Source organism: Phytophthora cinnamomi, assembly GCF_018691715.1.
Source record: "Phytophthora cinnamomi strain GKB4 chromosome Unknown Contig62, whole genome shotgun sequence".
In the NCBI taxonomy this organism is placed as follows: domain Eukaryota; phylum Oomycota; class Peronosporomycetes; order Peronosporales; family Peronosporaceae; genus Phytophthora; species Phytophthora cinnamomi.
In genome coordinates, this window is record NW_027150995.1 from 178,550 (window position 1) to 300,445 (window position 121,896).

The window sequence follows — 121,896 nt, forward strand, 5'->3', positions numbered from 1 at the left end:
ACTTGATTGGCACGATGGGAATGTCGACCGGAAGTTCGCGGTCTCCGTACTCGTAGGAATTCAGTAGGAGGTTCTCGACGTAGCCGCTGGCTACGGTGTACTCCTCGTGTGCCTTCATGTTGCCTCCTCTGCATGTCGTCACAGATCCGGTGTGTAGATTCAGCACCTTGTAGCCTTTCGTCTGACCGCTGTAACCAAGTAGGAGGCATAGCTGTGTCCGCGAGGAGAGCTTCTCCTTTCGCTGACGGGAGTCTTCAGGAATGTGCACATGTGCGAGGCAACCCCACGTGCGTAGCTCACTGAGGTCCGGCTGCTGGCCGCGCAGTGCCTCGTACGGGGTCTTGACGTCCTCGATCGCCTGCGTCGGCGTCACATTCAGCGTGTCGATGGCATGCAGGAATGCCTCACCCCACAGGGATATTGGCAGGTGAGTAGCATGCAGCATTGAGCGCACCTGGCGCAGCAAAGTCTGGTTTGCTCGCTCCACTATCGCGTTCTCTTGAGGGCTGTACGGGTTTGTCGAACGCGGTTCGATTCCGTGGTCGCTGCAGAACTCCTCGATCTCGCTGTTCACGAACTCTCCTCCTCCATCCGAGAAGACTGTCTTGATCTTGCACTTCGGGAACTGGATCTCTAGTTTGCGAATGAGAGCCTTTACCATCTCAGCTGCTTGATCCTTGGTCTTAAGCAGATATCCCCATTTGTACCTTGTAGCCTCATCTATTACGAGAAGAAACTGATTTGACTTTGCAACTGTGTCGACTCCGACACTGCAGAGATCGACGCACAGCTTCTCCAGCCGCTTCGCTGAGCGGGTTGGACCTCTCGAATAGCTCATACGCTTGGTCTTCGACTCAACACAAGGAATGCATTCGTAGTGGGCAAACTGTTGCTGCTGGAATTGTATCCCAAAGTTATAGGCCTGGCCTGCCATAGTCTTGATCATGTCCATGCCTACGTGTCCGAGGCGATTGTGCAGCAGCGCCATAGGGTTCTCGACGCTGTGAGATGAGACGCTCATGTGGTGTTGCAGAACACACAAATATCGTCAGATGTGGATCTCCAGCACAAACCACAACAATCGCCGAGTTAGGTCGGCGCTTGTTGGCCTGCGCAGGGGTTGTCCCCTCGCGGTTCGGCCCAACCGGGACAGCGGGTGTCTCGCCTCTCGCGGACACCTGCCAACCAAGGTCCACTCTTCCGGAGATCCGCCGAGCTAGCGGACTCCGTTCACAAACTCCTGTGCCCTCCACCAAAGGATGGACGGCGGCGCGCTAGCGCTTTTACAGGCCGCCGGGGCAGAAGCAACCCGACTTGAAGAGTAACGGCACCCGGGCTGTCCGGCGTACCGGCTCGCTGAGCTAGCGAGACTTTTCCTTCGCACTTGGCGAGCACCCAACGCCCAATCCCGGGCCGACCTAATCTCTTGGCGCTGCCAGTCGAGTACCCTACAAGCTATGCCTCTCGGGTACCGACGGCAGGCATAATCCGACCCCGTGCAGGGACTTACCGGAAAGTGTGCACGTGTTGTGGGCCTAGAAAATTCTGCTCTGTTTGTTCTTAAGTCTCCTGGGCGCCCTGAAAGGGCGCCTCCACTATTCCTAAGGTTGTAACGGGGTTACACGTACAAGTGGCTGCAAGCCACTTGTGAATTTAACAGATAGGTTATCTGTTAAACGTTTTGGATACTTCCTCACATTGGTGTAAGACACACCGATGGATACATTGAAGTGGACCACCACAGTGAGTGGTCCACACATACCCAAAGATCCTATTGGTAGAAAGCAGCATCTTTCTACCAATCAGAGACATGCATATTAGCGGGGCTCTGACAGCCAGCCGCTGCCAACCCTTTCATAGATGATAAACAGTTTTTAGCAGATTTTAGAGGAAGATCAATTTACAAACAATACAGTTCTCATTTTACCTAATCTAAGTCACTTGGAATCCTTTTGTTACTTAACTTATATTTGTGTATTCAAATATAATTAACCTAAGTAATTACTAAGTACTTACGCTTCCTCATACACGTTGCGCAACGTGTAAGCTAAAGTAGTGAGTCAAGTTAGACCCACTACACCTGGTAGCACTTTGTAGTCCGTCCAACGACCGACTGCTTGACGTTCGTACGCGGTGTACGAACGCGGAGCCGAGAACCACATGAGCACGGAGGTGCCCATGGAGAGCTCCAACACGCCTGCAACGCATGTTGCACGCGCGTACTGCCCCCACCTGTCTGATCCAGAGTGGGAGGCCCTCCAACGACTGTCAACAGTCATTGGAGAAGCGGCGATAGCTACAATGCTGCGTACGCTATCGCCGACGGAGCAACATGGTGTTGCTCTGGGGTTCATCATGAAGGAGCAGCGTGACGCTGCTTCCTCAGTGACGGCGTCGTCAGGGACGACACCGCGTGCTCAACCATTAAAGTTGAGCGTAAGCAATTACGTGGGAAGAGAGGGCGAGCCTCTCCTCCGATGGCTTGTCGAACTCGACACAGCCATAGCGGCTCGACGCATCGTCGACCCGCTGTCGAAGGTCGCGTTCGCCATGTCCTGCCTTGGCGGACGCGCAAGGAGTTGGGCGTATGGACGCCGACTCTCCGATCCTACGTGCTTCAGCACGTACGAAGTATTCAAGGAGGAGCTCAAACAAGCGTTTGAGCCCCCGCAAACGAATTCCGGTCGAGGGCGGAGTTCCTCGACCTTCAGCAGGGTAAGCATGATGTCCATGCTTACGCGCAGCGCGCACGATATTTGGTATCAAATATCGTGACTAACCGATTGACGAGGCGACCAAGGTCGTCACGTTCATGAAAGGACTTAGAGATGGGCCTGTGAAGACCTATCTCTTCCGAGAGTACCCGAGTACTCTCGAAGCTGCGATCACTCTTGCCATGCAAGAGGAGTTTAACCTGCGGCAGGCTAAACTGCATGTGAACGTGCCGAGGCCGCAACCACGCCCGGTAGCGAGGACGGGAGGTCCGGAACCAATGGACCTCTCGAGCGCAACAACTGCTGGTTACCAGCAGCAGGGAGGTAACGTGCGATGCTTCCGTTGCGGAAGGATCGGTCACTTTGCACGGGAGTGCACAGCTCCCATGCCCCTGGAGGTGGCCGTCGTGGCGATGCTAGGCATCGCCGCGGACCAACAAAAACGCGAACATCCAGTAGGCGCGGCGCGCCCTACTGGTAATGCAGTCGCGCGTGCCGACATCGGGCACGCGACACTGAGACTGCAGCCCCAGTGAGACCAGCTCTCACTGTAGAAACAAGATGACAGGCCGAACCTAGTCATCTTGAGGTTTACTCGAAGAGAGCGAGTGACTCTCTTCGAGCTTTGGTAGACTCAGGCGCGTCGAACAACTTTGTTCGACTACGAAGCCTGTCGAGACTTGACTTCGAGGAGGTAGATACACCTCGAAGTCTTCTGAGTACGACTGGCAACAGGTGCCATCGTGAAGACCGAGAAGCGCGTCGTGAACGTGCGCTTCTCGTACAAACAACGAGTGTTTGTCGAACACTTTATCGTCCTGGACCTGGACGATAAATTCGACGTGGTAATGGGCATGTCGTGGCTTGCACGGCATGATCCGGTGATAGACTGGAAGAAGCGCACGCTCGTGCGCTTCGGACGCGATAGCGGAACAGAGAGCGATGGCCCTGTTACCGCAGCGCGCGCACCAGCAGGTGCGCGCGGCTCACCAGTCGAGACAGCGCTTCATGCTGCTGTCCCGGAGTGTCCAGGAAGTGCGCGAGGGCGCGCACAAGTGAGACCCACGTCGGCAATGCTGCCGACGTCGGAAGAAAAAGATGTGTTGGTTCCGGGAACCAACACCCACGTTCAAGCGTGTAAGGGACAGTCCCTGACCCGAAGCGGTCAGGTCGACAACGACGCGTCGGCTCCGGGAGCCGACGCACCCTCGGTCATGAGGGCTCCGCCAATGACTGGCGTCGAGGTGACGAAGGCGTGTCAACTCCGGGAGTTGACGCTGCAAACAGTGCGGACGGTTGCAAACGTACCGCACTGACGCAATTTGCATGCTGTCGTGCAGCCGGGCTGCACGACGAAGCGCTCATGCGATCAAGCCGGGCTTGATATCGCGCGCCCGCAGACAGGGTCTGCCGGCGAAGGACACATTACCGTGCAGCCGGGCTGCACGAAGGAAAATGCGGTCAAGCCGGGCTTGATACCGCGCGCCCGCGGACAGGGTCCGCCGGCGAACGACTGTCCACGGCCGAGCCTGGACAAGAAGAACAACTGTGCGGAGCCGGGCTCCGCACAACAAGAAAAACGGCGCAAGCGAAAACGCTGCGCAAGTCTCGGTCCGGGACCGAGACGCAACAAAACAGTCTGCTGGGCAGACTGCGGCGGTAACGCCGAAAGTCAAGACGCTAAGCGTCTTGACGCGCACCGATACTGGATTCCAGTATCGTGACATGGAACTCGCTAGTCCTCCGACGACGGCGTCGGAGTTGACTTCGCTTCCAGCCATGAGCTGGAAGCGCTTCACACGCGACTTGCACGATGGACGCATCGAGCAAGTCTGCGTTCTCTCGGACAGCGAAAGAACGGCGAGCGAGAGCGAAGAGCTGAGGCAGCTCTTCATGGGAAGTACCACTGAGAGTGAAGACACTCTCAGTGCGAAGACGAAGCGAGAGCGCTTCGAGGAACAAGGTTGGGACTCGCTGAAGTCGAGTCCCTATTACGAATTGTTGAGGGAGTACAAAGACGTACTCCCGGAAGACATTCCTGCGGAGCTTCCGCAGGATAAGGGCATTCAGCACGAGATTGATCTCGTGCCGGGCACGAAGTACTGTGTCACGCGGCAGTGGCCACTGCCGCGAGAGCAAGTGAAAGCGATCGACGACTTCTTTGAAAGTCGTCGTAAAGCAGGACAAGTGCAGGAATCAAAGTCCCCGCACAGTGCTCCGACGTTCTGTGTCAAGAAGCCACAGGGCGGATGGCGCATCGTTCATGCTTACAACAAGCTGAACGATGCGACGGTACCGGCGCAGACGCCGATACCGCGAAAAGATGTTATCATCGATTCGATGGCCGGGAGCACCGTTTACAGTGCTCTCGACTTGCGAGATGGATTTTATCAAATCCTAATGCGTGAGAGCGATATCCCTCTCACGGCAGTGAGCACGCCAAGCGGCATGCTCTGGGAATGGCTAGTAATGCCACAGGGGCTTAAGAATGCCCTGCGACTTTCAACAGGTGCGTGACGCACTTGTTGCGCTCGGTGCGCGACTTCGCACCGAGCTACTTCGATGATGTATTCATCCACAGCCGGGCTGTGGACGGGAAGACCGACGTAGAGATGCACAGGGTGCATCTCCGGCAGCTTCACGAGCTTATGCGAAAGCATAAGCTCTACGCGAACCTGAAGAAGTGTATCTTCGGGGCGAGCGAGATACCCGTCCTCGGGTGTCTCGTAGGGAAGAATGGTGTCCGCCCTGACCCAGAAAAGGTCAGAGTGATTAACGAATGGCCAACGCCTTCAAGTGTCAAGGAACTGAGGCAGTTCCTTGTGGCCACGTACTTGTGCAAGTACGTGGAGGACTATGCGGGCAAGATCCGCCCGCTGTCACAGCTTCTTAAGAAGGAAGCTGTGTGGAATTAGACAACCGATTGCAAAAGGCATTCGTTGCAGTCAAGCGGGGCTTGACTGAGGCGCCGATCTTGGCAGTGGCTGACCAAGATCGCCCATTTCACGTAGTGTGTGACGCATCCGATTTCGCGATCGGATGCGCGTTAGCAGCACGATCACGAGGGCCGTGATCGTGTCGTCTACCAATCGCGTCAGCTGAAGCCAGCTGAGCGCAACTATCCGGTGCATGACAAGGAACTCCTTGCCATGAAGTATGCACTCGCAAAGTTCCGAGTGTACTTGCTTGGGAGTAGACCATTTGTGGTCTACACCGACCATGCTTCACTGCGCACCGCAGTGAAGTCGCCACACATTTCACAAAGAATGGCGAGATGGCTCTCATTCTTTGCGGAGTATAACTTCCGGGTCGAATACAAACCCGGAAGATTGAACGTGGTGGCCGACGCGCTATCACGTCGGCCGGACTATGCAGAAGCTGTTGACGTCAATGCCATTGACGCCATGCGATCGAGCAAACCCACATCATCTCTGTTGGATGATGTGAAGGCCGCGTACGCGCACGACGCGGACGCGAAGCTCTTGCTGGCCTATGGCACAGCGCCTTCTGGCAAGTCCCGTCAGAAGCTGCCCAAGCACCTTCGAGCGCGTGCACACCGCTTTCGTGTGCACGAAGGACGGCTACTTTACAACGCAGTCGACGACAACGCGGATCGCGTTGTCGTGCCAAATGACCATGACCTGCGACTCAGGATCATGTACGAGTATCATGATGCCCCGACTGCGGGACATCTCGGACGTGAGAAGACTTACGTCCTTCTCACGCGCGACTTCTACTGGCACCACCAGTATAAGTGGGTGCGCAAGTACATCCGTGCTTGCGAGGTATGCCAACGCGTGAAGCCTGCGCCATTCGCACAGGCTCCACTGCAATCACTACCGACTCCGTCGGAGTGTTGGAAGTCCATGTCTTTGGACTTCATCTTTGGTCTTCCCCCCGGATAGCGGAGGGAACACCGGTGTTGTGGTCTTTGTAGACCGTTTCAGCAAGATGGTACATCTTGCTGCGGTGCCAGCAGAGGTAACCGCGAAGCAGACGGCCCGTCTGTTCGTCGACATGGTGTTCAAACACCATGGCATGCCGTCCGACATCGTGTCGGACAGAGACCCGCGCTTCACAGCGCACCTGTGGCAAGAAGTGTTTACACTTCTTGGGAGCCAGCTTTCCATGTCGACTGCGGATCATCCGCAGACGGACGGTCAAACCGAGCGCGTGAATCGCGTGCTCGTCGATGTGTTGAAGAGCTACGCTCACTCGTTCCAATACTGGAGCGAGTGCCTATCGATGGCAGAGTTTGCCATCAATAACTCAGTGCATGCCTCAACAGGGCATACACCGTTCTACGTGAATGCCATGCGGCACCCACGCCTACCGAGTTTACTCGGAGTGATGGCTCCCACTTTAAGTGGGGGAGGATCTACGACTGCAATACAGCAGCCGCCGAAAACCGCTGACACTTGCACAGTGTCAGCTGCAACAATGGACAAACCACATGAGTCTGCTCACGGCGCAGACTCCCCCAACAACATGGCCAACGACCACGGGTCTGCGCAGGGCGCAGACACCGCAAAGAACCACGCAGAGGCCGGGCCTCTAGCGGAGAGCGAGCTGAATGACTTCAGCTCGGATGCAATCAGTTTCATCACCAAAAGACAAGCCGTGATTCGGTTTGTCCAAGACACAATAGCAGCTTCTGTTGATCAACAGAAGCTGAACGCAGACAATGCGGGCAGAGGCAACACAAATGAATTTAAAGTTGGTTCATTAGTTTTGTTAGCTACACAAAACCTGCCTAGACATGCAGTTTCGGATTTCGGAGCAAGCAAGCTTGCTCCGCGCTTCATCGGGCCGTTCACTGTGTTGGCACGGCACGGCAACGCATACACGCTAGACATACCGTCTAGCATGCGCCTCCATCCGACCTTTTACGTCGGACGGCTGAAGCCATACCGGCAGCACGAGCCATCTAGCTCGGCTGACCCGAAGCCTCGGCAGGAGCCGAGGCAGAAGCGGAGGACTTGGCCTCGGCGACGAGCAACCTCTCCTCCAGCGCGCGGACGCGCTGGAGCAACCCTTCATCTGGGTCCCCAGCTCGACCTGGATATTCGAGGCGGTCTGCGAGACCGCCGCGACTTGGGCCCTCTGGTTCGCCAGCTCCTGTTTTAGGGCGGCGAACTCAGCGCCTACAGACGCTCCACGACGGTCACCCGGTCGTGGAGAGGCGCATACTGATCAGCCCGGGCTGATCATACCCGGGCGTGTTCCCACCCCGCCACCGCCGATCCGTGACGCCCACGGCTCAACCCGCTGGATTGTTGAGCGGATTGTTGACCATAGTATCCCGAAAACGAACCCTCAAGGGGCTCGTTTTCGTATTCGTTGGAGAGGATTTCCTCCCCATCGAGATACATGGGAGCCGCGGAACGTCTTGCTGGAGGACGTTCCGGAAATGGTGAGGGCGTACGAGGAGCAGTACGCACTGGCACAGCGGAAGTAGAGCGAGCGCTGCGATCATCGCCAGCGCCCGAACCCTCACGTGGTAAGAACTTAGCACGGAGCTCTTTGAGACTTTCGGGCACACGGAACGACGTGTACCCGTTCAGGTCGCGGTCGCTCAAGCGGACCGCACCTGAAGCACTTCGTGCACTGAAAGCCCTCGGGCACAGCGCACGGCACATTTGCCTCCTCAGCAGCAACATGAAGTTGCTCCAGCTTTCCACGCTTCGAGTACGTCTCGAAGCGATCACGCGCTTGCTTAATCCGATCACGGTAAGCACTCGGCCTCTTGTTGAAGTTTTCAACAAAGGCGTTCCAGCTTTGACAAAGTGCCTGCCATTCGGGCACTTTGCTGCGAGAAGAGGTCTTCTTGCTTTGAAACCATCGGAGCTCATGAAAGAGTCCTATGTAGTAATCGCGCCTTTGATGCGTTTCCGCATCAAAGTGCAGCTCGGCAGCCACAGCGTCATCTTTGATGGCGCTGCATACGTACAGCGGCACCTCATTCGGAGGTACCGAGTTCCCATACCGGTCCGAGATCTCGGACGCGGACGGCATCCACGGATCGCGCGCTGCGCCTGCAGCGCGCGGAGAGCCTTGAGCTTTGACATCACGCGCTGCAGCAGCAGCGCGCGGAGTACTGAGAGCCCCAGCGGAAGCAAGTGGGGTATCGCTCTCAGTACGCGAACGCTTCGAACTCGAAGCGTCCGATTCGTCCCCTTCACGCGGGCGAACGTTCTTGGCGTGAGGGTCGAGCGATTCGCTCGACACTGAGTCTTTACGCTTTGAGGGCGAGTCCTCCTCGCCCTCCATGTCTTCATCGTCGTCGTCGAAGTCGACGACGTCGCCATACTTCGCCTTCTGGCGTTCGAAGTAGTCGTCGATGGAGAGATGACTCCCCATCGACTTTGCGGACTTCTTCTGAGGCGCGCTCATCGTTGAATGAGCGCGGATTTCTTCTCCAAACGCGGAGAATTGACGAATGATCAATTCCAAAAGATTGACATGCGGGGACCCCGCGCGTCTAACCTTAAGGGGGGATGGTGTAACGGGGTTACACGTACAAGTGGCTACAAGCCACTTGTGAATTTAACAGATAGGTTATCTGTTAAAAGTTTTAGATACTTCCTCGCCTTGGTGTAAGACACACCGATGGATACATTGAAGTGGACCACCACAGTGAGTGGTCCACACATACCCAAAGATCCTATTGGTAGAAAGCAGCATCTTTCTACCAATCAGAGACATGCATATTAGCGGGGCTCTGACAGCCAGCCGCTGCCAACCCTTTCATAGATGATAAACAGTTTTTAGCAGATTTTAGATGAAGATCAATTTACAAACAATACAGTTCTCATTTTACCTAATCTAAGTCACTTGGAATCCTTTTGTTACTTAACTTATATTTGTGTATTCAAATATAATTAACCTAAGTAATTACTAAGTACTTACGCTTCCTCATACACGTTGCGCAACGTGTAAGCTAAAGTAGTGAGTCAAGTTAGACCCACTACAAAGGTCCTATACAAATATCAAGTGAAATGGAGTGGTTTCGGATCTCGGCCGACCCTTCACCTTCTCAGCGACGCTTCGAACTCGGCGGAGCCGGATAAGTTGTCTGGATAACCCGGCGAGATCGACGGGGAGGTTTCGCCGACTCGGCTGAGTGCCGCTGGGCTCGCCGGGCTCACGCTTAGTCCTCTTGTGCGCCTTCTGGCCGTGCACCGCGTCGTCTGGGCGGCCGGCGGCTCTGTTTAGCCGAGCTCAAGGTCTGGAAACTGCCTTGAACTCGGCTGAGCGTCTCCTAGCGTCCCCGCATTCGGCCCGCTGTACTTGCGTCTTCTCCTTGCGTAGCGCCACCCGTCCTTGGTCTCCGGTGCTCTTGATTCCCACTCAGTCGGCCGCGGTGCACTCGTGAAGCCTGCGAGCTCGGCGAGCTCGGCGGACTGGCACAGTGTACCATCCAGCGGAGTAGTACCGTCGGCGCCGTTTTCCTGGCCGTCCTGGTACCCTTTTCTGCCTTAACTTCGAGTGCTCCACGAAATCTGGTGTTCCCTACACCACACTCAGCACAGGCTTGCTCTGACGCGGAGTCCACATGCGGTATATTCCGCGATCGTACTGGAACTTCAGCTTCAGCGAGTCCTTGACGAGCCACGTGATCATCTGGTCGCGCGAGACACGTAGCTTGAAGCCGCAAGTGAATTGCATGTACGTCTGGGAGATCAAGTTGTAGGGCGCAGATTTGGAGTAGCTGACGTTCTCGAGGAGGCGCTCCTCTTCCTTGCCAGTGTGCTCGTTCATCACCATCATGTGGGCAGTGCCCACGGTCGCACGTTCCGTTGTTCCGTTGCCGAACTGCAGTTCGGAGACCGTGTCCTCGTGCAGTTCCGTGAACAAGGTCAGGTCGCTGGAGACACTGGTCTGTGCTCCGCTATCCAGGATCCACTCAATCATATCACCTGATGCGCGCTGCGCATTCGTCCTGCCTGGCACCGCTAGCACAGCACCACGTTGGCTGCTGTCCGTCGACACCGTCTTCTTCACTGTCACCACTGACATCATGCTGCGTGCTGGCTCGCGGTCCCCGCTGCCCGAGTTGCTCCCACGTTCGGGGCACTCGGGGTCGTTTCGCCAATGGCCCTGACGACCACACGCATTGCACTTGGACTTGCTCTTGCGCTTGGCGAGATCCTCGCTGCCACGCGAGGAGCTCTTGCTCTTCTGGCGCTTGTTCCGCCCACGGGGCGAGAGACTACTATTGGGGCTGCGTGGTCTGTTGCTCTGGTTGCTGCGGTCGCTGTTTCCTCTGGCGTAGCTGGAATTGCGACGTCCTCCCCCACGACCGCTGCTTCCAGAGCTGTTATGCACGAGTGCGACACCTTGCTGGACGACACGTCCATCACGTCCTTGCTGACGTTCTGCTTCCTGGCGTGCATGCTCAGCGAGTCGAAGTCGTTCGATCGCTTGCTCCCAGGAAATGCTCTCGCCACGGGCGAGACGCACCTCGTGCTCGTTGACGACAGCCGGGTAGACGCCCACGGTGTTTGACAGCAAGACGGAGACTGCTTCCGCCTCAGGCAACTGCTGGTTCGCACGACGTAGCTGGTGCTTGAAGTCGTCGATGTCCTTGATGTACTTGTCGAGCCGCTCGTTGCGCTGCAACCGGCGGTTCAACAGGTCTCGCTTCAGAAACACCACGTTGACGCCGGGGTGGTTGTCAAAGTGGTCAGCAAGCGTGCGCCACAGCAGGAGCGGGTCTGCTCTCTCGATCACGTTCGAGAAGCGGCTTTGCAGGTCCTCGCTGAAGGCCATGACAATCTCTCTCTGGGCGACGAGAAGTCGTTGTTGAAAGCACCGTCGTTGCGCATCGTTGCGCTGATCCTCGATGTGCTCATCTCCGAGCAGTGGAGGTAGCAGGTTGGAGGCGTCGAGAATCGTGCACATCTCGGCCCTCCATGTCTTGTAGTTGTCGTTGTTGAGCCGCGTGTTCGGCGCGACGTGATTGCTTGCGTTCATGCACCGCGTGCAGCGGTGCTGGCCTCCCATGTTCGTCTCCCCCTCGGCGGAGTCCACCGCGAAGTCGATCGGCGCGGCCTCAGCAGCTACTGTCGCTGACAGCACAGACACAGGGGCACTTGGGGGCTGCGCGGCGGTGGTCCGGGAGGTTGCTTGCAGCACGGCGGCGGCTCCCTGCGCTGCTGGGGCGGCGGCGGTGCGTGCACTTGGCAGCTCGCCCAGACGCGCGCTGGCGTTGGCGGAGCTGTTGTATGCGGGGAAGTCCTCGGCGGTAGGGTCCCCTCGGCGCGGTCCGTACGGCGTCAGGACGCGCTGTACTCGGGGCTCTGGCTGGGCACCGGCGAATTCTCGAATGAGCTGTCGCTGGGGAGGCGGCGTCGCCTCTGCGACGGGAACATTCCTCGCCCTTTGCTGATCTGTCAGAAGAGCCAACATTGACCCAAACTGACCCAGTAGACCTTCCAGCTGGCTCTCCAGACGGGTCAAGTGCGACGATCCGGCAGCAGGCGCTGCTGCAACTTCATTGCTGGGCTCTGGTGACGGCGGGCTCTGCGGACTTGACGGGTCCCTTCTTGGGCTCATAACCTGAGAGGTGTTGTAACCCCTCGTGCTACGGGTTTGCACCATAGAGGTAGATAGATGCGTCAACACCGTTAGATGCGGGACTCAGTCCTGCAGGGAGAAAAGGCTGGTGGCGGGTTGCGCGCTGCGCAAACTCTTGAGAAGTGAAGTTGCCCCCACCGCCACCAGCCAAAAACCCAGAGCGTGTATTATCGTTAGTATACAGCAACCAATAACTAGAGCTTAGTATGTGGGGCACTGGCAGCCACTCGTCCGCTGGACAAGTGCTGCTGCAAGTATGCAGTGCATGGTGCACCCGCGCTGCAGGTGCGGAGCTGGGGCGCTGCCCTGGCTCTGCCATTGCACTTCACAAGCGGTACCTTAGCGCCAAGCTCGCAGCCTGTGCGTCGACGGTTTTAGCCGTACGCGCTGCGGTAGGCCAGCGCGCCTCCACCGCCTTGCATCGCTACCAAAACAAGCGAGGGAAGTCCGCTGCTGGTGCTGTGCTGCAGCAGACCAGCACGAGTGAAACCCACCAGTATTCGTAGAACAAGCGAAAAGTAGAACGAAAAAGTAGAACGCTTTTGATGCACATCAAAAAGATCGCGCGAGAGTGGCGGGGGAGCTACGATGCCTGCCGACAAGATCAAGACGGTCGTTGCTCTGGTGTCGTTGAACGCTACTCTTTGCTGCATCGCTGGACTACTGCCAATAGTAGGGGGAAACCAACAGTGGCCGGGCGCTCGAGATGCCAGTAAAGAGGACGTTACTGACCCAGTGAAGGCAATTCGGATCGTTCATCCACCCGAGGGGGCGATCGAGAAATCGCCAGTTATGTTCAAGACATACATCGACCTCCGACCTGAAACGGATCAGCTCTTTGAAACTCTGTACAAAGATGCGAGTCTCTGCATCGAGGTCAACGACGAGATCGTTCACTGCTCCCCCCTCGACGAATCGACGTTTTGGTACCACCACCTTGGGAATTGCACCGCCCGAGCTTACTTGATACATTCTGGAGCGTTCGATCCGAGGAATCGAGGGTCGTATCCGCAATCGCCCTCAGTTGTGTTCACCCAAGTGAACGACCACGAGTTCGACGAGCACATCGCTCGCGAGATTGAGAGGGTTGCCAAGAAGCACCGAGCAGGATATCTCCAGTCACTGGTGGAGTGGGCGGACTCACAACGAAGACAACCAGACGAAGATATTCTTGGGCGTCTTGGGTCGATTTCTGCAAGTGGTAATGAATATTCGAGCGACCCGATGCTTGTGGTAGGCGTGAGAACGGCGGTCGTGTCTAACTTTCCTTTTCGGCAAGCGATTCGAGAGACGTGGGCAAGCAATTCAGTTCTGCCGCAGGGTGTGAAAGTGATTTTTCTGGGATGCCGGCCATACGCAAATATGGTTGGCGAAGTACCCGCACTGCGCCGGGTCTGGGAGTCTGTCGAGCTGGAAAAGCAGGTTTACGGGGACCTATTGACTGACGAGTTGGATTGTGATGATGCGTACAGCCGTCTTGCAGATAAAACGAAGGAGTTCTTCCACATTGCAGCAACTCAATTCCCAGCTTCTCAGTATGTAATGGTGGCAGACGACGATCTTTATCTCCGTTTGGACAATATAGCGGCGTGGCTAACGCGTTTAGGTCCACTTCGTCGCTTTTACGTGGGCCACGTGCGCGCAATACAGAGTGTTACCAAGATCCCACCGAATCGAAATCCTGCTTCTCGTCACTATCTTCCCCACGAACAGTACCCGATGCTTGAATTGCCGCCGTTCGCTCTAGGAGCAAACTTCTTCTTGTCCATGGATTGTGTTGAGTTTGTGTCCAAGAATCGCCATCGCCTTCGCGATTTGGGTGGGATGGACGACATCTCCACTGCCCTGTGGATACTAACGATGCAGGTTCATCCACAGCACTTAATTGGGCTAGACCACTTGAACTGGGGACCATGCAAGGATGATCTCGTCGCTTTGAGCGACTTGTCTGAGTCGGCGATTCGCGTGATTCATGCTAATGTGTTATCGAAGCGGCGTTTTTGCCACGGTTTTGAGTGGAACGTATGGATGAGGAAAAACATTGGTGCGCCGACAGAAGGTCAACTTCAGTTACTGACTTTTCCTCGGGAGGCATTGCATGTTCAATTTTCTCCGCGAGACTTCGAAGAGAAAGTGGGTCATTTGGAAGTCACTGTTACCATCTCCACTACAACGCGTGCTGGGATAAAAGTATCATATTTTCCTCTCAAAGAGAGCATAAAGAAATTCGTTGAACGTATCTGCGTGAAAGCTCGACTCGCATTTCCGGGAGTTGCGGACGCATCGTGCTCAAAAATGCTTCAGTCAGAATTTCTAGCGTGGTTTGATGAACTCGAGGCCTCACAACTGGAATCCACGAAACTTCTAGCTGAGTGGAGACGCGAGATGCAATGATCGCGCGTCCTGCCTGATCCATAGTAAAGAAACAAATGCAGGCTAACTTTTCTCCATAACTTAATGTATTTGACCGACAATTCACTGCAGTGTTGTCGCCACACTAAGCGGACAAACTTACGCCTTACGTTCTAGCCGGCAAGCCACCCTTCTCGCAACTTGAGTCTGGGAGGCAGTAGTTGTCGAGATGAAAGGGCGCTAACATCTTGATCGTGTTGGGATGGCGAGCTTTTCAGTACAAATCAAGTCACGATCGCAATGTGCGATGGGGACGATTTAGCGAAAATAGCCGTCTTCGGGTAGTTTGAGCAGGCTACTCACGATGTAGGGTTAACCTGACGAGAGCCCATAGCAATGCGCACACTTCGTCAAACCAGTTACCGACATCATGATAGTGCATCCAACAATGCTCCAATCCGAGATTCAGCAGCGCCATCGTGCGACTGACGCCGACTGCCCCAACGTCCAAGAGCCCCACCTCCACCTCCTCCACCATGACCAGGACTGCCGTCTTCCTTGCGGCCTTCTACGTCGATACGCAACCAACGCGTTGATGTACCACTCGCAAAGTCGAATTCCTGAATATGCCGAGTACGAACTCGAAGCAACGGAGCAGGTGTCATCCCACCGCCGCTAGCGTCATTCGAGTCGCCAAAGCGCTCGACATCATCCAGTAAGTGGAATGAGAATGCACTAAACACAGTGATAAGGAAGTGACTCGGACGCTCGGGGGACACATCGATCTCAATGGGCCTTCCTCGTGCTTCTGCAGGTCGGATGATAAGGTTCGGGTTGCCAAGTAATCGATGCACCACGAAATACGAGTCGCCCCCACTGATCGTTCGTGCGCAGGCTTGCAATAAGGCACTTACAGCGCGAACACGTTCCTCAGGAACTGCCGCAAAGCGCTGAATGTGAGCATCGAGTACCTCGAAAATGTGCTCGAGACCACGGTTTTGCTGCGGCGTCGAAGAATCACCGGCATTCTGCTCCGCAGCTTGTTGCTGCTGCTGTTGCTCTCCACCACCGTACAGCGCATCATTAATGAGAAACAACTCCGGCAGGATGTCACGTAGTGTCTGCTCGAGTGAGATCGGCTGGGGTCTAGGCAAAAAGATTTGAGCGAAAGTCTCTGCGTGTCGAGAGAAGATCGCCAAGTAGTCTCCCCGTGTACGTGCTCGAGCTGCTTTCTTGCGGATCGCGATCTGCTCAGGGGGATGGATCTCCCATAGAAGCGGATCGGTCTCGCGCAAATATTGTACACTTCCCAGTTGTTGATACGATGCTGTCCAGCGCGCTGTCGTAGTCCGTAGCTCTTCGGTGTCTGCATCTTCCACATCTTGTCGCTCCTTCTCGGCTGATAATGACAGTGACGAAGACGCGAGGGCTGCCTTGGTTGCCGTAGGAGACCGGAATCGGTAGAACGGTGTTTTGCGTTTTTTGTCGGGGGTTGAAAAGGGTCCGAAAGACGAAGAGGAATGAGCTGGTAACGTCGACGAAGACCCAGCTGTGGCAGATGCTAGCTTGCAGTAAAAGGATGCACGATTGAGAGCTGCAACCCAAGCGCTCACAGCGGCCTCGGTTTCTTCAACAACGCGCAGTTCGATTGATTTTCGCCTAAAAACAACAACACAGTCAGCTGTAGAGTTAGTCGACGCTCAAGAACAGGACAATGTTGAGTCACGTACGGGAACACTTGATGCGTGAGCCTTGCTGAAAATTTGAGTACTTGCAGTCGACGGTGTGAGCTCGCACTAGAAATGCTGAAGGCCATCGCGTGGTCACCGCGGCCACGTTGAACAAGTGCATGATCCAGGAGTACAGCACCACGCGGAAGACCATCGGCCTCACTAGCAAAATAATACAAGCGGTTTCCCTTGAGCTCAAAGTAGCGTGGTTGCCATGCACTACCGAGGCCGTGCTGTTTGCGTTTCTTCTTCTTAAGCCAGCCCGTCTTCTCCGGGGCGAGGTGGGCTACTGGATCCGTTATGCTATCGTCATCGGTGATAGTAAATTCTCCTTGTAGTGACGCGTGCTCCGATGATCCAGAAGGTTGTGATGACAACGAAAGCATGGACCACGACAACGGTAGAGCTGAAACCTGTTCGCTGCTGTCTTCTTCCTCATCTTCGTCATTTTGACCGCGATCAGTTGATTTGTCTTCTTCCCTGTGCCTTTCTGCATTCGCACCGGTCGCATTTGCATCGTCATTTTTCTTCTTGCCAGTCCGTTGAGCTTGTGAATGCCGTAAAACCTCAATATCCTCGGCCACAAGCGTGCTAAAGGGGCTTAATTGAAGTTGTTCCTGGCTCAGGTCTTCATCGTCACTTCTAGTAAGTTGAATTGGGGATGATGGTGGCTGCAGTGACTGAGGGTCACTGCCTTCCTCACTCTCTGTATTAGCGTTAAGTGCAGCCGGGGTAGATGGCTGCTCTGTCGGTGAGTGAAGGGATGGTGTACTTGTTTGCTTGGAAATTTCAGCCACAGCTTGGTTGATTCTGTGTGCCAGCGTAATATGTTCCGCGTGGAGCTCGCCTGAGCGCGTGAGCGGCAGTGACACTGTCACAGCCCAAAGTTGTCGCCCAATCCATTGCAACGACACATCCGGGTTGATGGCGTTGGTACTGGCAGCCAGTGGAGACTGGCCACTGGTGCTCGAGGTGTCCGAAGCCCATTCTGAGACCACTCGCGCTACCGTCGAGACAATAGCAGCTCCCGCCTCCATAGTCCAGCACGTAATGCAAGCCTTGAAGAAGTCATCCTCACGGTACCAGCGTTCAACTCGAGCCTGAGGTAGTTCCCAACTGCCTGCGTTCGGATGTTCGCGCTGGTCTGATGACGCTTGTATTGATGATAATACCTGGGTAGTTGTTGATTGATCGGATGATGGGAGCGTGAATACGCCGTTATTTGCCGTAGCAGCTGGGTCTTGCATATTTACCAAGCACGAGGGCGTCACTGTTGCGGTAGCTGAGTTCGAGAGTGGTAAAACTGACGGGGAGAACCGCTCCTTAATTTTGAGAAATTGATCCTTGAGGCTGGTCAAGTTTTCGTGTCGGACGGACGAAGAAGGCATGGAGGGTAGTACAAAATCTCTCGAAAGCGTACGCAGATGCCTGGAACGAGATCCACGTCGACTGCGTTGCGTATCTGACCCCTGTTGGCCAAGTTCGGCCGAGCTCGTCTGGGTGTCGTACAGTTCTGGGTTTGTCTCCAATGGGAATTGCCTGCCACTGCGACCTGAAAAGCGAGACGTCTTGCTTGGTTTATCGCGAAAGCTCCGAGATGTAGGCGAGGGCTCTCCTTGCGATGTATTTTCATCATCTTGGACGTCTGTAAGGGACAGAGCAGGTTGAATCGCCGAAGTGTTGACGTCGTTGGCCACACTCGGTCCAGCCTCGCTGGCAGCCTGCGACGGCAGATTCAGCGCTGACTGGCGGCGGTGCAATGAGGACATTTTGGCTAATGGGCCCCTCGACGTTGTCATGTGTGGGGCGACGGCTCTGCAATCGGTCGCGATGGCCGAAGTCGAGTCGTCGTCTTTCACGGGCTTTCGAACCGCACCGCGTCAATGCACCCGGTAGCCTGCGAGACGACCAAAACAGCGCGGCGCAGTGGCCCGCACGCTCCGGGGCTGAGTCGTCTCTGTTGTTGGCTTCGACGCATGGGCTACCTTTAGATAGCCGCGCGATACATCCACCAGCTTTGATCAACTTGTCCAGCAGAATATTCCTGGCGCAGCTAAAATAGTCGGCGCGATTTTCCGCGTTCGTTTCGAGTGGCGAGGCCTCGGCAGCTCGCGTCACCCTGTAGGCTAAGTGTCGTCAGTCTCAGTGCCCAGCTCTTGTCATCGAGCCTGACCCCACGCAGCCTTCGCCATTTGAACAGTATCGAAGTAGTGCACCCTTGATTCATTCCGTCATAACAACATCCCCCTGCTCCTCGCTAGGTATGCATACACTCTTGACTAGAGTCTTCAGGTACTTTCGGTCTTCATCCAAGTGCTTCGACTGCTTGCACGTGTCCTGGTTGTCATTCTGGTTGCCAAGTGTCGAGTCGTCGTCTTCCGGCTCAGCACAGTCAGCACTGGACCTAGCGCCTTTCGTAGGCTGCTGCATCACAGCCTCGATGAGCCGTACAACACGCTCGTGCTGTTCCCTCTGCTTCTCCTGCTCCAACTCCTGCACCAGCTTCTCCCTCAACAGCTCCTCCTCCTGCTCGCGAATCTTGGCGGCCCGCACCTCCGCCACCATGACGGGCCTCAAGAGATCCACCCAAGCACGCTTACTCTTCTTCCCCTTGGCGTCTCTGGCTGTCTCTCCTCCAGGTCCTAGCATCTCCCTCGCCTCCGCCTCCGTCACCAGCTGCCTCAGCGTCAGGGATCGCAGCGGCCGCCCCTCCGCCGTTCCGTAGAGTCCGAGCAGCTCCCTGTCCAGCGCCTTGACGGCCGCTCTCTGCTTGTCACCCAGCTTGGGTGGCTGCAGCCCCCGTTGCTTGGCGACAACCAGCAGCTCGTCGCTGCCGAGCGTCTCCACGTACGTGGCGACCGACAGGAACCGGCGGCCGAAGGCGTAGCCGTCGTCCACGCGGCCCTGGAGCTGCTTGGTGGCCAGCTGCGCGCGCCACAGCGTCAATGGGTCCAGCATGTCGATGGCCTCCTGGGTTGTCTGGTTCTCCTTGTCCTCCTGTCCCCATTTTACCGGTAGAGCGACAGCGCCGGCGTCGGAGGTCGCCCAGAGCAGCAGCAGCTCCACGACGCGGCGCTGCGTCTGGAGCTCATGAAGATCGTCGCTCATTGGCTCGAAGCCACGTTGGCGCAGAGAGCGCTGGAGCTCCTGTACGTACTGGAGCGTCAGTGTATCGACCGTATTGGCGGAGTCTCCCAGGCCGCGCGCCTGGCATTCGAGCGCCACGGAGGCGTCGTCTGAGGCTCCCGAGGCTCCGCACAACTTGACGACGGGCGCCAGCTCCGCGTCGTACTCGATCACCTGCGCGCCCTCGAACGTCACGTGGCGCGACCCAGCGGCGTCGGCGTCGGCGTCGGAGGCGCTGCTGGTCATCGCTGGAGTTTTCGACTGTGAGCGGCAAATTCAAATGTTGCGCAGTTAAGTTCGATCATTCCGAGTGCGAACTTTAGGCGCGAGAATTTCATCCGCAATTAATTTTTGCAAAATGGGCGGAAGCACGGCAAGGGCGTCGCCGTCCTCCTCGTCGCTGCTGCTGCTGCTGACGACCCACGGGCTGCGCCAGCTCTCGCAGGACTCGGCGGCGAATGTGAAGCTGCAAGTGCTCGGCGTGTATCGCTGTACGTTTTGCAGTCGCTTTAGAGTGATACTTAGTACAGTGCTGCCTCGTTTGGTTGACACTTGCCTCTTGCTGCTGACAGACCTGGCGGACCCGGCGCTCAAGCAGCGACTCGGACAGCCGTTCGAGGCCGCGCGCGATGTGTTCGACGTGCTGCTGAGCGACGGCCGCTACAAGATGAAGGCGGTGCTGGCGCCCGAGTGCAACCAGCTCGTCTGGACGCGGGAGCTCACGGCGCGCTGCATCATCCGCGTGAGTGGCCCGCAGTACTCGGCACTCGTGCTGGTCGAACACTTTACTGACGAGTATAATATTATTATACTTTTGTATTATTTTCTGGTTACCGCCGCTGCAGGTGAACAAGTCCAAAGTGTTCAGTGAGGACGCGGAGGACGCCAAGCAGCAGCTGCGCGTGGTGGTGCTTCAGGACGTCCAAGTGACGTCGCACAGTGATGAGGGAATACTGCCCGACAAGGTGTTGGCGAGACGCTACGGCGCTCAGAGGAATGACGACCAGCTCCAGTTCCTGTCGACGCAGCATCCGCGAGAAGTGGAGCTGATGCCGTTGGTGGGGGAACGTGTGTACTACCTACCATTGCGGTCGGACCACTACACGCTGGATTGGGCGTGCAGCTTTACAGGTGGAGTAGCAGACGAGGACTCGCCGCTTGATGAACTCGAGAGCGATTGGTCTGGTCGGTATGGCAGTCCTGGGGGCTCGGACGATGGCCAGGAAACTGCACAAAGCTCAGTGGTGGCATGGAATATCATTCCGGATTATTGCTCAGATCTCTTTACACCAGAGTGCAAAAAGATTCACGCCATTCTGGAGGTGCTGGATCAGATTAAGAAGCGTAAGGATTCGGGATCTTCTCATGAAGAATATCCTCCCATGTTTGGGGCAGTTCGAGTGAAGTCGAAGGTGATGAACATGGGAGATCCTGATATCTCCAATCCTTTCCCCTTCGCATTCAACGCAGTTGTCGGTAAGTAGCGCCATCCTATTCCTAGCACTTGAGCGTGCCGTTAACTCTTCAACCTGTGTTTGTTCTGATTTTGCTGCCTGTGTGAATCAGTCGATGCTACTGGCGTATTTGAGGTGGCATTTTTCGGCTCCATGTGCGCGAAGTACTATCTGTCGTTGTGCGAAGGTGATCTCGTCCAGTTCCGAGGGTATTCAAGTGTCAACCCGCACGACCTTCAGTATACTATGACAGCCAGCCCGTTGTTTTACTATGAGCACGACTCGTACGGCAGTGCCCTTCTTGTACCGAGTGCGTATTCTCAATCGCTTGAATGCGCCACGAAATACTTGTGCTCACGATCATGTTGCTGTTTCGGGTGGCAGAAAAGTATTGGGCGCTCCTGCAGATGTCGAAGATGGCACCGCAACTGGTTGAGGTCAGTGGTGACATTGACCAGCAACGTAGTGGTGCGTGGAATCCTCGGCCATCCTGGCTCGAATGCAGCTTTGTGAACACATTGAACACTCTTTACTGGGGCAAAAAGGCGATCAACGATCTCGAGCTTATGTATTTCGACTTCATCGGTGTGCTGTCGAATGTCGGAAGAATTTGTCGAAAGCGAAGATTGGATGAAGGAGAAGATCCAGAAATTACGGAGTATCGGTGGGTGAAGATGATCGATAATAGCTCGTCGCACGAGCTCGTTATGAAGCTTACCGAGTGCTCCCAGCCAGCTGTATTTCGATCCCTTGAGGCTGGCTCCACCTTGATGATCACCAAGCTTCAATGGGTAATACTGCCGGGTGTTGGCCCAGCTGATAAGCGGATCCAGTACGCAACAACGAGCGTATTTTCGGTCCTACGCATGAATGAAGCTGTACTTCCGTTCCACTCCATCGAAGAGTGCAGCTTGAATGTCTACTTCGCGAACAACGTCAAGAAGAACGCCGTTTTTGATTCACGCAAAGTATTTGGGGAGAGCAAGCTGACTGCGCACATCGAGAAAAAGTATCGTCCTCGGAATTGCCTTCCTACAGATTTTGAAGAGTTCAAGGAAGCATTCAGCCTGAAAGTGTGCTCGTTCAGGTACGATAATTGCCTGTCAATGCTGGATCATTTTATGACTGATTGGGTGTATGAATGTAGTGACTTGAGGTCGCTGTCGCTGTATATGGAAGCAAATGAGCAACGGCACGTTGGCTTTATCGGTCAAGTGCGGGCTGTAAGCAACGAAGACACACCAGCAAAGGACAGACCTTCAGTATTGCTGGAGCTTGGCGAAAACAACGACAAAATTCAACTTTTGACTGTGGCAGTAAGTATCAACCCGCTGTACCAGAAACCTCTTGTCAAAGGGAGTGTCAAGTCGGTCACGCCACCCGAAGCTCTCCCTTTGGTTCGCCTCCTACCAGCTACGATTGTTGACGGAATGCTTGAACTCGTCGAGTCGGCGCGATCAACACGAAGCCAGAGTCCGGAGCTATCGCTGAGATTCATCGAAAAATACCTGATGAAGTCGAACCGCGACTTCTTCTTCTCGCTGCAGCTCTATCGTGACGCAGTCGGTCGCGTGACCTGGGAGGTCGACGCCATCATCGAGATGCCATGAGCACGCACCACGTTCTAGTTAATTGCGAACCTTTTAGTAAGACAACAGCAATAGACACAAGTTGAGAGAATCGATCACATTTCTAGCTAGGCGACGTGTCAAACGGAGCACTCAACCAAGGGGACAACGAACGGTGCACATGTACATGTACATTACGCCGTCGATCAGCTTCCACCGCTAGTCAAATAGTAAGCGAATATTCGCTCGCATTGTGTCGCCTCGTCCGACCAGGAGAGCCTTCGCAAAGTAATATGCAGCGCTTGTCGCCGTCATCGCGAGTCCTCCAGGCGCAAAAAAGCAAAAGATCTCCCTCCCCGCCCATATATTCTCCATGCTTCCCTCACCTCGGGCGGGGGCCTGTGCTCACATAGGAGTTCCTTCACCTAGCCTGCTCGTCGTTTGGTCGACCCTTCAAGCGGTCAATCAAAGTCATGACTTTCCGGTACTTTTCCCTCTCGCGGCCGGACGAGCTCTTCTTCTTGCCAGTGTAGTACTCGCTGGAGCTGTGGATCTTGTAGCCGAACACGCGCGGTACGTATGTCTGCGTCGGGGGCGGCACCACAAGATGGGAATGCGTCATAAGGAACACATGCGGGAACGTCGCGCCGAAGTACGCGCCGTCGATTTCTACCAAACAGGAGAAGCATAACAGCAACAAACACCAAAAGTCAGCCGTCAAATATTCTCAACCAGGTCAAGCCACCAACTGTCGGACGTACGTCCCGCTCGCTGCGACTTGGGGAAGAAGATGTCGCGGCACTTGGGGCAGAAGACGTTGACCGTCGTGTGCCGTGGCACGTCCGACTGGCCCACGGGGAGCACCGGCTGGCCCTGGCAGTAGACGCGATGGCAGCGGCCGAAGTCGACGTTCTGGTACTTGTCGAGCATGGCGGCCATGCCCTTGGTGGTCAGGATGTAGCGCGCGTGGATGAGCCCGTAGAGCATCTCTGCGGCGGACTCGATCATCTCCTGCTGGATCTGCGTGAGGTTGCTGTCGTTGGGCGTCTCGATGTCCAGGATGATGTCCAGCGCGTAGTCGTAGTACGGCACGATGCTGCTGAGCCCCGTGAGGTTGAAGTCGTCCTCGATGTAATCCTCGTCCACCTCGCACAGGAACGAGTTCTCGCGCAGCGAGCAGAACCACGCGATCCAGCTGGTCTCCTCCTCGTCGCTGCCCTCCACATCGTTGTCCTCGTCGTCGTCGTCATCGTCGTCGTCCAGGGCGCTCGAGTCTTCCTCCTCTTCTTCCTCTTCCTCTTCCTCGTCCTCCGAGACGCTGGCGGCCGCACGCGCCGCCTCAGACACGCGCAGGCTCTCCATGTGGCCGAAGAGCCGCTCCATTTCCGCCTCCTCCGCCGTCTGGCCGCCGTTCTGCGCGGGCTGGCTCATGGCTGAGGCTTTACTTGGCTTGCGGCTGCGATTGCGCGGCCTCTGGGCGGGCTCGCGGGCTCAAAGGCACGGCGTTGCGCTCGGCAGCGTCTGCGGATTCCGCTCCTAGCGACGGGGTGGCGCGTCGGGCGCTGCGCGGCGAGAGAACGAGGGCCGCTCTAGTCGCACGGGCTCGAGCCTTTAACGGTGACAGCCGTCGCTTTCCCGAGATAGAGCCAAGCCGCTGGCTTTGCCTGTGCCGGCCAAACCCCGTCAAAGACGATATGATGTATGTGGTACATCAAATGTAGCCATTTCGGGGTGAAGCGAGCTGGTGATGGCGGCGGCGGACCGCGGCTGGTACGAGGCCTACGCGTCTGGGGAGGAAGTAGGGCGCGAGCTACAGGACGGAGAGGACGAGGACGAGGACGAGTATGAAGAGGAGGAGGTGGAGATTGAGGAGATGGCGGACGATGAGCCCATGCACATCACGGGGCGGGTCTTTCTAGGCTCCATCGACGCGGCCAGGAACGTTGGAGCGCTGAAGCGACAGCGCATTGGCGCAGCGCTTGCGTTGCTCGGCAAAGGAGAAGAAGCTGAGGCGGTGTCGAGTCATCCCAGCTCTGTGCGTGACCAGTACGAGGAGCTGCAGATCACGAGGAAGAGCTTCGAGATCGAGGACTCGGAGGACGCAGATCTGCTGTGCAGGCTGCCGGAGATAGTGGCCGCACTCCGAAAACTACTGTAAGAGGCCGGGATGGACGTTGATGATTTTGCTGGAGGGTTTGAAGATATACGGACTGACGTTAGCGGTGATACGGTGTGGGATGGCATCAGTGAGAGGGCAGAGCAGGATGGCACGAACGTGTTGGTGCATTGGTACGGAAGGGCGGATGGGCACTGGTGTGATTTATCCAGCTAAAACTGAGGGCTTTGGGCTGTTGGTGTTGTGTTCTCTAGTATCGCCGGAAGATCGCGTTCCGCCTCTGTAGTGGCCGCATGGATGCTTATCAACAAGCCAAAACTATTGACCGTGCAAGATGCTGTTGACCGGATCAGGTACAAATTGCGTTGAACCTTTTCGCTACTCCAGCATTTACGATTGTTAGCACTCCGAGTTCGCTAACTGTATGCGTGTAGGATCATCCGCCCGTGGATCGAGATCAACTCCCACTTCATGCGGGACTTACATACCTTCCACACAGTGCTGACCTCATCTGATAAGACGCCACTGGGTGCTGACAATGCTGCACTGCTCAAAAGTCGGTCATTCCCGCGGCTGGACTTCGGTGCAAACCTCGTCGACGGGATTCTCCGGGGCACGAAGGCCATCACGATGCGCCTCCTGTCCGACATTGAGGGCGATCGAAAGTCCGACTTAAGGGACATATTCCCACACTCGATCGTCGCAGCGACGACCTCAAGCACGGAAGGCTCCTTTTCAAGACCGCAGTTCGCGTACCTGCGGATTGATCAAGTTGAAACACTCGCGTTAAACGCCATCGACCACGCCACGCTGCGCAAAACGGGCTTCAACTCAGCCGACGAGGTGCTGACAGTTCTCAAGCAGTTCTACCCCGACGTGTCGGCCACCACGCCGTTGCTCATGCTGCACTTCCACTGCCTCACAGCATCTTCATGTTAATGTAGCCATCTCAGACCACTTGTAGCCATTTGATCTCGCGTTGTGTGCTCCTACATAAAAGCCATATTCGTGTTTGACAACGATCGACAACGAGTTGAGGCATTTGCGAGCGAGACATGGCGTCCGCAGGCTTCTACACGCTGGAGAACGGCGCTCCGGAGCTGCTTCAGGAGCTGGTCAAGACCGCGGAGAGCGGCCCCTCCCCCGCTACGCCCAAGTATCTGGGTGACTCGCGCCGCGAGAACGGCGTCGAGGCGCAGGCGGACCCCGTGGAGCACAAGGGCGTCCGCCTGCACGGCTGGGTCATCGGCTCCAACAAGACCCACATCACGCCCATCGACACCGTGGACGAGTGCGTCGCTCGCAGTTGCAGTGCAATTGGATGAGGCTAATGGGGAGTACTGACGTGTATCCATCTTGTCCTGCTTGGCATGGCACCTGGACAGGATCGGCGAGGCGGCCAAGCTGACGCCGCCCGAGATGGTCTTCGGCAAGAACCAGCTGCTGCTGTTCCACGAGCCGTCAGGCGTGTGCTATAACTTCCTGGCGGTGGAGGCGCTCAAGGGCGCACACTTCCCCCCGCCGGCCAGCGACCAGGCACAGGACATCGTTGCCAATCAGCAGCTCAAGGTCTCCATCGCCAAGCACAACACCAACAAGTGCGTGGCCGCTGGAGAAGATGTCCGCGTGGATGAACTACAGAGAGCTGATGGTGGTTCGTTCTTGTTGCTGCTTGCTAGGGAGGACGTCAAGGAGCTGGACATCACGTACGACTGGACCTACTCGACGGACTACAAGGGGTCACTGCAGCGGCTCACGAAGACCGAAGGCTCCCCTGCGACTTTCGTGAAGAGTGACGAGGAAGCGAAGGTGGAGGCCACGCGGGAGCGCATCAACTTTGAGAAGCTCAAGGAACGCGAGCCGATTCTTTGGTTCGAAGACGTCGGGCTGTACGAGGATGAACTGCACGACCACGGAACCTCCGCCATGTCGGTGAAAGTGGTAAGTTTGTCGGGACCTGAGGTGCCTCGTGGAGATGTTGTCGTTATGCTCATTTGTTGTGGTTGATATTTGTAGCGCGTGATGCCATCGGGATTCTATGTCTTGTCACGCTACTGGATGCGCCTGGACCACGTGGTCGTGCGTCTGCATGAAACGCGCATCCACCACCTCTTTGGCACCGACCACTTCCTGCGCGAGTACACGCGCAAGGAGGAGCAGTTTGACGCGCTGTTTGCCAAGGGTCACCCGAAGAACATGGCCAACTACACCAACATCGACACGTTCCATCATCTACTGCCTGTGCGCGAAGCTGTGGTCGAGAAGGTTTTGCTCCAGTGATCCATCCGTCCGCCGGGAAAGTTAGACTTGTACGCCGACCAGCAAAAACGTAACCCGTCATTAAATACTGTGAAGTAACTACCTACCTACGCTGAAGCCCTATCGATAGCCGTCGGGCACCTCCGACCCCACCACGACCAGACTGTCTGCGCTGGAGGAAACACCAAGAGCTGCGAACACCGCACGAGCTCTGAAGGAATACCACGAGATTCGCCTCGCCTCCACCGAGTACGCGGGCATCTTCCACTCCAGATCCTGTCCAGCTGCCGTCCCCACTCCGTTGCCAACACGCGTGTCCTCGCCGGCTTCTCGTCCGCCGGCGGTTGTTTCTTGCCCTCGCTCATCTCGCCTGGGGTCTAGCTGCGCCTCGTCGTTCAGGAAGAAGGCCACCTGCCGCGTGTTCATGTCCAGGTACACGCCCACCGTGTCGCCCACAGCAAAGGCCTGCGCCCTGCAGACCTCCTCTCCGCTGTGGAGGATCACGCCCGTGGCGGCGTACCCGACCGCCTCCTCTGCTTCCCCAGCCTCGAACGCATCGGTCGGCGCCACGCCCACCACGACGTCCCGCGGGTCCGCCATGCGCTCCACTAGCACCTCCCAGTAGTGGCGACCGCTGGTGAAGTACAGGTGCCGCAGAACGCGCGTCCGTTTGCAGCGAGAAGCCTGCCAACTACCTGCACACCGGCCGGAATCAGAATGTCAGAGAGGGGGAATTGCAGAGCTTCTAGGCAGTGTCAGCAGCTGAAATTTCAGCGACTGGTAAAGAAGACATGCTGCTTTCTGCAGAGTATATCAACGCAAGAGAAGCATTGCCCGAACGTACACGCAGCCATGCTGTCGACAGCTCCCGCGCCGCATGTGCACCGATTCCAACAGCTCTGCAATGTCACGAAGAGCTACCACAAACCTTAAGTACGAGAATAAGGCGGTGTGCGCCACTCTACGATCTATTTTTACCTCCGAGGTCCATTTTCCACCAATCCCGGCAGTTACCAAGACGCAGCGCAATAAGCCCATGAGCCTGCCGGGGCTGCCGCCGCGTCACCCGCCGCAGCCCAAGGCGGCGCCCTACGTGCACCTGCTGGAGCTGTCGAGTCGCTGCGCGGGCGAGAGCCGCGCGTCCCGAAGCGCGATGGACCTGAGCGCGGTGCTGGGCGACCGGACGGCGCTGCAGCAGGTCGTAGCCGACCTCTTTCGGCCCTTCGAGGCGCTGCGCGTGGACCAGGTGGTGGCGCTGCTGACGGAGGAGACCATCACTCCTGCAGCCAGTGGCGGCGCGGACAAGGCGACCAAGAAGACGCAGAACGGAGCTGCAGCAACAGTGGTGGCAGCAGAGTCTGCTGAGTCGGGGCCGCACCGCTTCACGGCTGCCGTCGCGGGGGCCATCGCCGGCGCCAAGCAGCTCGGTACGAGCGATGATAGAGATGGTTCTGATAGAGGAGAAGAAGGTGCTGACGCTGACGGTGGTTGTGCGCTGGTTTGCAGCCTACGGGGAGGTCTCGGTGCTGCGGAAGAAGGCGGGGAAGGCGCCGAAGAAGCACGGCAGGGACGCCACAGCCCCCGGCAAGGCCACGATCCGCACGTCCAAGTGCAAGCGCGTGGTGACCGTCGACTGTGCCGAGAGGCCGTTCAGTGTGGAAATGAAGCGCAAGGCGATTCGGAGCGCGGCGCGCGTGTTGCTAGGTGCGGGACAGTGCAGTACAGAGGGCGATGACGAGGATGTGGGGTTGACAGATGTGGTGTTGGGCTGTTGTTGTAGTTGCTGATTGGGTCAGCGAGGTGGACAGCATTTTCGCTGCTCGAGACGCGCTGACGAGACTCGGGTGCGACGTGGTTGGCGCGAGTTTCGTCCTGGCGACGGATGCAAACGTGCTGCACAGCTTGAAGGCTGCCCAGGTGGCGTTTAGCTGCTCGTGGACCCCCTCGCATGGCGCGAGCCTCAACACGTCGCTACCTGAAAGTGGTGTCAGTAATGGATCGGCCAGCTGCACGTGCCATCAAACTGAGGCGAACAACGGCCAGAGTTCGAGGAAGCGCCAGCGTGCGGACATCGATTCAGACCCTTCGGTGCAAGTTGTGCTGAGCCACCGTACTGCTGAGTATCAGGTAATGGTGAATTCGTCTCGATTTTGATGGTGTGGCTGTGAAGTTAATTTGTTGTGGTCCCCGCTTTGCCAGGCTAACAACCCGAGCGAAGATCGCAGCCTCAACATTGTGAAGGCGACCGATGATGGAGTCCAAATTAATGCGGTATTTGACGGCCACGGTGGTGCCAGAGCCGTAGAGTAAGTTGGCTAGTACCTTCGATACATACTATAGCAGACAGGCAAGTAAGCTGACATTGACATTGTGCTGTGTATAGACACCTCCGCGCATCGCTGTGCCAGCGTATACTCGCAGAAGTGACTTCAACGAACTCCAGTGACGAGGTGTCTGCAATCGTGAAGAGTGCGTTCTCTCACTGCGATGAAGAAATGAAGAAATCACTCCTCGCTCTTCCTCCGAATGTCCGTATGTCAAAGGGCTATTGCAACGCTGGGTCGTGCGCGGTGATCGCGCTATTCATTAACTCGGTTCTCTACATTGCAAATGTGGGGGACTGCGCTGCCGTTCTAGGCAAAATCAGCAAGGAGACCCAAGGGCTTCAGGCTGTTGAAGTGTCAGTAGATCATTCCTGCAACAACCCGCACGAAGCCAAGCTCGTCGTCGAACGTTCTCATGATCGAAACGCTATCAGGATGAGCAAAGACGATCAAGCCACTGGGGCTGGCATTGTAGGTGTTAAACGCGTTGCTGGTAGCTTGGCGATGACTCGCGCGTTCGGAGACTTTTACCTCAAGTGCCCCGAGTTGAGCTCAGCTCCTTTCAAGAGCAAAGTGCCTTACATCACCTCAGAACCCAGCATCACGACTGTGTACATGGATGGTAGCGAGAAGTATGTCATCTTGGCAAGCGACGGATTGTGGGACGTAATGACTCCACAAGAAGCTGTGCATATCGTCGACAAGTTCGGTACGTTTATGCCAGTACTCATAGCATAAGACTGTGTCCAGGCTCATGACTTTTTTGATGTTGTTGTTGTTGTTGTTGTGATTAGATTCAGAGCAGACACTCTTCTTTTCAACGGCGAGTGCAGCTCTTATCCACGCTGCGTTAGAAAAGATTGCCCACAGAGACGGACTGATGATGCACGAGCTTATGGCTATGCCGCAAGGACCGGTGCGGAGACGGTTCCACGACGACATTACGTGCACAGTTGTGTACATCGACCACCAGATTGGATCTCAACCAGCAGTTGCTAGTCCCAGCAAAACAGAGAACACACCCGAGGCGTGATTTTCAAGGCTAGAATAAGCAGCTCAAGCTTTATTCCGACATCATCATGTTCACATATTCGATGTAGTTGATGTTGCCGTGTTGATCAGGCTCGAGCTGTTTACATAGATCAGATAACTATGAGCATACAGTCTCATGCACAAAAAGTGTCTTTCTTGTTTTGCCTACCTGGCTGATGAGCTCCTGAGCTTGATCCGGCGAGATGCGATCTGCGCCATAAGTTGTCAACGCAACGAGCAACTTGTCGGCTTTGATGTACCCCGGAGCAGAGGAATTGCCTTCGAACGCTTTGAACGCGCTTTTGACTTGTTCGGCCGTGTAGGTGGCATTGACTTTCCTCGACATGACTGCCACGAACTCATCGAAGTCGATTTCGCCGTTGCTGTCTTGGTCGATTTCGTTGATCATGAGGTCGATCTCTTCTGGGGATGTGTCTATACCGAGGGTGTCCATCAACTCTCCCAGCTCCACTTTCGTGATAGATCCACCACGGTCCTAGAGCAGTCAACGCGGGGTGAGTTATTGGTTTGTTCAGTGGGGAGAGGATACGTACTCGATCAACGAGATTGAAAATCTCTCGGAATTCGGCCAGTTCTTCCGAGCTCAAGGCGTGGCTCATGGTTATGCGATTCGGAAAAATTGAGAATGGTATGGATTCAACGCAGGACGGCAACGGTAAATGTACAATCTCATATCAACGCATGAAACTCCCTGTACGCGAAACAGCTACTTCGAAGTAGAACTTTCTCCATTTATGGACTGTCATATGCTTAAAGCGGGGGCAGCGCGCTCGGTACTAGCCGGTGGAACCCTGATGACACTCTGTTGGCTCGTGGGGCTTGTGTTGCCGCTTTCTTGCTTCGAAGTTGAAGTAGTTGAAAGAGAGGGGTGCTCTTGGACTTGACCGCGCCATGCTCATGCGGAATAGTACGCTGTTGTCTGGATCGTTGAGAAGCCTTCCACACTCTTTGGATACGCTGCACTGCGATTTGTTCGCGATTATTAGCGATTTCGTTGATGTGCATGAAGGTTGAGGCGCGTCGTTCAAATATTTCTTGCGTCAATGAAAGCTGGTCATGCGAAATTGGAGCGTGAGGTGCAGCCATCAACATCATCGCGACGCAAGCAAAGCTCAGGGGTGAAGACGAGTTCTTGGGTGGTTCCGCCTTGGTTAGGCAGCTCACCGAACTCGCTTTTGTGTTAGGTTCCTTGCTCTGCTGCTGCGGCGTCTGTACGTCACTACACTCCCCCGCAGCAGTGAAAGTAGTGGATTGGATCTTTGCTGGTTTCTTCAGATCGTCATCCTCGGCTGAAATCGCGTAAGAGTCTGTCAGGGTGCTACGTGAACCCCCACTAGCGAGTAGCAGAACATCATGAAGGAGCACGTTGATCAGTTGCTTCTGCTTCCCGAGGTAACCAGCCACGTGATTCACCCACTGAAGCGTTAAATCGATGGCTAAATACATGATCGACAGAGCTAAGACAAGAGCTACGCCGACTTTCCAAGTCTTTTGAGACCCAAGATCTTTTGCAAGATCTTCTTCATCCTCCAATGTGGCAGCTTCGCACGATCCATTACCTGCTCCCAAAGCAATCTCAGAGGCCTCCCGGTCTAAACATTGGAAGTTGGCAATTTCCGCGGCTTCGAAAACCTCATCTTTTGTTCCTGAGTTTGCATCGTCAACGTCGCTAGTGTCACTGTTCGCGGTGCTTTCAGCCACGTCGTCTAGATCACCATCGCTGAGATGGGTACCTTCGACCACCTCGTAAAGTTCATGAATAATTTCGTTATCGTTGCTAGCTCCAGTTGTAATTGACGTTGAAGTCGCTATTTCGTTGGTGTCACTAGGGACAGCAGATTCTTCAACCTCTGTGATCTCTCCAATCAAATCGTTGCTCCCATCAAAAGCAGGCTCTGCCTGAATGACCGAGGTCACTTCACCCTCCTCGAGAGAAGCAATTTGGAGCTCAGAGATCATCTGCTCAATTGTAGCAAGCCGTTCAACGAGGCTTGGCGACTCTGTGTCATGTAAATCAACCTCCCTGCTGGCTGCCTTGAGCTGGTCGCATGGCGTGAGTGCGAGCATCCAATCGAACGACAGTCGCAATGCCGTTCCCAGCGACTCCGCACATGTACCAACGCTTGTTCCATCTGCCCCACCGACCTTCGATCGAGCAAAAGCGCAAAAGTCCAAAGCCACATCCTCCGGGTCATTCTGCAACCACGAAGCCGCCGCGGACTCCCCATCGCTCCGAAGCACGTTTTTGGCCACCACGAATCCCGGCAAGGCCTTCTCGGCGGTCGATTGCTTGCAGAAGCGTTGGAAGTTCATGACTTCATCCAGTGCTTCTCGGATGGCTCCAGCGCACCTCGTCGCATCCACGCCGTGCTCTCGACAGAAGCTCTGGACCTGCGCCGGTACGTGTCGCGTCACGTCCACCTTCATAAGCACCGGCTGCACATCCAGCAACATCGGCACCACCAGCCAGACCGGCGTCGAGTCCGACGTAACAGCGACCGAAGTCTCGAACAGCGTGGGCTCAATGTCCCGCTCAATAACGGAGACCGAGGCGGCCGAAGGTGTCGAAAGCAGTTGGCACAGCGCCAAAAGCGCCACTTCCCTCCACGCACCAACGCGGACCATCGGATCAATCGTCGAACAAACTCAACTCAACTGCGGGGGCTGTGGTCTCTTGAGAACTGAGCTCCTGCCGCCGCACGATCCCGTTCTCACTTGTCTTCTTGGCGACCCGTTGACATGCGATGCGCCTCGCGTCGTTTCGCGGCGATCTTTTTCGAACCTGTCGCGACCAATCAGGAACCTTCATTCCGAATAAGCCAATCAGGCGGTAGTATTAACGCTACTTCAGTGGCTTTCTTCAAAAGATCGCTCCATTCCGCAGACTCAATTGCGGAGATCGCCATGCATTTTCGGCGGCAGAATCGAGCATTACTCATCCATGTTCGTGGCACATAGCGACATGCCGAGCTGTTCCACTGGGCAACGTAGTTTTACCATCACGCCACGCGTGGATTCAGCATCCAGGTGGTACTGTATCGCAGTCGTTGCGCGTATTGTCCAACGGGGCGACGCTCGACTCCCCAATTGAAGTTGCTTACGCCTACTTCATACCGCCACTTAACGAAATCCTTGATTTGCTGCAACGACTCATATTCAACTGCGTCAACCATGAGCTCCCCGCCGCCCGCCAAGAAGCTGCGCGTGAACGGCGCCGCGCCCAGCCCCAGCCGCGACGTCTGCATCGTCGGCGTGGCGCGCACGCCCTGCGGCTCCCTGCAGGGCAAGCTCTCAGCGCTCAAGGCCTCCGACCTCGCGGGCGTCGCCATCAAAGGTGACAGTGTAGCTCTGACAGTTTTGCATACAATACCTTGCAAGAACTTATTGTTTTCGCCGTTATTACTTTACGCAGAGGCGGTCAGCCGCGCCGGGGTGCAGCCGGTCGACGTGGAGGAGCTCATCGTGGGCCACGTCATCTCCGCCGGCGCGGGCCAGGCCCCCGCCAAGCAGGCGGCCGTCAGCGCGGGGCTCCCGCAGTCGGTGGTCTGCTCCTCCGTCAACAAAGTCTGCGCCTCTGGCATGAAAGGTCCATGCAAAAACATTTTTTTTAGTATTGTGTGGAAGTTTATGCTGATGTTTTTGTTTTAATTTATTTATTTTTGCAGCGGTGATGCTGGGGGCTCAGGCTATCATGCTGGGCTTGAGGGATGTGGTCGTGGTCGGCGGCATGGAGAGCATGAGTCAGGCGCCACACTTGTCCAAGAAAGCCCGTGGTGGGGCGAGATATGGGGATCTGGTCTTCTCAGACGCACTGCAGACTGTACGGTGAAGCGCTGGTGGAATTAAGTTTTTTTTTTTTCTTTACTAACGAGCGGTGCTTCGGTGACAGGACGGACTGTTTGACGCCTTTGAGAATATCCCTATGGGGGACATTGCAGAGGAGTGTGCTCGCAAGCACGACGTTTCGAGAGAAGCGCAGGATGCCTACGCGGCTGAAAGCTACCGTCGAGCTCTTGAGGCCACGAAGAACGGAAAATTCAAGCGGGAAGTGGTCAAGGTGCAGATTCCACCGGCGAGGCGCGGTGCAGAGCCGCAAACGGTGACGGAGGACGAAGAAGTCGTTGCGAGGACGGTGAACGTGGCGTCCCTGAGCAAGCTTCGACCGTGCTTTAAGCCGAGCGAGGGCTTTGGACCAACGGTGACTGCTGGCAACGCGTCTCCCATCAGCGATGGAGCTGCTGCACTAGTGCTCATGAGCCGCGACAAGGTGGACGCATTGGGGCTTGGTGCCAAGGTTCAAGCTGTCGTGCGCAGCTTCGCTGACGCTGAGCAGGAGCCGAGGTTGTTTACAACGTCACCAGCTCTGGCCATCCCCAAAGCGCTGGCGAATGCAGGAATTGCCCAAGACACTGTCGACTACTTTGAGATCAACGAAGCATTTTCGGTCGTTGCCTGCGCTAACACGAAGCTGTTGGGGCTGGATACGGCGAAGGTGAATGCTTACGGTGGTGCTGTGGCTATCGGACACCCGCTTGGCTGTTCCGGGGCGCGAATCATCGTTACGCTTTGCTCCGTGCTGCACCAAGAAGGGGGTCGCATTGGTTGTGCGGCTGTTTGCAACGGTGGAGGCGGGGCCTCAGCGATTGTCATCGAGAAAGCTTGAGTATCAAATGACGAAGTTAGCTATTCACGAATACAGAATACTGAATGAGCGCAACGCTGTCGTTGAATGCATCTGAAGCAGAGCGCCCGCTAGCTTTTTGCCGATCTACTTCGAAGCAAAGTAATCTTAGTCATCGGTGGCAAGCTTGTGGTACACGCGACCCGTGTAGAGAATTGTAAGAAGCGAGATGGCAATCAGGGGGGCGAACGTCCAGTTCAACACGTACTGAATGCCAGGCAGACCCACGACCGTGATCGCAACATCACCAATGGCTCGACCTAATGTACCGGCCTCCGTAGCCAGCAGACCGGAGTTGAAGGTACCCTTCGCAAATGACTTGGGGATCGTCTTCGACAACAGCGACATATTGACGCCTTCCAGCACGTTTGTGCTGATGAAAATGATGACACCTCCAGTGATGAACTGTGCGACCGAATAGTGCCCGTAATTCACAATGATTCCAACTCCAACAACCATGGCAGCCTCGGAGAGGATGATCATCTCCCGGTCTTCATAACGGAAGCTCATCCAGCCCACCACCATGTTGGTCGGGAACATCAGAAGGCCTAGAGCCGCAAGGTACAAACCGTTGTTGGTGGAGCCCCAGCTGAAGTGGTACATGGCGATTGTCGAACTAGCCGTTATCAGACACTCGAGCACCAACTTGAGAACGATGTAGATGAAGAGCGACGCCACCACGGGCACGTTGTGCCAAAGCGATGACAAAAGCGGTGGGCTGCCACCCATCGACGAAGAGCGCGAAATCAACGGTGTGGTTTCGCCCATCTGAGCCGCAACAGCCGCGATACTCGAGTTACCCATTCCGTTTTCCAGCATGGATCGCCGGCGCTCCAGGAAGCGTTCCCTCTCCATGCGGTCGGGTTCCTCGAACCAAATCAACAGCGCAATGAGGTAAATGGTCCACAGCGCAAACATAACCCAGCCTGGCGAGGTCTCAGTCGTGATATCGATGCCAGCAAAGTTGTAGTCAGGGAGGTAGTGCAGTGCAGCAGCAAGTCCAGGTCCTGCCGCCATGCCGAGCGCGCTAGCAGTCACGAACAACGCCGAGGCCTGCGTTCGCTCCTCCCGCGAGTAGTTGTCAGCGATGTAGCGGCGATTGATCGCTCGCGCGCCACCAAAACCGTTGAGCATACGACCCGTAAGAGCCATAGCAACGCTATCGTACGACAACGCCATACCGTAGAGCAAGTTACCGAGGATAAGGCACACCGTGGCAAAACTCAGCGAGCCCTTGTAAGATCGGTTGGCCCACCAACTGTACAGCACGGCGCTGGCAAGTGAGGCCACGGGGGTCATACCCACGATGACACCGCTCATCGACGCCTCGGCGCCGAGCTCTGCCGCGTACTTGCCACTTGTCGGAGCCACGATGTAGTAGTTGGTCATGTACAGGAACGTGTTGAGCATGTTGAGCAGCCGCGACGGCTCGGACGCCTGCTTCAGGCGCTTGAGCATGTCGTACGTCTCGTCATCCTCGTCCTCGGACGACTCCGAGTCGAAGATGAGCGAGCGCGCCGCCACCGTCTTGACGTACTGCGTAGACTTGTGCAGTCTGCGGCGCGCCTGGCCAATGCGGTTGAGCACGGGCTCGTCCTCGGAGATGGTGCGCGTGATCATCTTGGCGGTCACGCCCGCTGCGAGCTGCACCTCGAGCTTGCGCAGCTTGGTGAGCGCCGCACGGATGCTGGCGATGATGGCGGAGATGCCCTCGTCGTGGTAGAGCTGCTGCAGGTGCGAGGCCTGCGAGTCCGTGCGCGAGGACAGGTACGAGCCCATGATCTTGTGCTCCTTGAGCGTCTTGTCGTGTTTCTTGAGAATCTTGCGGATGCCCGTGGCGTTGAGCTCCACGAAGTGCAGCAGCTTGACCAGGTCGTCACCCACGTGGCGGTACATGTCGGCGATGGCGTGCATGGCGTCCAGGTCGCCCGGCGCGAGCTCCTGCTGCTGCGCGCGCAGGCCCCGCAGCGTCGTGGCGAACTCGCCCTGCTTGGTGAGGAAGAAGAGCACCACGCGCTCCACCTCCGAGTCCAGCGCGTGCTTGAAGTTCTCCTGCTCGTCGCGCGTGTCCTGGCGCTGGGCCTCCACCACCTTGCGCAGCTTCTTCTTCAGCTGCTTGTACTCCAGGTAGTGCCTGCATTGGCAATGCGTGCAGCACATCACAATTGTTAGCTCTTCTCTCCTCTCTCTGCCAGCCGTTGGGCTCTTGCGTGCCACGCGCGACTGTGCCGCAGACTGCACTCACCCCTTCCACTCGGGCCGCTGCGCCGCCGCCAGCTTCTTGGCGAACTGCACCATGCTTCGGGTCGCAAGAGAGCTGCTAGAGGCGCCTGGAGGGGGCTGGAGGTCCGTCGCGTTGCGCCTGCGGGTCCGGAATCCGAATGGGGAATGGCGTGGTGACCGTGACGGTGTCAGCAGCCGCGTGATTGGCCGGCCACGCGGCTCTTCCGACCTGGATTTTGGCCAATGGGAGGGGTGTTAAAAGAGTGGTATTCTGGGGTTTAGGACCTGGACAGGTGGTGGACCCAAGTGCAATCTCGTGTGTCACTGAAAGATTGAGACTCAACCACATGGGGAGTATGGAGGTGGTGGCATGGTATGTAGTTTAACATCTACCAGCACTTCGTTGTCGACAAGTATTAATAGGAGCTGGCGTCGCCGCTCCGCGTGTTGCCCTCGCCCGGGCTTGTCACACGATCGTCACCGCAACGCGAATCTTGGCGGGAATCAGCGTGTTCGGGCCCATAGCATAGCCGTGAGTAAGCCAAAAATGAGGCGGACGCAACTTCACTTCGAGAATGCTGGCCAGGCATCGCTCGCGGGTGCGACAGCGGGGCGTCGGCGTTGAGTAGAAGCACGGACGCATTTGCTCGTGTAAAACGAATGGGCGGCGATGGCCTAGCAGCCAGGTGATTGTTTACGATACAGTATTCAACTGGTTCAGCGCAACGCCATGCGCAGTCGGTCAGTCACTGCGGCCTGAGGTGATCATTTTCAAAGAGGCAAGCTAAGCTATCCATCCACCCGGGAGGAACGCGAATAAATATAAAAAGTTGACTTGTTTCGTGTACTCTTACTCCTCTGTGTGACCTGACTACTGCATGGCCGCCTTCTGGGAACTGCCTTTGCGGATGGCTTTGGCGGTCGGCGGGAAGCCCTGTACATTCACGGCCTCGGCGTCTCGACAGAAGGCGGGCAGCCACTTGGCTGACAAACAGCGCAGTAACACACGTAGCGGCATGGAGCCGGCACCGAAGCCGATGCAGATGCCCCATTGGGCCGCCGACAGCGGCGCGCAGCTGAAGAAGTCGCCTGTGCACTCGACGATGATCAACTGCATGACGATCTGGAGGAGGGTCACGTAAATGTACACGCGATTGCTCAACAACCCCTCCAAGATGTTAGCCTCGTCGTGGATCTTGCGGCAGTTGAGCTCGTTGAAGAGCTGCATCCACACGAACGTGTTGAAGACGACGGTCATGTGCTGCGTGGGCTCGTTCTTGACGTCGTCGGCCAGGTCCTTGTAACGACCGGAGGGGACGTGGAGGAGCTTCTCGCCCACGAAGGTGAGCATGAGCAAAATCACGAGCTGGTATATTGACTGACCGACGATGTGCTTAGTCATGATCTTCGAGAGCAGCGGCTTCGTCTTCGGGTACGGCCGGCGTTCGAGAAGCGCGGGGGTCGGCGGCTCCGTGGCCAGCGCCAGCGAGGCGAATGAGTCCATGATGAGGTTTACCCAGAGCAATTGAACTGCTGTCAGCGGGGACTGCTCGAGAATCACAGCGCCAAGGAAGGCGAGGCTGATGGCCACGACGTTCACGGTGAGCTGGAACATGAGGAACTTGGCGATCGAGTCGTACACGTTGCGCCCCCACTTGATGGCGCTCACAATGGACGTGAAGTTGTCATCCATGAGGATAATGTCCGACGCGTCTTTGGCGACTGCGGTTCCGCTGATGCCCATAGCAAAACCCACATTGGCCTTCTTTAGAGCGGGAGCGTCGTTGGTGCCGTCTCCCGTGACGGCAATGACCTGTGGGCCGTACGGCATCAGATTGGATTGCATGAGGCCCGTAACGAGCGTGTACTTGTCCTTGGGAGACGAACGCGCCATCACGCGCAGTAATGGCCAAATTTTGTCGAACTCGGACTGGATGATGTTACCATTGCCGTCTAGCACACGCGTTCGGAACTCCTGTCCTTCAATCACCAACGAGCCGTCACCTGACGAGATGATGCCGCACTTTCCAGCAATTGAGCGGGCCGTAGTGATGTTGTCGCCAGTGACCATGCGCACGATGATGCCAGCGCGATGGCAGAGCCTGATCGAGTCTGGCACTTCCTTACGGACGGGGTCTTCAATTCCGACAATGGCGATGCAAGTCAAGTCCTTCTCGATGTCGTCATCTGCCCATTGACAAATCTCCTCCGCAGAGGTCTCGACGTCGCGGTAGGAAAGACAAAGTGTACGGAACCCTTGAGACGCGTACTTCTCGATGATAGAAGTACCGATGATCTCTTTCTGGTTCCCATCCAGCGAGGCCACGGAGCCATCCAGGCGCTTCATCTTGCTGCACAGCCCCAGCACCACTTCGGTGGCACCCTTCGTGTAAATTCGACAGGTAGTGGCCGAACGCTTCACCACGACAGACATGCGCTTCTTCTTACTGCTGAACGTCAGCATGTGACCGATCTCCGTGTTGGTACGCACGCTCGGGTAGTCGACGCCACAGTCGCGCACGAACTGCAACAGTGCACACTCGGTCTTGTTTCCTGTGTGCTCAGGCTGTCCACCAGCTACCTTGGACGGGAGAATTTCAGCGGTCGAGTTGATGCACACCCCGTTGCAGAAGACGTCACGCGTCGACTCGGACATTTCATCGGTGGCCTGCGAGGCCGACGAAAACTCTTGGCCTCCAACCCAGATCTGCATGACTGTCATGCGGTTAGTCGTTAGGGTGCCTGTCTTGTCGGAGCAAATAGTCGTGGCGCTACCCATGGTCTCGCATGCATCCAAGTGCCGCACGAGATTGTTGTCCGCCAGCATCTTCTTCACAGAATAGGCCAGGGAAATTGTCACGGCGAGCGGCAGACCCTCTGGGATGGCCACCACAAGCACCGTGATGGCCACAATGAAGAACTGGAGATAATTGTTGACATACTTGGCCTTCCACCCCGTATTCTCGCTCCCGGTGAAGGTATCGATTGAAAACCTGATCGACATGATGATAAATACCAGAAGTGCGACAGTCGTGCCGAGTTTGCCGATGAGAATTGTCAATCGATTCAGCTTGGCCTCCAGCGGTGACTGCGTCTCGCCGTTGTCGTATTCTTCCTTCTGCTCTACTGTGCCATTTGCAGCTTTCGATGGGTCGGGAAGAGGAGTTGTTGCAGCAGGGGACGGAGTTGTTTTTTTTTCGGCCACTTTCCCTTCCTCATTCTCCTTTGCCTTCTCCTTTCCCAGGATAAGCTTCTTAATGATACCTGCTTGCGAGTTCTCACCCACGCATACTACCAGCATTTTGCCCAGCCCTTCCATGACCTTCGTTCCTGAAAGGAGAAACGGGTTCTCTGCATTCTTCAGAAAAAGGTCCGACTCGCCAGTCATGGCTGACTCGTCCAGCTTGAGCTCCTTTTGGTCGAACACGATGCCATCCGCAGGGACGATGTCGCCCAGGTCGACACGGACGATGTCGCCAACAACAAGGTGGAACTTGCTCACTTCAGCTGGTACGCCATTGCGAATAACTTTAATCTTCTCGTCCTCCTTGACGGCGTTCAGCGCACGGAACTGCGCCTCCTTCTGGTAGTCGTTAATCGCCGTCACCATGGTCACGACAAGTACAGCAAAAATAATACAGGCACCTTCGACCCAGCCTGTGTCGGGGTGGTCGCCCACGGTCACTGCGAGAACGATTGAGAGGATGCCAGAGACTGTCAGTACGATAATCGTCATGTCCTCAAAGGCTTCCAACATGAGCTCGAGCAACGACTTGGCTTTGGGAGGTGGGATGTAGTTGGACCCGAAGGTGTCTTCCCGCCGCTTCAAGTCTGCGTGGTCTTTGCTGTTGAGTCCCTGCGTGATGTCGACCCCTATCGATGCTGCGACTCCTGTGATGCCCCCTAACATGGCTAGCTGCTCGGCCTGGTGCTCATGCTGCGTCTCGATGAGTCGGATCAAGTCCCCGGTAACGAGTTTGAACTGACCGCCGCCCTTAGGCTGCTCCGAGTGAATCATGGCCCCCACCCGACTATCTGCTGGGCTTAACGATAGCAGGCAGGGTGTGGCCCGATCTCGTCCCGTCCGCCTCGCGCTTTCGGTGGTTCAGGGAATTGGTTCCTGCCAGCCCCAGCAGCGTGGCTGTGTCGTGTCCGGAGTCTTCCTATTCGTGAAGCAAACGCTTTCGTTTCTCCCGACGGCCGGGCCTTTTCGGAAATGCTCGCACGTCTCGACTAGGGCCGGTGGTTACGGGTCAGGACGAGTCTGGGCGCGAGCCCTGGGCATGCGATTTGGAGGCCTCGCGACAAGTCACGCGTGGCAGAGCAAACACCTTTTAGGCGAAATGACCAAATTAGTCGCCAAGATATTGGAAACCAATGCTGGAAACTAGGGCTATAAATATGAACGGGGCACGGCCTGTGCTGACATCGCATGAATGCCCTCGCTAGCCCCCCATCATTCCGCTATTTTGGCGGGAAGGCCTCCTCCGCGTCTGAGCGTCCGGTGTATGTTAAGCTCAAGTCCCAGCAGAGCTCGACTAAAGCGAATGGGATCGTGGCGGCCAAATTTATCATCGTGTGGAGGTCTGATCTCCGCACGTTTCCTGTGGCCTTGAAGTCGGCGGTGGGATGCTGTCCCGTGGCGATAAGGACCCCAGGAAGCTGCTGCATCTTGGGGTCCAAATCGGGTGGTCAGCTTCAACCTGATTGCGATCGTTGGTCTCCCTGCCGACGTGTCGAACACTTGCTAGTTCGCCATTTCCTGCTACATGTAGTTACGACTTCTTCTAAAGCTTTCCACTTAGCTGCCCTAAATTTCATCTGGTATCCCTCCTCCCCGTTTTGCCAAGGTCAAGGTCGTATCAACGTCGGGAGCGCGATGGCAATGGATGCGCTTGCAGTTTTTAGGATAGGACTGACTATCAAAGTTGGTCACGATGAGTCTAGCTCGAGTACCAAGCTGTCGTACAATTAGATAAAAAAAAACTACCGCAGCTCGGAACGCTTGGCTAGCGACGCGAAGATAGACTCGGGTTGGGCCAACAGCTCTGCAGGAGATCCGAACTCGGCCACTTGACCGACGTCCATGACCGCGATCTTGTTGCAGTGCATGATCGTGTGGATGCGGTGCGCGATGATCAGCACGGTCTTGTCTGCGAACGTCTCGCGGATGGTAGCCTGGATGAGGCTGTCGGTGGCCGTGTCTACGTTGGCGGTGGCCTCATCCAGCACGACGATTTTGCTGTTCTTGAGCAGCGCACGGCCGATGCAGACTAGCTGGCGCTGACCTACCGACAGATTGTCGCCGCACTCCGACACCTCGAAATCAAGACCCGCTCCCCATTTTTCTAGACTGTCGGCCATGTGAACTTGCTGCAACACTGTCCAGATCTCAGCGTCAGAGTATTCTCCAAACGGGTCCAGGTTCTCTCGTATCGGGCCACTGAACAACACGGGGTCCTGCGGGATGATGGCCAGGCTGCGGCGAAGGTCTTGCAGTCTCAAGCTTGATATATTGAGTCCGTCAATGGCCACATTGCCGCTGTCGAACTCACAGATGCGGAACAGGGCAATCATAAGCGAGCTCTTGCCAGCGCCGGTACGTCCACAGATGCCGACCTTTTCGCCACCGCGGATATCCATGCTCACGCCACGCAGCACTAGTGGCAACTCGGGTCGGTACTTGAGACACAACTTGTCGAACTTGATGGCTCCCTGCGAAGGCCACACTGTAGAATTGATTGGAGTGCAGTCTGATGCGTCGACCTCCTGTGGAATCTGGCGGAAGTATAGCAGTCGCTCCACGCTCGTCATGGCGCTATCGACGCGGTCAACCGATCGCATGACCCACTGAACCACGGACGTTAGCATGAGCGAGTACGTGAGAGAAATGCCTGCTGTCATGGCGTTCAGTTGACCCTTGGTCGACACCAAGTACGCGGTGACGACAACAATGATGACGACGGAAAGCATATCTAGTCGCGCCGCGAGCCATCGACCTGCTGCCCAGAACGTGATGTACATGTTAGCGTTTTCATCCACCACCTTCTTGTTCATGCGCTCGAAAGTATTCTGCATCTTGAAGGCGCGGATGGTCTGCAGCCCTGAGAGCGTCTCACTGAAGAGATTGTACACAGGTGTGCGCGTGACGCCCTCAAGGCGCTTGACTTCACAGCTCGTCTTCTTAAAGAACTGGCCTGTGATGAAAAATATGGCGATGATCGGGATATACGCTACAGCGATCCAGTAGCTCGCGAAGGCGGACACGACTAATGAGCCCAAGGCCATCGAAGCGTGTTGAACTAGAAGTTGGTAATCCTTCGGTAGTGACGAGTCCAGTTGGTCGAGATCGTTGGAAAAGCGGTTTAGTACGCGGCCGACGGGGGTGACATCAAAGTATCGATTCACTGGCGCCGCCAGCACTCGACGGAACAGCTCGTTATGCAGATTTTTGGACGTCTTCACGCAACTCTCCGTCAAGAACAAAGCTCGACCGAGCGTCAACAACGTCGCCAGCACAATCAGGCCAACATACCATAGCGCGAAAGCCTCGCCCGAGTACGTCGGATCAATTCCACGGCGCGACATGTTTTTCGCCCAGTGGCTAGGCCACCAATCCACAACCACACGCACCGCCTGACTGACAGTGTAGAACACCACGATGAGGAAGATAACCACGAGTCCGTTTAGTCCCGATTCATCGAAGTAAGTCTTGTAGACGCTCATGGTCACTGTTCCCTTCACCCGGTCCTCGGCTTGGATAAGCTGGCCGCCAGTATCTCCTCCATCCTCGATCTTAGCCCCGTTCGAAGACTTGTCCACCACGGCGGGCACAGCCTGCACTGGGGGTTTATCAGTGTCCGGCAAAAAGTCTTCTAGTATCATGTCATTCTTCTCATCCTTCCGACTGCTGTGTCCAGCAATCGTGCTGGATCTGGCAGCCTCACCAGGGGCAACACCAAGCTCAGGGAACATCGCTGTTATGTCATCATAGGTTCCATCACCGGCAATGGCGCCATCGCGCAACACCAGCACCTTGTCTGCCTGTGTCAGCAGATCGTAATGGCTGTTAAGCACCAGAATGCGCGTCTTCGATCTGGCCAAGCCCATGACGCACTCGTCAAAAATGCCGTGTGCAACATGGGGGTCCACGGCGCTTAAAGGATCGTCCAGCAAAAGAATTTCGTAATGAGGTCGATACATGGCGCGCGCGATCGCAACTCGTGCCTTCTGTCCGCCACTCAGATTGATGCCGCGCTCCCCAATTTCCGTCTGATCTCCATGTGGCAGCGCATGCAAGTCCATCGCAAGTTGTGAGGCCTTCAACACGCTATGATAACGCTTAGCGTGGAACGGTTCGCCGAACAGGATGTTGTCTCGCACATTTAAATTGCGGATCCAGGTATCCTGGCTGACGTAGGCTACATCGCCGTGAACGTCAAAGCTGCCCCGTTTCAGCGTCATCTCGCCTAGCAGCGCGTTTATCAAGCTCGATTTCCCAGCTCCGACGGTGCCGATGATCATTACAAGCGAGCCCGGGTCGATCTCCAGGTTCACTCCTTCCAGTCGGAAGCTCTTTTGCTCGCGCTCATGGTCACTGTTCGTATTGACTCCGAATCCAGCACTTACACTTGGAGTGCTGAGACTAAAGCTAGTGCTCGCACTGCGATCCAGCTCGAACATACGATCGGAGATTTCTCTCAACGTGTGCGTGGAAGCTTCGTCGCCTGTGAGAGCAGGTGTGACAACCACAATGTCGGCGGTGCTGCTGAGCACTGGCCACTCAAAGTCGGCCTCCCGCACGGAAATATTACCGACAGGTGCCGTTGATGAAGACGCAGCTGTCCCATGGTCATGATTCGTGCCGTCCTCGAGCAGCACTTGACCGTACTCGTCGCTTTGAAGGTATAAGTCAATGCGGGCGAAGGCGATCCGAGCGTGCGAAAGTGCAGCAATGGCAACAGGCAACTGGATCAGCGCGGTTCGACAGATATTCACCATCGCGATAAGCGTGAAAGCCTCGACAACCGAGATGGTTCCGTTGATTGCCACATAAATTCCGAGCGTGACACCCGATAGAAACGCCGGCGTGAGGAACAACATGACGGTGTTCACGACTTGATACAAATGGAACTTGCGCAGCAGTGCGATCTCCTTGGCTCGTATTTTTTCAACCCGGTGTGCCAGGGATTCCTCCCAGGCGTAAAACTTCATCACGCGGATGCCTTGAAGAGACTCGGAAGTGACTTTCACGCGCTCGTCGATCACTGTCAGTAGATCGTGCTGGATGCGTGCGATGCTGTTGCCAAGAAGAACGGATACTAAGCTGACGATGATCAACGTTACCGCTCCACCCGCCGCTGATGGAACGTCGAAGAGAAATCCGACTAGCACAACCGAGATGATGAAGCTCACGGGTCCAACAACAATCCACGGACTCTCCATCATCACTGTGAACACGCGTTCCGTGTCAACACTCATCAGTGTCAGTACCTCACCCGTAGAATACTCTTGGCGTGCAACGCATGACAGTCGCAGGGACTTCTGGTACACCAAGTCCATGACCAGAGACCGCATGTTGGCCCCCGTCCTCGACGAAACGAAAAATGCATAGTTTAGCGAGGCAACTGCAAGAATCGACGCGACTGCCATTATGGCCAGCAACCAGTAGCCGCTGTCAACATGGAAGAGGTTCTCTTCTCCTGACAGGAACTGTAGCACAGCCTGCACCACGTACGACTGCATGGACAGCGCGAAGATGTACACGAGGCAGTTGACAAGCGTCACGATGATTTCACGCTTGAAAGTGCGGACGAAGGCGACGGCCACGGGCGACAGTCCGAACGGCATCTTGTCGTGCGGGCCGTATTCTCTGCGAAAGCGCTCTCCGAGCGATGCACACGAGTCCACATCGCAGATGGGCCAGATGTCCTTCTTCTCGAGAACGCGCTTGGCGCCCAGCACGACCATGGGCTGCAGCCAGGTGACCATCATAACAGCGAGGATGGAGGCGGTGGCGAGCGGGTTGGGCTGCTGGCTCAAGAGCTCGGTGTCGGCCTTGGCGGTTGGGTCGTTGGCGAATTTGCCGGCGTTGTCGTCTTGGACACCAAGCGGAGTGGAGGGGGCGGACACATAGTGCTGCTGATCGCGAGCGACCCCCATGGCGATCAGCCGAATGGATCAGCGTTGCTGAGAACGTTGCGCTCGAGGAGGCGAATTGCAAAGTGAGACCTGGCAGTCGACTAGAGCGCGTGCGGGGCGGGGCGACTCGGAATGGAAGCCATGCGTGCGCGAGGCACTTCATGTCGTTGCCGGGCTGCGTTATCCCGCACCACAGCGTCGTCCGATACATCCTATCAGGGTGATGAGAAGTACCAGCGAGCCACTCCGCTTCGGATGTACCACGACAGGCGAGTAGGATTTGATAGTACACTCATCCGAGCACTGTCACCGTCGCTATCAGATCGCCGATCGCCCGCTATAATAGTTCAGTAGCTGCTATTGAACTCGTCCACCAGTCACGAGCGATCAATCAGTCAGTGCTTTTTGCTTTGAGGAAGGGGGGGGTATGCTTTCACTCATCACCCGTTCATCGACTTCAACGCGGTGCAGCGAGCGATGCACCACCTGCCGAAGCAGCAGTCGCCATGAGACGGGGAAGCGTATGGCTAGACTGTCAGTCAACAGTGCTGACTGACTCAGCACGATCACTACTGGGATTTGGGAAAATGACCTGGCCAGGGACGTCGCTGCAGATGGACGATTCTGCGTTTGCGCAATTGCCAGGCGTCCATCGGCGTCCACCATGTTTGTTTGCACATACACCGGCGACTACTTCAACGAGGCGAAGGCGGGTTCAGTCAGAGGCACCGACGCGCTGCCCGGAGACGCAAGCAGGCCTCTCTTCCTCCGCCTGCATTTGCTGTCATTGTTCAATTTGTCGACCAAAGCACACTCACCGACCATGGCGGAGCAACACCCTTACGTCGCTGCCCCGCAGACGCCCAAATCGCAGTGTTCCACTGCTGAAGACCCACGAAAGCCCTTTCGAGATCAAGAACACCCCATCCGCTCGGCGTCCTTGCTCTCCATGGTGATCATGACGTGGCTGCAGCCGCTGATCTCTCTTGGCGCCAAGCGTGCACTGGAGCGCCAGGACGTGTGGGCCATGAGCCCCGAAGACACGTGCGAGGTGCTGCGACTGAGGTTCGACCGCGAGCTCCGCTCTATCAACAACATGGAGACGCCTACTCCGCTGGGGATCCCTCGCGTGGCTCTGGCGCTCGTGAGAACTTTTCAACGCGAGATTGCCGTCGTGTTTGCAAGCGACCTCATCTTCATCGCCGGCTCGGCGCTCATGTCCTTCTTCGTGGAGGCCATTCTAGACTTTATCGACGACCGCGACAACGTCTTCGGGATCAAGAGCGGCTACATTCTGGTGGTCCTGCTCTCATTCGCCGCCTTCGTGTCGATGATGAGCTTCAATTTCGCGTGGTTCATCTCGTCGCGAGTGGGGGTCAACATGCGTTCACTGCTGTTGGATGCGGTATACCGCAAGTCTCTGCGGCTCTCGAGCGAGGCACGACAGAAGTATTCCTCCGGTGAGATCATGACGCTCGTGAGCGTCGACATTGACCGAGTTTTCAACGGGATGCTGAACGGACCGTGGGTCGTGCTCGCACCGATTGCGTTTGCCGTCACGCTTGTGCTTATCGGGGTACTGTTCGATCCTATTGCTGCTGTTGCTGGTCTGGTGCTGCTGATCGTAGTGCTTGCTACGTCGTTCAGGCTGGCCAAGAGGATCGGCAGAGCTCGCCAAGAGCTTTTGCCTGTGACCGAAGAGCGTCTTCGAGTGACGTCCGAAGCGCTTCAGGGCATCCGAGTGACCAAGTTTTACGCCTGGAACGAGTCGGTGGCAACGCGCGTGGAGAAAATTCGTCGTGAAGAGGTGACACGCTATCGCCGCTTCCACTTCCTGCAGATACTCAACTCAACGCTGTTATTCCTCACGCCTACGTTCTTAGCTGGTGTGACGGTGGGCGTATACGTTGTGTACCGAGGCAGCTTTACAGTGATCCAAGCATTCACACTTATCGCGGTTATCAACGTTAGTCGCCAAGGCGTCAACGCGTTCCCCTTGGGGATAGCTGATTTGTCCCAGTCAGCAGTGGCCTGTCACCGAATCGACGAGTTCCTAGACAGCAATGAGCTGGAGATGGCTGTTTCTAACGACTCTGGTGTCAACCCCGCGCGCGATGTCGTGAATGGATCGCTTCCAAAAGGTAGCATTTCGATTGAAAACGCTCAGTTTTGCTGGCCCTCGTCAACAGTCGAGGACGAAGGGAAGAGTGGCAACACTGCTTGTGGTATGAGTGCAGTGAAGAGCCTCTGCCTCAAAGAAATTAATCTCCACATTGAGGCTGGAAGTCTTGTAATGATTGTCGGCAAGGTTGGGTCCGGGAAGTCGAGTTTGCTCCAGGCGTTGCTCGGCGAGATGCAGATGGCTGCTGGCACCATGGAAGTTCAGGGCGAAATTTCCTACGTGAGCCAAGAAGCCTGGATTCGAAACGCAACTTTGCGTGACAACATCGTGTTTGAGGGGGATTTCGATAATGAACGATATGAAAGCGTACTTGAAGCTTCCCAGCTGACTTTGGATTTGGCCTCACTGCCTAGTGGAGACCGCACAGAGATTGGAGAGCGAGGTATCAACTTGAGTGGCGGACAGAAAGCCCGTGTGAGCGTCGCTCGAGCTCTATACCGGCAGACATCCGATATCTTGATGTTCGACGATCCTTTGAGTGCTGTCGACCCACACGTGGCACATGCCATTTTTCAGGAGTGTATTCTGGGTCTCGTCAGGCTCAAAACTCGCATCCTGGTGGTTAATAGCCACTATGATCTGCTTGCTCACGCCGATAAAATTGTGGTTGTGCAGAACGGGCGAATTGCTGGTGAAGGAAGCTACGCCGACATTGTTGCTCGATTTCCAGAGCTGTCGACAGTCAACATTGATCCTGGTTCATCGATACAAGTAGAACCAGAAGCAAATGAAAAACCTGAACAATCCAGCTCTATCATCAAGTCTGACGATGCTGGCGCGAATCTTGACGATCAACTGGTGGAGAAAGAAGACCGCGTGAAAGGCAGAGTGACCGGCTACGTTTACAAGACTTACCTCGACGAGACAGGCTTAGGCGCATTCGTGGTTGTGGCAATTGTCGTTCTGGGATACTCAGTTAGCCAAGGCCTGCTTGTTGTCGTGAATTGGTGGCAGGCCTATTGGGCCAGTAACATGCGTGACCCCGACTCGTCCTACTCGGCCACATGGTTCGGTCTTTGGTACTTCGGGTTCATCGCTTTCGGGGCAGTCGCAACTGTATGCCGCAGTATTGTAGTTATGCTTATGTTGCTCCGCAGCTCGAAGAATCTGCATGACGAGCTTTTTCGACGTGTGCTCGCCGCGCCGGTGAACACCTATTTTGACGTGACACCCGTCGGGAGAATTCTCAATCGTTTTTCAAACGACCTTGACCAAATGGACTCCTTGCTTCCGCAACAGTGGCAGAATTTTGTGCAGAACGTCTCGCTGAGCGTGGGTGGCTTCATAGTGTGCGCTTTGGCGTCGTACTGGATTGGAATTTCGTACATTCCCGTAGTTGTTGCGCTCGTCGTCACAGGATTTTACTTTAAGAAGACGTCACGTGAGGTGAAGCGGCTTGAAGGAATCTCGCGGTCGCCTGTGTATAACCTACTCGGTGAGACCCTGAACGGAGTGCAGACTATTCGAGCCTTCAAGATGCAGGCCACGTTCGGGGAGATGAACGCCCGCGCCGTCGACGAAAACGCTTCGTTCTTCTTCATCTATTGGGCAGCAGGCCGATGGCTGGCTGTGCGACTTGATGCTCTCTCAGTCGTGGTCATTTTCGTGGTGTCGCTGTATCTGGTGGCTACCAAGGGGGAACTCAGCACTTTACTGTCGGGGATATCTCTCGTCTACGCGCTTATGCTGACGTCGATGGTGCAGTCCTCCGTGCGCGACGTCGATCGCACCGACAACGCGATGACCAGCGTCGAGCGCATCCTTCACTTTCGTGAAATCCCCCAAGAGAAAGACTCGCCAGGCAGTGCACCGATCAACAGCGATCTGTGGCCTTCTCAGGGGGCCATCACGTTCGACAACCTCCACCTCAAGTATCGGCCACAACTGCCTCTCGTGCTCCGAGGTGTCAACATGAAGATCGCTGGCGGCGAGAAGGTGGGAATCTGCGGTCGCACAGGAGCCGGCAAAAGTTCTCTCGTGATCGCGCTTTTCCGCATCTGCGAGTTCGACAGCGGGGCCATCACGATCGATGGCGTCGACATCCAAAACGTCAGACTGCACGATCTTCGACGAAGCCTCGCCATCATTCCACAAGACCCGGTGCTTTTCAGCGGTCCGTTGCGTGACAACCTCGACCCGTTCGACGAGTACTCGGACAGCGATATCTGGACGGTCCTGCAGCAGGTTCACCTCGCGGACACGGTGTCGTCGTGGGGTTCCGGTCTGCAGTTCCCTCTCGCTGAAAAAGGCGACAACCTGTCGGTGGGTCAGCGCCAGCTGCTCTGCATCGGCCGCGCGCTGCTCAAGAACAGCAAAATCGTCGTGCTGGACGAGGCCACCGCCAACGTGGACACGGCCACCGACAGCCTCATCCAGGCCACCATCCGCGAGACGTTCGCAGACAAGACCGTGCTGATCATCGCGCACCGCATCCACACGATCCTGCACTGCGACCAGATCGCGGTCATGGACGCCGGCCAAGTGGCCGAGTTCGGGCCGCCTGCAGAGTTGTTGGCGCAGCGCAACTCCATCTTCGCGTCGCTGGCAAGTTGAAGCATTCTATTCGTGTAGTACATTGGTTGTGGCTCGGAATAACCCATTCCCCTCCTAAATTCGGATTTTCGGAAATTCAGATTTTGACGACTATTATGTCTTGACGCCGAGCCAAATGCTAATCACGCGCTAATTTCGGACGATTCGACTCGACGACATATCAATTCTCGCATGAGCTACGGTACTCGCCAAGTGTACCTATTTCTAAACCCGTTTCTAGATAGCTCATGTGTGCCACACCGACGTTTGTTTTGACGTGGAACACACGAACTTGTCATCTCCCTACCTAATTTCGGGGCGCCCGATCGGGTTTCGCCGACTATCAAGTCTCAAGAGACCCGAAAAAAAGCGATCGGGCGACCGAAATTAGGCCCATTCCCGAAATTAACTCGGCGAGTCTGCCAAACAGGCGCACACAAGATCGCGCCATAGATCTTTCTGGATCCGGGAGAAACTGTTTTGCATACTCCCGCCCATATACAAGTTTGTGCGTAGTGAATTACGTTTCTGGGTAGTACATTTGGCCCATGCACTTGCGAACTTCGACTGCTCGCCGCCGCGCGAGCAGCCTCCGCGGACCCGGCACGCAAGGCAACAGCGGCAAGCGGGGGAGGAGCCTGAAGGATCCAAATTCATAGATCCTCCTGCATCCTGGAGAAACTGTTTTGCATACGTCCTCCGACATACAAGTTTGTGCGCAGTGCGTAAAGTTTGTGCGCAGTGCGTGAGAGCGCGGGTTAGGAGAAAGTTTGCGTAAAGTTTCCGAAAACTACCTGCGATAGTGAGTAAACTGGGTAAGTAGATAATAGTTTTGAGAATAGTAACTATTATAATTATTATTATCATTTAGGTATAGTAGTTCTGATAAAAACTACTGTTTCTAAAATGGTAATAATAATATTTAAAACAGTTACTATTCTCGAGTTTTACTACCCTTAACATTTCCGCCAATCACAGCCTGCTGCTCCGCAGCCACCCAACTACATGAGCCGCAGCAGTGGGTCTGTCATTCCTTGGACGTCCCCGGCTCCTCTCGCCCGCCATGACGACGCCCAAGACCTCGGCAGCCAAGAAGCGCAAGGCCGCGCCGGCGCCGGCCGCAAGCGACGACGGCGGCAGCGCCGCTATGACCACGACGCTGCAGGTGCACCGCTGCCGCTTCGTGGACTGGATGCCTGCGGCCGTGCACGCGCTGAGCTTCAACGCGCGCGGCGACCGCCTGGCCGTGGCGCGCGCCACGGGCGACGTGGAGATCTGGCGCGTGGGGCGCAAGTGGCACCTGCAGCACGTGCTGGCCGGCTCGGCGCAGGCGCAGGTGTCGGCGCTGTGCTGGGGCGAGCGCCTGTTCGCCGCGTCGCTGGACGGCACGCTCTGGGAGCTGGACCTGGCGCTGCTGCGCCGCAAGAACGTGACGGACTCGAGCGGCGGCCCCGTGTGGAGCATGGTGCTGGACGCGGCCTCGCAGCAGCTGGCCGTGGGCTGCGAGGACGGCCGCATCCGCCTCTTCTCCGTCGCGGACGGCCAGCTGCACTTCCGCAAGGCCTTCCTCACCACGGGCGGCCGCGTCGTGTCGCTGGCCTGGCACGCGCAGGCGCGCAAGATCTTCTCCGGCAGCGAGGCCGGCGTCATCCACTGCTGGAACGCCGCCACGGGCCGCAACGAGTCGCGCATCACGCTCGAGACGCTGGCCAAGCAGAAGGCCGTGGTCTGGGCGCTGCAGGTGCTGGACGACCTCACGCTCGTGAGCGGCGACTCCACGGGCAGCCTCTGCTTCTGGAACGCCCCCACCGGCACGCTGCTGCAGAAGTTCTCGCACCTGACGGCCGACGTGCTCGCCATCTGCGTGAGCGAGAGCAACAACACGCTCTTCGCCTCGGGCGTGGACAACCAGGTCGTCCAGTTCCGCCGCTCCGTGGCCGAGAGCGGCAACAGCACCTGGGCCTACTCGTACAGCCACCGCGGACACAGCCACGACGTGCGCGCGCTCGCGCTGTCGTCGGGCGCCGACTCCGTGCTCGTCTCCGGCGGCATCGACACCCAGCTCGTGTGGTACCGCGGCAACACCTTCAACGTCACCAGGCCCGCCAAGATCGCGTCCATGCCGTACCCGCGCTCCATCGCGCTGGCCAACGAGGAGCGCGTGCTCATGGTGCAGAAGCCCACCTCGCTGGATCTCTGGCGCCTGGCCTCGCAGTCGAGCGCCGGCGCCATCACGAAGAAGCACAAGCTGCTGCTGGAGCTGAACGTGGGCAAGGCGCTCAACTTGTCGTGCTCGGCGCTGGCCCCGAGCGCCGCCTTTATTGCGTGCTCGAACTCGAAGGAGCTCAAGCTGTTCGAGCTGGACGTGAAGCAGGACTTCCAGCCCAAGAAGATCACTACCCTGCCGCGTAGCGTCGCGGGACCGGCGCGTGTGCTCGCCTTCTCGCCCGACTCGACTCGCCTCGTTATCGCCTCGGCTTCGCACCAGATTCGCGTACTTGACCTGACCAAGATGGAGGTTATCAAGACGTTCGAGGTGGCCACGCCTGCCCGCGATGGAGAGGAGGCCGCTAGTGTGCCGTCTCCGCTGGTCTCGTTGACCATTTCCTCGGACGGCCAGTGGCTTGCCACGGGTGACGCGTCAAACAACCTCGCCATCTACAACCTCGACTCGATGCAGTTCTATTGCCACCTGCCTCGCCCCAGTGAGATGCACACCAACATAGGCTTCAATCCTTCGGGCAAGACTTTGGTGGTCACGCTCGTGTCGAACAGCTTCGTGTGCTACGACGTGGAGACCAAGGGGCTTTCGGAATGGTACCGCCAGAACCACGAGCAGTTCCCCAAGGAGCTCGTGGAAGGCCGTAGCCTCAAGGGCATGACTTTCGATCCGGCCAACCCGGACTTCCTGTACCTGTACTCGCAGCAGAGTCTGTACCAGATCAACATGGGTAAGCAGGCGGACGGATCCGCCAAGAGCCCGCCGAAGAAGACTCGCCGTCGCGCGATGAGCGTTGGCACCGAGTCGGACGGCAAGAACGACGCTGCGGAGGGTGAGCTCGTGGAGCTGGAGGACGGTTTCTGCCGCGTGGTCAACCGCTACCGCCCCCTGTCGTTCGTCGACTTCGCCGCGGAGAGCGAGATGATCATTGTCGAGACCCCGTGGTTGAAGGTGCTGAGTCGCTTGCCTGGTGCTCTTCACCGTCATAAGTATGGCAAGTAAATACATAGATCCGTATGATACCCACGACTGCATTTCAACAAAAGCCTTTGCTGTCTACTGCTCCTAGCCCGAGTCGTCTGATCTTCCGAGGACCTTCACCTTGTGCCCCGAGAGGTCTTGCCACTGCTTGTCACCGCAGTCATATTGGCAGCAGTGCATTTGCCGCTTGCGGTCAAAGCCCACGATAGTACAGCTGTACCAGCAATCGTATCGGCATTTGTAGACGCTCAATTCCAGTCCGATATCTCGCACCGAATTGATGATGGCGTTTGTAGAGCGGCTACTTTCTCCGTTATCGGTATCAGGTTTGATCGGAACTGCGGAGCTCTCATGATTCGTTGTTGACGATGTTGTTCGCTTCTCCTTTCGGGGAACGGCGTTGCTGTATGGAGATGCTGCCCGGAATTTCTTTAAAGCCTTCAGACCTTTATGTCCTTGTCGAAGTATTGGAATAGGCGCCTGCTGTGGAGGCAGTGACGACGATTCTGCTTGATTGCTGGCATCACCGTCAGGAGTTGAACGAGAAGCATCGAGCGGTGAGCCATTCTTGTCGGAGAAGGCTTCCTTCAACCTACTCTTTGATGAAGCTTTATCCCAGGTAGTTGGTTTGGAAGCAACCCTTACTTGCGGAGGAGTTGCGGGTTTCCGACCATCATTCGAGAGGTATGGGCTAGGCTTTCCATGCGCGGAGGTGGAGACTCGGCGCAGTCTTGCATCTGACGCTGCAGAACGAGGAATGACTTTGATGCCATTACTACAACTGTGAACCGAGGCCACATCGTCTGTTTTAGGGCGTTGCTGAACAATTTTCCTCTCCGATAGGCTTCTGTCGAGCAGTGGCTCGGATTGTAGTGCAGCGGCACGCTGCTGTTTTATCATATTCATCTCCTCCTCGATACAACGATCTAGCTCGTTATCACTGTGATCGTCGATGTCATTTCCACAGACTGGGCACGGATCTGTATCTCTTCCGCCAGACTGCTCACCAGTTTTGTTGCTTATTAAATGGCCACGGTTTTGGTTGTCACTGCCACTAGAAAGGAGTTCAAGCTGTCGTTCCAGTTCACGCCGTTCAGTTTGAATCTCCTGCAGAATAATCTCTTGCACCTTAGCTGCTCGTTCGAACCGTTCGTTCTCATTACCGCAATCAGTGAACGATGTGAAAGCTTCAGGCTTCGCCTTACTTTCAGCCCCTAAAGCTTTCAGATCAAGGCGCAGTTGATTTAACTGCAATGATGACGAAGATGCTTGGTGTCGATCATCGATGTGAGCTTTGTTTCGATGAGCTGGTGGACTGGGGTGCTGTGCTACCATTCCGAGCTTTGTGCGTTTGGTAGCTTGTAGAGTTTCCTTCTCATTGGAGGTGGTGGTAGTCACTGCTGGTGCTTTACGAAGAGCCGAAATGGTGTGGCGAAGTTTTTGGTTTTCGGTGACAAGAGTTGCCTTCTCTTTTGTCAATCTTGCCACTTGCTCTTCGAGCGCAGATACCTGCTGGTGAGATCCGCTTTGTTTTAGCAATAACTTCAGCCGAGATATTTCGCGGTGCGCTTGTGCCAACAAAATTGCGTCGTCCACCAATTCGTTCGCTTTTACTCGGACTGTCACGCACTTGGCACGGTCAGCGAATTGCAATGTGGAGATTGTCTCGTCGACAGCAAACTCGGATGGAGATATTGTTGCTATCACCACTGTGCGGGTGTTGCCTCCGAGACTGTCCTGAAGTAGCCGAGTTAGTTTTGAGTCACGATAGGGTATGTGCGTTCGCTTCGGATTAGCGAGTGCTGATATGACATTGCCCAAAGCCGATAAACTCTGGTTGATGCTTGTTAATTCCTTGCTGCGGTCGCTGCCCATGACTACATCCGTGTCCCATTTCTCCGAGCCCGCCAAATCCACGAGGTTGAGCTTTGCACGTCGGATAATTGTTGTTGCGCTCTCCAGGCCGCGAGACTCGACTTCGATCGAGAGCTGCAAGAGAGCGTGGCTTCGACTACTTTTCTCATTGTATGCCGTCGCTCGGATTGTCCGATTTCGATTGCCAGCCTTAAGTAGCTGCAGCGTTTCTTGAAAATTCGTGACACGAAATTCGGATAGCCCGCTTACATAGATCTGTTTCCCATTACCTTTTATCATTTCCCGTACAGCAAGGGGGTCTTTCATGCGCTGCTTGTTATCCTGGAGCAAGTCGTAGACGTCGTTGTTGTAGATCTGCATGTAGGAGCAGTGGACAACACCCGCTGAGCCATGGCGACTAATCGAACGAAGCTCTTCAAACAAACTCTCAACCGCGCGAGGAATCACTCCCCAATTCGGGGAGCACTCTGGAGTCTCCGGGTCTAAGGTTGCTACATCTAGGTGGCGCTCCAGGTCGCTTCCCCTTTAAAAGTAGCAATATCGAAGAAGTCACTGATACGTCATTCTTTTGCAATGTTCATGTGACTTACAGCTTTACTTACAGCATTGTGTGCGTTTTTCCGGTTCCTGTCTGACCGTAGGCGAAAATGGTGCAGTTGAATCCCTGCGCTACTTGCTGAACGCCGTCACGAAGGTAGTCGAACACGTCACCTTGGTCGGCTTTCTCGCTGAACACGCGATCGTACGCGTATCTAAGTTCGCGATCAACTTCATTGTCAGGCTTTCTCTTGCACACAAATACTTGAGCAGCTTCATCGTCTACAGTCAAGGCCTGTCGAGTAGTAGTTAGTCAGAGGGCCAGCGCTACCTCAACAATCAATTGACATGAGCTTACATGGTGACATGAACTTTGCTGGAGCTCTCGATCGTTGGGAGGTCGGACTCGGACGACGACTCGAACACGCTCAGCAGCTTCAACTACCTCACCCATTCTTGCACCAGACTACTTGGGCGAATTGCCTGGGTATAGTGCGATGCCTAAAAATACGCACCTGCATTAGCACAGTGGAAATAACTTTGCCTATCTATAGGAAGTCTGCACGTGGTCAGTTCTATGGTCTTGCAACGCAATTTCACACTGCGTCAGAATTAACCTGGGAACAATTTTGAAACAGGGTTGTCTGCTCGTACGCAACATGGACCAAGTGCAGCATTTCCACGAGTATCTTCTTCGGCAGCGCACTCAAATTCGCAATCACCGACGGACTCTGCAGGAAATGAAACGATGCTGGAAGCTCGTTCCTCGTGCAGACCCAGATGCCATGTCGCGTGAGGAATACGAGGGAATGTACTCAACGTTGTTGTACGAAATGACGATTTGCTGGGATGAAGAGATGAACGACGTCGTGCTTGCTAAAATGTGGCAGCGAGATGCCTCAGCTTTTTCAGACCTTGACTTCAACCGCTTCTGCTGCTCCATTTTCTACTTTGCAGAAATGGTGGGGGATTGTAATCGTTCGTCACGAAGCGATAGGAAATTGACATTTTGGCTCTTGTTGTTGCAGTGGGTACAGGAAATCACGCAGGACGGCTACACTCGAATATTCGGCATTATTCGGACAATCCTATCCGGTCATGAATTCGCGCCACTGTCTTCATCCACTGAGGCGGCTGACTCAACCTTCATGCCCACACTCGAGACTTTCGACGATGCTTTCGACCGTGAAAAAGAGATGGAGAGTATGAATCTCAATATTGGCAAATCGATCGTTTTCGACGCAAAGAAGTACTTTCAGCAGTTTGGTTCCCCCACGGCTACAATCCAAGCATCCAACAGTAACTTGTTCCAGTTGCAGGAGCGTTCAGCACGCACGGTCCCTCCTCGGGGCGTTTTATGCGAAGACTACAACCGCCGCTATGGCACTTATGAAAGCGCTACAAAGACGAAGTCTGGTTGTTCAAACCCGAAGTTGCTTCGTCCAACGTCATCTCGTCAAGCTCGATTGAATAGTTACAGCAGCTCGCCGACTGCACCACCGGACTCACCACCACCGAATACATCTCGAACAGCCGGCACGTTCCTCTTGGCCGGGACGACAGCTCTGAAGCCTACGACTAACATGTAGAATCGAGTGGTGATCGTAACATGCAGATACTTTAGGCATAAAAAATCTGGTAGAAAATATAGATAACAGGTCTGTCTTGATCAATAAATCCTTGTAAACAAAGAGCTTAATTAACCATTTCCCCCTAGTGCACGAATGCTAACTACGGTAAATCAGAGGGGATTCAACACATTCTGAAAGGCATTATGTACACCTTCATTAACCACGTCTTGGCCTATCGGCGCTATGGACGGAGTTGCTAGCGCTTGCAAGATCGCTGCGGAACCACTCGCATCCCCGCATGATACAACTTCGCAGTAGATTCCGTATTGCTTAGCATTTACGAGTGAAAAATACTGCTCTTGGAAATTCTCAGGAAGAATTGTATCTTGCATCGAGCACCACCGTACCAAACTGAGCGACTCACTCCACGCAAGAACTGTGATAAGTAGTGTAGACCTTTTGTTACAGGAGCTATCATTGCACTTTAGACAGAAGACTGAGTTCACGGGCTTCCAATCCAATGCCGTTGTCACAGCAGCAGCTTGCTGATAGTCCGATTCAGCATCCAGAAATGATTGAACACCGAATGCATTGGGAGCTCGAATTCGACTAGTGTTTGTCGATGCATACGGCCGTGGTTGATGTGACCAGCTCCTAGCAATATGCAGCTTCTTTAAGACGCGCTGGTTTCGGGTGGAAAGAAGCAGTTGCCGATCTTTCCGTCGTTGGAGAACACCGCTAAGATCAGCTAACTCTTTTGCAGGAAAACCATTCCGATGGAAAGGACTGGACGCTACCGCCTCGACGTAGAGCTCGTTAACATAAAGAGAGAGCTCGTAAAGCTGGCCCTGCAGGAAAATATGGTCAATGTGAGAAATAGAAATCCATCTAAATGGCAAGTACAGTAGAGACGACCCACCATCAACAGATGATCACTTCCAGCAGCTTCTTCATAGCTTATTTCTACTTGGTCCAGCACTTTTTTCAAGTCTTCACAAGACCGCATTGACGGTATCATCAAAAGTGAAGCGAGAATGATACTCCGCGCGTTATGAATCGCGCTCACCCAGGAATATACTTGCGGGCCGAAGTCGACAATTTCTCTCATTTGAGAATTCGTTGGCCAGTATAGCTCCTTGGCGCTTGGAGGTTGAGACTTTAGATTGAGCAGCACAATGTCGCGTAGTTCCATCAGACCGATCACAACTATGAAACATAAATTTAGGAATGTCAACGACGAAGTCACGGATGTTGACACTGTAAGCGCGCTGCGAACACCATTTGCACAAAGCAACACTAACATCCCAGTAAACGGTGTGGTTAGCGGTCAGAAAGATACCGCCAGGTAAACGATGCCCCCTTACCAAATACACCGTTAGCGACAAGCATCCAGTCGACCAGGATTGCGAAGTAACAGGTCGATTTGCAGCGATACGGGTACTTCCACGTCCTGTACATGGCCATTCCTACCACCATGAACACAAAGAGTGACCCCTGTACTCCTTGGTTTGCCATCGAAGGTGGTGGCGATCGCAGCACCGAGAAAACTAACATCAACGCCAACTTCAGCAGACACATGTGCACTGGCATCTCCACCGAGTGTCTCCGGAAGGACGCAAATTGCGGCATGTGCAGCTCATGATACGTATCCGACGTGCCCAGCATAAACTCGAGTTCTTTTCCCTGCAGGAACCGCTCGTGCTTCTCGGCACTCGTGTGCACCATCGATTCACGAATGCAGCGACGCAACTTCCACGGCAATCCAGCCAGAAACCCTCCGCCCAAGACGCACGTCACGACAACCGCTGCGGCTACATGCCCGGCACTTCCGCAGCTCATACCTGTAGGGTCCACCGACAGAGCCCCATCCGCGTTGCAGTTCACCAGCCGCAACACCGCCAACCCCACGGGCACGTACAGGACCTGCAGCGTCTGCAGCAGCGTGTTCTCCCACGCCGCGCCCAGCAGCAGGAAGTCGCTGGTGCCTCGACTCGCCCACGACCGCTTGGCTAGCTGCAGCGCCAGCACGCCGCCCGACGGCACCAGCGCCCACGCCAGCGCGTAGAGCCAGTAGCGCGGCATCTCCCCCCAGAGCGAGAACGGCTGCGACGTGGAGCCCATGGCGGCGCCCGTGGCGCGGAAGCTGAACAGGTCGAGCGTGGCGGCGTTGACCCAGCGCGTGGCCTGCAGCCAGCGCGCGGGCCACGGCCAGGGCTGCGACAGCTGCCACATGAGCGCGAAGAGCTGCAGCCCGTCGACCAGCACCAGCGCCTTCTCCAGCCAGAAGCGGCTCACCTGGCGGCGTCTGGCCGGCACCACGAGCTGGCGGCTCCAGTACGCGCCGTCCTTCCTGTCGCCGTCGCCGTCGCCGTCGCCATCGCCACCTGCTGCTGCTGCTGCTGCTGCTGCTGCTGCTGAGGCCTCCGAGTGCTGCGGGATCACCACCTGCCGCCCCATGGCAAGATGTTGAAGTTGAAAACTGAAAACTGCTGGTTCACTCGGAATTAGTCGAGTTTCAGTAGTCTCAACTCGTAATAAGTTCACTAGACCGCAGTCAATACATTTGGTGGTGAAGCATGGCCCTGCCCAAAGGTGAGCGCGGAACGGATGCGGTGTGTACCTATTTGCATGGTGGGCCTGCTGAATGTGTCTGTGTGTGTATTCTGACCGGGTAGGAGCGATCGAGAAGCTGCTGCGAGACGTGGTGGGGGGCGACGTGGCCATCTCGAAGGAGACGGTCGACTGGGTCAACGAGTGCGCTGGCGGTAAAGTCGCGCTGTGGGGGAGGAATACTCGGGTGATGGCGGCGTCGTTGCTGACTGGGGACGACTTGCTGTAATTATAGAGTTCCTGCAGGCTGTGGGCCAAGAGGCCAACGCAGTGGCGGAGGGCGCTGCGAAGAAGGAGAACTACCGCATCACCCAGGAGCACGTGGCGGCGGCGCTGGAGGTTCGAGCAGGAGTTCTCACGTTGTGCTGGGTTATCGTGATTCTACTGACGGTGGTGTACGGTGACCGCAGAACCTGGGGATGCAACGCTACGCCGAGGAGATAAGGGAACTGCAGGGATCGCTGGACGAGGAGTCGCAGGTGAGCAGCGCAGAGAAGAGGTGCGGCCCTGACATGCCATTCACTGACGCAGCGCCATTTGCAGAAGAAGAAAGACCGGATAGCCTCTCGCAAGGCGGCTGCGAAGACCGCCTCGCGTGACGAGTTGCTGGCTGAACAGACGGCGCTGTTCAAGCAAGCCTCGTTGAAGGCGACTAGAGAAGGGTGGTAAGCAGCGGCGTAGGGCTGCTGCAGCAGGCGGTAAGAAGTATGTAAAATGTGAGCGCTCAAGAGTCTGATGATCAGACTCGGATCAGCTGTACTATGCGTTTGACCAGCAAAAATTTATGCATATGTCCCACGATGTCATCGCTGTCCGCACGAATGAATCTACACTTGGCAGCTTGAAGTGACGTGGTGGATAAACACCGCACAGCTGCAGCACGGCATGCGGCATTCACTCAAACTCGACGACAACACCTCTGTGGTCGGACGCATAGATCGGGCTGGACGGGTGAAGCATTCCTACATCATCCGGGTAGTCCTTGGTGTCTTCTGTGGGCTCCTGGCCGATGATTTCGCACTCCTTAACCTTTCCTTCGCCACGATAGAGCACGAAGTCAATGCGTTTGGACGGGCTGTCACTAGGGAACGTAAATTTGTGCTGCCGGTCCTCCGGATCTGTGGACCGAGGCTCAGCTTCGTCGTGCACCTGCAACCATGCGTCTTTCATATCCGTTGTCTGGCCAAGCAACTCGGCTTCACCACTGAGGAAGCGAATACCGAGAGACTGCGGCTCTGAATTCAAATCGCCCAAAAGCACCTGCGTTTTGCCCTTGCCTTGGCGCATGTACTCCCAGATCTCGACCTTGGTCTGCTCCCTGGATCGCTCGCTCAGCGACAGGTGCGTCACGTACACATCGATCTCACCCCACTGCGGATAGTCAACGACGGCGTGAAGACAAAGACGCTGGTGCGAGTCGTTCGGGTCGTTCGGATCGCGACTGAGCAACAAATAGTCGCTCGACACAATCGGATACTTCGAGAAGATGGCAGGCCCTTCTTCGATGCGCTCGTAGGGCACCCTCGAGTTCAAGTAGCTCATCGCTGCCTGGTACACGTACTGGTACCCTGGCAGACGATCAGCAAGATGCTTCACCTGGGCATGGTTGCCAGGCTCTCCAAACACGCCATCATAGCGCACCTCCTGGAACCCGATGATACCAGCCTGCGCTTCCTTCACAAACTTGACAAGGTGGTCAAGACGTTTTTCGTACTGCGCCCAGCGCCGCCCAGCACCATACACGTCCGACGACGGGTTGGTGTTCCAGACATTGTAGGACAAGATTCGCGGGCCGAAAGGAGCAGCCGAGCACTCGGCCTCGCTGTCGAGGCCGCACTCAACCGCTTCGTCCACTTCCGTGTCCGCGGACTCTTCCAGCGAGCCGAACGTGTGCTGGAAGACGTTGTGCTCGGCTTCACGGTCGAGCGCCACCACGACCCGATGCCTCAAGTTGAACTTGGCGTCCTCCAGCGTCAAGTAGAAGTTGAAGCCGAAGATCACGTGGCTCGTGAAGCGGAACATCTGGCCGTCCGCACCCGCGCTGTCCTGCAGGACGGACATCTCGGACTCGCCGTTGTCGCCCGTGATCTTGAGCGGGAACACGGCGGCCTGCGCCACCTTGATATCGGGCGACACGTGGACGTTAGCGTGCGTCTTGATGGCCTTTACCGCCGCGAGGAACGCCGCCTGGACGGCCGAGTCCGTGGTCACGTCCGTCGGGAAGACGGGGTCCAGCAACACGCTCCCGTACAGCAGCGCGTTCGAGCTGGGCTTGCTCTCGCGCAGCTCGAAGAGGTCCACGGGCTCGAAGCTCTGGCGCTTCAGGTGGATGCCGCCCGGCTCCGAGGACAGGTACCGGCCGGTGAAGCGCGCGCCTCCCGCGAGCGGCGGCCAGAAGTCCCATCGCGGCAGGTCGGCTGCGGCGCTGGGCGCCAGGAGCGCGAGCGCAGCGGCGAGGAGGAGCGGCACCATGGCGTCACTTGGGTTCAATGCGATCCGCGTGGCGTCTGCCACATCAATGTGGTGTAACAGTGGTGTAGATCTCAAGTCGGGTAAAACCAGGCTGCTTCAGGCGATAAGTTGAAGGCACAGTTTGCTGGTCATCGCGGTTGCTCTCGACGTGGCCATTACATTGTTGGCCTGAGGAACACCCCGCTGCGCGTATTTACCGAGTTCCGTGGTGACGGCCATCCAGCGCAAGGCCTCACAAGCCGGGCCGATCTCCTCGGGCCCCGCGAGCTGTCACAGTACTGGCGGGAGCTGTCACCGCTTCAGCACGTGTTGCGGTTTCGGCAGCAGTACTGCAGTTTGAAACGCTCATTGCATACGCCCACGCGTGACGAGAGGGGTTCCCTCTGCCGTCCGGCAGCGGATCGTCCGCTCGAGCTGGGCCGCCATCTGCGCACGGCTGAGGCCACGAACGCGCTGCCGTCAACGCCGATTGCCACCTCGGGGCCGCCTCCAGCCGCAGAAGCTCGCTTGAAGCTGTCGCGCGTGGCAACCGCCAACTGCCCGCCGAAACCTAACGCTGATGACGCTCGGCAGCGATTGCCACGCCGCTTGCATCGAATCACGGCGCGGAGGTGTCAATTCAAAGCAGGCGAGGCTCGCACGATGATGGTGTTTGACAGGGTGGAAGGACGACAGAAAAGGGCAAGTCTTTCCAAGCGGCCATGCACGCTGGACCGTGTACGGACCCCGGCCAAATTTTGCCGCGTTGATTCCTGACGAGCAGCGGGACCCACAATGAAGACCAACGAGGGTCACCTTGTGATATCTGTCAAGAGGCAGCTACTCGCTTCAGCTGAGCTGAGCCCTATACGAAGCGAGCTCGAACCCAGCCAAAAGTTGGCTCGGATGAGATCCTAAGCTGGCTGGCTCCAAAACGCAGCGCGATCCGGCCGACCGCCATCGCATTTTGTACTGTAGTACGAAACTGCGGCCGCCGCCTGTCACCGGCGCTGGAGCAAACGTCGTCCGCCGCTCGCGGCGTCGATCGTGCTGCGCTCCAGCAACGTCGGTTCGAGCGCGGCAAAATCCAATTGTGTATACAGGCACCGCCGCGTCGCCGTCACCGCCGGCTCAGACAGCAAAGCGAGTCGTCCATTATTACCCGCCCAGAGGCGCCAAGCAAGCGCCCTCGATCTTATGAACCGCTAGCTGAACCCCAGTTCTGGTTTCCAACAATCGACTGCAACGGCTGACTTGGCTCGTCCGGTGGCGACAGCGAGCGCAGCTGACGATCACACGCGGCAACTTTCCCCTTGTGAGATCCTATCCCTCGCTAAAGAAGATTCCCTCATCAAGCTATATTTGCCACCTTATTCAAGTGCATCAGACTCCAACCTCTCAAATCTCAAGTGGTAAAGTTGCTGCGTGTCTTGTCGGATAATTCAGAGCCCCACCCCTACGCGCCTCTTTTTGCAGTCGGTGGCAGCAGCACACATGTCCATCCCGACGCGCGGTGAGGAGCCAGCTCCGCGTTCGAATCGTTGCTCGCCGACTCACAACCGAAAGCGCAGCGCAGAGTCGAGAGGCAAAGGCCGAGCGAGCGAGCGCACGAGCAGCAGCGGCGGCGGATTCCTGCCCATCCCTGCCCTCTTCTCCCTACGACCGGCTTGTCCTGCCCCACCCAGCGACAGCGACAGCGACAGCGGTACAGTATCCCCTCTTCGCACAACACAACAGGCGCAGCGCAGTCCCCTCCCCACCCCCCGCAAGTCCATCGCCATGCGCAGCTGCTGGACGCTGGTCGCGGCCGCCGCGGCGCTGGTGGAGCTGTGCGCCGCCTCGGGCGTCGTGTCGATCTACAACATCAGCGACCCGACGTACGGCACGTGCCGCCTCAAGGGCATCTCCGAGTCCAGCGACAATTTCAAGTACTACGCGTCCGTGCCCAGCACCGACTACTCGCTGAACGAGGCCTGCGCGCGCTGCATCACCGTCACGCGCGCCGATGACTCGAGCAAGACCACCACTGCCTACGTGCTGGACGTGTGCGACGGCTGCGAGGCCGGCACGCTGGAGCTGTCGGCCGACTCGATGACGGCGCTGTCCATCGACACGACGGATTCGAGCACCAAGGTCTCGTACAAGTTCAGCACGTGCCCCACGTCGCTCATGTCGGGCGACATCAAGGCCTGTCTCATGGAGGGCGCCTCGGCCACCTACGTGCCGCTGCAGTTCTACAACTCGCAGAAGGTCATCACCGCCGCAACCATCGACGGCGTCAACGCCACGAGCACGTCGGCCAGCTTCCTGTACAGCGCCAACTCGGGCTCGTCCTCCAGCACGTGGTACAAGAGCGTGGCGTTCTCGGTCACGTCGGACGACGGCGACACCCTGAACAGCACCTTTGAATTCACGAACACGTCTGGATGTGCCACATCCAGCGTGCAGTTTAACTCGGCGTCGACGGCGGACGGTGTCGACGGAAACACCAGTTCGTCGACGAGCTCGTCGAACGCGGCGGTCATCGGCGGAGTTGTCGGCGGTGTAGGTGCGTTGCTGATCATTGTGGGCTCGGTTATTCTCGTGCGCCGCCGCAACCGTGCGTCCAAGGACATGACCGACCCGGAGAACGACGTGGAGAACCAGTACCTGTCCCCGAAGGCCAAGGCTGTGCCTGCCGCGGGTGACTCGACTTTCCACTCAGACAATGACGACCACCACCGACCTGCTTCGCCGACGGTGGACTACGCCGAGTCGTTCTCACCGGCTGCCAGCTCCAAGGGCCCCAGCTCGCACTTGAGTGATTCTACCTCGAACTCGCCTGCCCCGGCGCTGGATGCTGTTCCCGCCGCTGTTGTTGCGGCTTCCATGGCTATCGACTCTCCGTCGTCGCCCGTTGCGTCCGACCATTCCTCGGTCCCGTCTGCGCCGTCCTCGCACGAGTCGGATCGTACACCGTCGCCGGAGCCTGTTTACGTGCCCCCGACCTACGCGTACAGCAGCAGTGTGGCCACCAGCCCGCGTCGCTCGACCGTGTCGAACGTCAAGGCCGCGCCGACGCTCGCAGCCCCGGTTGTGCCGCGCCAGTCTAGTTTCCAGCAGTTCGATGACAACGACGAAGAGCGCTCCAGCTTTGATGTGGACGACATGCGCGAGTCGGAAGCCCGCGCTACGTCGTCGGGTGACTCGCGTCGTTTTGGCTCGCAGTCGTTCCAGCCGTACAGTGCCGCTGATCCGTATGCCAACACGGTAACGTCTCCTCAGAGCTACGTCCCTGCGACGAGTTTGCGCCGTCCGAGCAAGCAAAACTCGATGAGGTCGACTGGCCGCGAGTCCAGCCGCTACAACAACGCGTCGACGCTTTCTAGTGCGGACAGCTACGCGTCAACGGCGCCGCGCAACACGAACGCGTCATTGCTGTCGAACAACACGGCACTGCAGTCTGGCAGATCGAATGCCCCACCGACGCAGGACAACTACTCGTTCAGCGCGCGCCCCAGTGTACCGGCCTCGGACAACTACAGCTATTCGGCACGGGACAGCTACGCGTCAAACCCAACGGCGCAGAACACCGATCTGTCTGCGTCGCAGCGCAGCAGCGGCTACAGCCGAGAATCCCTGAACATTCTGGGCTACCCGTACTCGAAGAAGAGCGGACGACACCACAACACTACAGGTTAGCCTTGTGATGCTTTGACTGGTCATTTTGACGCCACGGGTATGGCTCAAATGGGCAGCAGCTTCCTGAGTCCAGTTTATTCCTGATCGCAGCGGCAGCTAGCTGTGTAGCAGCAGCAGTTCACAGGAAGCTGCTCGCCCCCGTGGCTATGTATTTGTACTATACTCATCCTGCCGCTGAGTACATATCTAAACATTATGTTCTTGTGTTTTCCCTTGATGCCATTTTTCATCGCTCTCAACAGAGATGCAATTCTAGGGAGTTGGTCGAAGTGTTACATTATCGGTTTTGGGTGGCTTGCAAGGCGAGAGCGAGCGAGTAAAAGTCAAGTAAGATGTCCAGCAGCATAAGCTCAAACCAAAAACAACCAAGAAACTGCTGGGCCAGTCGTGCGCATATGGAGCGATTTGGTGAGTGCGTTTCTTGTCTTGGCACGATTTATATGGGTAGTCGAATGTGCGTGAGTCGTTTGCCAGGTCAATTTGGCAGGTGGTGTCCGGAGCTAGCCGGTAAAGACGGACATACTAGGCCATCTCTCCGCTTCAGTTCAGCGATGCGGACATGCAGGTTTTGGCGGTGCAGCAGCCCGATGAGCTTGCCTCGCCGTGTGACCCAGATGCTCGAGCACTTGATCATCTCGAACAGCAGGTGAACTTTCTGTAAGGACGTGTCAGGGTCGACTTGAAGTGCGGATGAATCGATCAGCTGGCTCGCGTCTGTAGTCTCCTCAAGGGTTGTCGAGTGATCTGACGCTGCCAATGGGCTGGTGTCGTCGCTGGCCATGGAGGTTACTGGGGTGGCATTTTCAACCACATCTGATGCACGTTCTGGTTCTCTTACCTCTGTGGCAAGGGCGAAGGGCGTAAGCGTGCTATCATTTTTTGCGGGTGGCTGTTTTGTAGCAGATATTGCGGCGTCGTCGTGCTTCGGTAAATGGAGTGCTGAGCGAAGCTGAATGTTTGACCCATTTTCGGCATCCGATGACACTTGGATGAACTTTTCAATGCTGGTACTGGGAACGCAACCAAGGAAAATCATGGTGTCCAGGTTCTCAACCACAGGTAAAGTCGTCGTCGAGGTTGCTCTGATAATTGTCTTGAGCTCTGCCCGGACCATTTCAAGGGTGAGAACAGGGAAACGCCTCAGCATGACGTCGCGTGCTTTCAGGTCTTGCAGATCTAGGGTGCGCACGTGGCTGAAACCCTTTTTGGCGATGACGCTGTCGTATACTGATACCCGAAGCGCGCAGCCAACACTTGAAGCGATAAGAGTCGAGAGAATCAGTGGGATAGTGTAGACAAACTGACCGGTGAACTCAAGCGCCATAACGGCAACAGAGGTCGTGTTGGTAGTTGAGGCAACGAATCCTGCACCGCCTGCCAATGCGTATCCGCCAGGTAGGATTCGAGCGGTGGGGAATGCGAGCCGAAGGACTTCGCCAAAATATCGACCGAAAGTAGCTCCAGCAATGAAGGTTGGAATGAAGTCGCCCGTCGGGACTGGCAACGAGAAGGACATGGCTGTCGCGATCAAGCGAATGAACCCCGAAAGGGGGAGCACTGTGAACACAGACAATGACAAGTCGGCATGCCATCGATCAGGGAGTTTTGAATCGGAGCTGGTGAGATCGCCCAAGATATCGCCGAACGACAAACGAGTCATGCCTACTGGCAGACACAGGATTCCCGCGAGTGGGAACAGTATTGTCCATGATGCCAACACTGCAGATTTCCCAGTTGCCCAGGCCTTCCAACGTAGCCTGAACGCTGTTGCAGCCGAGGCATACAGCGCACCTAGGAGGCCGGTAAGGGCTGCCAGCACGGCGAACGCTACGATTTCAGCAAACGCAAATGACTCAGGCACAAAACCCGTGGCGAACATGGCGTGGTATGCAGCCACCCAGTCCTGGTGCGCCATATAAACGGCCTGGCGTGCTAGCAAGGCACTAATCGATGCCACGAAGGCTCGCCAGTAGTTCTGTGGTGACAGCGCGCAAATGGTAGACGTCAGCACAAATGTGTAAACGTGGTGACAATCCTCGGAGCGCTACCTACCGACACCATGAAGACCGTGCTCGTCACTTCTATGGCGAACAAAGCCCCACCGATGGGTGCTCGAAATGTGGTAGTCACCCCGACGGCACAGGCTGCGTCGTACATGTGGCGCCGCATGAAATCGTTGTCGTAAATGCGACGAAAGCATTTCACGTGCTTCATCAGCCGATGGGCGATGATCGACGATGTGTGAACGAACGGGCCTTCCTTACCTAGAGAGACGCCGCTCCCGAGAGCAAGGGCGAGTCCGCCGATCTTGGACACCAGCGTACGTGCTCGGAGGTACCTGCTGGCGTCCTCGCGGCGCTCGTACGAGATGATGCTCTTCATTTCAGGGATCCCCGAGCCTGCAGCCATCGGGTCGAAGACTGCCGTCCACTTGATGCTCGCTGTCGCCACGACAATTGTGAACGCGCCCCAGACTGCGAGTTCCGCGAAGGGAGAATCATTCGAGCCGGCCAGCTTCAGGAGTTCCTCGCGCGTGCGGTTCAACCCGAGCACGACCATGTCGATGATGTCGTCCACCAGAGAGGCTGCAAGCAGCAGCAAGCCGTGCATAAGCAGCTCTACGCAGCAAAGTTGCTTGTCATTTCAATGGCAAACGTACCCGAGATGCCGAGCATCACGAGCAGCAGCGTCAGTCTGCCCTCCTTGTGCAGGAACTCCAAACACTGTGCGCGCCATCCCGCCGGCTTCCTGGCCACGGTGCTGGTCCACTCGCTTTGGAACGACGCCTTCGTGGCCTCTTCCTCCCGCATCTCAATGGAACCCGAGCGCAATATACTCGCCCTCTTCTCCGTTTCAGTACTAAAGCTCAACCCTATTGTGAGCACATAACGGAAACATGCACATGCTGTACCACTCCACTTCAACTTGTACCATCTACCTCTAAGTACGCCCCAACACAATCCCTGTCAAATACGTTCCATTATATCACATTTGACAGGGTAGCTCAAGTGCGTTGACGCAGCATTTCATTCCGCAAACTGCAACCCTCGACGAGAGAGCGACGAGAGAAGAGAGAGAGATGGCCGCGCGCGGGGCGTTCCTGGCGCCGGCGCTGGTTCCTGCAAGCAGCTGCTTCGTGCACCTGCCGCCGGCCTTCGTGCAGACCTTCCTGGGCGGCCCCGAGCTCGTACGCCCCGCTGCAGCAGACAGTAGCTAGCCCCTCTCGCCACTGCTAACAATCCGTCGGTCTGTTCGCTGCAGGCGGGCGCTGGCTCGACCATCCTGGAGCTGTCGTGGGAGACCGTGGACGGATACGTGCAGCGCGTGTGCGTGGGCTGGATCGGCGGCCTCGTGAAGGACGGAGCGCTGCGCAGGTGGGGACGGGAGCTGGTAAATGAGGATTCGTGCTGTGTTGACTCAACGGCGTGTGCGTGTGTGTGACTGCTGCATCTGCAGTGACGTGATTGAAGTTCCGGTGGAGCTGGCGCGCTGTGTTGGACTGGTGCGTTGCGCCTTGGAATGGAGAGGAAGGGAAAAGGCTGTGTCTGTTGTGATGGGGCTGACTGTGCGCTTGTGTGTGCAGCAAGAGCACCTGGAGAAAGCGCCGCAGACGTTCATTGGCGTCCATGTGGTAGACGCGCTGCCCATTGCACGGCAGGTGAATGTGGAGCCCTGCACGCCGGACGACTGGGAGCTGATCCAGCTGCACGCGGGGGCGATCGAGACGGAGCTGCTGCGGCAGGTAGAGCGGGAGTGTGGCTGCTTTGGAGCAAGGGAGGAGTTGTTGCTGATGGCGAGGTGTTGGGTGTGCATATTTTGATGACAGATGTGCGTGGTCAACGACAAGCAAGTGAGTCCGATCTGGATCAACCAGAACACGCTCATTCGCGTCCGGGCGTCTCTTCCTGTCGGAATGTACGTCGATCAAGGCTGTGATCGCAATCTTTGCCGTTTCTAAACGTTCGCTTGTCATGAATTGTGTGTTTCATAGGGAGCACGCTCGGTTGACGCCGATTTCCGAGGTTATTGTGGCACCAAAAGAGCGCCAAGTACAGGGACAAGAGCGCGGTCTGAGCCCCGATTTGTACTATGAGCAGTCACCGCCGTTGCTTGTCCAGGTGTGATGCTGATGTCGTGAACTGAAGAGATGGTGTTCATCCGGCTTACCGATGAATGCGTCGTGGTTTCTCGATATTGTAGGAAGATGTTGGCGCGCTTTGCAACGATACGGTCGACGAGGTGTGGGTTCACCCGGAAACTCTGGCGATGCTCGACGGTGCAATCATTCCCGACGCCCCATCAGATGCGCAAGAAGCACCTGTGGTTGCACTGTGGAGTCTGGAGTCCAAATCTGCGAATGCAACTCCTGAACCGAACGAGCAAGGCGAAAGTTCACGGTTTGTGTTCTCGAATTGATTGTAACATGGTCTTTTAAACACTTATACACTCACAGTGACCATGAATGTAACCACAGAAACCAGCCCACATGTTATGTTGTGAGGCTCCAAGCGTCCCACGACGTTATCCGTGGCCGTGTTGTGCTGAACCACGGCGCAAGTGCTACTCTGGCTGTAACTGCGAACCAATTTGTCTACCTGCGTGTTTTGAAGCTGCCAGAGCTGCCTCCTTCGTCAGTGACATTGTTCACTATCCCTGATGGCTCTGACGGCGAGTACAATGTCTTGACAAACCAAATTCAGCAAACATTTTTGCGATGGAGTACCTCCACCGACCGCAGTCATGTCGTAAGTTCTGGTTCCGTTCTCCGCCTTCATCTGGATAGTGGAGAAATCGTTCAAGCAATTGTTGGAGTCCAATATGATGCGGAGGAGGCATTTAGTGCTGAGCAACTGGAAGGTGAGTTTTGTCTCCGCAAGTTCTTTTAAGCAGTGGAATGATATGCTTACGGCGATTGTTGTGTAACGTCGCAGGTGTTCCAGTTGGGGCACTAGAAAAATATACTATGCTGGGCAGGAGCCATGGTGGCAGTGTCCTATCGTTGAATCAAGTCACGGTGCAAAATGCAACAGGTCCCCAGCAGCAAGTTTTGATGAACGTGCACTCCAAGGCACCTTCAATCAGCGCGTTGAATCTTTCAGTTTTGGAGCTATCACGTGGCGCAAAGGCATACTCATCGTTAATGAAAGCAGTGCGCCCCATATTGTCGCGAGATGCCTCGGCAGCGCGAGTCCTGCTGGGAACAAAACCAACAGGCTGCGCTTTGGCGCATGGCGAGCGAGGTAGCGGTAAGTCGACGCTGCTGCGGGCTTTAGTACATGAAGTCCAATCATCTTCAAAATTCGGAGCCTTTACGACAATTGTAGAGTGCCGAAACTTGCGCGGGCTGAAGATGGAGTCTGTGAAATCACGGCTGAACGATTTGTTTGAAGAAGCAGCGATGCACGCACCAGCTTTGATTGTATTAGATAATCTGGATGCGTTGGTGCCAGAAGAAGACGAGTCTGCGGGGGCTTCAAATGAACAATCTCGACGTATTGCGGAACTTCTTTTAGTTTTGATGAATCAGAACTGCCAGCGCATGTGGAAAACAACCACTGAGCTAAACGCGTCATTCAAGCGCGAGTGCGATGCTATCTCGGCTTTATCCGGGTCCCAGAAGCAGAACGCAAGAAGGAAGCTTCTCATGACAGTGGGCAACGCTATGCAGAGCAAGAGCGTTGCAGTTGTCGCTGCAGCTCGATCTGATACAAGCATTCACAAGACATTGCGAAGCTGTGGACTTTTTGACCGCCCCATTCAAGTGGCATCGCCGGACGCTGAGCGACGCGAGACATTGGTTCGCGAGATGCTGCAAATGAAAATTGACAACGCCAACTCGACGGGAAAAGGAGCAAAGGATTCGAGGCAAATCATTGTTGACCCTACGATTGATTTTGGGTTGCTCTCGTCCTTGACAGAAGGATACAGCCTTCGAGACTTATCGAGTGCCACAGATCGTGCTTTACACCAAATGTTTAAGCGGCATGCTCTGCTCGAGCCAAGCAAGAAATCCGAGGTGACGCACAAGGTACAACAAAGTGATTTTGCCGAAGGGATTGAAGGCTTTCAGCCCACAGCATTGATTGGAGTCGATCTCTTTAAGAGCTCCATTAAGTGGAGTGACGTTGGAGGCTTGAAGAATGTGCGAACCGTACTCAAGGATACATTGGAGCTCCCCACTCGCTATGCGAAGTTATATGACAACACGCCAATCAAGCTCCCAGCTGGAATGCTACTATACGGCCCTCCTGGATGCGGCAAAACCCTGTTGGCTAGCGCGGTGGCGCATGAGTGTGGTTTAAACTTTATCAGTGTGAAAGGGCCTGAGGTTCTGAACAAGTACATCGGAGCGAGTGAGCAAGCTATTCGAGACTTGTTCGCACGAGCTGGATCGGCTGCTCCGTCGGTGTTGTTCCTTGACGAGTTCGATTCCATAGCTCCTCGCCGAGGTGCCGACAACACCGGTGTCACTGATCGCCTGGTGAATCAACTGCTTACGTTCTTGGATGGAGTGGAGGCTCGAAAGGTACGCGATATTTTATTGTCGTTGTCAGATGCGTCATAACATTAACCACGAATATTTTCAGGGTGTCTATGTACTGGCTGCTACAAGTCGACCTGACATGATTGACCCTGCTCTCCTTCGACCTGGACGATTGGACAAATCGCTATACTGCGGTACGTTAGGAAAACGAAAATGCAGCGTTGGCTGTGCAGCTGTGATCGAAGCGTATTCATGTCGTGCTACATTATTGCAGGCTTTCCGAATGAGGAAGAGCGCTTAGATATTCTACGCGCGGTTTCTAAAGACATGGAGCTCTCTGACGAGGCCCAGGAATACCTTCCTGAAATTGCAAGCGCCCCGAAAAGCGTACACTTTTCAGGAGCTGATTTGCAAGCGGTACGCACTATCAGAAAGATGTGGTGCGGAATGTTGAACTGACGATGAGTTAATTGCATATAGATCATGTACTCGGCACAGCTGGAGCTCGTGCACGAAAAGCTGAACGGTGATGCGTCGAGGTTCGTTTCCGAGATTTGTCTACTAGTTGTTTTTCGTATGTCGCCGAACTTGCCGAACTCACCCCCTTTCAACAATTCTACAACACTGCAGCTTGATCACCAAAGCACACGTTCATACTTCCTTCGAGAACGCGAAGCCGTCGACTTCCGAATCCGCGCGCCTCCAGTTCGAGCGCATGTACGCCGGCTTCTCGAAGGCCCGCAACACGGACTTTTCCGTCGCCGAAGCCGACGTGTCGGCTACCAGCGATTCGCTCAAGTCGCACGTCGCGCACCAACGCACCGCGCTTGCCTAAGCATTAACTCAGTCTATTGGTGTCTTTATCCGGCGTTGGCTCAGTTAATTCCTCTGATATTGCTACTTGGTGTTTTCAGGTGGTCGTCAGTCCCACGAAATAAAACCATGTACTTCGAGAAGAGGTGAAGAGCGTTTGTTTCGGCATTGAAAAGTCAACGGAAGAGTTGACTTCCAAGGTGCAAGTGGAGATCTGCCGTACACATTGAGTAGATTCGAGTATTGGGTACTAATTAATATGGATGAATCGCGTCTACCACACAAACCGCACGAGGGTGATTAAAATGCAATTCCACCGGGGGAACCTACAAGGCTTCGATTGGTAAAACCCTAAAACTTTGGAGAGAACTTCCCAGCTCAGGAAGTGATAGCCCACAATGACCTACAGGCGAGAACACTCTCTTCTCCGGGGCAAGGGCCGACAAGTACACGTAGTTCTATAATGTTTTTTTGGCAGATTCTGTTGAATTCATCAATTCATAAACGAAAACTCAATAGTAGTGGGTCACTAGACCAAAACGAGCTAGCCGCTGCCTCATCACGAGCTGCGTAGAGCGATGCCAACCCCACCTTTAAATGAGCTTCTGTGTGACCGCTGCGCCCTTCAGTCCAGCCTGCTCGATTGTCTGCTCCAGATCCGTCGACACCGGGCGAGGCGGGAACCCAGCCAGCAGCGTGTACAGCTGTGCGCCCGCATCGTTCCTACACCCACACCACCACAACAAAAGCATCATGAGCAACACCGTCACTCCACCACCTTTCCTCCCTGCAGTCTCCACTCCACGTACAGCTGGATGATCGCGTGCAGGTCCCGGATGGTGTGGTCCAAGTTGAGCGTCTCGCGCAGCCGCTGGCCGTTGTGCAGGCGGATCTGCAGCGTGGTGGTGGGCTTCTTGTCGTCGACCACGGGGCGCTCCGCCGGCACCGCCGCGCCCTGGATGACCGCGTCGGCCGCGTAGCTGGTGGAGCCCATGGTCTGGCCCTCGCCGCTGAAGGCCGTGTACGCCGGCGGCGGGGGCGCCACGTAGTCCTCCGAGCGCTTGTCCACCAGGCTGATCTCCACGGGCTCGTTGCGGTTCTCGCCCTCCAGCTCCTGCGGCACGTGGCTGCATCGCACAAGTCAATACCGGTAACCTCTCCCTCCCTCTGCGCATCAGCCAGCGCCCGACTCACCCTCGCTCCAGCGCCTCCAGGAACGGCCGATTGGCCGCGTCCGAGCGCGCGCGGTACGGCCCGTCGTTGACCGTGAAGCCCTCGCGGTAGAAGGTGATGACGTGGCGCGGCTGCGCGCTCTCGCCGGCCGCGGTGGCGGCGCGCGCGTCCTGCTGCGCGCGGCCGATGATGTTGGCCACGTGGTCGTCGCCGCCGCCCGGCCCGATGACCGACAGGCCGCTGCCGCCGCCGCGGTCCGACGCGCCGCCGGCGTAGTACTGGTTGGGCGTGTCTCCGTCGGCGCGCGGCTCGTCGTCGCCGCGGTTGTTGAGGCTCGAGAGCCCCACGATGTTGACCATCTTGGCTGCCGCTGACGTTCTCTAATGTAATGTGCATCTCCGAAAAAAAATATCTGCGACTAAAACCCGTCAAACTTGAAATTGTGTCCAGAAAACCCTAACGTGAAAATTCCAATTGGGCGGCGATGTCGGCGAAGCGCAGCGGCGGCGGCGGCAGCACGGCCAAGGCGTTCGTGGGGCAGGTCTACGCGGCGCTGCAGGCCTCGAGTCGGTCGACGCCCTCGATCAAGGGCGTGGACTGCGCGCGCCTCTGGGTGCAGGTGCCGCCGCCCCAACTACTGCAACAATGAGGAGCTCAGCTGAATTTTGTGCTGCTGCGCTGACTGCAGGGCGTCGTGGTCGCCACGTCCGAGGACCGCAAGCAGTGCTCGGTAGACGACGGCACGGGCGTCTTGCGGCTGGAGCTCAAGCTTTTCTTGAAGAACGCGCCTCCGGACGTGGATGCAAGGCCGCAATTGGGTCAGTGCTATATCATAGTCTTCGTGTCAATGGAACTGTCGACGGTGCTGAGTGCGGGTTGCTTGACTGTGCACAGGCGACTACATCATGGCGATCGGCCCCATGCAGAAGGCCAAGGCGGACGCTGCAGGCTCCGTGCGCACCTTGTTGGCCCACCAGGTCGTCAAGCTCGACGCCAAGCTGCAGCGCGAACCCATGTGGTTCCTGGAAGTGGTCGAGTACTGGACCTCCGTGGCCAGCACCGCAACGACGTAGGAACGAACCCCTTCCGACTTATTTAACGCGACGGCGGGACGAAGCCAAGCTCGCAGCTGTACATGCTCATTGTCGATCCTTGATGGGAATCATAACTAACGAACTACTTTGAAGCACTAGCTAGCCTGCCTGTCAGTCGGCTGTCTTCCTTCTTCTCTCTATCGACCCGCGCTTCACGCGCCCATGCGCGCAGCAGCAGCAAGACCTAAAGAGGCGCCACTCGAGTGAGGGAGCTGCGTTACTCGTCCTTGGGCTTCTGGCCAGTCTTCTTGGCCTCTGCGGCGGACGGCACGCGAGGCGGCAGCTCCTCGCCCTCCTTCTTCTCCGCTTCCTTCTTCTCCGCCTCCTTCTCGTCCAGCGCCTTCTTGTACTGCGCCACATCATCCGCACCGAGCCAGTAGTCCAGCATGGCGACCAAGATGGCCACGACGATGGCGATCACCAGGATGCCAGCCAGAACAGCCAGCACGGTGTGCTCCGTGGCCCACTCGATGGTGATGTCCACGATCTTGGAGAAGAAGCCCTCCTCCGGGATCGGGCCAGTCGACTCCGCCTTCTTCCAGCCGCTCTCCACGAAGTCAAGGAACCTAAACGACGAAGCACCAGCACACATCAGGACCACAGTTCATAGATCTCCTCACTAAGGGGCAAACACAGGTGAACTTACGCGGGGAGCGAGCGTCCGCCCTTGTATCGGTACACCTGGCCTTCGTTGACGAAGACAAGCGTCGGGTAGCCGTTGACGCCGAAGCGCGAGCACACACGACGGTGCACGGTGCAGTCCACCTTGGCAACGCGCGTCTTGCTGCCGTTCTCCTTGAGCGTGCGGCTCAGCTTGTTCCACGTGGGGGCCTGCAATGTGTCCATCCACCACGTCAGCCTCCCCACCTCAGCCCTCCTCTCTCTCTTCTCCCACGTACCAGACGCTTGCAGTGTCCACACCAGGGCGCGTAGAACTTGATGAGCCACGGGTCCTTGCTGTCCAGCACCTCCTCCTCGAACGAGGCCGTCGACAGTTGCACGACGGCGCTCCTGCGCTCGTTCTCCGCCTGCTCGGCCGCCGCCGCCTTGCGCTGCTCCACTGCGCAACAAAGCACCAACAGCCACCATCAGCCTCTCCTCCCTCACTGCAAGAGAGAGAGACACACATAGATAAAATAGATCCCGCACCGAACTCGGCGTACGACAGCACGCGCTCCCCGAAGTCCTTCTTGTAGCCCTCCGTGGCGAACGCGACCATGGTCGGCACGTCGCGGCGGCCGTTGTAGTCGTACGACTTGCCGGCCGCCACCACCTTGAGCGTCGGGTAGGAGCCCACGCTGAAGCGCTCGCACACGGTGCGCTCCGTCGTGCAGTCCACCTTGGCCACGTGCACGTCCTTCTCCTGCAGGGCAGAGCGCGTCAGTCGCCTACGCTACGCTACCACAGGCCCCCGCTGCAACACGCACCGCCAGGCCGTCGGCCTCCGACAGCTCGTCGATCGTGGGCGCCAGCTTCTTGCAGTGGCCGCACCAGGGCGCGTAGAACTTGATGAACCACACGCCGCTGCTCGTCTGGTGGTCGAACGTGGCCTCGGTGAGCGCCACGGGGGCGGCCTGCGCGCTCTGCGCCTGCGGTGGAACGAGGGAGGGCGTCAGCACACAGGGAGGGGGTAGAGCGAGCGAGGGCGCCCGCACGCACCGCGAAGGCGACGGCGGCCAGCGCCAGCAACGCGGCTCGGAACTGCATCGCGGTGTAGGGGGAACTTGTCGTGTTGCGTACTGAGCGGCCTAATCAATACTGAAAGCAAGATGTCCAAGATCCCTCTCAAAAGCGATCGTCTCGTGTGGCGCACACCAGGTGAGGTCGAAGTGTAGGCTTGGTTGGGCTGCTGGGCGTTTTTGGCTTGGGATGCCGCCCATCGCGGCTTGACAGGGACGGCGGTCGGCGCTTCTACTGTAGTTGGTTGCACTACGCATGAAGCATTGTTCGCCTTGTATGGACGCGTACGTGAGTCCAGATTGTCAACGTGATGCATGTACATCGAATCGACACTGTTGATTGTCAAGGCGCAATCGTCACCAGGGCTGGACTGGACAACCAACCTGCGTGCCGTCCACTTCGAAGTGCAACTCGGGTGTCCAGAGCCTGGAATTGTGAACGCTTCCTGACGCGGCGGGCTATTCTATCGAAATGCCGGACAAGGGCTCATCGCGACAATTGAACCAGCGCTCCAACCATTACTGTTGCACAATGTGCACTGTAGGACAGCACAGCGCCTCACACTTCACACGATGAGGTCATCAGGAATTCCATACATCGATGTTGCGAAAATTACATCCGTCATTTATGTAATTTCTACGCTCATTTTTTCTGACCGCAATTTTAAGCGATAAATGACGCCGGCGCCGACGCCGCTGCCGCCCGAGTGGCTGGTGCGGGTGTCCCGCTCCAAGGGCAAAGTCTACTACTACCACACGCTCACGCGGCAGACGCAGTGGTCCCGCCCCACGCCCGAGGAGGTCGCAGCAGCAGCAGCCGCCGCCGAAGTGCCGAGTCCGCAGTCCTCCGCCAATTCCCAGCCCGAGGTGGAAGGAGGCGACGCCAAGCGCCGCAAACTGGGCGACCCCCATGAAGACGCAGCTGCAGAGCACAAGCAGAGCGTGCTCCACGCCCTGATTGTCGCCTCCATGCGCGTCGGGGGCAGCTCCGTGACCCGCGGCACTAAGCGGGCGGTGGTCTTCACCCCGTGGGCGCACCAGTTGACAGCCGTGGAGAACGTTATCACCGCCATCCAGACGAGGACGACGGAGGACAATGAAGGGTCCACCACGACAGAGAAGTTCCTATTGCAGCACAGTACGGGTGCAGGCAAGACGCTGACGATCGCAGCGCTGACGCACCAGCTGCTGAACGTCAAGGACGCGCAGTCCCTGCAATTCCACACTGTTGTGGTCATGCTGGACCGAGTCAAGCTCAACGAGCAGGTGGGCGATGCAGTGGAGAGATTCTTGCGGCAGAACGGCGTGGACGAAGTGTTCCGGGCCGAGAGCATTGAGCATCTGGCCCAGTTGCTGGACGCGTCGGCGCAGAAGCAACAGCAGCAGAGTCCGCAGAGGGTGATCATCACCACGACGCACAAGATGGGGCTGCTGGTGAGAGACGACGTACTGCTGACGAGGCTGCTGCATCGCAGCTCGAACACGAAGCGGGTTTCTGGTGGTGATACCGAAGAGCAGGGAAGTGGTGAAGACGCGTTCCAGCGCGTTGCGATCATCACGGATGAAGCGCATCGGTCGCACACTTCTTCCACGCGTGATGCCATTGAGAAGGTCATGAAGGCGGGAGAAGGAACCCGTGCTCAACTTACGGTATGTTTGTTTGTGGTTAGTTGATCGAGCGATTTATCACTAACAGTTGTGTTTCCCGCAGTTCATAGGTTTTACAGCGACACCGAATACGGATGCGCTCGAGCTGTTTGGCTCTTCAACAGAAGAAGGATTTCGACATCCGTTCCACTGCTACCCCATCGCAGAAGCTACAGCAGATGGTCGCATCATGAATACCCTTGATAACTACACATGCATGAGCTGCGAGGTTGAAACGTCAGTATTTCCGAAGCCCGTGCAAGAGTTGCTACGAACGACCCGTGGTGTTCGACGGCGTATTATCGACCACGCAAGCGATGATGTTGCTGTACTTAAGGCTAAAGCTTTGATCATGATGACGGACTTCCAAGCAATGAAACGAGAGCATCCGAAGGTGAAGTGCATGATCGTGGTTCGTAGTCGCCAGGATGTCGCACGCTACTACACGTTGATCACCACGTTTGTGAAAAAGAAGCACCTCGGTTGGAATTGCTACGCTGCGTTCAGTGGATCTGTATCGTTAGACGGTGAAGTCTCCAAGCCCGTAACAGAGCAAACGCTGAATAATCGGAGTGTCACTCTGGCCATCAGCGACATCGTCATTGTCTGTGACAAGCTAGATACGGGCTACAACGAGCCCTTGCTGGCATGTATGTACGTGGACCGCTATTTACGTTCCAGTGCACACACGGTGCAGCTCCTCAGTCGTTTGAATCGTCGACATAAGCACAAGCCCAGCGTCCGCGTTCTCGATTTCGCCAATCACGCAGCTCAGGTGCGGCGAAGCTTCTCCGATTTCTGGCAAGAAGCTAAGGTTCCCGACTCATCTGATGTGATCGACGAGACAGCTGAGAAGTTGAATCTTGTGACGGCCATTGCTGTGCTGTGTGACCATTTTTCGGAACTCTGTTCTGCTCCGATCGATATCGAGGACCCGCGAACTTTTGTGTCAGAACGCGTATTACCGTTAGAACGGGACGCTTTCCAGCAAGTGGTCGATGCACTTCGTGGGGCTGTATTAGCCTTCAAAAGGCTAGAGCAAGCTGGGCGAGATGAATTTTTCGATTTGGTGTCTCCGTTCAGGTATGATTACTGTAGAGCTGTACCCCCATCGTGTCGGTTCTGACCTCTGATTGCATTTTGCTCTCTATAGCTACTATTTACTTTATGAACTCAAGAAGGAGACCGAAAGTCACCTTGTTGCGGTTGAGGTGGAGGATGAGCTGTCTCTAGATGAAATCAAAGCAAAGATGTCGGCTCGAGTTCGAACGTACCGCAAGTCATTTTCCGGATCACTGTACCCTCAATCGCTCTTGGTACGTTTATTTTCCTTTACCGTTGCTACTGTCGAGTTTAGTTTGGGCCTAAACCCTAGCTTCGTCGCCTTATAGGATCGTGTGGAATGTAGGGACAAGTTGAGCAAGTTGGTAGCTTGCTTGATACAGTTTGGGGAGCTGGAGCAATTTGAGGCCTTGCTTCTAGCAACCGCAGCTCGAAACAACAAACGGTCTCTCCAGTCGTCTGTAGCGGCACAAGTGGTTAAGGGAGTCACTAGAACTCCACGAACTGTGTCCGCTAAGAACGCAGCAGATGAGAAACCTCGTATTTCGACGCAAATTGACGAAATGTGGGAGAAGCTCGCTAGTTTTGAGCAAGATGAACAATAGATAACGCGTTGTTGATCAGTCTAACCCATCATGGGTTTGTTTGACTTCTTCTAGCAGTAAAGAGAACCCGCGATAGAGTTCTTGGAATCCCTGCAATGAATAGGCACATATATCGAGCGTTCGCGTAGGGGTAAGAATCGACAAGCACACGCGCTCGTTTGACTTGTTCGCAGCGGCTCGGCGGAACACTGTTGTCTGCTTTCCGGTCACGATTGCGGTGATACTCTCGACGGGAATGCTCTTATTGTGAGAAAATAAGGTGGACCGATGATGGTGCAGCTGGTCGTCAAGGGGGTCCAGCTCATGTTGACCATCAGCTCCAGTTGCGGGCGGTTTTCTCCACAGGATGTGCGTACAGAGCGCATCTGTGAAAAGAAGTTTAGCGTGTGGCTTCCCCAACCGACCATGCTAGCACATCAAAACAAGTAGAAAGTGTAAGATAGACGAGCGAGATTTCTGAGATGCAAAGCACCTTACCTTCTCCACAAGGAACCCACGCTGAAGTTTTCGTTTGAACAGGTCAATATCGGTCTCTATCACTAGAGAGGGGAAGGCATGTACCGCAGTAACCGTAGTGTCTTCTTCGTTTCCTGGTGCAATGCGTTGTTCTTCATTACGCAGAGAGGGTGGGGGATGAGATGGTGCTGGTGTAGGCACTGGAGATACCGACGATAAGAATTCCTTTCGCCCTTCTCCATGATCTTCAGTTGGGCGAACAAGGTACCTCAATGCGCTGAAAAACTCGTCGTGTTGCGGAGAATTTGAGAACTGGAAGTAGATAGCTTCGCTACCGAAATTCAGCTGAAGTCGGCTCTGTTGTATCTCGCCAGAAGATATTGCCTTTGCGTCGTCAAGGATAATGCTCGTAATATCGGCAATGTTCATATTCAGGGCTGCAAATGCGACGGCACGCCGCTCCCAAGTGAGCGTCGTGAAATCCAAGGAGACAAAAATTTTCCCCTCGCACCAACCCTCCCACGCTCCACGCTGCAGAACAAAAGGGGTTATGGATTAGTAAATCAATAATATAGTGATATGATGTACATACCAGACTTACCGAGTCAATGCTTATTCCCATTACCAGAATTTTAGCTTGGTCCGGTGGCAGCGATGCTTCTTGGGATTCAAGAGTCTGAGATCGGTCATTGTTCTGGTCATCCATACTCTGGTGCCACGACCGTCGAGGATTGTTACAGGGCGAGTTTTGCTGGAGCGATTCATGTTTCATACTCTCCTCGTCGTGTAAATGTGTAGCATACTCTTCTGGTGAGCTGTCAAGCTTGGTGCCTCGATCCTCATCGCTGTCATTATCATGATGCGAGCTCAGGATGTGATCATCGGACGTATCAAATAACCACGCGTCATCAGTGGTGTCTGCACTACCCAAAGCTTCACTCAAGGCAGCGTCAAAGATCGAGATCGTTGTATCTGTGTCGGCTCGTTGAGCATTCACAATAATCCCGTGTTCACTTCGGGTCACACTTTTCGGGTCATCTACGTAGCTGGAGACGCTTTCATTGTTCGGACTACGACGGGGGGATTCGTACACATCACTCATAGGTGAGTGCAATACAAGTCGATGAGCACTTCCAGGGCTGACAACAGTGGGGCTCGCAGCATTTGCTTCATCCACCACCCAGAAAATGTCTAGTTCTGACTGGCTGAGGGGCCAAACAAAAGTCCGGTCGGGTCTATCTGCTTGAGCTGATTGTTCACTCGGTGTTGGGGATATCAATTCTTGACCTCGGGTGGGTGATTCCGTCTTCTCGTTTGGAGACTTTTTCATGTTGAAGAAGATTCTAGCTAGACACGAGACCAGCAAATACGTTAGTGAGATATGATAATAAGACAGGAATTAAAAGTTACCTGTAGGTGAGGGAGCTGTTGACGAAAGCCTCGCCGATCCTGACTCTAGTTCATCCAACGGCAACTCGACAACTTCATGGTTTTGTGTCTCGATCTCCTCCGCGTCTGCAACACTTTTAGCGGTCATGCTTAATCGTGAGCTAGTCCGCGGCAATGTGCTAACTCCAGCCAGCGCGATTTGGAACAATACACTAGCTGCTGACTTCAATCCATCATGCTGGGTGTTGACGGAAGACATTTTCGTTGGCACTTCATCCCTTACAGGTTGGTCACTCGGGGACTGGTGGATGCTCTGGTCTATCGTTGCAGTCATTGGTTGATCATCTTGGTACTTCTGGTACATTTGGGTTTGCTTGAACACATTTACGAACCGCTTCTCGCTAGCGATAAGCTCAGACTCTTCAGCCCGATATGATTCTCTTGTATGCGCACAAACACTGATCAAGTGTTCAATATGCCGCCGGAAGCGGTGAATTACTAAATGCGTCGATAAAGGCGTGACGTTCTCTCTAAACGAGCCTGTAACGCGACCCAACATTTCTTTCGTAAATCTCGTGAGATCACCCGAGAGTTTTTCTACTTCAGGCATCTGAAGTGCTTCAAAGGACCTCTTATCTTCGACGTGCAGCTGTACACGACTTTCAGCTAGATAGAGAATACAAGTGCCTTTTGAGCACTCAAAGTCGCAAGGAAGCTCGTCCACGCCGCAAATTAAGGGGACAGGGGCCTGCAGAACGAAACAAACAAGTAAAGCAAGTAAGTGAAAACAAAGCAAGTAAGCTTTGATGTCAACCGTACTCACGCACCTCCATGTACTCGTGCATGGAGGGAGGCAGCACGCTGATTAGTGGTCCAGCCCACCCAAGTGGATGCAACAACGATGCCAGTCCTAGCGTTGCGGCGGATAACAGCGGGATATCACCCGATACAACGATAAATTTCATCTCGACGAGCAAGAGACTCAGAATCTGAAGTAGGCGGTCAATTGATAAGCGGGACAACAGCGACGGAAGTGCCCATTGCAACAACAGCGCAACCTTCTCATCCGCATCATTTTCTTTGTGTGGTCGAGTCAAAACCAACTCAGGACTTGGCGATGGAAATATGTTGACAGATAGTGAAAGACCTTTGTCGGGCAACGATACCTTTGTTAGGTTTTGCAGCGTATCATCGATGTAGCTTGTATGCTGAAAAGAATAGATAATGAGATTACTAGAACTAGAATCGAATGGAATAAACAAATATTACCTTGTCTGTCACGATGCTGCTCAAAGACCCACAGCCACTACATGTACTTGATTCGAGATCACATCGCAGGTTATCTGTTTTCGTTAGATACACATCGCATTAGACAAACAGCGCGTCCAACTTGCAGACTTGTAGATAGCATATCCTTACCCAAAAAACCCTGGAGTACAGCTCGAAAGAATGGAATAAGGGGAATTTGAGCGACGATGCAGTAACAAATCGGAAGCATCAGACTTTTCCCATCGTCGCCGCCGTTGCGAATTTGCACCATTCCCTTCATGCACATCGCATATTGAACACTTTGGCCTTGCACTCCTCCACCGGAGATCATCAAAACAAAAAAGTCTCCCTCTCGTGAGGCCGATGGCGGATTTTCGCTCAGTAGATCGCCACTCTTCTCAATACTGATACCTGTACTTGCATTGACAGTGGTAGCTTTGATTCCAGTAGGAAAGCAAAAGTGTTCGAGACTTTCGACGCGGAATTGACTCTCCGGAGGGTAGGCGAATGCGACGGTAGCTTCAAACACATTTTCTCGTAGGTTCCAAAAGTTGCGGATCGTGACATCGACCATGTCGGGCGCGATCACGACCAGATAATCAAACAATGCAGGTGGCGAGAGCGTGAGTACTTCCCTGGACTACACAACAAAATGGAAGTCAGTTTTGCCAGCCGTGTGAGAGCTTGCAAGAATACCTAGTCTGTACCTTGTCTACTATTGAAGCCCTATCGCCTTCGCTTCGATTGTCACTACCATAGCTGAGGTAGGAAAGCTCGTTCATCAGCGAATTTTCAAGAACGTCCAGTGAGCTAAACATGTCGTCAAACAATCCGTAGTCTTTTGAGTTCCCCCGCTTATCGGGCACTGCTGTGTTGATCTGTGCAACGTTGATTCCGTTGTGTTCCAACCACGTGTTGATTGCGAGATATCTCTCCATGTCCACCACGGTGACCACGGGTTGCCGTCTCGGCGATCCGTTCACCGACTGCGCTCTGTGGAGAGTACGGCGTCCATTATCGCTGTACGGCCCCTGCGGGTATTTCTCTGGGCTAGGTCGCCGAATCCACGGAGATGAAGGCGGGGGTTCGATGAAGGTCCGATCGGGAAGCGGCGATTTGGGCTTGGGGCTCCACTTCTCTCGAAGGTGGTTGATCTGCTTCACCCTGCCTCAAGTCGACAACGCCTACACTTAGCTCGCCGGCATCAGCCATCAACGTACAGTAACTGCACTCACCTGCCCATGCCACTGAAGATGGACTTTTGTCTGCCTACGCTGCCCGAGTCCTCCTCGCTGTCACTCATCGTGCGTCAGGTAGATGGAGGAATGGAGATTGGCTTCTCAACACGCCGGGTCCGTGGGCATGGCTGCGTGCAGGCACGGAATTGGAAAGCGCCGAGCAGAGCAGGAGCGCCAACGGACGGTTCCGACCCAAATTAGCTTGGTGACGCATTTTGTTGATAGTCCGGTTGCGGACGCTCATCACGACTGCTGGCACAGAAGCGAACGAGCAGTGCAGCTTGGCGTGTTGCTTGCGACCGAGCTGTTGGCTCTTCAGCCTGAAGATCAGCGAGTTGAAGCCTGTCAATCAAGCGACTCCGGCGACGAAATACTATTCGCGAGATGGGAGACAACAAACGACGAGAGCCTGCTACCGACGGTCTCCACTTTTGACCGCGACGTAGACCCTTAGCTGAGCTGTCCACTGCCGCTCATCGTAGCGTAACACATCGCGACTGGGATGACGTCCAGGCACAGAGCTGTTGGTTTCTGGCCCCTCGCGCCGCGGCGTTCAGAATTCCGGTGGTGCCAGGATGTAGTCACTGGTAGTGTCGACTGCACTAAGTTACTGCGGTCGACGCGTGTGTGGTCGGGACATGCGTGGCGTGTCAACGTTGACATGGCCCCACTTCAACTTCAGAATCCCTCGGATGTCGTCCGAAAGTCGCCTCAAACCCCTCTATAACCAAATGTTCTACCTTCCGTCTCCCCATACTCACTTCTACATCAGCCGGTTCCTTCCCTCCCAAACCTTATCCAGTCCTTGTCGACGCAGCAGCTTGAACAGAGGCCAAAAGGCACCACAACACTCACAATGGCCAGCACGCTGAGCTCCTCGACGGCGCCCGCCAAGCCCTGGGAGAAGCGCCAGAGCGCCGCCGCCCAAGCAGGTGCGTCCTCCTCCTCCCGTCCGTCGTCCTGACCATCACTCTCACGCTCTTTCTCTCTCTCTCTCTGCAGGCGGCGACCTGTTGGCGTCCGCGGGCGTCGCGCCGCAGTCCTCGAGCTCCGCCGCCCCGTCGTCTCTTGTAGCGGGCAGCGCGGCGCTCTCCAGCGCGTCCTCAGCCATGAACGCGGCGTCCACGACCTCTCCATACGGAACAGGAGCCGCTGCAACGGGGTACGGGGCCGCCACGGGGTACGGAGGCTACGGCACGGGCTTGGGCTCGACGTACGGCTCGGGGTACGGCGGCATCGGCTCGTACGGCGGCATGGGCGGCTATGGGGGCGGCTTGGGCGGCTACGGAGGCGGCTTGGGCGGCTACGGCAGCTACGGAGGCAGCTACGGGGGCTACGGGGGCTACGGGGCTACGGCGGCATGTCGAGAATGGGCTACGGCGGCATGATGGGCGGCGGCATGATGGACCCGAGCGGCGGCGGCCTGGGCTGGCTCGCCAGCTTCAACCAGATCGTGAGCTCCGTGGGCCAGATCACGGAGCTGCTGGGCATGAACGCGGAGGCGCTCAACTTCTGCATCGGCAGCTTCGTGCACTTCCTCGAGAGGATAGGCGCCATGTGCGCAGGCATCGCCGCCATGCTGGCGCCGCGGCCCGTGTTCCCGCCCGGCCACCCGCGGCACGGCGAGCCGCCCGTGACGGAGGAGGAGGAGAAGAGTCGCCGGCGCCGCGTGCGCATCTTCCAGTTCATGCTGAGCATGGCGGCGCTCGCCTGCGTGTACAAGGGGCTGCGGTGGCTCGCGCGGCTGCGCTCCAAGACGCCGCCGAAGCTGCTGGTGGCGCCGCCCAGCGTCGGCATGGGGCGCGACCTGGAGAACATTTTCCAGCGCACGGTGGGCGTCCACCGCTTCTGAGCGCGGCGGCGGCGGCGAGCAAGTGGTAGTGCTGTAGTTGTAGATGAGCTCGCCTCATGCTGCACGGCTCAAGACGCTTCGAGAGGCTGGCTCGAGGTTCGGCTGACTGACTTGGTTTTATATATTGTTGCTTCAGAGCAGGTATGTTGCGTGCTGGTGTGTTGTCTGTCCCCTGTGCTGTGCTACTTGCAGACCGCTGGCTCCCGTCTTCTTCATCCTCCGCTGATGGGCGGGATCAGCGCCACTTCGTCTCCGTCGGCCAGCGCCACGTCGTCCTCCGAGTACTCGAGGTTGCGCGCCAGCGTGATGCTCTCGATGGTGGCCGCCGCGTGCGGGTACTTGTCCACCAGCGCGCGGCGCAGCGAGCCCAGCGTGGTGGCGCTCTTGCCGTCGACCGGGAGGCGCAGCCTCTCCTCGCGTAGGCCGATCTCCTCGCGCGCCGACGCGAAGTAGAGCACCTTGACCTCCATCACGAGTGAGGCCGTCTCTGCACGTCGTTGTGTAGCTGCACATCATGGCCGGATCCGCGGATCCTGAAGAGCTGCGACCGTGACCGCACGCAGTCGGATCGAGCGGCTGCGAGGCGCTGCAGTCGACAAGATGGGGACCCGGGAAGGAGCCTCGGCCGGGCGGAAGCCGTGGCGCTACTACTACGTGATGGCGCTCCCGCTCGGCGGCGGCAGCGGCACCACGCAGGACAAGGCACGAACCCATGTCTGCGACGTGTGTCAATGCTCATTGTTGATAATTGTTGTGGGGGTATGTGGGGTGCATGCAGCTCCAAGAGATCACAGAGATGACGGCGGCGATCGAGCAGCGCGAGGAGGAGTATCTGCACAAGGTGGCGGCGAAGAATGCGGCGCATGCAGCAGCAGTGGAGGCGGAGCGGAAAGCGGTGGAGGGCAAGCAGAAGCCTCCCATGTCGTCGTATGTGGCGTGGGTTCTACGCAGACTGCACGCGACGTCCGTGGTTGTATTGGTAGCGGCGATCGGGGTGCTGTACGTGTGGTACAAGCATGACGACGGGCGCGATCATGTGCCTCCGTCACTGGTAGGTGCTACCCTGAAAGCTATGGGGGTTCTACTTGCTGTGCATGCTGTCGGTTGGGTGGCGGCATGGCGATGTAGCATCAATGGTGCACGAGTACTGCTCTTGGTTGGTGTTGTTCTCATTATTTGCTTGACGTTGGCGTTGGATGAGACGAACATCATCAGAAGGAGTCAAAACAAGTTGTACGAAGCACTAGCAAGTAGTGAAGACACTCTCACGCAGGACACTATCGAGTTGATTCTTAATGGAGGAACGACGCCATCTCTCGTGCAGAGATTCGTGTTTGATGGACCAAGTGCCTTCATCTGGTGGTTGAGCGCTCACTGCACCGAATCCTCTACGACGAGGCTCAGCTACGAGTCTGTGGTCATTGATCGGCGCGAATTCTTCTCCCCGTTGTGGAACGACAAGGCGAAGTCTTGTGCCGCTGGTACGCTTGGAACTTGGATTCGTGCTAATGCGATTGCTCAGCCAGTTATCATCGGTGAGGTGGGACTGCTGGTGTTGCAAGTGTTTTTCACTGGATTATTTTTGGCTGTGTGTGACCCATTGGCCCCCGGGAAAGCATCAGCTAAGAGACAAAGGCAACTTTCTCTGTTGAAACCAACCAGTAATTCGCGAATTTCGTCGACAGCTCCAGCAACCGCGTTGTTCACACGGTTACTGGTTTTCGGTACTGCATTGTTTGGCTCTTCGAATGCATTGGCGAGCACGGATCTGCTGGGCCTCTGTTCTATAGTTGATTTCCACGCGGTTTTCACATGGGTGGTGATAGTGAGTCTCTTGTCTGGATTATCTGCTCTTATTGCAGCTCTCTTTGTTGGATGTGGGTGGAAGCAACGATTGGCAGCGGTGTTGTTAGTTTTGGCTGTCGCTTCTGAGGTGTTCATGCTGGTACAGTTTATCAAAATTGCTGCCAGGCTGGTTGGACCTGATATTACCGCTGAGCTGAGCCAGACACACGTACAAGACGTTCGCGAAGTGTACATTAAGGCATCATCGCAAACGTGTTCGTCTGTCAAACGGTGGATCTCCCACGTGTGCGTCACGATGGCAGCCAGTGAAACTCCTACAGAATTTGATTTATCTTGCCAGCATGAATTCGTCGCTCTCTTGGTTGCGTCCTTCAATTTCACCGATACATACTTGACATGGTCAATAGGAGTCAAGCTGGTCCTCCTGGTGCAGCTCATTTTGCCTGCGCTTCGTCAAGCCGCTGTGAACGTGCTAAATTATCTGTGTTGTATTTCGCCGCGAGACGAATTCCCGGTTGGCACTGTGGAGAACAGTTTGCAGCAGTCATCGCCTCCTGTCGACTACGATGAGGCTCTCGACATCTATTTGACAACGGTTCGAGTGAGAGATCCAGGTCGTTTAGCAACAGAGCGCGAAGCATTTGAAAAGGAGTGGTCTACTCGGACAGGTCGAAAGCTTGCAGACGTGCGCACTCCAAATGTCGTTGTTACTGCTAGTGATTTCGGCGCGATTGTACGCACCTTGATGCTGCGCCGGCTAACAGCGATTTGCAAACTCGATTTGAGCCTGAGTGTCTCCAATGACGGGAAGATGATATTTGTTCATATTTTCGCATCCGATAATCTCCTACTTGCAACATTGTGCGAGATGGAGGCGTACCGCTTGCAGTTTGCAGATGCCATCGACCCGGGGAGGCGCTTCTGGCGTGACAAGAAAGAAGTGATTGCTGACCAGAAGGTGCTCGACGCGAATACTGCCAAACACAAGCTAAAGCTGCTGCTAACGGAAAAGGCTATGCATCCGAAAGAAGCTGTATGGTTTCCCGGAGAATCCCTGCCACGAGTTTCCGCTCGCATCCACGCGCTTTCAAGAATATCGCGCGTTGCTCGAGGGATGATTCGCTGTCACAATCCCGCTCCAGCGTTCGCTAGCTACTCACCGAATATCCAGCGTCAGTTTATCTACAAAAAGTATCCTAATCGGCTCGAGATACCTGATACGTATCGACGCTCAGTTGTGCTGCGCACAATTGACTGTATCCGTATTACCAGATGCATCATTGATGCCGAGTTTGACGTGAATGCCGCCACCCTTTGTGGCCTTGTATCGTCGTTGCATTGTCTCCACAGTGCCAGTCGGTTTGATTTTAATTCTCGTAGCGTGCTCGCTTCGGCATGGATTACTTTTTGGAGACCGAGTCACCTTCCGGGTGAGCTGTGGCCGGACGATTATCCTATACTGAACCTACTCTGCCGCGTTGCTCCCTTCCGCCAACCACTTCAAAGTGTGCGGGATTATTTCGGAGAAAAGATTGCCTTCTACTTCGCTTGGATTGCATTTTACGGGAAAATGATGCTTATTCCTGCAGTTGCATCTACTGTTGCGATAGCCTGTCGAGCACGGCATTCTTTGGTCTCAGCACTGTGGATATTTTTCGCGTCGCCACACAGTAGACGCACCGATAATGGGGGGATATCCGAAAGTGTCGATAAGATTGGAGCGACGCTTTCGCTACCTGAGCTGATCTTGGGTCTCGTGGTGATTGCTTGGAGCTTTGGATTAGCCAAGTTGTGGGAGCGTAGGAGTCTCTGGTACCAACTTCAGTGGGGGGTTACTACGAATGATACGGCCAGCAATGTTAACAGCTTGCATTTCGACTCAAACCATACCGCCATGCAGAAGCCATCGATATGCTCCGAGCTTGTTCCTCTTAAACGGCAACTAGGCTCATGGACGTGCATCTTGTTTCTAGGAAGTGCCAACTTGATGGTTGTACTCTCGCTGTTTCTTAGCCAAGGCATGCTTGTCGATGTTTGGGGAGAGAAATTTGCGGTCCTTGGTAGCTGTGGATGCCAAGCATTACTAGTTCAGTGGAATGGTGCTAGCATTCCTAGTGTGGCGCGTGCTTTAACAAGATGGGAGTACTCTCGCAGCTCCAGCGACCATTCCGTTTATCGAACTTCTGTCGTCGCCAAGATGTTTATCCTGCAGTTGTTTAACACTTTTACGGGATTGATGCTCTTAATGTTGAGCAGCATTGGTGGGTTGGAAATGCTGGTGCACTTTGTAGTCCCGCTCCGTCCTCTGTATGTGTCGTATAACGCCCGAATTGAAGGAGACGTCGGAATCTTCATACAAATTGAAACACTGGCGCTGGCGCTGTTTGGAGCACAGCTGGCCATGCGTATTGTCTTGATTCTAACCGCTGTTAAGCGTTTCAGTGAGGTAAAACGAGGTGAGCAGGGCTACAAACGAAAGCAGCACGAGGAAGAAACGACGCTGCCCACATTCCCGGGTCCCAACAAGGACTACGCACAGATTGTCATGCAGCTTGGATTGATCACTATGTTTTCCACTGCATGCCCATTACTGCCGTTGTTCGCACTGGTTGATTGTGCTGTGAAACTGCGACAAAATGCTCTGGAGCTCTGTTGCATACGGCAACGACCGGAACCCGAGGGAGTTCAATATCACGGAGCCAATGACGATGACATCAGTCTCGGCTTATGGGCACCCTGGTTGCTTCTTATGCTCAAAATCTCAGTTCCCATAGCACTTGCGCTGACAGCTTTCACGGCGGATAATTTTGATGATATCTCAATCGAGCGTCGGGTGGGTTGGTGGCTGGTTGGAGTGTTAGTAATTTGGCTTGCGGCCCAGCTCCTATGGTTTTTGATTCCACGCGAAAGCCGTCACGCGGAGGAAGCCCGTGCACGCAACACCTTCCTTGTTGAGCGCTACTTTGGCCGCGCTGAAGTGAATGAGAAGAAAGCGCCATCAAAAGAAGGTGTCCCGGGTAAGCACAGCGAAAAACAAGCTGCCAGTCTCCAGGAACCACCTCCTTCTGCAGAACACGCTCTGCATCACTATAAGGAGCGTCTAGAGTTGTTACAACGATTGAACGTGGCATTGCGCAAGAGAGAAGACATTGGTATTCCATTCGTCGACACTGAAAATGTAGTGGTGTCTGCTACAGGTGAAGGAAACCCTGTACAAGGTTCTCAAGAACAACCTGCAGAGGAATTACACTCGATCGAAGCACAACATGGTGAAGCACACTTATCAGTCAAAGGCGAAGCGATGCAGCGAGTGAGTGAAAGCAGTGAAGAGATGATTGCTGGCTACTTCCGGCCGGTTCACGGTGCGTGGCCTCCTACACCAGAGCAGCCTGCGGAAGATGTAGAAGAGAAAAAGGATATGCCAGGTAACATAGCGGAGGCCATTGAAGCACCAATGCTTCAGCAACCACGGCGAGGAAGCCCTGGGCCACTTCCGCTTGCAGAAATGAAGATCAGCAACACGGATGAAGAGGGGATCACACCAAGTCGTGTTGAAAGTGCTAGTGGCTCTATCGCGACAGGCAGACCCGCGCCGATGCGGCTTTCCAAGTTATTCAAACGAATGCCAGCAGCTCCATCCACTATTGAACCCTATTCGGCATCCGACGATGATGAAGCCCCAATAGCGCCCCCAACGTCCCCGTATGTATCCCCGGAGTCTTCATTTCCGCAACCTGATCTCGATCCTGAGATATATGCGCCTGTGCAGCTATCACTCAGGGAAGGAGCATCAAGCCGTGGCGATTCACATGATGATGACATATATGAAGAGAAACCGGAGGCACCAATATCAAGCCATGACGAACCAAGAGTTTCTATTACTCCTGCTACGCGTGAAGTAGACTCGGCTTCGCGTCGGTTTTCACCTCGATTGAGTTTCTTCAGACGAAAATCCAAAACCCCAGCATCTACGCACAGCGACGACGGCAGTGCCATAGGCGGTCAGGCTGAAGCGAGTGAGCAGACGCTGCTTCGACAGCTTTCGCCGCGAATGCGTTCTCTGACGCGAAAGTCCCAGAGCTCAAGTTCGAAAGTTAGTGACAGCGAAGAGAGCAAGAGCAGCGTTAGAGACATCCCTGCTGTGCCGGAGCCACCAACACCAAGGAAGTTGTCGAAGTTGTTTAAGCGCGTTCAACCTCCGCCAACTGCGGCTCCACCTCCTTTGACCCCTCCACCCCCAAGTGCAGTACCCCCGTTAGTTGACGCTGCTGCTTCGTCGTATGAACGGGCAGAGGTCGAGGACATAGCAGTCAATCGGCTATCGTCGGTTCGCGATCAGTTTGACTTTCTCTCAGATGCCTGTGCGTATCCAGTGACTCAGTTGTTCTACATGTATATGGCATATTATGTCTAACTTGTGCTTTCTGCGTGTAGATTCCGAAACGACACCACAGCAACGCCGGTTGACGATTCAAAGGAGACAATCAAGCAGAAGTAGTATACGGCCGCCATCAGAATACACCAAAGTCGATTTATCGGGGCTAGATGCCGTACGCGAGGCCGCAAACCGCCGCCAATTCGACTTCTCCGCGGATGAGGAAGGTACGTGCAAATAGAACGGTTCATCAATGTTTGAGTGACACCCCTTTGTATTGTGAATATGTGTTGATCTACCAGCTTGGCAGGAATAAGTAGCTCGCGACAAAAAAAGCAAGGTTGAACGTCTTCAGCTAGGAGACATTGGCTGCAGCGGCGATGCCGGACGAAAGCTTGCGAGGAATGGAACAGCCAATGTTGCCTGAATGACAAACATTCAAAAAGCAGCAACAGAAAATGTGTCAAGAAGTAACCACAGACGAATTCTCGCAGGTGGCGAATTGGGTCTTACTTCGTCTCGATATCTGTGCTGGCGGATCTCTTGAAGTTGGGGTAGTAGTCCTTCTTGGTCAAGGATTATCTCCAACCGCAACGCCTCGTTAGCGCTCTTGCGGGACGTGTGCGTGACTCGAGAGGTGAATTCTGGTTTCGCCGGCGACGTTTTTGGTGGCGAGCGAGCCGTTTGCGCCTTGGTCGCCAATTGAAGCTGTTCCTGGTGCTGCAACTGCTGCCGGAACGGAGGTGACAGCGGCAGGGAGAGCACGTCTTCTCCAGGAGCAGTGCCGAAGAAGCCGTCTTGGTCTCGCGCAGTGCGTCGTCGGATATCCTGGTTGCTAGGCAGCACGAACTTGGTCTGGAAGTTTCGACCTTTTGCCTGTGGCGCCCATTTGATCGGCGACGTTGGCTCCCGGAAGTCGTGGTCGCTCGGAGCTCGGTATGGCGTGCGTGTGGTGGGCGAATTCAGCTGAGCGGCTTGAGTTGCCAACGCGAGTCTCGCGGCCACGGCCCCTTTAGCTGCCGCGGTTGCAAACGGAGGGTAGTGATCGGTGTCTCGTGGCGATCGATACGATGGTTTGAGTCGCCGAATGTCGCGCTCGCGAGGTGATGCCGATTCTCGCGCCTCGCCTGCCACGGCCTGCTCGAATGCGGAAAACCGGCCCTGCGCATCAAACGAGCAGCGCCCTGTGCTCTTCATTTCGTGCGCGAGTGCCACCGGCATCTCCAGCTGCAGCTTGGCCACGGAACTGCCGGCTTCCTGCTTGTTTGGAGAGGCCGCACTCATATCTCGACTGGGCACGAATGAATCTGAGCAGGAGTAGGAAGCTCGGCCATCAAAATAGACAAGAGACTCGGGCACGAAGTACGGCACAAGCTTTAAATAATGATGAGGACGCCTCTATTTAGCCGCCGCTGCTGCTCAGACTTCCTCGAACAGCGGCGTCAAATGGACACGCGACGAATAGATCTTGGGCTTGAGTGCAGCACGTTCTGTCCTCCTTCTAGCTATGCTTCGCACTGCGTGTTCCAGCGCCACTCGTACTGCTGCAGCGCGTTGGCGAAGTGCACGAGCGCGGCGGCCACGACGCAGACGTGCCAGAGCTGGTGGCTCGAGAACCACAGGTCGAAGCGGCCGGGGTAGAAGCGCTCCGGGAACTTGGTGGCGTAGATGATGGCGCCGCTCGTGTAGAGCAGCCCCATGAGCAGCAGCGGGCCGATCATAACCGTCACGTGAGGGTCGAAGAGCCCGAAGTGCCACACCAGGTGCGTCACAGGGACCACGCCGAAGAAGCCCAGCGCCAGGAAGATGCACGTGCGTGCCACGAGGAACTTGGGCGTGCTGAACACCGGCATGAGCGCCACAGTGAAGGTGAGCGCGGCCATGGTCGAGATGGACGCGAGGTAGGCCGTGCGCAGCCACGGGTGGCAGTAGAACGAATAGTAGATCATGGGGTAGAAGGACCCGGCGATGAGGATCGTGATGCCGGCGTAGTCCAGGCGCGACAGGAACATATAGGCCGGTCGGCTGACCACGAACATGAGGTGGAATGTGGCGCTGCACGTCAGGCAGACGACGGCGCTGGCCATGAAGGCGAAGATGGGCCAGTGCGGCACGTTGTGGGGGCCCTCCACAGTGGCCAGGATGTGCAGTCCGTTGCGAACGCTGTCCGCGACGCCGTTCAGCTCCTCCAGCGCGTACTTCATGGGCAGGTCGGCCCCTACCTGGCTGGCCACGTCCTGCAGGAACAGCGAGAGCGACTCCACGCGCTGGTCCAGCTGCATCTTGAGCGAGCGCACCTGCTCCGAGTGGGCGTCACGCACTTGTCCTCCGAGCCGCGCCGACAGCGCGCCGAGCTCCGAGCGCAGGAGCTCCATCTGGGCGCCCACCGAGTCGGAGAAGCCGCCCACGTTCTGCTCCACGAGCGCGTGGAAGCGCTCGAGGCTGGGCAGGCGGTGCAGGCTGTGGTCGAAGATGACGCTGGCCACTTCGTAGTACTTGGCAGGCGCCACGCGGCCCGTGGGCGGCGGGCACAGATCGGGCACGCCCGAGGCCAGCAGCATCCTGGGCATGTGGCGGCCGCCCTCCATCCAGGGCTGGGCGCTGGCGCACCAGGCCTGCGGCGTCGTGAGGCCCGCGAGCGCCGCCGTGTCGGCGGCCGGGGCCAGCGCGTGGCCCGAGAGCGCCAGGTACAGCATGAGCGTGAGGAAGATGAAGGAGCCGACCATGTGCGTCCACACGTTGAGCGTCTCGTTGTGCAGCTCGAAGAGCGAGAGGAAGCACTCCCGCGCCGAGTAGTGCAGTCGGTAGCCCGAGCGGATGTACGAGTTGTCGGCCAGGTAGGCGAAGCCCTCGGCGTGCAGGCGCTCGAACGTGTGCAGCTTGTTGCCGCCGGCGGAGGCCATGGCGTCGTCCAGCGCTGGGCGCGCGGGCGTCTTCGTCTTGGGCTGCGGCTGCGGCTTGGGCGGCGCCTGCAGCTTCTTCGAGTGGCTGCGCAGCAGCATGTGGTGGCCCGTTTCCATGCTGGCGGCGGCCGTTGGCGCGGGGGCGTTGGACGTTACGCGGCGCTGCTAATTCAAGTCACGCACACACAGGCAGCGGTGCAGGTGGCAAGAGGGCTGTCTTCCTCCAGAGCGGCTTGCTGGCTGGGCGACACGGCGGAAGCTGGAATGAGCGACCAGCAGCCCTGACCCTGCCGTGTCGGCACCGACTTCTGGCCAATCGCCGCGCGGCGTACTGGGTGGTGGCGCACACCAACTTGGTGTGTATATGGGGTTCCAATTCAACCTGTCTACATTGTCCCTGGTCAAGCGAATAATTTTCTGTTAATGTGATATTACCGTCTTGATATTTTTCTAGTGAATCTGACTTTGAATAGTGATGCTGCGATGAGTACTATAGTATTATTTTGTGCCGGTGCATTTCTGCCGCGTCTATTTCACGTCACTTGGCGAAAATAGACGCTGCGATATACCAGCGATGCGTGTCATGCATCAAAGAGAGGAGGGTCTTCAGCGGTCTGCTGCTTGCTGTTCGCTGGCTGGCTGGCAACGGAGCAGTGCAAGTCGCGGTGAATCTCGCGGCAGTGCAGATTCCATGGCGCCCACCTAATAAAAACGGTATGGATGCGGGTATTCGGATGGAGCCTCGTTCTGCAAAATGGGATCCGCCGTCCGTCGATGTCGTTGTGATCCAGTTTTGTGAATACTCAGCGGATAACTGCACCGCTTGGTCGGCTCGCTCAAAGTCTATTGCATGGTGGCTGTCTAGCCCCCACGTGGCAGCATTGATACACAAACAACGCAGACGATCATGTTTGCCCCAGAAATTGTAGACGAGTCGACAAACGGTTTGGACGTGCGCTGGGATTTCTCCAACTTGGAGTCTTCGACTTGGAATGCATCGTAGATCGCGTTCTGGTGGTTGGCGAAGCCGCTTATGTTGCTGCAGATGTTCATGGCTTCGTTGGTGTAACATTGAACCTCGCACAAATTCTTGATAGTCGTCAGGTTTGATCTTACTTTTCATCGCCAAGAACGAGCACTGAATTCGTATCTCACATAAGACCCGGCGGATCTGCGGGGCCTCCTCGTACAAGCCAACGCTCAACCCCGAGTGATCTTCAACGCGCGCGAGTCGAGCAGCGAGATTGACGATCGCTCGGGGTTGCGCGTTGGCTGGGTCATCGTTGGTGACGACACCATTGCTCGCGCATGTAACAACAAGACGGTTTTCAGTGGCAACGGCCTAATCACCGCTCGAGTAAACAGATAACAGTGAACGAACACTGAGAAAACTGTCAATGCGTTATATCTGTCGAGCTCAGTATTTACTAATCGTAGTAGTTTTCAAGCTCTTGCCATCGTCGCGACCCACTTCATACTAGACGCGCATCTATAGATGCGGCCAGGAACAAACTTTGTAACCGACCGTGTCGGGTGTAACAACCACGTCGCTCGAGGTAGCGTGGTGATAAGCTCGGCGCGAATGCAGTGTACGGTGTGCCAAGAAGGACTAGTTTGGAATAAATGACCGGTAAACTACACGTAAATTATCGTGAACACAAAAAAACAGATTTCGTCCAATCGTTCGTGGCATCGCAGCCAGAATTGCGTCCAATCGCCGGCGTTCACCTACGTATCATGCGTTGAAGCGGAGGGGGAGAAATCATTAGAGAAACCCGAGCCTTCCGACCAAGAGAGCACCCACCCGCCGAGCATGAGTGACGCCGTCAAGCCGCTGCAGAGCCTGCTGGAGGCCTTCGGCGTGCGTCTGGCACGCGTGGAGGCGCAGCTGGGCGTGAAGGGCGCGCCCGCCGCCGCCTCCTCCCCTGCCGCCGCTGCCGCGCCCGCCGCCGCGCCCGTGGAGCTGTCGCCGCAGCTCGAGGCGTACGACGAGTACGTGGCCCAGTACCTGCCGCCCTTCCTGGAGGTGAGCGGCAAGCTGGGCGACGACACGCGCAAGCTCGGGGAGGTGACGGAGAAGGCGTTCGCAGCCCAGCGCGCGTACCTGCTGATGGCCAGCCAGTGCAAGAAGCCGGCGGCGCTCAACCCGGAGCACCTGAAGGAGCTGCAGGCCTGCATCAAGGAGATCAACGCGCTGCGCGACAACCGCAGCGAGTTCGCCAACCACCAGAACATGGTGAACGAGGGCATCCAGGCGCTCGGCTGGCTCTGCGTCGAGCCCGCGCCCAAGCCCTTCATCGAGTCGTACGTGGGCGGCTCGGACTTCTGGGGCAACAAGATCCGCGTGCAGTACAAGACGTCCAACCCGGACCAGATCGCCTTCGTCACGTCCTTCAAGAGCCTGCTCACGGAGCTCATGGCCTACGTCAAGGCGCACCACACCACGGGCGTCACGTGGAACCCCAAGGGCGGCGACGTCGCCAGCTACACGCCGGCCGCTGCTGGTGCGTCCCCGGCCAAGGCTGTGGCGCCCGCTGGCGGCATGGCCAACGTCTTCGCCGGCATCAAGTCCATCGACCAGAGCAGCGGCAAGACCGCCGGCCTCAAGAAGGTCACCAAGGACATGCAGACCTGGCGCAAGGACTACAAGGCCGAGGGCGACGCCCCTACGCCGGCTGCCCCCGCTGCGGCCAAGAAGCCCGCCGCGCCCGTCAAGGTCACCAAGCCCGCTGTCTGCGAAGAGCGCAACGGCAACTGGCAGATCGAGTACCAGACCGGCCCCGAGCCGCTCACCGTGAGCGGCATCACCATGAAGCAGCAGGTGTACATCTTCGGCTGCGAGGGCGCCACCATCCTGCTGGAGGGCAAGGCCAAGAACATCGTGTTCGACTCGTGCAAGAAGACCAAGCTCATCTTCGACAACGCCGTGTCCAGCATTGAGATCGTCAACTGCAAGGGCGTGCAGGTGCAGTGCAAGGGCGTGGTGCCGTCCGTGGCCATCGACAAGACGGACGGCTGCCTCGTGTACATCTCGTGGGAGGGCCGCGAGGTGCAGTTCGTCACGTCCAAGAGCTCGGAGATGAACGTGGCGTTCCCGGAGGGCGCCGGCAGCGACGACTACGTGGAGAAGCCGATCCCGGAGCAGTTCGTGCACAAGATCATGGACGACCTGACCATCTCGTCCGACGTCTCGGACCTGTACTCCCACTAGATCCAGCCTCACCGCGCAGTTCTTGCGGTGATCGGCCTGGTGAGCTGCAGCTCCTTCGCCTGAACGTCCGAGGCTGTTATTTTCCCTTCGTGCGCGTCGAGTATGCTGTTTGAGAAATGAATTGAGCTATACTTTTGACCGAGCTTGTCTTGCGACTCGCAGGTTGCGAAGGGTCGGGACTTCGGGGTTTGTGTTGTTGTGGCAGCGGCGGAGCAGGAATGGGGAAAGCGGTCGAGGCGGTGACGCCGCCGACGCCGGTCGTCACGGAAGAGCAGCCAAATGTAGTTGATGATGCCCCAGAGCCGAGCACGCTGATCTCGCTGGAGCAGCTTCAGCACCTAGACGCGGCAGATTCAGCGACGGAGCGAGTGGCGCGGCTGGAAAGCGCCCTGGGCGTCCAGCACTACCCCGTGAACCCTCGAACCAGCGTGTGGGTGGACTTCTGCTTCGGCGTGCTCAACTTCGCCCGGGACGAGGCACGTCTGCCGCCCGACAAGGCTCTCGGTCTGCTCACTCTCGCGCACGAAGTGTACGTCTTCGCGACGCACCCGCTGTCCGGTGCAGCAGTCTCACCCGCTGAGCCGGTGCCACCGGATGAGAGCATGAATCCGCAAGAGCTGCATGTAGCTGAGACCAAGGCCATGCCACTGACACCCGCACTTCCTCCTTCTCCTGACGCATACCCAACGGTAGAAGCTGTCTACGACCAGTTCCGTGAGAAGATTCGGCATGCCAGCGGTGTGCTGTTAACTGGCAATGGCAATGAACCGGAAGTGCCCTCACCCTCTGCAGCATGGCCAGCAGCCCCCTTTACACCGACGGAGGTGGCGCGGATCGTGGCGTTCTTCACGTCCACGTTCTTCCGGCACCTGCGCGCGTACCAGTACCTGAGCCGGGTGCCGCGCCCGAGCGTTGTGCGCGAGCACCCCGTGCCCACCGAGACCCCGCTTCCGCCAGGCGCACTTGTCGACGCCACGCTGCAGGCAGAGTGACTTCACGCGCCGCGGGACCAGCTCCCTACCGGACACAAATGGAGCAGCCACGGGGAAAACGTGCAAAACGCAATGGCACGCGCATGCTGGCCAGTCCATTGCCGTTCAGCCGCTTTGCTTGCTTGATGATTCGGTCCGCGCTCGTTTAACAAGATGTGCAGCCCCAGGTGTAGGATACGTGTAGCCATCCACGTACGTAAGCAGGAGCTGCTTGAATTTGCATCGCGTTCTCTTTGATATTTGTATCATTCGGGGCTGTTTGTGGCTGCTCTACTTCCCCGTGCCGTCCTGTTCTCTTCGGTTCTACGCAGTCCAGTCGCCGCTAGCTTTCGCTGTGTGGTTCGCCTGCCTGCGTCAAGTTGAACTGAGCTGTACACGCACGCGCTTCCCGACCGGAGCCTTGCCGGCGGCGGCAAGCTGCAGCGTAGTAAGCGCGCGCCCTCCTCTTCGCGTCGCTACCTAGATAAGTCGCCTTGTAATATTGCGAGCCTTGACCCTTACCCCGACATGTAGCCCTTGATCGTGTTGAAGTCGACTTCCTTGAGAGAGTTGATGGTACCGTTGAGGATAATAAACGAACCCACGATCTGGGACGTACGCACCGTCAGACCCTTCGGGAACAGCAACGCAAGCGCCGTGGCCGCCAGGTAACGCTGACGCGGGGACACCGTGTTGGGCACGCGCACCTCCGCACGCCGGATGAAGTCGTCCATGTGCTCGGCGTAGCTCTTCTGCGGGTGCATCAGCTTCATCGTGGACAGGTTGTGCGGCACGTGCGACAGGTAGCCGGACACGACACCAGCGGCCATGCTACCGATGGCATTGTTCAACGCGGGGCTCGACGTCACGGACAGACGTTCCTCGAAGTAGTCCGAGAGCTGGTTCAGGCCAACACCGAAAATCACCTCACGCAGCATACGCGGCGCCGTACCGCGGATCCATCGCGTGGCGAGCGACTCCGGGTTCATGTGGCCGGCGTTGAAGGCCTCCAGCATGCTGCTCACGGGCGTCATGATCACACCGGGCGACACGGCCTCCGTGAGACGCACCAGCTGCGGGTACTCGTACTGGTCGGCGTCCACGTGCTTCTCGAGCATGTGGCGGATGCCCTTGAAACCGTTGATGTACACGACACGCGTGGGGATCTGCAGGTGCATCTCCGGGAAGAGCCTGGCGACGGGCTGGCCCGTCAGACGCGCGTTCAGCAGCGAGTTCATGCCACTGCGGTAGAACGACTCGATGGAGGCGGCCACAGACGTGGCGAAGTAGGGCGTGGGCTTGGCGTGCTGCTCGAACAGCGGCGTCTGCAGCAGCGAGGCCTGCCGCCGGATCTCCTTGCTGAGGCTGTGCATGACCTCGCGCGAGGCCGTCTTGTCCTCCAGCACCTCGTCCAGCGCCGAGCTCTGCAGCGAGAAGCCCGACACGGGCGTGAGGCAGCGCACCGTCACGGCCGCGGGGTCCTGCACGAGCGCGTGGTTGGCGCTGACGGCGCCGCTGGTCATCACGTCCAGCGTGTGCTCCTGGCCGTCGATGATCTTGGTGCTCTCCACGCTGCCCTGCTTGAGCAGCAGCATCTCCGTCTGCGTCTCGCCCTGGTGGTACACGACGGCGTTCTTGGGGTACGTCACGGCCTTGGCGCGCGCGCAGATCTGGCGCAGCGTCGGCTCGGAGCACAGCGCGAACATGCCGCTGTTGGCGGCGGCTTGCATGCAGTCGTCCATGGCGGCGGTGGAGGTCGGTCGGGGGTGGCGAGGAGAGGCGGGCGGAGGGCGGGGGACGTCCGGAGCAGGAGGCCGGCGACGGTCGCTTCTTCGGGCTGCTTGGTCCGGCGGCAAAAGCTGTAATGAGCCGCTGGGATGGGCGACCGAGGTGATTAGACTCGAATTCGGACTTAAGGGAGACGACGACGCGCTAAACCGGCTGATGATCCAGATCATGGGGGGGTGTATGGCGCTGCTCTGCGCCGCCAGAGCATGGCGTCGCGGCACGGCGCGGGGGGCTTTGCTCTGCCGCTGCTGTGGTGTCGGTGTCGTTGTCGAGCGCCGCGAGTGCGAGCTGCTGGAGTTCTGGTGATGCAAGCGAAGCCCGCGGGTCGATTGCTCAAACCTGGGGGGAGGGAGATGCGTCAACCAACGCAAACACGAATGGCTGGGGGCACGCGACCTCACGGCCTCCTGGATCATCCAGTGGATGCAGGGGCCAACACCAAGCAGAATAACAAAGAACACGCGCGTCCAAGTGCATTGCAGGGCTTTTTCCAGGATGGATGCGCTCGCCAAGGCAGGGACAGCAGCCATCATCAGCTCACACTCCGCTAGGCTCGGCTCAGCTCGGCGCCCGCGGCGACGGCAGGCGGCTGTTGTTGCTGCTGCCACCACCGCGCAGTCGGAGCAGGCGCGGACTCGGCACTACCGCCGAGCGGCCGGCCGTGGCGGCGTTCACGGGCTTGCGGCGCGGCGTCTTGCGCAGCGGCTGCAGCGCTACGAAGGCCGCGTCAGCCCCGAGCGAGGACGCCGAAATCGAGTCGGTCGCTGCGCTGGCGGCGGCCACAGTGGCAGCGGCGCCGGCTCGACGAGGCAGCAGTGGCGGTAGATACGTGCGCGAGATCTCCTCCATCACGCTGGCCTCGGCGGCGGCGGCCTGGGCGATGCGCTCCGTGCGCCGCCGCTCGGCGATGAGGTCCCGTCGCTCGTCTTGGCGCAGCAGGATGTGGACATCTTCCACCACGGGGGCGGCGGCCGTCTCTTTGCGGCGCTCACGGGCGTCATAGTCGACGGAGAAACGCCACGGCCGGTGCTTGGCGACGTCGGGGTGTCCGGTGATCGGGGTCAAGCTGCTGCCGCTGGAGGGGTCCAATCCGCCCTGCATCAGCACGCCCAGACACTCGCCGCTGAGAGACCAGATCTTCACGCGTCGGTCGAAGGAAGACGTCACGAGGCTCTTGGGCTCCTCGATCGTCTGCACTGAGTACACCACGTCGCCGTGGGCCTTCCAGCGATGCACGAGTGACACTGGAGGCAGACGCCGCATTTCACCGTCTTCACATCGGGTCTCCTCATCGTCATCTACGCCAGTGGCAACGAGCGGCATCCCCACCGAAAAGAAGAAGGACGAAAGCGGGTCGCGGTGGGCGTAGGCTGCCCACTCCGGCGTGTTGCGGGCCTTGCGCACCATACTGGCAGCATCCACGCGCAGGTTCCGCTGTGCATTGGCGCACTCGACCGGCCTGGCCAACGGCTTGAGATCGAAGTTGTTCGCTAGGCGCATGAGCAATGGCAAGACGTTCCAAACACTCAGGAATCCCTTGTCATCGCCTGTAATAACCAGGAAGGAAGTGAAGTCCAACGGGTCAGCATCGCGATCGTCTCCACCGTTTGAGCAATCGTGTGCACTGGACGACGAACTGCGCCGGGTGAAGTGCGTGGCGATGCAATTTACCGAGGCTGTTCCCAAGTGATTGTGCTGGTTGCGGAAGCGAAATACGCACTTGCCTTTGTACCGTGCTGACGGGCGCATTGCCCAGAAGCAGAGGTTACCAGTGCTGTCGCTCGACAGAAGCAGTGGAAAAGGGTCTAAGAAATGAAGACAAAGCAGGCCGCTTGCATGACCAATGCAGGTAGCGTCGAGACGGCCAAATTCGTAGTCCCAAACTTGCAGAGAGCAATCGGATGACCCTGATGCCAGCAACGACAGGTGGTACGAGAAGCTGAGCGCTGTGATGTCCGTGGAGTGCCCGCCGATTAACCTGCGAAGCAGCACACCGCGCTCGGAGTCTCTTTCGTCGTGGATGTTGATGGAGCAATCCCATGAAACGCTGATAACCGCCATGTGCTCTGCGCAATAGCACAGTTTCGTTACTTCAGCAGCGTGGGCACGATTGCCTAGCTCTGGGTATGCGAACGACTTCATGTGTGATCCGTTGAGGTAGTCAAAAACCTGGATGTTGCCACCTGTGTATATGGTGCTATGAGAATAAAATGTGAAGTCATTATCTACGTTGCAACAACCCACCGTGGTCCCCAATGATGAACTTGCGCTCTCGAAAGTCTAGGCATAATGTTGTTAAATCTGTGGAGCTCAAGTTCCTGGCTTGGCAATCACATCCGACGAGAACAGCGGAGACATCAGCTGTAGTCTCCTAATTTAAAAAGGTTTGGAGCGACTAGACTTACCTGTATACCCGAATGAGCTTCCCAACGCGTGCATCCCAGATTTTGACATCTCTTCCGGCGGCAGTGATGAAAGAAAGAGAGGTTGGGTTGTATAGTGCGATGAATACAGGATGATCGTCGGTAAGCTCAGGATTTTCCAGTTTCTCGTAGTCAAACTTGATCAACTGTAAGAATGCAATATGACACGGACCCAGGTTAGCTTGCAGCATTCATACAACATCATCCTTAAGGAGATCGTGCCTTCTTGCCAGCTGCAACGATCCGCTTCTCGGAGGTGATTGAAACGATGTTCTTGACATCTCCCATATTCTCGGCTGTGAAGGTCTGCATACAGGCAAAATTTCGGATATCCCAGACCTTAAAAACTCCGTCAACGTCGGCTGTGATGATTTGTGGTGTATCCGGGATGATTTCTACGCCACAAAGACTATTGTTGTGCCCATGCAATCGCAAAATGAGCTGGTCCACGTAAGGATTCCATACGAGAGCATCAAAATCAAAACCTGCCGACACCAAAAAGCGATACTCCGGTGAGTATGCGAGTGACCGCACGCCTTTTGCGTGCCCGTCGAGCTGCTGTTTGTGCTTCCCAGTATGTACGTCCCATAGCCGAATTGTACGGTCCATGCTGGCGGAGGCTAACGACTCGAGTGTCGGCAACTGGACACAATTGTACTTTTAGTGAAATGATATCAACAACAAGATAACAAAGTACCGACCGTGATGAGATCAAGCACAATATCGTCGTGAGATCGAGTGAGCACTCGTCCGTGCACCTCGCCGCCCATGTGGTGCTTTTCTTCCATGCGCTCGGCGTCCCAGGCGTAGACAATGCCACTCACTCCAGCAGAAAAGAGCGCTGAGGATTCCGGATACCATTTGAGGCAGTTCTGAGAAGTTGGAGTATGACAACTTTTCATAAGTCTCAATGTAGTGTCGTCGTAGAAGCGGAATTGCAGGTCGGAGGATGCCACGATATATTGGTTGTACTAATGATGAATAGATCGAATTGTGCTGTTAGCAGAATTCCACCAAGACAACATGAAAGTAAATCCACACTAACACCCACCTTTGGTAAATGTTCGGCACACTGAACAAATCCTTCGGGGGACTTGATAGTGCGGGTGAGTTCGCAGTTGACATTGTATAGCTTGAAATACGGACTGCAGCTTTCCACCAGCGCAACGAGATCATTTGACGGGAAATAGTAAATATGGTCGATGAATGTGCTGTGCTTGGAAGCGTCTTCCCACTGCACATGATGGTACTGCTGGATGGAGTTGGGCTGGTGGCTCTTGACCGTGAGCCCCGTGTCCACGATAAACGAAGTGAACTCCTCCCACTCCATCGATCCGTCACCATTGATGTCGATTTGGGCAAAGAGTTCGCAAAGGTTTGCCACCAGCTGGGACTCAGATAGATCGTGCAGCCGCGAGTTCTCGTCTGTGTGGGCGCTGCTCTGAACGAAGCGCATCATGACGTAGACGAACTCGGCGATGGACAGCCCCTTCTCCTTGCGCAGGAACTCGTTGCGCAGCGTGCTCACCTGCCAGCAGCAGTTGACAGTGTCAGCTGTCATCGAAAACCTCAGAAGCGAGATTGCTAGGCTGAGTTATTACCTTTTCCATGTCCATCATCATCATGATGTCCATGGTGAAGCCCTTCTCGGGGTCATGCTCGTATGGCCGACCGCTGGCCCTCTGCTTGGAGCTGGAGGGAGAATAACGATGGGGGGGGGGGGGGGGGTTAACACACGTAATGCATGCAGCAGTATACTATACAGTGAGTGCTGGCACCCATCGTACAATTGGTTGGCCACCTCTGTCAGGAAGGCAGGCGTGATTCGCTTGTCGCCATCGCTCGCCTCCTCATCGCCCATGCCGCAGACTGCTGCGGAGAGGCGCTTCAACCAGAGGGACCATCGAGCAGCCGAAGTTCGAAGTTCACAAGTGCACGAGCCAAAATGTACTACCCAGAGGCATAACTCACTACGCACAAACTTGTATATTGGCGGACGTATGCAAAACAGTTTCTCCCGGATCCAGAAAGATCTATGGCGAGATCTTGTGTCCGCCCTGTTTGCAGAGTCGAGCCGAAAATAAGTTTCTCTCAGTATAATTCTTGAAACAAAGCGACGCCCTGTCTCGATTTGTTTGTTTCTCGTTGCCAACGCGGCGTGGTCGCGGTCACAGGCAAACTCTAACAAAGCCGTGCTTCGCCCTGGATTTTGATTTGTGAACCGCACAGCATAACAGTAGATAGATTCTTGCTGTACTATAGTACTGCTCTCATCTTTTCTTTAATAATAACAGGAAATAGGTGGTTTGGTTGTTTCTCCCAGCCCCAAACGGATATAATACAGTAATCGGAGCTAAAACAGAACTGCATATCAATACTAAGTGGGAAATTCGCCTTCACCTTTTACCAGTCACACTTCGAGATCACTGCTGGAAACTGATACACTATTAGTAGATAAGACTGGACATGCGTATGGTCTGCACAAGGAACTATGTATGTAATACGGACGTGTTAGCTCGCGCGTACCGTAAGATGAACCAAAATTGTCCGGGTTATTTGTCAGATAATTTTATTCTACACCCAATTCGTTGCACTTTCGAGACCTAAGTCTCACATTTTGATCGAGAAATATTGGCATTCCATGAATCTTGAGAAATTGCCCTCAAGTCACCTATGTTGTAAAGTTTCGTGCTACCAAGAAACATCCAAGGTCTAGTTCAATTCACTTGTGGACCATGACATGCATTCTCTTATTTTTCATTTTATTTCCCGCGGATTGCCACGCGGGAACTGGGAGAACAAGCTGCTCCGCGTTCCAAATTTGTGAGACCATGCGACGTGGGTGCCTGTGGCCCAGCCAACTCCGACAAATAAATCAAATACTGCGGCTCTCTCAGTGATCATCCTCTGTACAAAATCTTTAAGCTGTGCTGTGTTCAAAGCTGCTCAACTCCCCGTGCATTGTGAAGTAGATATCAAGTGGGCGGCTGAACGAGCAAAGCAAATCAAGGCGTACACTTCGTTGAAGCAACCAATTTGAGATTCTTGTCAACACAAACAATGCAAGCCATGCACTCGACTACTCAGTGAACCATCAAAATGAACGTGTCAGACAAATATATATTGTGTGCTACTTTCATTTAAAGAAGTCCGCGCGGAGCGGGACAGCGTCTGGGGGAACAAGACCAGAGCTCGGGAAAATAATTATTTTACTTTACTGAGAGGGTGGGTCAACTGTCACTGGACTGTGTAGCACCCGCGGCCTCGACAGCATCACCCGTCGCCTCCATCCTTAGCTTTATGCCATCTGACGAACAAACCCTTGTTCGACTCCAGGTACTGCCCGCGTTCAAGGCGGCCAGCATCCCTGGCCGTGGTCAACAACAACCACCGCTGCAGAACGGCAATGACACCTAGAAGAAGATCGACAGGCAGTGTCATACTGCAGGATTCCTGCAGCAGGGAAAAGAATCCTGCTCTACGAGACTCTACCCGTTGGTGGTCTGGAGTTCGACCGTGATCCTGTTTGGTACGGGAGCTGGCTGTCGTGGGCGAAGTGGCAGCAACGGTTGAGCAAGATGGTCACTTTGGTTGTGGCTGCGTTGGTATAGTGAATGCAAGTGTATCACTGCATTCGAGTATGCAAACTGCATGTGACAGTTAGTTGAGGTTCAAGTGCAGAAAGGAGGAGAGAGTGAAGGTTGTGAGTTTAAGGCTGTGGACATGGGGAGCAAGGAAGGCCGAAGAAGATTGGGGACGAGGCGTCACCCTGAAGCTCAAGGTCGCTCCCTGCTACATGAAGTAGCCTGTAGCGTCTACTGGGGCCAAGAGGGATTTTCACCTTGGGGTTCCCCTCAGTGCAACACAACACCACTGACTGATAAATAAAGACCTCACTTTGCAAATTACCAACTCAAGCGCAAACCTTCTTCGCTGCCTATCTGTCTACAGCTACTGGAGTCAAGTGCTACGCAGAAGGAGTCGCTGCGCGTAACCAAGGAAGAGTGTCTCCTAGGTTATGAGCCCAAAGCACAACTAGGCTTCAACGTAAAGTATCTTTCTTGAAGAAGCTTTCTGGTGGAGAGTTGAGTGAAGATGTCCGGTGTAGGACAGCAAGGAGGAAGCAGTGGTGGGGCAGCTGGTGGCAGACATTCTGCTGGTGGTGGTGGCCAAGGTACTGTCGGTGTACAACAAGCTGTTGGAGTGCAGCAAGGCGCCGTAGGCGTCCATGCAGGCGGCACTCGAACGAAGCTTCGGGGGACTAACAAGCCACCGCAGTACACGGAAGATGGCGGATTTGATTTGTTCAAGGCACAACTACGCTCATACCTAACACAGCGAGAGTGCTGGGGTATTGTTAGTGGTTGTATCCAGCCTGACCCTAATGATGCAGCCCGACAGCAGATCTACGACGATAAGAATACGTTTGTGTGTGATGCGTTGCTGCGAGGTCTCCTGCAGAAAGACTCGCGGAAGGTGTGCAAGTTTGAGTCTGGCTTTGAAATGTGGCGGGCCTTCGAGGCCGACAAGACCAAGCGAGCCTTCTCGAGTGTGATTCGATTGCGACGCGAGCTGTACACGAGCACATTCACTCTCGGCGGTAATATGGAGCAGTGGTTGGATAATGTGGAGGACATTCGGCGCCAGTTGGAGAACATGAATGAGCTGATACCTGACAAAGAGATGGTGAACATCATACTCCAAGGGGTGGAAGAGACTCACCGCAATGTCGTGAGAATCTTCAACCAGAAGCAACCGGGCGGCCAACCGGTTACCTTGGACGTTGTACTCAACACATTGCGTGGGGAGGCGGAGACGGACAAGGCCCATGAACACAATAAAGAGGATCCTTCTACTGCTGGTGCGACGAAGATAATGTCTGCCCAAAAGCAACCATATCAGCAACGGCTTTCGGAAAAGAATCGGAAGCGAGGCAACGGCGACCAACCTGGCAACAACAAAAAAGCTAAGACCAGTAACAAGAAGTGCTGGTTCTGCAAAAAGAAGGGTCATCTTCGCCACGAGTGTTATGGCTATTTGGCACAGCAAAAGAAGAAAGGTGAAGATTCTTTTACTCCTGCATCAGCTAGTGGCGATGGTGGATCAATGAAGATGGTACAGGTGGTCAACGATCACCCTGTTGAACGGATTGGTATGGTGGCAGAGGTAAAGGATGCCGTGGCAATGCCAATGTCGTACGGACCCTGGATGATGGACTCGGGAGCTGCAACTCATGTGTGTACTGAAGAGCGTGCTTTCTTATCTTTCAATCAAGATGACACGCATTTTCAAGACTGGGAAGGTGGTATCAGCAAAGGGAAACCTTTGGCAAAGTGGTGATTCGCGCCAAGGTCGGGAATAATGAGTCGAATGCTGCTCCACTGATCCAGTTGAAGCATTCGCGCTTCGCACCCAAAGGAACTACCAATATCTTGTGTCAATACAAGTTGGAACAAGACGGCTGGGTGCCTTCATTTACTGATGAAGCCGACCCGGACAAGCGGAACATGATCCTTACCAAAGGTGGAGATCGACTATTACTTGAGCGTCGCGGTGCACATTTCTGGCTAATGGCCCAGATTGTTGAACCAGTCGAAGCGAGATTGTGCATGGTGGTGCCAGTAACCACGGAGGACAGAATTCTAAGATGGCACATGCGCTTTGCTCACCTCAACGGACCTGCACTGAAGAAGATGGCTGAACTACACATGGTGGAAGGGCTAACAAGAGTGACAGCGAGTGACTTCAACAAGCCAATTAAGTGTCATGCGTGTCGTCTTGCAAAGCAGAAGCGCATGGCTTATCGACGTCATCAAGGGAAGCGTCAAAAGACGTTGGTGCTCGACTGATGTCCGACGTATGCTATGTTGGGATCGAAACACCAGGAAAGGCCAAGTACTTCCAGCTCGTACATGATGAGGCTTCGAGGTTCACATGGGCATTTCTGTTACAGGCGAAAAGTCAAGCGTCCGCCAATGTAATACAAGTAGTGCGAAAGGTGGAGAAACGCTACCCAGTGAGGACCTTTTCGTGCGACCAAGGAGGTGAATTTATCAACCCGGTACTAGTCAACTTCTTGCATGATCATGGCATTGAACTCCTGACTACGAACGCATATACCCCCGAGGAAAACTGTCTTGTTGAGAAGATGAACGGGAAGCTAATGGCAAAAGTGCGGGCCATACACGAAGCAAGTGGACTACCGTTCTGTCTGTGGGGCGAAATCCTGATGTACGTCGTGACAGTGGACAACATGAGTGGAACGAAAGCGCTAAAGAACAAGACGCCGTATGAGATGTATGAGGGCAAAAAGCCAGACGTGAAGCATTTGTTCGTGTGTGGATGTACCGGATACTGCTTCATCCCTTCTGTGAAGCGATCGCATAAGCTTCAACGTCGTTCACGCCCGGTGTTAATGCTAGGATTTTCGCTGTACACCAATGGCTTCCGGATGCTGGACTTGGATACAGGTGACATGGTGGTCAGCCGAAATGTGGAGTTGGATGAGAGCAAGTCGGTACACCCTGACTACGTGCAAAAACTTATCGACAGGCGCTATTTCAGCAAGCGGATTCAATTGCCTACGGAGATTCCTTACGTTCCCATTCCTATAAATCCTACTGCGTATCATCCTTCCGCAATTGAGGGGGGAGATTTGGAGGAAAAGCACCTTGCTTCGGACGCCTCAGAAAATATGCATATGGACGCATACAGTGATGACTCTATGGATGAAGACGATGACGTGGAAATGGAGGAAGCTGGTTTTAGTGGGAGCACAAACACGACCGACGATGATAATGGAAATGAAGTACGTGTTGAGTTTTCAAGCACTGTTGGCACTACAGGGCCAAGTGCCCTGAGTGGACCAGCATCAACTTCTACTGCCTCGCCAGCCGGACGAAATGATACCCACCAGCGTCGACGGGCTCCAGTGTCAACGAGACGTTCGACGCGTCAACGGAAACCGAATTCGCGGTACAGCCCACACACATTCGTGATGGCTGCGACTCTGATGCAGTGTATGATGATTGGGGTGGTCAATGAGATATTAAACCCGACAAGTGTACATGATGCAATGGCTTCGCCTCACGCTGCGGACTGGAAAGAAGCTATGGACAAGGAGTACAACTCACAGATGCGGAACGGAACATGGGTACTAGTGCCAAGGCCAAAGTCAACGAAATTCAACCCCATCAACATATTGAAGTGTCTATGGGTGCTGGTGGTGAAGAGGAACGAGAAGGGTTTCGTGGAAAGGTTAAAGGCAAGATTGGCAGTGAAAGGATTCATGCAGAATTATGGGATTGATTATCTTGCAACCTATTCTCCTGTAGTACGTATCGAGTCCGTGAGGCTGGTGATGATTCTTGCGCTCAAGTATTGCTTGGATCTGAGACACATTGACTTCGTGACAGCTTTCTTAAATGGTGAGCTGACGGATGTGAACATCTACATGGAGCAACCAGATGGTTACGACGACGGAACGGGACGAGTGTGCAAGCTACTCAAGGGTCTGTACGGCCTCAAGCAGGCTTCTAGAATCTGGAGTGATATGCTAAAGAAATTTCTTCTGGAGCTAGGATTTAAGCAGTGCGCGTTTGATGTCGGTGTATTCTGGAGAATGGGCGTGAAAGGGGCGGTCTTTCTCACGGTGTACGTGGATGACATCGTCATTGCCGCCAAGCCTGACGACTACAAGATTGTGATCAAGCAGTTGGCTGCGAAGTTTGAGGTGAAAGATCTCGGTCGGGTGAAGCACCTTTTGGGCATGGAAGTGTCGTATGAGCCTGGTCGTATGATTACGATGGTTCAGACAGCATACATTGAACGCATGGCGAAGCGATTCAAACTGGCTGATGCTCGTCCAGCTTCGTCCCCTCAGATGCACAATGACCCAACTATACCCGTAGAGAACGACTTGACAAAGATCAATGATCCGAGACTTCCCTATCGTGAGATCGTGGGCTCACTGCAATACCTGGTTGCATGCACGCGCCCAGACTTGGCGAATGCCGTGCGCAACCTGGGACGGTATGCAAATGCCTATACTCGTGAGAATTATCGTGCAGCACAACGAGTTGTGCGATATGCACTGACTACGAAGGACTATGGTTTGGTTTACCGTGCCCAAGAGGGACCGTTGCAGCTGGAGGCATTTGCAGATGCTGACCATGCACGCTGCCCGGAGACCAGCAAGTCCGTGACCGGCTTCGTCATTAAGTTCAATGGTTGTGCTTTTGACTGGAGAAGCAAGAAGCAGAATAATGTGACGACGCATACGTGCAGCTCGGAGCTGTTTGCTGTCTATGCGTGCACGGAAGTGGTGCTGTGGACACAAGACATGCTGAAGGAGTTGGGCGTCAAGCAGACGATTGAAACAACCCTCTTCTGTGACAACCAAAGCACTCTGAAAGCGATCGAGAATAATGGCAACTCAGACCGCTTGCGAAACTATGCCAAAGTGATTCGATACATTGCAGAGCACGTGGATGCAGGAAGGCTGAAGATGTTGTATGTTCCAACAACGAATAATCTGGCTGACATTTTCACGAAGGCTATGGGGCCTACGCGTTTCAATGAACTACGAGATGGCCTCAGTGTGGAGAATACAAAGGCAGCCTGGGTGGCAGTGCCGAGTGAAACGCAAGCGTTGGCGGTGATGACGGACGATGTCATGGACATTGACATGTAGCCGTTCCTGTCCTCGTCGTAACGGCCTCAGGTGGGCGAATGATTGCATTCACATTTTCATGAACACCACTACCAAGTGAAGTGGGAGTACGAGACTCTACCCGTTGGTGGTCTGGAGTTCGACCGTGATCCTGTTTGGTACGGGAGCTGGCTGTCGTGGGCGAAGTGGCAGCAACGGTTGAGCAAGATGGTCACTTTGGTTGTGGCTGCGTTGGTATAGTGAATGCAAGTGTATCACTGCATTCGAGTATGCAAACTGCATGTGACAGTTAGTTGAGGTTCAAGTGCAGAAAGGAGGAGAGAGTGAAGGTTGTGAGTTTAAGGCTGTGGACATGGGGAGCAAGGAAGGCCGAAGAAGATTGGGGACGAGGCGTCACCCTGAAGCTCAAGGTCGCTCCCTGCTACATGAAGTAGCCTGTAGCGTCTACTGGGGCCAAGAGGGATTTTCACCTTGGGGGTTCCCCTCAGTGCAACACAACACCACTGACTGATAAATAAAGACCTCACTTTGCAAATTACCAACTCAAGCGCAAACCTTCTTCGCTGCCTATCTGTCTACAGCTACTGGAGTCAAGTGCTACGCAGAAGGAGTCGCTGCGCGTAACCAAGGAAGAGTGTCTCCTAGGTTATGAGCCCAAAGCACAACTAGGCTTCAACGTAAAGTATCTTTCTTGAAGAAGCTTTCTGGTGGAGAGTTGAGTGAAGATGTCCGGTGTAGGACAGCAAGGAGGAAGCAGTGGTGGGGCAGCTGGTGGCAGACATTCTGCTGGTGGTGGTGGCCAAGGTACTGTCGGTGTACAACAAGCTGTTGGAGTGCAGCAAGGCGCCGTAGGCGTCCATGCAGGCGGCACTCGAACGAAGCTTCGGGGACTAACAAGCCACCGCAGTACACGGAAGATGGCGGATTTGATTTGTTCAAGGCACAACTACGCTCATACCTAACACAGCGAGAGTGCTGGGGTATTGTTAGTGGTTGTATCCAGCCTGACCCTAATGATGCAGCCCGACAGCAGATCTACGACGATAAGAATACGTTTGTGTGTGATGCGTTGCTGCGAGGTCTCCTGCAGAAAGACTCGCGGAAGGTGTGCAAGTTTGAGTCTGGCTTTGAAATGTGGCGGGCCTTCGAGGCCGACAAGACCAAGCGAGCCTTCTCGAGTGTGATTCGATTGCGACGCGAGCTGTACACGAGCACATTCACTCTCGGCGGTAATATGGAGCAGTGGTTGGATAATGTGGAGGACATTCGGCGCCAGTTGGAGAACATGAATGAGCTGATACCTGACAAAGAGATGGTGAACATCATACTCCAAGGGGTGGAAGAGACTCACCGCAATGTCGTGAGAATCTTCAACCAGAAGCAACCGGGCGGCCAACCGGTTACCTTGGACGTTGTACTCAACACATTGCGTGGGGAGGCGGAGACGGACAAGGCCCATGAACACAATAAAGAGGATCCTTCTACTGCTGGTGCGACGAAGATAATGTCTGCCCAAAAGCAACCATATCAGCAACGGCTTTCGGAAAAGAATCGGAAGCGAGGCAACGGCGACCAACCTGGCAACAACAAAAAAGCTAAGACCAGTAACAAGAAGTGCTGGTTCTGCAAAAAGAAGGGTCATCTTCGCCACGAGTGTTATGGCTATTTGGCACAGCAAAAGAAGAAAGGTGAAGATTCTTTTACTCCTGCATCAGCTAGTGGCGATGGTGGATCAATGAAGATGGTACAGGTGGTCAACGATCACCCTGTTGAACGGATTGGTATGGTGGCAGAGGTAAAGGATGCCGTGGCAATGCCAATGTCGTACGGACCCTGGATGATGGACTCGGGAGCTGCAACTCATGTGTGTACTGAAGAGCGTGCTTTCTTATCTTTCAATCAAGATGACACGCATTTTCAAGACTGGGAAGGTGGTATCAGCAAAGGGAAACCTTTTGGCAAAGTGGTGATTCGCGCCAAGGTCGGGAATAATGAGTCGAATGCTGCTCCACTGATCCAGTTGAAGCATTCGCGCTTCGCACCCAAAGGAACTACCAATATCTTGTGTCAATACAAGTTGGAACAAGACGGCTGGGTGCCTTCATTTACTGATGAAGCCGACCCGGACAAGCGGAACATGATCCTTACCAAAGGTGGAGATCGACTATTACTTGAGCGTCGCGGTGCACATTTCTGGCTAATGGCCCAGATTGTTGAACCAGTCGAAGCGAGATTGTGCATGGTGGTGCCAGTAACCACGGAGGACAGAATTCTAAGATGGCACATGCGCTTTGCTCACCTCAACGGACCTGCACTGAAGAAGATGGCTGAACTACACATGGTGGAAGGGCTAACAAGAGTGACAGCGAGTGACTTCAACAAGCCAATTAAGTGTCATGCGTGTCGTCTTGCAAAGCAGAAGCGCATGGCTTATCGACGTCATCAAGGGAAGCGTCAAAAAGACGTTGGTGCTCGACTGATGTCCGACGTATGCTATGTTGGGATCGAAACACCAGGAAAGGCCAAGTACTTCCAGCTCGTACATGATGAGGCTTCGAGGTTCACATGGGCATTTCTGTTACAGGCGAAAAGTCAAGCGTCCGCCAATGTAATACAAGTAGTGCGAAAGGTGGAGAAACGCTACCCAGTGAGGACCTTTTCGTGCGACCAAGGAGGTGAATTTATCAACCCGGTACTAGTCAACTTCTTGCATGATCATGGCATTGAACTCCTGACTACGAACGCATATACCCCCGAGGAAAACTGTCTTGTTGAGAAGATGAACGGGAAGCTAATGGCAAAAGTGCGGGCCATACACGAAGCAAGTGGACTACCGTTCTGTCTGTGGGGCGAAATCCTGATGTACGTCGTGACAGTGGACAACATGAGTGGAACGAAAGCGCTAAAGAACAAGACGCCGTATGAGATGTATGAGGGCAAAAAGCCAGACGTGAAGCATTTGTTCGTGTGTGGATGTACCGGATACTGCTTCATCCCTTCTGTGAAGCGATCGCATAAGCTTCAACGTCGTTCACGCCCGGTGTTAATGCTAGGATTTTCGCTGTACACCAATGGCTTCCGGATGCTGGACTTGGATACAGGTGACATGGTGGTCAGCCGAAATGTGGAGTTGGATGAGAGCAAGTCGGTACACCCTGACTACGTGCAAAACTTATCGACAGGCGCTATTTCAGCAAGCGGATTCAATTGCCTACGGAGATTCCTTACGTTCCCATTCCTATAAATCCTACTGCGTATCATCCTTCCGCAATTGAGGGGGGGAGATTTGGAGGAAAAGCACCTTGCTTCGGACGCCTCAGAAAATATGCATATGGACGCATACAGTGATGACTCTATGGATGAAGACGATGACGTGGAAATGGAGGAAGCTGGTTTTAGTGGGAGCACAAACACGACCGACGATGATAATGGAAATGAAGTACGTGTTGAGTTTTCAAGCACTGTTGGCACTACAGGGCCAAGTGCCCTGAGTGGACCAGCATCAACTTCTACCGCCTCGCCAGCCGGACGAAATGATACCCACCAGCGTCGACGGGCTCCAGTGTCAACGAGACGTTCGACGCGTCAACGGAAACCGAATTCGCGGTACAGCCCACACATTCGTGATGGCTGCGACTCTGATGCAGTGTATGATGATTGGGGTGGTCAATGAGATATTAAACCCGACAAGTGTACATGATGCAATGGCTTCGCCTCACGCTGCGGACTGGAAAGAAGCTATGGACAAGGAGTACAACTCACAGATGCGGAACGGAACATGGGTACTAGTGCCAAGGCCAAAGTCAACGAAATTCAACCCCATCAACATATTGAAGTGTCTATGGGTGCTGGTGGTGAAGAGGAACGAGAAGGGTTTCGTGGAAAGGTTAAAGGCAAGATTGGCAGTGAAAGGATTCATGCAGAATTATGGGATTGATTATCTTGCAACCTATTCTCCTGTAGTACGTATCGAGTCCGTGAGGCTGGTGATGATTCTTGCGCTCAAGTATTGCTTGGATCTGAGACACATTGACTTCGTGACAGCTTTCTTAAATGGTGAGCTGACGGATGTGAACATCTACATGGAGCAACCAGATGGTTACGACGACGGAACGGGACGAGTGTGCAAGCTACTCAAGGGTCTGTACGGCCTCAAGCAGGCTTCTAGAATCTGGAGTGATATGCTAAAGAAATTTCTTCTGGAGCTAGGATTTAAGCAGTGCGCGTTTGATGTCGGTGTATTCTGGAGAATGGGCGTGAAAGGGGCGGTCTTTCTCACGGTGTACGTGGATGACATCGTCATTGCCGCCAAGCCTGACGACTACAAGATTGTGATCAAGCAGTTGGCTGCGAAGTTTGAGGTGAAAGATCTCGGTCGGGTGAAGCACCTTTTGGGCATGGAAGTGTCGTATGAGCCTGGTCGTATGATTACGATGGTTCAGACAGCATACATTGAACGCATGGCGAAGCGATTCAAACTGGCTGATGCTCGTCCAGCTTCGTCCCCTCAGATGCACAATGACCCAACTATACCCGTAGAGAACGACTTGACAAAGATCAATGATCCGAGACTTCCCTATCGTGAGATCGTGGGCTCACTGCAATACCTGGTTGCATGCACGCGCCCAGACTTGGCGAATGCCGTGCGCAACCTGGGACGGTATGCAAATGCCTATACTCGTGAGAATTATCGTGCAGCACAACGAGTTGTGCGATATGCACCGACTACGAAGGACTATGGTTTGGTTTACCGTGCCCAAGAGGGACCGTTGCAGCTGGAGGCATTTGCAGATGCTGACCATGCACGCTGCCCGGAGACCAGCAAGTCCGTGACCGGCTTCGTCATTAAGTTCAATGGTTGTGCTTTTGACTGGAGAAGCAAGAAGCAGAATAATGTGACGACGCATACGTGCAGCTCGGAGCTGTTTGCTGTCTATGCGTGCACGGAAGTGGTGCTGTGGACACAAGACATGCTGAAGGAGTTGGGCGTCAAGCAGACGATTGAAACAACCCTCTTCTGTGACAACCAAAGCACTCTGAAAGCGATCGAGAATAATGGCAACTCAGACCGCTTGCGAAACTATGCCAAAGTGATTCGATACATTGCAGAGCACGTGGATGCAGGAAGGCTGAAGATGTTGTATGTTCCAACAACGAATAATCTGGCTGACATTTTCACGAAGGCTATGGGGCCTACGCGTTTCAATGAACTACGAGATGGCCTCAGTGTGGAGAATACAAAGGCAGCCTGGGTGGCAGTGCCGAGTGAAACGCAAGCGTTGGCGGTGATGACGGACGATGTCATGGACATTGACATGTAGCCGTTCCTGTCCTCGTCGTAACGGCCTCAGGTGGGCGAATGATTGCATTCACATTTTCATGAACACCACTACCAAGTGAAGTGGGAGTACGAGACTCTACCCGTTGGTGGTCTGGAGTTCGACCGTGATCCTGTTTGGTACGGGAGCTGGCTGTCGTGGGCGAAGTGGCAGCAACGGTTGAGCAAGATGGTCACTTTGGTTGTGGCTGCGTTGGTATAGTGAATGCAAGTGTATCACTGCATTCGAGTATGCAAACTGCATGTGACAGTTAGTTGAGGTTCAAGTGCAGAAAGGAGGAGAGAGTGAAGGTTGTGAGTTTAAGGCTGTGGACATGGGGAGCAAGGAAGGCCGAAGAAGATTGGGGACGAGGCGTCACCCTGAAGCTCAAGGTCGCTCCCTGCTACATGAAGTAGCCTGTAGCGTCTACTGGGGCCAAGAGGGGTTTTCACCTTGGGGGTTCCCCTCAGTGCAACACAACACCACTGACTGATAAATAAAGACCTCACTTTGCAAATTACCAACTCAAGCGCAAACCTTCTTCGCTGCCTATCTGTCTACAGCTACTGGAGTCTAGTGCTACGCAGAAGGAGTCGCTGCGCGTAACCAAGGAAGAGTGTCTCCTATGCTCAACCCGAAAACGCTGTGATTTTCCTAACTTTTTGTTGTTGTTAGCAAACTAATGATGTTAAGTAAATAAAATATTAAGAGACGAAAGAATAGCGGATCAATGCCGTGGATATGGACGATAGCTTACTTATGGCGGCACGCCTTCCTAGGTCGGCTGCGACTTGGCTAGGAACACCTGCGTTGTGAAGTGCAGCTCCAAACATTGATACAGATTGCCGTGACGTGATCGACCTCGCGATCGAGATACTATTTCGATCAAGAAGAACAACATTTCTTGTCATTGAGGTCATCTTGCTGCATTTCTCGTCCTCCACCTCGTCGATATCTTCATTCGCTTCAGCATGCGATTCATCATCTCGGTGCAGTGCCGCCATAACGCTTGACGCCGGAAAATATTTCGACGATCAATTTGGCTGGAATACACACTGTAGCACACAAAAACTTCAAAAAGGGATATTGCGAAATTTTCGTCCACTTCTGTCGCAACTCGTCATGGTGGTCACGCATAAGTTTCATTAAGCCACATAGGCAATCCATCATGGCGGTCACGCACAGAGTAGCCCATACAAACATGGATAGTAGTGCTATAATCACTACTAATGTACCCATATGTATGATCGTGATCTCCGCACCCCTCAGTCCTCACTTTCGTCACCAGAGTGCCATGTCGGCGACCTCTCCTTGTTCTGTGCTACCACTAGGTAGCCGTGAATTGTGTACCAAAGGCAAACAAACACTAATGTTCACAGTCGCTTCGTGTCACGACGGTAGACGAAGATAGTCAACAAACAGGTGCTGTCGCACGTGTACTCGCCACGTCTTCTGCAGCAGCAGTAATTGCTGTGGTGTAGGGAACACCAGATTTCGTGGAGCACTCGAAGTTAAGGCAGAAAAGGGTACCAGGACGGCCAGGAAAACGGCGCCGACGGTACTACTCGGCTGGATGGTGCCAGTCCGCCGAGTTCGCCGAGCTCGCAGTACCGAGACGGTCAGGAAAGCAGCACCGACGGTACTACTCGGCTGGATGGTACACTGTGCCAGTCCGCCGAGCTCGCAGTACCAAGACGGCCAGGAAAGCGGCGCTGACGGTACTACTCGGCTGGATGGTACACTGTGCCAGTCCGCCGAGCTCGCCGAGCTCGCAGGCTTCACGAGCGCACCGCGGCCGACTGAGTGGGAATCAAGAGCACCGGAGACCAAGGACGGGTGGCGCTACGCAAGGAGAAGACGCAAGTACAGCGGGCCGAGTACGGGGATGCTAGGAGACGCTCAGCCGAGTTCAAGGCAGTTTACAGGCCTTGAGCTCGGCTAAACAGAGCCGCCGGCCGCCCAAACGACACGGTGCACGGCCAGAAGGCGCACAAGAGGACCAAGCGTGAGCCCGGCGAGCTCAGCAGCACTCAGCCGAGTCGGCGAGACCTCCCCGTCGAGCTCGCCGGGTTATCCGGACAACTTATCCGGCTCCGCCGAGTTCGAAGCGTCGCTGAGAGGGTGAAGGGTCGGCCGAGATCCGAAACCACTCCATTTCACTTGATATTTGTATAGGACCTTAGGAATAGTGGAGGCGCCCTTTCAGGGCGCCCAGGAGACTTAAGAACAAACAGAGCAGAATTTTCTAGGCCCACAACACGTGCACACTTTCCGGTAAGTCCCTGCACGGGGTCGGATTATGCCTGCCGTCGGTACCCGAGAGGCATAGCTTGTAGGGTACTCGACTGGCAGCGCCAAGAGATTAGGTCGGCCCGGGATTGGGCGTTGGGTGCTCGCCAAGTGCGAAGGAAAAGTCTCGCTAGCTCAGCGAGCCGGTACGCCGGACAGCCCGGGTGCCGTTACTCTTCAAGTCGGGTTGCTTCTGCCCCGGCGGCCTGTAAAAGCGCTAGCGCGCCGCCGTCCATCCTTTGGTGGAGGGCACAGGAGTTTGTGAACGGAGTCCGCTAGCTCGGCGGATCTCCGGAAGAGTGGACCTTGGTTGGCAGGTGTCCGCGAGAGGCGAGACACCCGCTGTCCCGGTTGGGCCGAACCGCGAGGGGACAACCCCTGCGCAGGCCAACAAGCGCCGACCTAACTCGGCGATTGTT

At 55.6% G+C, this 121,896-nt stretch overlaps 40 protein-coding genes across 40 annotated transcripts; 19 read left to right on the forward strand and 21 right to left on the reverse strand.

Moving 5' to 3' along the window:
* Nucleotides 1-15,073: 15,073 nt before the first annotated feature.
* Nucleotides 15,074-16,761, reverse strand: IUM83_06788 (Pleckstrin homology-like domain; the record flags this gene model as incomplete). The annotated part of the gene is made up of 2 exons (XM_067931020.1): nucleotides 15,074-16,304; nucleotides 16,376-16,761. The coding sequence occupies 2 exons, from the start codon at nucleotides 16,759-16,761 to the stop codon at nucleotides 15,074-15,076; spliced, it is 1,617 nt and encodes a 538-aa protein (XP_067787219.1).
* Nucleotides 16,762-18,598: 1,837 nt separating this feature from the next.
* On the reverse strand, nucleotides 18,599-19,747 carry IUM83_06789 (Cytochrome P450 86A2; the record flags this gene model as incomplete). The annotated part of the gene is made up of 1 exon (XM_067931021.1): nucleotides 18,599-19,747. One exon carries the CDS (start codon nucleotides 19,745-19,747, stop codon nucleotides 18,599-18,601), a length of 1,149 nt encoding a protein of 382 aa, XP_067787218.1.
* A 112-nt stretch (nucleotides 19,748-19,859) lies between these two features.
* On the forward strand, nucleotides 19,860-22,565 carry IUM83_06790 (Nucleic acid-binding, OB-fold; the record flags this gene model as incomplete). Its single annotated transcript, XM_067931022.1, has 7 exons — nucleotides 19,860-19,992; nucleotides 20,074-20,243; nucleotides 20,347-20,686; nucleotides 20,780-20,977; nucleotides 21,068-21,265; nucleotides 21,340-22,042; nucleotides 22,103-22,565. 7 exons carry the CDS (start codon nucleotides 19,860-19,862, stop codon nucleotides 22,563-22,565), a joined length of 2,205 nt encoding a protein of 734 aa, XP_067787238.1.
* A 379-nt stretch (nucleotides 22,566-22,944) lies between these two features.
* On the reverse strand, nucleotides 22,945-23,954 carry IUM83_06791 (Casein kinase II subunit beta; the record flags this gene model as incomplete). The annotated part of the gene is made up of 2 exons (XM_067931023.1): nucleotides 22,945-23,192; nucleotides 23,285-23,954. The coding sequence occupies 2 exons, from the start codon at nucleotides 23,952-23,954 to the stop codon at nucleotides 22,945-22,947; spliced, it is 918 nt and encodes a 305-aa protein (XP_067787239.1).
* A 316-nt stretch (nucleotides 23,955-24,270) lies between these two features.
* On the forward strand, nucleotides 24,271-25,578 carry IUM83_06792 (Dual specificity phosphatase; the record flags this gene model as incomplete). Its single annotated transcript, XM_067931024.1, has 4 exons — nucleotides 24,271-24,677; nucleotides 24,771-24,812; nucleotides 24,894-24,992; nucleotides 25,074-25,578. 4 exons carry the CDS (start codon nucleotides 24,271-24,273, stop codon nucleotides 25,576-25,578), a joined length of 1,053 nt encoding a protein of 350 aa, XP_067787062.1.
* Nucleotides 25,579-25,694: 116 nt separating this feature from the next.
* IUM83_06793 (uncharacterized protein) lies at nucleotides 25,695-26,919 on the forward strand (the record flags this gene model as incomplete). Its single annotated transcript, XM_067931025.1, has 4 exons — nucleotides 25,695-25,930; nucleotides 26,025-26,237; nucleotides 26,319-26,580; nucleotides 26,656-26,919. The coding sequence occupies 4 exons, from the start codon at nucleotides 25,695-25,697 to the stop codon at nucleotides 26,917-26,919; spliced, it is 975 nt and encodes a 324-aa protein (XP_067787063.1).
* A 99-nt stretch (nucleotides 26,920-27,018) lies between these two features.
* On the reverse strand, nucleotides 27,019-27,752 carry IUM83_06794 (E3 ubiquitin-protein ligase TRIM9; the record flags this gene model as incomplete). Its single annotated transcript, XM_067931026.1, has 2 exons — nucleotides 27,019-27,593; nucleotides 27,743-27,752. The coding sequence occupies 2 exons, from the start codon at nucleotides 27,750-27,752 to the stop codon at nucleotides 27,019-27,021; spliced, it is 585 nt and encodes a 194-aa protein (XP_067787139.1).
* Nucleotides 27,753-27,934: 182 nt separating this feature from the next.
* Nucleotides 27,935-30,255, forward strand: IUM83_06795 (protein phosphatase 2C 25; the record flags this gene model as incomplete). The annotated part of the gene is made up of 7 exons (XM_067931027.1): nucleotides 27,935-28,325; nucleotides 28,405-28,602; nucleotides 28,679-29,025; nucleotides 29,098-29,204; nucleotides 29,282-29,430; nucleotides 29,536-29,931; nucleotides 30,017-30,255. The coding sequence occupies 7 exons, from the start codon at nucleotides 27,935-27,937 to the stop codon at nucleotides 30,253-30,255; spliced, it is 1,827 nt and encodes a 608-aa protein (XP_067787242.1).
* Nucleotides 30,256-30,285: 30 nt separating this feature from the next.
* Nucleotides 30,286-30,874, reverse strand: IUM83_06796 (Calmodulin-like protein; the record flags this gene model as incomplete). The annotated part of the gene is made up of 3 exons (XM_067931028.1): nucleotides 30,286-30,351; nucleotides 30,424-30,750; nucleotides 30,809-30,874. 3 exons carry the CDS (start codon nucleotides 30,872-30,874, stop codon nucleotides 30,286-30,288), a joined length of 459 nt encoding a protein of 152 aa, XP_067787064.1.
* Nucleotides 30,875-31,593: 719 nt separating this feature from the next.
* On the reverse strand, nucleotides 31,594-32,900 carry IUM83_06797 (uncharacterized protein; the record flags this gene model as incomplete). Its single annotated transcript, XM_067931029.1, has 2 exons — nucleotides 31,594-31,608; nucleotides 32,421-32,900. The coding sequence occupies 2 exons, from the start codon at nucleotides 32,898-32,900 to the stop codon at nucleotides 31,594-31,596; spliced, it is 495 nt and encodes a 164-aa protein (XP_067787065.1).
* Nucleotides 32,901-33,446: 546 nt separating this feature from the next.
* IUM83_06798 (acetyl-CoA acetyltransferase) lies at nucleotides 33,447-34,938 on the forward strand (the record flags this gene model as incomplete). Its single annotated transcript, XM_067931030.1, has 4 exons — nucleotides 33,447-33,609; nucleotides 33,688-33,861; nucleotides 33,941-34,095; nucleotides 34,165-34,938. The coding sequence occupies 4 exons, from the start codon at nucleotides 33,447-33,449 to the stop codon at nucleotides 34,936-34,938; spliced, it is 1,266 nt and encodes a 421-aa protein (XP_067787241.1).
* A 126-nt stretch (nucleotides 34,939-35,064) lies between these two features.
* IUM83_06799 (Major Facilitator Superfamily (MFS)) lies at nucleotides 35,065-37,254 on the reverse strand (the record flags this gene model as incomplete). The annotated part of the gene is made up of 2 exons (XM_067931031.1): nucleotides 35,065-37,090; nucleotides 37,202-37,254. 2 exons carry the CDS (start codon nucleotides 37,252-37,254, stop codon nucleotides 35,065-35,067), a joined length of 2,079 nt encoding a protein of 692 aa, XP_067787066.1.
* Nucleotides 37,255-38,050: 796 nt separating this feature from the next.
* IUM83_06800 (calcium-translocating P-type ATPase, PMCA-type) lies at nucleotides 38,051-41,197 on the reverse strand (the record flags this gene model as incomplete). The annotated part of the gene is made up of 1 exon (XM_067931032.1): nucleotides 38,051-41,197. One exon carries the CDS (start codon nucleotides 41,195-41,197, stop codon nucleotides 38,051-38,053), a length of 3,147 nt encoding a protein of 1,048 aa, XP_067787273.1.
* Nucleotides 41,198-42,165: 968 nt separating this feature from the next.
* Nucleotides 42,166-46,341, reverse strand: IUM83_06801 (ATP-binding Cassette (ABC) Superfamily; the record flags this gene model as incomplete). The annotated part of the gene is made up of 1 exon (XM_067931033.1): nucleotides 42,166-46,341. One exon carries the CDS (start codon nucleotides 46,339-46,341, stop codon nucleotides 42,166-42,168), a length of 4,176 nt encoding a protein of 1,391 aa, XP_067787271.1.
* Nucleotides 46,342-47,143: 802 nt separating this feature from the next.
* On the forward strand, nucleotides 47,144-51,055 carry IUM83_06802 (ATP-binding Cassette (ABC) Superfamily; the record flags this gene model as incomplete). Its single annotated transcript, XM_067931034.1, has 1 exon — nucleotides 47,144-51,055. One exon carries the CDS (start codon nucleotides 47,144-47,146, stop codon nucleotides 51,053-51,055), a length of 3,912 nt encoding a protein of 1,303 aa, XP_067787140.1.
* A 1,042-nt stretch (nucleotides 51,056-52,097) lies between these two features.
* Nucleotides 52,098-54,257, forward strand: IUM83_06803 (U3 small nucleolar RNA-associated protein; the record flags this gene model as incomplete). The annotated part of the gene is made up of 1 exon (XM_067931035.1): nucleotides 52,098-54,257. The coding sequence occupies one exon, from the start codon at nucleotides 52,098-52,100 to the stop codon at nucleotides 54,255-54,257; it is 2,160 nt and encodes a 719-aa protein (XP_067787143.1).
* Nucleotides 54,258-56,301: 2,044 nt separating this feature from the next.
* On the reverse strand, nucleotides 56,302-57,169 carry IUM83_06804 (Kinesin-like protein; the record flags this gene model as incomplete). Its single annotated transcript, XM_067931036.1, has 5 exons — nucleotides 56,302-56,309; nucleotides 56,381-56,634; nucleotides 56,714-56,863; nucleotides 57,007-57,089; nucleotides 57,164-57,169. 5 exons carry the CDS (start codon nucleotides 57,167-57,169, stop codon nucleotides 56,302-56,304), a joined length of 501 nt encoding a protein of 166 aa, XP_067787269.1.
* A 138-nt stretch (nucleotides 57,170-57,307) lies between these two features.
* IUM83_06805 (uncharacterized protein) lies at nucleotides 57,308-58,237 on the forward strand (the record flags this gene model as incomplete). Its single annotated transcript, XM_067931037.1, has 2 exons — nucleotides 57,308-57,610; nucleotides 57,677-58,237. 2 exons carry the CDS (start codon nucleotides 57,308-57,310, stop codon nucleotides 58,235-58,237), a joined length of 864 nt encoding a protein of 287 aa, XP_067787293.1.
* Nucleotides 58,238-58,892: 655 nt separating this feature from the next.
* Nucleotides 58,893-60,676, reverse strand: IUM83_06806 (putative transmembrane protein; the record flags this gene model as incomplete). The annotated part of the gene is made up of 4 exons (XM_067931038.1): nucleotides 58,893-58,934; nucleotides 59,017-59,067; nucleotides 59,139-59,515; nucleotides 59,584-60,676. The coding sequence occupies 4 exons, from the start codon at nucleotides 60,674-60,676 to the stop codon at nucleotides 58,893-58,895; spliced, it is 1,563 nt and encodes a 520-aa protein (XP_067787272.1).
* A 119-nt stretch (nucleotides 60,677-60,795) lies between these two features.
* IUM83_06807 (transcription corepressor) lies at nucleotides 60,796-61,498 on the forward strand (the record flags this gene model as incomplete). Its single annotated transcript, XM_067931039.1, has 5 exons — nucleotides 60,796-60,811; nucleotides 60,895-60,984; nucleotides 61,065-61,168; nucleotides 61,240-61,308; nucleotides 61,373-61,498. 5 exons carry the CDS (start codon nucleotides 60,796-60,798, stop codon nucleotides 61,496-61,498), a joined length of 405 nt encoding a protein of 134 aa, XP_067787270.1.
* A 225-nt stretch (nucleotides 61,499-61,723) lies between these two features.
* Nucleotides 61,724-63,301, reverse strand: IUM83_06808 (RxLR-like protein; the record flags this gene model as incomplete). The annotated part of the gene is made up of 1 exon (XM_067931040.1): nucleotides 61,724-63,301. The coding sequence occupies one exon, from the start codon at nucleotides 63,299-63,301 to the stop codon at nucleotides 61,724-61,726; it is 1,578 nt and encodes a 525-aa protein (XP_067787267.1).
* Nucleotides 63,302-65,059: 1,758 nt separating this feature from the next.
* Nucleotides 65,060-67,217, forward strand: IUM83_06809 (RlpA-like double-psi beta-barrel domain; the record flags this gene model as incomplete). Its single annotated transcript, XM_067931041.1, has 2 exons — nucleotides 65,060-66,956; nucleotides 67,204-67,217. The coding sequence occupies 2 exons, from the start codon at nucleotides 65,060-65,062 to the stop codon at nucleotides 67,215-67,217; spliced, it is 1,911 nt and encodes a 636-aa protein (XP_067787268.1).
* A 1,748-nt stretch (nucleotides 67,218-68,965) lies between these two features.
* On the reverse strand, nucleotides 68,966-69,771 carry IUM83_06810 (Chloride Channel (ClC) Family; the record flags this gene model as incomplete). Its single annotated transcript, XM_067931042.1, has 2 exons — nucleotides 68,966-69,546; nucleotides 69,621-69,771. 2 exons carry the CDS (start codon nucleotides 69,769-69,771, stop codon nucleotides 68,966-68,968), a joined length of 732 nt encoding a protein of 243 aa, XP_067787120.1.
* Nucleotides 69,772-70,040: 269 nt separating this feature from the next.
* On the forward strand, nucleotides 70,041-74,280 carry IUM83_06811 (putative peroxisome biogenesis factor; the record flags this gene model as incomplete). Its single annotated transcript, XM_067931043.1, has 14 exons — nucleotides 70,041-70,148; nucleotides 70,223-70,335; nucleotides 70,418-70,463; nucleotides 70,545-70,703; nucleotides 70,788-70,876; nucleotides 70,953-71,079; nucleotides 71,162-71,358; nucleotides 71,436-71,818; nucleotides 71,893-71,959; nucleotides 73,274-73,487; nucleotides 73,549-73,639; nucleotides 73,720-73,862; nucleotides 73,926-73,984; nucleotides 74,076-74,280. 14 exons carry the CDS (start codon nucleotides 70,041-70,043, stop codon nucleotides 74,278-74,280), a joined length of 2,001 nt encoding a protein of 666 aa, XP_067787119.1.
* A 571-nt stretch (nucleotides 74,281-74,851) lies between these two features.
* Nucleotides 74,852-75,790, reverse strand: IUM83_06812 (Protein tyrosine phosphatase SHP1/Cofactor for p97 ATPase-mediated vesicle membrane fusion; the record flags this gene model as incomplete). The annotated part of the gene is made up of 3 exons (XM_067931044.1): nucleotides 74,852-74,981; nucleotides 75,068-75,385; nucleotides 75,453-75,790. 3 exons carry the CDS (start codon nucleotides 75,788-75,790, stop codon nucleotides 74,852-74,854), a joined length of 786 nt encoding a protein of 261 aa, XP_067787118.1.
* Nucleotides 75,791-75,915: 125 nt separating this feature from the next.
* IUM83_06813 (Nucleic acid-binding, OB-fold) lies at nucleotides 75,916-76,504 on the forward strand (the record flags this gene model as incomplete). The annotated part of the gene is made up of 3 exons (XM_067931045.1): nucleotides 75,916-76,050; nucleotides 76,120-76,249; nucleotides 76,326-76,504. The coding sequence occupies 3 exons, from the start codon at nucleotides 75,916-75,918 to the stop codon at nucleotides 76,502-76,504; spliced, it is 444 nt and encodes a 147-aa protein (XP_067787117.1).
* Nucleotides 76,505-76,742: 238 nt separating this feature from the next.
* On the reverse strand, nucleotides 76,743-78,232 carry IUM83_06814 (protein disulfide-isomerase domain; the record flags this gene model as incomplete). Its single annotated transcript, XM_067931046.1, has 6 exons — nucleotides 76,743-77,091; nucleotides 77,172-77,356; nucleotides 77,425-77,585; nucleotides 77,675-77,888; nucleotides 77,953-78,114; nucleotides 78,185-78,232. The coding sequence occupies 6 exons, from the start codon at nucleotides 78,230-78,232 to the stop codon at nucleotides 76,743-76,745; spliced, it is 1,119 nt and encodes a 372-aa protein (XP_067787116.1).
* A 647-nt stretch (nucleotides 78,233-78,879) lies between these two features.
* On the forward strand, nucleotides 78,880-81,518 carry IUM83_06815 (Ribosomal RNA large subunit methyltransferase E; the record flags this gene model as incomplete). Its single annotated transcript, XM_067931047.1, has 4 exons — nucleotides 78,880-79,854; nucleotides 79,916-80,934; nucleotides 81,005-81,167; nucleotides 81,243-81,518. The coding sequence occupies 4 exons, from the start codon at nucleotides 78,880-78,882 to the stop codon at nucleotides 81,516-81,518; spliced, it is 2,433 nt and encodes an 810-aa protein (XP_067787115.1).
* Nucleotides 81,519-81,897: 379 nt separating this feature from the next.
* Nucleotides 81,898-85,935, reverse strand: IUM83_06816 (RAS signaling inhibitor ST5; the record flags this gene model as incomplete). The annotated part of the gene is made up of 11 exons (XM_067931048.1): nucleotides 81,898-81,926; nucleotides 81,996-82,016; nucleotides 82,490-82,505; nucleotides 82,576-83,321; nucleotides 83,385-84,111; nucleotides 84,191-84,352; nucleotides 84,422-84,571; nucleotides 84,633-84,706; nucleotides 84,783-85,272; nucleotides 85,340-85,796; nucleotides 85,868-85,935. The coding sequence occupies 11 exons, from the start codon at nucleotides 85,933-85,935 to the stop codon at nucleotides 81,898-81,900; spliced, it is 2,940 nt and encodes a 979-aa protein (XP_067787114.1).
* A 791-nt stretch (nucleotides 85,936-86,726) lies between these two features.
* IUM83_06817 (Coiled-coil domain-containing protein 96) lies at nucleotides 86,727-87,258 on the forward strand (the record flags this gene model as incomplete). Its single annotated transcript, XM_067931049.1, has 2 exons — nucleotides 86,727-86,802; nucleotides 86,873-87,258. The coding sequence occupies 2 exons, from the start codon at nucleotides 86,727-86,729 to the stop codon at nucleotides 87,256-87,258; spliced, it is 462 nt and encodes a 153-aa protein (XP_067787113.1).
* Nucleotides 87,259-87,272: 14 nt separating this feature from the next.
* IUM83_06818 (Coiled-coil domain-containing protein 96) lies at nucleotides 87,273-87,722 on the forward strand (the record flags this gene model as incomplete). The annotated part of the gene is made up of 1 exon (XM_067931050.1): nucleotides 87,273-87,722. The coding sequence occupies one exon, from the start codon at nucleotides 87,273-87,275 to the stop codon at nucleotides 87,720-87,722; it is 450 nt and encodes a 149-aa protein (XP_067787112.1).
* Nucleotides 87,723-87,934: 212 nt separating this feature from the next.
* IUM83_06819 (Molybdopterin converting factor, subunit 1) lies at nucleotides 87,935-88,192 on the reverse strand (the record flags this gene model as incomplete). The annotated part of the gene is made up of 1 exon (XM_067931051.1): nucleotides 87,935-88,192. The coding sequence occupies one exon, from the start codon at nucleotides 88,190-88,192 to the stop codon at nucleotides 87,935-87,937; it is 258 nt and encodes an 85-aa protein (XP_067787111.1).
* Nucleotides 88,193-88,322: 130 nt separating this feature from the next.
* On the forward strand, nucleotides 88,323-88,976 carry IUM83_06820 (Anoctamin-6; the record flags this gene model as incomplete). The annotated part of the gene is made up of 3 exons (XM_067931052.1): nucleotides 88,323-88,424; nucleotides 88,501-88,773; nucleotides 88,938-88,976. The coding sequence occupies 3 exons, from the start codon at nucleotides 88,323-88,325 to the stop codon at nucleotides 88,974-88,976; spliced, it is 414 nt and encodes a 137-aa protein (XP_067787054.1).
* Nucleotides 88,977-92,829: 3,853 nt separating this feature from the next.
* On the forward strand, nucleotides 92,830-94,219 carry IUM83_06821 (uncharacterized protein; the record flags this gene model as incomplete). Its single annotated transcript, XM_067931053.1, has 4 exons — nucleotides 92,830-92,890; nucleotides 93,821-93,889; nucleotides 93,963-94,130; nucleotides 94,206-94,219. The coding sequence occupies 4 exons, from the start codon at nucleotides 92,830-92,832 to the stop codon at nucleotides 94,217-94,219; spliced, it is 312 nt and encodes a 103-aa protein (XP_067787055.1).
* A 35-nt stretch (nucleotides 94,220-94,254) lies between these two features.
* Nucleotides 94,255-95,187, reverse strand: IUM83_06822 (putative adiponectin receptor protein; the record flags this gene model as incomplete). The annotated part of the gene is made up of 2 exons (XM_067931054.1): nucleotides 94,255-94,326; nucleotides 94,417-95,187. 2 exons carry the CDS (start codon nucleotides 95,185-95,187, stop codon nucleotides 94,255-94,257), a joined length of 843 nt encoding a protein of 280 aa, XP_067787053.1.
* Nucleotides 95,188-95,408: 221 nt separating this feature from the next.
* On the reverse strand, nucleotides 95,409-96,923 carry IUM83_06823 (Adiponectin receptor protein; the record flags this gene model as incomplete). The annotated part of the gene is made up of 1 exon (XM_067931055.1): nucleotides 95,409-96,923. The coding sequence occupies one exon, from the start codon at nucleotides 96,921-96,923 to the stop codon at nucleotides 95,409-95,411; it is 1,515 nt and encodes a 504-aa protein (XP_067787280.1).
* Nucleotides 96,924-98,619: 1,696 nt separating this feature from the next.
* Nucleotides 98,620-100,017, forward strand: IUM83_06824 (Adenylyl cyclase-associated protein; the record flags this gene model as incomplete). The annotated part of the gene is made up of 1 exon (XM_067931056.1): nucleotides 98,620-100,017. The coding sequence occupies one exon, from the start codon at nucleotides 98,620-98,622 to the stop codon at nucleotides 100,015-100,017; it is 1,398 nt and encodes a 465-aa protein (XP_067787278.1).
* Nucleotides 100,018-100,235: 218 nt separating this feature from the next.
* Nucleotides 100,236-101,009, forward strand: IUM83_06825 (uncharacterized protein; the record flags this gene model as incomplete). The annotated part of the gene is made up of 1 exon (XM_067931057.1): nucleotides 100,236-101,009. One exon carries the CDS (start codon nucleotides 100,236-100,238, stop codon nucleotides 101,007-101,009), a length of 774 nt encoding a protein of 257 aa, XP_067787279.1.
* A 497-nt stretch (nucleotides 101,010-101,506) lies between these two features.
* Nucleotides 101,507-102,730, reverse strand: IUM83_06826 (RmlC-like jelly roll fold; the record flags this gene model as incomplete). The annotated part of the gene is made up of 1 exon (XM_067931058.1): nucleotides 101,507-102,730. One exon carries the CDS (start codon nucleotides 102,728-102,730, stop codon nucleotides 101,507-101,509), a length of 1,224 nt encoding a protein of 407 aa, XP_067787276.1.
* A 604-nt stretch (nucleotides 102,731-103,334) lies between these two features.
* On the reverse strand, nucleotides 103,335-107,060 carry IUM83_06827 (ef hand family protein; the record flags this gene model as incomplete). Its single annotated transcript, XM_067931059.1, has 8 exons — nucleotides 103,335-104,323; nucleotides 105,021-105,094; nucleotides 105,182-105,345; nucleotides 105,422-105,640; nucleotides 106,024-106,170; nucleotides 106,251-106,727; nucleotides 106,801-106,891; nucleotides 106,987-107,060. 8 exons carry the CDS (start codon nucleotides 107,058-107,060, stop codon nucleotides 103,335-103,337), a joined length of 2,235 nt encoding a protein of 744 aa, XP_067787277.1.
* Nucleotides 107,061-121,896: the final 14,836 nt, after the last annotated feature.